General features: G+C 38.9%; 6 protein-coding genes across 13 annotated transcripts in view; 2 read left to right on the forward strand and 4 right to left on the reverse strand.

Annotated features, from left to right (window-relative positions):
* The window catches only part of LOC123749886 (uncharacterized), a 55,892-nt gene extending 46,756 nt beyond the window's left edge, over window positions 1-9,136 (forward strand). For 2 of the 3 annotated variants that reach the window (XM_045732018.2, XM_069334159.1), the window contains one exon: window positions 2,742-9,136. In XM_045732018.2, coding sequence (XP_045587974.2) covers window positions 2,742-2,924 — 183 coding nt within the window. In that variant the 3' untranslated portion in view covers window positions 2,925-9,136. The remainder of the gene's footprint in view (window positions 1-2,741) is intronic. The other variant, XM_069334166.1, reaches the window with a different exon arrangement.
* A 15,194-nt stretch (window positions 9,137-24,330) lies between these two features.
* Window positions 24,331-57,600, forward strand: LOC123749861 (major facilitator superfamily transporter 16). Its single transcript, XM_069334188.1, is given in 14 exon segments — window positions 24,331-24,523; window positions 28,991-29,154; window positions 29,737-29,815; window positions 31,922-32,057; window positions 33,698-33,779; window positions 36,677-36,829; window positions 36,832-36,893; window positions 43,489-43,575; window positions 48,270-48,383; window positions 49,372-49,462; window positions 50,385-50,533; window positions 50,866-51,067; window positions 52,913-53,010; window positions 55,037-57,600. Coding segments are annotated over 14 exon segments (1,575 nt in total). The 5' UTR covers window positions 24,331-24,443; the 3' UTR covers window positions 55,115-57,600.
* Window positions 57,601-58,311: 711 nt separating this feature from the next.
* LOC123749825 (transcriptional repressor CTCF) lies at window positions 58,312-85,085 on the reverse strand. Of its 2 annotated transcripts, none has more exons than XM_069334178.1 (16): window positions 85,019-85,085; window positions 81,921-82,018; window positions 81,412-81,587; window positions 80,695-80,806; window positions 79,904-80,049; window positions 79,029-79,138; window positions 77,117-77,286; window positions 70,049-70,336; window positions 69,030-69,168; window positions 68,581-68,734; window positions 67,463-67,589; window positions 64,746-64,858; window positions 64,130-64,228; window positions 63,589-63,712; window positions 62,022-62,143; window positions 58,312-58,835 (listed from the first exon to the last, which is right to left on the reverse strand). In XM_069334178.1, the coding sequence occupies exons 2-16, from the start codon at window positions 82,015-82,017 to the stop codon at window positions 58,794-58,796; spliced, it is 2,019 nt and encodes a 672-aa protein (XP_069190279.1). In that variant the 5' UTR covers window position 82,018; window positions 85,019-85,085; the 3' UTR covers window positions 58,312-58,793. The 2 variants fall into 2 exon arrangements, with proteins under 2 accessions (XP_069190279.1, XP_045587921.1); XM_045731965.2 differs by lacking the exon at window positions 85,019-85,085 and adding an exon at window positions 83,540-84,772.
* A 9,155-nt stretch (window positions 85,086-94,240) lies between these two features.
* Window positions 94,241-109,705, reverse strand: LOC123749809 (uncharacterized). Of its 2 annotated transcripts, none has more exons than XM_045731941.2 (9): window positions 109,256-109,705; window positions 106,520-106,693; window positions 105,554-105,684; window positions 104,725-104,824; window positions 103,913-104,095; window positions 102,806-102,959; window positions 101,943-102,144; window positions 101,234-101,402; window positions 94,241-98,264 (listed from the first exon to the last, which is right to left on the reverse strand). In XM_045731941.2, the coding sequence occupies exons 1-9, from the start codon at window positions 109,559-109,561 to the stop codon at window positions 96,126-96,128; spliced, it is 3,558 nt and encodes a 1,185-aa protein (XP_045587897.2). In that variant the 5' UTR covers window positions 109,562-109,705; the 3' UTR covers window positions 94,241-96,125. The 2 variants fall into 2 exon arrangements, with proteins under 2 accessions (XP_045587897.2, XP_045587888.2); XM_045731932.2 differs by having other exon boundaries at window positions 106,520-106,696.
* An 829-nt stretch (window positions 109,706-110,534) lies between these two features.
* Window positions 110,535-123,734, reverse strand: LOC123748824 (facilitated trehalose transporter Tret1). The gene is made up of 6 exons (XM_069334212.1): window positions 123,340-123,734; window positions 122,220-122,339; window positions 120,431-120,554; window positions 119,879-120,052; window positions 118,985-119,119; window positions 110,535-112,242 (listed from the first exon to the last, which is right to left on the reverse strand). The coding sequence occupies exons 1-6, from the start codon at window positions 123,433-123,435 to the stop codon at window positions 111,437-111,439; spliced, it is 1,455 nt and encodes a 484-aa protein (XP_069190313.1). The 5' UTR covers window positions 123,436-123,734; the 3' UTR covers window positions 110,535-111,436.
* Window positions 123,735-127,493: 3,759 nt separating this feature from the next.
* Window positions 127,494-144,179, reverse strand: part of Patr-1 (Protein associated with topo II related - 1) — a 19,087-nt gene continuing 2,401 nt past the window's right edge. The window contains exons 1-10 of one of the 4 annotated variants that reach the window (XM_045731917.2): window positions 138,922-139,080; window positions 136,651-136,836; window positions 135,660-136,067; window positions 134,832-135,033; window positions 133,164-133,569; window positions 132,625-132,841; window positions 131,950-132,222; window positions 131,353-131,529; window positions 130,329-130,580; window positions 127,494-129,262 (exon numbers count right to left, since the gene is read on the reverse strand). In XM_045731917.2, the coding sequence (XP_045587873.2) occupies window positions 128,918-129,262; window positions 130,329-130,580; window positions 131,353-131,529; window positions 131,950-132,222; window positions 132,625-132,841; window positions 133,164-133,569; window positions 134,832-135,033; window positions 135,660-136,067; window positions 136,651-136,836; window positions 138,922-138,963 (2,508 nt within the window). In that variant the 5' untranslated portion in view covers window positions 138,964-139,080 and the 3' untranslated portion in view covers window positions 127,494-128,917. Of the gene's footprint in view, window positions 129,263-130,328; window positions 130,581-131,352; window positions 131,530-131,949; window positions 132,223-132,624; window positions 132,842-133,163; window positions 133,570-134,831; window positions 135,034-135,659; window positions 136,068-136,650; window positions 136,837-138,434; window positions 138,688-138,875; window positions 139,081-144,179 lie in introns of those variants that run through there. The other 3 variants (XM_045731921.2, XM_045731905.2, XM_045731910.2) reach the window with 3 other exon arrangements.

Here is a 144,179-nt window from a genome sequence, read left to right on the forward strand (position 1 = left end):
CTAAAGCCTTATAAAGCACACCAACAGCTATAATTATCAACAGCAACCCAAAACATGCAAATAATTAGTTTAACTTGCTAAAACTAATTTTTATATACATCCCTCCAAGCCAAATTGTTTTTAACCCATTCTCACAATAGGAATACACCGCACAACTAACTTTCTAGAGTATTTCACAACTAATTTCTAAAGAACTCCTCACAATTCATTTTTAAGAGCACCGCTACGTGTACAGTTGTGTAGTAGAGCGCCTCCATGCCTATCTATATTGAGCACTTCTATCTCCCCAGAAAATTTACCATAACACCTTATAGCTAAATTTATTCAATATCCCCCCACACCCCTTGCTAATATGCACTCATAACTTATTGCCTAGATTAGCAGCAAACAATTACGTTTCACCGCATTCTATGAAGCTAATTATCTCCACCCCCCCCCCCCACCTAAACTAGTTACTAGAGCACGACACAGCTAATTTCGAAGCAACCTATGGATAATTGTCTAGAACCTCCCTAGCACTCAATCACGTGCTAAGCTGAAATCACGTGTGCTAAGCTTCAATCACGTGCTAAGCTTCCAATGAATGGCTATGAATTAAACCGTCCCCTCAATTGCAATATTTGTCATTTTTATAATAGAACAGGTTTTTTCCCCCTGTAAGTTTCTACCCCCCACCCCCGGCCCCCTTCCACAATCCCAACTAATTTAGGAAAGTTGACAGCACAGCCCTTCAACCCTTCCACTATGTCTTGGTCCAGTGGTGTGTATACACAGTCTCATTATCATATGTTAATTGCAAGCACTTGCATCTCTTGAAGGTGCTTCTATGGGCTATTGTGATGCTGATAATGTCCGCCGTTCTGTCTTTTCATCGGAATAATAATCTGTACTCTTGTTGTCTGTCCATTTTATCACTGTCCATTAATATTATGTGTCTTGTGTTAAACGTCAGTAGCCTAATGTAGACGGGTTTGATCACACCCATCAACCTGTCCTCTCGAACAATACATCGCATTTTGCCGTCAAAATCCCCAAATAGGCAAAATATGATGTAACTAAATCATAGCGGCTCACATTTACATCGGTCGCTCGGTTAGGTTAGGTTAGGTTAGGTTCGGGTGTTTTAGTATACTATTTTGTGTTCGTTGTGACAAGTCGAGAGGATGGGATACATAGTTGACATGTCTACACCATGTATAATCATGCATGACTGTATTGAAACCTCTCTTCTATCCATCTAAAGCAAACTAATTCACTTGCGTTGAGATTTTATTGATTTTATTATTTCACGAGACTTGACAGATCATTACAAATCTTCAAACTTTCCTAGTTGCCAATGGTGATGATTCCCTGTTCAAATTCAAAATTCAGATTAAAATTCAAAGCTTTACTTATAAATATTTGTACATTTACAACTGTTAATGTACATAAAATTACATTACATTATTAAAATATACATATAGCTTTTTCCTCAGATTTTAATCTATTTTTTTAAATTTATCTATTTTGCATTTTTGATTTATATGATTTAAAAAAAATCACACCAGGCATCTTCACCAGATTTGAAGCATAGGTCCTCTCCATCTAACCTCCACCCGCCTGAGGGAGACATCGCCAGACCATTACGACTATATAGCATTTGGAAGGGGTCAGGATAAGGATTTGGGATAGAACGGGGGACAAGGAATGGTACCTAACCACTTGTGGACGGTCGGGGATTGAACGCCGATCTGCATGAAACGAGACCGTCGCTCTACCGTCCAGCCCAAGTGGTTGGGCCCCATACACTGGAGTTTTCAAATTATATTCTTGAATAGTGAAGAATCCCCTCCACCCTCAACTTATCTTTCTGAACTTTTACAATATAAACCCCTTTTCCGGTATTGTTGGTTTTGAATACTTTAATCTCTCATCCATCTCGTATTACTCCTCTGGAAACTTAAGCATGTGTCTTATAACATTACAAGATAGTTTTACAGTTCAAAATGCAGATTTTCAGCTGCCAAATGTGTTCTTTAATTTGGTTTAGTGATGGACCTCAGGCGTATCAACCTCTGGAGAGTTATTATGGCCACCACAAGTCCTTACTGACCAACCAGCAAGTATACTTTAGGTCTGGACATAGTCCAGACCTAAATATACTCTCAATATATATACACCAAGAAGCGTGGTACATCTCACGGTGTATATATCCATGATATTTTATTATAATTTGTTCGGTTTATTTTGTATGTTACTGCTGCAACTGAATTATATTTGGGCGGAATGTTCTTGTTGTATACTGAGTGTTTCTTTGAGAATTTCCTCATACTTTTTTAATATACTTCCAGGAATCAGCTTCTTAAACCTCGACGACGCTTTCTTCATTCATATATTTTCAGAACTTTTGGACTGTCCGCAGGTCTATCTGTTCTTCAACTACCAGTTATACTCTGACGATGGCTAGGCTTCAACAGAAGGCCATACTTTCTCTGCTTTTATCTTTAGTATTTAAATCTTTCTTAACCCCTTCCAGTTTACAACTCATTTCTCCTTCAGCGTGTTGCTCATTCTTCCTTCTTGGCCTTAATAGCCATCATCTAGCACTTGATCTTGCCTATCAACTATTTCCTATTCACTGTTTAGCAATAAATCTCGCCTGACCTCTACCTCTCCGCTGCTCTAACTTGCATCAGCTTATGCCATTTGATATCCATTATAAATCTAAGAATCTTATGCTGTGTGTGCTGCTCCTCTTCCAGGTACAGACAGTAGAGGGCGCAGCGGTAACTGGCGGCGAGCAGCAGCAGGAACAAGGAGATCGATCACAACCCAACGTAGAGCTGCGAGCCGTCAACGAAAAGGACATCAGCTTGGAGGGCTTTGTCAAGAGTCCTTCAGAGAGCGACGCGCTAATTCAGTCGTGTTCCACACGACGACAATAAAATACAGTGGTGGTGTGGCCTCCTGTGGAAGCCTAAAATGTATATTGTACACAGCTAACATTGTCTTGATTACACTTGATGCTGTTTCAAGTGCACAGTGGAACTCCCTGAATTCGAAAATTGTGAAGGATGTTACTGTGTGCCGGAAAAGTAAACTTATTAACAGGGTGAAACTTTATATGCTGGCAACTTTAAGCTTTTTGTATGCGATTTGCTGTATAAGCCAAATTAAACCCAAGCCTAGTGTGGCATACGAAAGAGCAAGTGTAATCAGCCAGGCCATGAAGTGTTTTTGATACTTGTTTTAAGCATTTTGTATTTAGTATAAAGAGAAGTGTCATAACAGTATATTGTATATTGGTGAAGACCAAGCGTTGCAGGTACGGGAGAGAGCGCCTATGACAGAACTTGACGAGACGGCATACCAACAGCTACTAAAATGCGTCATGCCCCTCAGGCTAAAACTGGGGCAAGAGTTCCGTAAATCTCTAAACAAACGGGGGCAATTTATATAATCAATTTAAATTAATTATGAAAATCAGAACAATTTGTAAATGTGATTTGTCCTCTTGTAGGTCACAAGCAGGTCAGGTCATGGTGCGCGGACACATTTTGGTAGATGATTGAAATTTTATATATTCACAGACTGCTCGTTTTGCTTTCCGTCATGTAATGAACTCGGCCATTAGATAATCTTGATGTACAATGACTTAAAATTATATGTATATATATTTATTTATTGGAAAATCTTGTAAAGAGGATTTACACATATACGTGAGCCATTCTGCAACATTGCAGTAATATAGAAGAAGTGATATTCGGATATTCAGCATTTAAAACAACAATGCTCCGTAAGCGACTCATGTGCTCTGCCTGTTTGGTCACCTGTAAGCATTGTCAAAGTGTTGGAGCATGCTTCTACCTCTGCATTTCTTCCCTTTATATTTGAGATGGTTATCAGCGTGACCTTTCCCATCCTCGCCCCAGGCACGCTGTCAGGTCGGGACTCGCCCCTCTCACCACCACTCACATCAATCTGTTGTTCATAATGAATCAACAGAACATAAACCAAAGCTTGGGTACAGGGGAGAGGGGGTATTATCTTCTCTCAGAACTGAGTATAAAACTCCTTGGTGCGCTCGTCACTGTGAAACCGCTCCGCCTCGTATGTGTGTGTGTGTGTGTGTGTGAAGGTTGATCCCAAAAGTGGGAAGTAGTCAGAAAATATATATATATACACATATACACTCCCAGTGATATTCTGATCGCTTATGTGATGTGAATTTTCAATCACGACGCCTTTTCCTCATTAAATGGTCAATTCAGTAGTATGGTGGCAGTGAGTCAGTTAATAGATGGTGGAAGTGAGTTCAGTACGTAGGGTGGCAGTGAGTCAGTTAAGTATGTAGAGTGGCAGTAAGTTATTTCAGTATGTAGGGTGGCAGTAAGTCAGCTCAGTATGTAGGGTGACAGTGAATCAGTTCAGTAGTAGGCTAGCAGTCAGTCAGTTCAGTACGTAGGTAGCATTATTGTCTTTAATTTAGATCAGTATATGAAAAACACGTGGTGGCGTGACGTACAAGATGGTTGTGTACTGCAGTGCGGTATTTGAACGTCTTTGTAAGCATCTTGAAGGATGTTGTTGGAGGAGATGAGTGTGCGAGGCTGGCCCTGTGACCATCTCTGGCGCCACTATACCTGACCATATCAACAATGTTTTGGCAAGATGAACATTGCTGATGTTATTGCACAATACCATACCATTTTTACTATTCAAGAATCTGCCATGCAGGTTCTGTTTAAGATATTTATCTGATTTTTAAACAGTATTTTTATATGCACTTTGCATAGACACAAATGAACAAATATTAATTATAATGGTAACCAAACTTTACTAGAAGCAGGTGTGTAGCACACAGTTTGGTGACGTTATTGTAGATTTGAAAGATTAGGCCTGGTTAGTGTGTTCTTGAACAGTCAATTCAGAATACAACGTAAATATTCGCCCGCTGCGTTTCCATAACTATGCAGTAATTGTGGAGACACATTGTTCTTTTGTTTTAATTTATAACCCAGACCTAACATTTCAGAATTATGTTATTGGACGATTCAAGTGGGGGCATCTAGCGGAAAACATTTTGACACAGGATATTTTGTTTAGGTTTCTTTACAAATATTTTGACACAAAATATTTTGTTTAGGTTTCTACACATACATTTTGACACAAGATATTTTGTTTAGGTTTCTTTACATACATTTTGACACAAGATATTTTGTTTAGGTTTCTTTACATACATTTTGACTACAAGATATTTTGTTTAGGTTTCTTTACATACATTTTGACACAAGATATTTTGTTTAGGTTTCTACACATACATTTTGACACAAGATATTTTGTTTAGGTTTCTACACATACATTTTGACACAAGATATTTTGTTTAGGTTTCTATGCAAACATTTTGACACAAGATATTTTGAATAGGTTTCTGTTCTACAAACATTTTGACTTGAACATTTCTTCAAAGCAAACCACATTGAGCTTAGAGAACTTAGTTAAAACATCTAAGAATAGTTTGTACATCATGCCTGGAACGTGACGCCAACGCTCTTAAGAGCTGCTCGTGGATTATCCTCACTCATCTCAGAGTGCAACATCTTTAGTGTTTGTATACCTGAGATAAGACAAGGAAGCATTTAATAGTGAAGCGGAAGTGAACTTGTAAATGTCACATTTACTCAAATTTGATTGCAGTGTTGTTGCAACTGCCCAGAATTAATGCTCCCGTTGACGAGAGATTGCTATACTGTACATTAATGGAGAAAGTAACTGCCGAAACAGGGTATGCTAGGAATGGTGATGCATGATTATAGTGTACTTATACAAAGCTGAGATACACCTTTGGGACGTTGAGATATAAAGGATTCTTGTAGATATAGGCAAGGAAGACCAGACGATTTCAACAGGGGGTGAAACCTTAATGCGGCTGGAAGGCCCTTAACTAAACCTTAACACAGTCACCATTTTGATAATTGCTTTCTTAATATAATTCTAAGCACGACAGTAGCTGTGAGGGTTTTCAGGTAGGGAAGAAGTGGGGGTCCTTCTCCAATGACAATATCTCACCTGTCTCTTCCTCAACTCTGAACGTCATGATGTTTGTTGTCATGCGAAACATCACTAATTACCCGATATCAGGATGTGTCGCATTGTTCAAGTAATTAGTTATTGTCAATCACATTTTGTATTAAACGCGTTTTTTTTTAAACAGGTCAGGAGTTTGGATCTAGTGATGTTGGTTTTCGGTAACTAAACTGCTTGTGATTTCACACTTTTCATACGTTTAACACTTCTAATATAGTGTTGAATCCTATCTTAGACCGTCTTGGTTATTCAAGAGTTCAATCATTTGGATCCTGTTACTCATTACGCGTTAAGGATTTACTAATTATTATTAATGCGTATTCGTAATGACTTAATCGATTCCTAAAAGCTTTCAATTGCAAATTCAGTGTGCCAATTGTGATTACAAAAATTAAGTAATTTTAGAAGCTTTATGTAAATCTGAAGTGAATGTGTGTGTGTGTGTGTGTGTGTGTGTGTGTGTGTGTGTGTGTGTGTGTGTGTGTGTGTGTGTGTGTGTGTGTGTGTGTGTGTGTGTGTGTGTGTGTGTGTGTGAGATTCACAGGATAGCTTGGTTTACGGCAATTTTCATATTGCCGTCTGTGACCTTAACTAACAGTTGGCTCAAAATGTATTTCGATCCTTGAATAATGTAATTTGATTTTTTTATAAAAGAAATGTGTACATTTATTATTTGTTGCATAAATACAAATATGAATAGCCTCAATTAAATCGTTCCTAGATGAAAGTTTAAAAGTCCGTGTCTCTCTCTCAATATTAACACGAGCATCAGGACCCCCAGAATGCATTGCAATATATATTAATTTAGACAAGGACGATATTCCAAGTGTGCTTGTGTACTGTTGTTTAAACGCCCAAATGCCCCGTGTTCTGTTCTTGTATAGCTTTAAATTCATTTTCACATTTGTACATTTTGTGGTGTATTTCGAAAGTGCACACAAACACACAAAGAGATGAGAAAACAGTGGATTGAATCCTATTACAATGTGGAAATAAGAAAGGCGAGAACGGAGGGACAAACAAGACAAGCGAGAGTGATCAAATATGGCGACGGCTAGAGAGACGCCCACCGTCTCTCCCACTAAACACCATAATACCGCTGAAGAATCAAAACACACCACCGTCACATGGCACACATTTGGATAAGGATAGTCTCCTGCCCCCTCTGAGGAGGATAAAAAAGGCGGTGTCTTGGACAGGAAGCATTAAAAGCGAGGAGTCACAGACTCGAGACCAGAGGTAAACACAGGTCATTTCACCCCTTCGCTCAGCCAAGTTAAGACAAATCCTCTTGCTTTGAAAGCCTTCGTCATTTCCTTTCACGACAATACACCCACTGACTGGAGTCTTTGATTAAAGCAGGCCACAAAGTATTTAGGAATTCCCAAGATATTTAAGATCAAAGTGCACGACATAAGACCCAATCAGGAGACGAACGTAATCAGCACAGTGAGTAACTAGTTTTTTGCCATTACTGATCCCCACGGATACAAAATAAGATGCTACGAACTATATTACCTTACCTTGAGATGATTTCGGGGCTTAGCGTCCCCGCGGCCCGGTCCCCAACCAGGCCTCCTTTTTATTAGGTGACATTTTAACAAAATGTAATAACTTTTTTCATGGATATTTCTGCGCGGGCCCTAAACCTCTGGCTGGCCTACTAAGTGTTGCTTGTTTCTGTTTTACTTGGGCGGAGTATGAGTATTTATGACTCGTATGGTCGCTTCAGTAAGATTTTGTCCCATGTGTTTAACAACTTTTGCTCTGTTGAATCTAAGTTGAAATCTTAATGGGTTTGTAACTGTGCACTGTGTTAGATAATGTTCCAGTGGTCTGTCGGGCATTTTTCCACAGTGCTGACATTTAACAGTATAACTAATACTAGACAAACTCCTAAATAAATATTTAGCTTGAAGTATTTTTTGACGACACTTATTGCTTGTAGATATAGTAGACCCGAAAATAGTTTGTTAAATTTGGCAAATATGCTTAATTCTCTAAAAATATCAAAATAATTTCAAATATTTTCTTAGTAAATAAGAATATATCTAAATAAAATTATTTAAAAAACGTCTAACTATTAATTCTTTTAATATAATTTTCAGTTGGTCGATTTCTTGCAAATTAGCTACTGCTAACGTTCTTTATGTATTGTTGCAGACGACTGTTATAAATAATAACGTAGCTGAAAATATAATGACCAAAGCACATATCAGAAAATGGTGAAATGACTATTTCAGTCCGTCCTGGACCCATTATCATGCCGTGTGATGTCATTGTACAGTACAGTAGATTAAAAGCTCTTATGAAGGGATAACAGTGCCAGCTTTTGTGTCACTGAAGCTGTTTAGTATATTTTAGTTTGTGCAGGAGACAATGGAAAGATATTGTCTCCATGGAGCCTAATATCAGTTCTTCACCCAACATCAGTGTTATAATGGCTCTTATCAAAGTCAAATTTCTTCCGTATCTTTAATCAAACAAAACACGGATTTGGGCTAATTAAACTTTTTGAACCTTGTTTCCGATGTCAAACAAAACAGGTTTTCATCTTGCAAATTTGAAAGCAAATATTTACCCAAATGTTCTAATGTAAATCATTCCACGCCAACATTCCTAAACCGGGTAAGATAATGTACGATAAAATGTGATCATTATATAACCTAAAGCACTGGTGAGTCATTTGAACATATCAAAGACCTTATCTTACCGCACGTCAGCAGTTGACACTTACATTAATATGGACAGCAAGAACATATGTAAATTATGTTTGTCAGTTTATATACACTAGAATGTTTTACTCTTGTCTTCAGTTTTGTTTAGGTTTAAGTGTGCTTGATGGGTGTTTAGTAATGTCTTTATGAAGGCTTAAATCCTCCCTTTGGTAGACACCTTTGGCACAATTTAGTGCATACTGTTTAGACTGTTAGGGTCTAAAATACTGTATAGTTGCTGATTTGCCATTAAGCTCTGGTTTCGGCTTTAATAATCCGCGAGCAGTTAATAGGCTTTAACCATGGCATCAAATCGGGCAGAAAGGCATTCACAATATATATATATATATATATATATATATATATATATATATATATATATATATATATATATATATATATATATATATATATATATACATATATAACTGAAAACTCACACCCCAGAAGTGACTCGAACCCATACTCCCAGAAGCAACGCAACTGGTATGTACAAGACGCCTTAATCCACTTGACCATCACGACCGGACATAAGGTTCGAGTCACTTCTGGGGTGTGAGTTTTCAGTTGCATATTGTCCTGGGGACCATTCAGGCTTGTTCGCATATATATATATATATATATATATATATATATATATATATATATATATATATATATATATATATATATATATATATATATATGTCGTACCTAGTAGCCAGAACTCACTTCTCAGCCTACTATGCAAGGCCCGATTTGCCTAATAAGCCAAGTTTTCATGAATTAATTGTTTTTCGACAACCTAACCTACCTAACCTAACTTTTTCGTCTACCTAACCTAACCTAACCTATAAAGATAGGTTAGGTTAGGTTGGGTTGGTAAGGTTCGGTCATATATCTACGTTAATTTCAACTCAAATAAAAAAAAAATTGACCTCATACATAATGAAATGGGTAGCTTTATCATTTCATAAGAAAAAAAATAGAGAAAATATATTAATTCAGGAAAACTTGGCTTATTAGGCAAATCGGGCCTTGCATAGTAGGCTGAGAAGTGCGTTCTGGCTACTAGGTACGACATATATATATATATATATATATATATATATATATATATATGACTGACCAATCATAAAGTTCACGCCTGAAATAAACTCAGGGTGCATGAAGTGGAATGCATCTCTTGCTGTATATATATATATATATATATATATATATATATATATATATATATATATATATATATATATATATATATATATATATATATACAGCAAGAGATGCATTCCACTTCATGCACCCTGAGTTTATTTCAGGCGTGAACTTTATGATTGGTCAGAAAGCTTTATGGTGGTATTCATAAGCCTCCCGCAATCGATACGCAATTGATAAGTCTTGAACCAATCCTGTATGTCGATTGTCGACAATCGACTTGAGAATGGTCTAGGATGGACCGAAACGTCGTCGTCCCTTCATTTTCTAGCGTGTGGATTGGTCAACAATCCTCTGTAATCAACAAGGCAATATATATTCCTAGGAAACCTCACACCTAGCCCAACACACACGAAGAAAGAAACTTGAATGTAATGCTATATACATTTACGACTTTGTATACCATGGGCCACAATATAGAATCATCTGAAATATACAAAGATTTGTCTTAGAGGGATAATGCACTAAAATGTGTTTCGCTTCGCCGAGCATTAAACACTTGAGAGTTTACTTCAGTTCCAGACCATGTCAAGGACTAAAGTATACTTGTTGGTTAGTTAGTAAGATCTTGTGAGGCCTTAATAACCCTCCAGAGGGGCCCCTAAGCTTAATATAACCAATCGTTCTCCAGCAGGGTTGCTTGTGCTGTTTACCAGTAAAACGCTTCCGTGGTGTCAACATTCAGTCTTTCTAAGGACTCATGGTGTCAACATTCAGTCTTTCTAAGGAGTCATGGTGTCAACATTCAGTCTTTATAAGGAGATATTACCCTGCACTGGGTCAAGCTCCCAGCACTCAGCCTTTCCTCCTCATTTGTATTTAAAGATCAAACACAAGACATTTATAAACCTGTGCGTGAACATAATTTAAGTTTCATAATAAGAGGTACCAAGACCATTCAAGTACCTTAGGCAGAAGAGCAAGACTTAACTCAGTCAATTATTATTCCAGATTTTATCGGTCGTTAGAGTTAATGTGAATGAAAACTAATAGTTAAGTGCGATTTAGTTGCGGAACCTATAGCAGTTCAGATATATTTGCGAGATATACTGTAATGCACTGATGTTATTTTACAGCACAGAGGTTCTCAAATTGGGGTATGTATAATGACCAAACTACACATCAGAAGATGAAGAAACGATGATGTTTCGATGAACACACTTGATAATGGTCCAGGACGGACCGAAAGGTCGTCCTTTATATATCCCTGGTGCTGTCTCCAGTGCTCTCAAGTTCAAGTTCAAGTATGTTTATTGAGACAAGAAAAAATACATCTCAAAGGGATAGAGTAGCTTAGGCTATTTCTACACTCCCTCCAGTGCTCTGTAGACAATTGACCAGTCTTGGAATATATACACAGTAGAGCAAATCTGGAACATATAAACACTAGAGGAAACCAAGTATGCATACTCTAGCATGAGAACCCCTGCTAGCTTAGCTATAACCAATGGAAATCAGTGTTAAAAAAAATAGAAACCTGTTTATGTGTAAATTACTTAGATTTGAACAGCGCGATGTGTATCAGAAAATTCTATGTTGTCAGCAAACTTAATCATTAGATTTGTTGCTGATGTATGAACAAATTGCCACAGAAGTAAGACGTATAGATTGAATATTGAATCGACGGACAGTAAGGCTTATTGATTGAATATTATATCGACGGAATAGTCACGAGTTGAGAAATTCAACGCAATGCAAATTCAAGGCAACGGTTTCCGTTGAAGGTTGCAGCTTGCAGTTGCTCGGTCTTCTTAAAACTATAACGCCAAGTGGTGCTAGTAGTGTAAAGTTTGACACAGTAGGTCTGAGCCTCCTGCCCATCCACCATATAGGCCTCAAGTGAAACTCGCTCCACCCTCGTTACTACTTGCGTTTCATATTCCGAATTTATTTGAGAGATGCCTTACATAGGGCCCGCTGTGTTCACACCTAAATGTGGAAATTTGTGCAAGGGATGTTAGTGTGTGAGGATGAACATGCGATGTCAATTTATGGAGGATGTACTGGTGATGTCAGCATGCAGGGATATACAAGTGGTGTCAGCGTGTGGGGAAATGCAAGAGATGTCAGCATGCAAGCATACACAAGGGATGTCAGGATGCAGGGATATACAAAGAATGTCAGCGTGTGTGGGGGGGGATACACAAGGGATGTCAGCATGCAGGGATATACAAATGGTGTCAGCGTGTGGAGAAATGCAAGAGATGTCAGCATGCAAGGATATACAAGGATGTCAACAAGCAGGGATATACAAATGATGTCAGCGTGCGTGATGTCAGGTCCAAGAGTTGTCGTCAACATACAGGGATGAGAGAAAATTATATTTTTGTTTACACGACATTTGCCATCGATGCCACTGGTCTTCGCAAAGCAACGGTTTTCAGATAAATTATATCTACAAATCACCCTAACTACTAAAAGTCTTAAGCCAGTTATAATACAAGTCTTAGTTTAATATACCACAAGTCTCATACTGCTGAATTAAAACTCGTATTCTTTATCTGCGACAAATATTAGCCTGAGTGTCCTTGATGACAAAGAAATCGACTTGATTTATCACAAGTTACATCCAGATTCTACTACTACAAGTCACAGCCTAAGCTCCTACTCTCAACTTAATTTAAGTTGTCATGTTGACCTATAAGTTTCAGATTGATTTGTTACAAATCTTAGCCTTATTTATTGCCAGTCATAGCCTAATCGATTACGTGTCTTACCTTTTCACCCTGATATATTTCATGTCTCTTTTTTTCTTCACAACTACAGTATGCATGTTTTAGCCTGATCTACTTCATGTCTTAGCTTGATCTACGCCATGATTTTGCTTGATCTATTTCATGTCTGCTTGACCTATTTCATGTCTTTGGTTGATCTACGTCATGTCTGCTTGATCTATTTCATGTCTTTTCTCGATCTATGTCATGTCTTTGCTTGATCTACTTCATGTCTTTGCTCGATCTAGTTCATGTTTTTGCTTGATCTACTTCAAGTCTTTGCTTGATCTACTTCATGTCTCTGCTTGATCTACTTCATGGCCTTGCTTGATTTACTTTATGTCTTTGCTTGATCTATTTCATGTCTTTGCTTGATCTATTTCATGTCTTTGCTTGATCTACTTCATGTCTTTGCTTGATCTACTTCATGTCTTTGCTTGAGCTACTTCATGTCTTTGCTTGATCTACTTCATGTCTTTGCTTGATCTACTTCATGTCTTTGCTTGATCTACTTCATGTCTGTGCTTGATCTACTTCATGTCTTTGCTTGATCTACTTCATATCTTTGCTTGATCTACTTCATGTCTTTGTTTGATCTACTTCTTGACTTTGCTTGATCTACTTCTTGACTTTGCTTGATCTACTTCTTGACTTTGCTTGATCTACTTCTTGACTTTGCTTGATCTACTTCATGTCTTTGATTGAGCTACTTCATGTCTTTGATTCATCTACTTCATGTCTTTGCTTGAGCTACTTCATGTCTGCTTGAGCTACTTCATGTCTGCTTCATCTACTTCATGTCTTTGCTTGAGCTACTTCATGTCTGCTTGAGCTACTTCATGTCTTTGCTTGATCTACTTCATGTCTTTGATTGATCTACTTCATGTCTTTGATTGATCTACTTCATGTCCTAGCCTCATCAACTTCATGTCCTAGCCTTATATACTTCACGGCTTAGATTGGCTTAATTTCATGTCTTAGCTTGATCTACTACACGTCTTATTATGTATATCACAAGGAAACCTGACTTATTTCAAGTTTTGACCTGATCTTATAAGTGTCTTACTCTGATATCTTTACTAATCACAGTTTAATCTACCGGAAGTCCGAGCTCTCTTCAAATTTACATTTGTAGAAACCTAAGTCCTGATCTACTTCTATATTTGAGTTGATCTACAAGCTTCAATTCCTGAGCTTCTCAAGCTTGAACTACAAGGTTACAAGTCTGACCTCTTCAGACTTCGGCACAGTTTTGTGAAAATGTATTATTGTTCTGTTCCAAATCTCATACCAATCATCTAATCTATTGACAAGTGTTAGGCCTAAATTTTTTCGAGCCTAATCATTTCAAAGGAAATTCTGAAGTCTGTGGTTTAGTACATACATGAATTCCACATTATTATTATTATTATTATTATTATTATTATTATTTTAATCATTAATATTGTAAGAATTGTTATTATTAATGTAATGATTATGTTTATCTACATATTCAACACGTTTCATATATATATATATATATATATATATATATATATATATATATATATATATATATATATATATATATATATATGTAATTAATATTCCAAAAACATATATAACTCTGCCTTAAGTGTTATCTGTGGATATTAGAGGTGTGTGGGTGAATGTTTGGTCAGAGGATGGGGGGCAGAATGGTGCTTAAAGGTAATTCACAACCACATCCCATTAAAGTCATTTGATATCTTTTTGTATGCTTTGCGTTTTTTGTCATCAATAATGAACTTTTTGCGGAATCTGCAAATTGATGATGAATTCGGGAATTTTGCAACTTGATAAGTGTTTGTGGTATTTGGTAAAGAGATGATGTATATGTGAACTGCATTTTCTTTGAAGATGTTTTGCAACTGAATGATGTGTCAAAAGTATTCAGCAAGTGAATAATAATGGTTTTAAGTGTTTTGCATCTTTTATATTTTTGTATATTGTTCACTCACCTCACTGTCGGGTTTCTGTCACTTGCTATGGTCATTAAACGCTGTTAATTGTTATATCTTGCAAAGTGTGGTGGAGGGAAGTGGCCTGGAACGGTGAGGCCAGTCCAGTTTTACATATATATGCATATATATATACATATGTATATATATATATACAATGCATATGTGTGGAGCGTAGAGTGTCCAGCCGCCCAGAGAGCTCACGTCCCTCTTGCTAGCTTTGTCTAACATACACACACACTCATTATGTATGAACTATGAACCTTTCATCTCTCCCAAACCAGGCAGCTGAAGCAGAAATTTGACAGTGGTTGACGTGAATCAAATCATTCATCATTTTTACACAATGCAGTCTTGTAGGAAAGAACTCTCGATTCACACACATTAAAACGCTTCTTGTGCAAAAGGGTTTTTTATACTGCCAATTTTTTGCCACTTTTATTACAGTGAACCCAGCAAATTGATTTTAGTACACTTGTAGTGCTCTTGTTGAGAGGAGAAAACAATGTGTGCTTTATTGACTGTACAAATTTCATGGAAGCACAAACTCTTGTGCTCTCCAGTGTTACTCAGAGAATAAATTAGGCCTCTGTACACTGTATTTGTCTTCAACCTTCCCACATTAATAATGTACATTATTACCGTTGCTGGTGCTTCATAGTCTGGACACGGGAGCTGCTCTGCTGACTTTTATTACTTTATTTAAAAGTAATTCAAGCTTTTATTACTTTTTAATGAGGCTGTACACTATGGTTTCTCATAATCAGGGATAGGAAACCAGTTAGGCTTATTCAGATCCCCCCTAGTCCAACTACTGACCTTCCCTAAGTGCAATCCACAATTAACAGTTAGCAAACTCCCTGGTACCAATTTACTGCTAGGTGAACTAAAACATTGCTCAATCATTTCTGTCCTGTCACAGCGGTTACACCCGGGGCTCGGTGTAGCGGGGCCCCCAACCCATTGTCTTATGGTTGCTCAACCTGTCCTCCTAACAGAACGTCGATTTTTGACGTATTCTTTACATAAGGTAAAAAAAAATTCTAAAAAAAATGGTAGCGCTCGGGAAATTGACATACTGTCCCGTTTTCTGTTTTGGGTCCTCTGGTAGGTTGATAAGGTCATTTTAATACGAATAGGGAGTATTGAACGCAATAATAAAAATACCAACGCCCAACTCTGGTTTAGCATTTTAAGGGATCCCCTGAAGTGTGGTAGCGGAGCCCCGGGTATAGTGTGGGGGCAACGGGGCTCCCAGTAGCCTGGGAGAGTGAATTAAGAGGAAGCAAGGTGAATTCATGTAGAATAACTTAATACAAGACTGACTCGAAATCCAGAGCAGGCCCTATCGGCTCTCCTTAATTGTTGACGCACAGGAGCTTGGCCCCTATCTTAACTGTTTATGATACTGGCTGTCTCTATCTAGTAGACAAGACGCTTCACCGCCCGACCACACACTCACCATCGTGGTCTCCTCGATAACGAGGGTAGGAACCATTAAACTAAACAGAGCCCCCGTGCTCGTCCACACACCCAGCACGCTGCCTCCACGACCCGCAGACCCTCCTCACTATACGGGCTCTGCGGGTCGTCACCTCCTCACCTCTTACAATACAAAGCATAAACAGATGAGGAGTCACAATAACGTGGCTGAAATATGTTGACCAAACTACACACTAGAAAGTGAAGGGATCACAATCGACTTGAGAATGGTCCAGGACGGACCGAAACGTCGTCGTCCCTTCACTTTCTAGTGTGTGGTCTGGTCAACATACTTCAGCCACGTTATTGTGACTCCTCGTCTGCAAAGTGAAGGGGCGACGACGTTTGGGTCCATCCTGGACCATTCTCAAGTCGATTGTGACACAATCTACTTGAGAATGGTCCAGGACGGACCCAAACGTCGTCGTCCCTTCACTTTCTAGTGTGTGTTTCTGTCACCTCCCTAATATGCTTCATGTCAAGTGGTATGTGATCTTGGCAGGCAGTGACCACCTGGCTCCGCCTGGCATCCAGTGCCCACCTGGCATCCAGTGCCCACCTGGCATCCAGTGCCCACCTAGTACCCAGTGGTCACTTGATACCCATTGTCCACCTGGTGGCGGTGTGGTTCAGCGCACGCTTCACGCACCCTCCACCCTCCCGAAGCCTGATCTCTCTCTTGACTTTAGCCTTGCTCTTATATTTTCATATCGTAATCACATAGTCTTCTGGTTATCTTAGATATCGATACCATACTTGAAGCTGATAATTCTGAGAGATAGGATACTTCAAGGTTGGGAGGGTTCATATTCGGTCACGGGGGCCTGACAGCTGAGTGGACAGCGCTCGGGATTCGTAGTCCTGTTGTTCCGGGTTCGATCCCCGGTGAAGGAGGAAATAAATGGGCAGAGTTTCTTTAACCCTGATGCACCTATTCATCTAGCAGTAAATAGGTACCTGGAAGTTAGACAGCTGCTACGGGCTGCTTCCTGGGGGTGTGTAACAAAAAGGAGGCCTGGTCTAGGACCGGGCCGCGAGGACGCTAAACCCCGAAATCATCTCAAGATAACCTCAAGATAAACCCCCTTCACCAGACACCTTCCAAGGGGATCTTTCTCTCCTCTTCAAAACATCTCAAACTTTACTTAATACATAACCAATCATCGCATCCCATCCAGTTACTATCCAGAAGACGAACACCAACCACCTTTTTTTAACTACCGTAACTAGTAAAGGATAACATAGGTTTGCTCATTAGAATAATTTATTCCGCGTCTTTGAAAACAATAAGTATTTAAAGTCGTTAATAAGGCAGTAGGCTGGTTCTGTCCCTTCCTTGAAACTAAATATATTGGAATTTTCTATTTCAATTTGTCCTAGTTTGGGAAATGGATTGATGTCAACTGCCTTTCATTAATGTGGGAGCTTGTCCATGCCTAGCTTAGTTATTTCAAACAAAGCAAATAACATTAATTGACTTAAATTAGAGTGGAAACGCGTTTTTGTAAATGCAGTGCTCCCCAAGGCTCTGTCCTGGGACCTCTAATGTTTACGATACATATAAACGCTATGCGAACAAGCCTGAATGGTCTCCAGGCATATATGCAACTGAAAACTCACACCCCAGAAGTGACTCGAACCCATACTGCCAGGAGCACTATGCAACTGGTGTACAGGACATCTTAAGCACTCGACCATCACGACCGGACAAAAGATGATGGTAGCCGAGGCTAATTCCCCATCATCCTGCCGGCACTCTGATGGTAATCTTGGGCATAGTATTTTATCAAATCACCTCATTCTTTGGGGCACACGTGTGGAATACAAATGCGAACAATTATATAAACGCAATGTTATATAAACATTGCGCATTTATAAACATTGCGAGTTATATAAACGCAATGAACACAGGATTAAACAGAAACATTTGCAAATTTGCAGACGATACAAGAATACGACGGTAAATCAGTTCTCATAAACACACAAAATCGCTGCATGACGATCTAGATAGGCATTTAAAATGAAAGAAAGATTCTGAGATTTCGAAATTGGAGTTCTGAATTTAGGTAATGATAATAATTACTCGATATCATCCACAATATTGAAATTGCGAAATCGTAATGAGAAAAGATTTGATTCAGAATTAGTAGAGATATTTTGCCAGCAAATCAAAGCATGTACGGAAAAGCGAATAGGATACTGCTGATATTTATTTCTAGAAGCGTTAACTAAAAGTTACAAGATATTATTATTATTCAACTTTTATCTTGGATTTGTTAGATCCCATTTAGATTATGGACAAAATTAATCCCAAGAATAAGAAATCATCCTTATGAAGCGAGATTTTAAAAGAACTAAATTTACGAGGTGACATGATTGAAGGATTGAAATGGCTGATAAGGTATGGCAAAGAGGATATAAATAAGATTTGAAATATATCAACACGAAACTAAATATAAATGTATAAATTAAGACTTAAAAAAATCTTAATTAATTCTCATTCGGAAATATGGTTATAGATTTATGGTATACATCCCTATAGAAAGAGAAAGGATAGAAAGGGTTATTTTAGTATAAAAATAATGGGAAAATGGAATGAACCGAAGGAGCAGGTTGTAGAAGGGAGCTCCATTCATAATTTCAAAAATTAGATACGATGTAGAAATAGGCATTATTAAATAGGCATTGCATTAGACAACCGGCATCTTGAAAGGCAGGGTCCTACAGCTGAAACTCGATCCTGCAGACACAAATAGGCGAGAACACACACACACACACACACACACACACACATCTCAGTCTCTAAGGCTTAAGCACACTGACAGGAAGGTTAATCTAAGCTCTGAAGTAAGCCTCATATTCAGCTTCCTGGGAACATGATTATAGAAAAATATGTTATGTATCCAGCTTGAAAAAAAATCATTAGAACAATTGGGGGGAAGCAATGACAAGCCCCCGGCTTCCTGTCCTCGTCGCAGAGGCCACTAGAGTGTTAGTGGCCCCTCAGGTAAATTCAGGCATTAGTTTGGTTTTGGGTTGCAACCAACTGGGGTTGCCAAGTCTACAAAAGTTTACTGGCCAACCAGCTTGATACTTTAATAAACTCTTAGTGTACATACACCTAGAAATGAGGTATACCTCTCGGTGTATACATATCTGACATTGTTATACACTTAAAATGTCAGTGAATGATATAAATGTAGGGGTTTGAGCACAATTCCAACTTGTATACTAGTAGTGAAGCAAGTTTAGGTAATATCATCTTGAGTTCAGTGTTCAGCATTATATTATATTAACTCTTCTTGAATAAATAATGAATGCATTTTACTAACACAGAACAAAAGGGGAATATACCCATTTGATCTCTCATACACATGAGAATACTTTCGAAACAGTTAATCGTAAAAACTTAGAACGTAAGCTTCAGCTGAATGGAATAATTATTTTATTTATATCATATACAAATTTTAACAAAATACATCTATTACAGAAAAATTATGATCTTTTGATTGAGTCAAAGCTGTCAGCCTTTTGTTTATAAAACACACATTTTTGCTGTCTACCCTTAATCAAATAAATAAATTAGGCTTGAAACTATAAAGGGTTAGAATTGTCTAAACTACTGACAACATCAGTAAAGATGCCCACTAATAAAATACTGAATAAAACAAAACTAAACTGTGACAAAGACATTGTGGGATGATGTAGCATCAACAATTGTGTAACTAGCTTCAAAAGATTGTCACTTGCTTATCCACACGAACTATGGAGGTTCATGGGTTCCTGAACCCATTATGTGGCCTCTGTAGCTCCTTTCCCCCACCGCGCACGGGATGGTATGGGGGGGGAAGGTGCATAATAAAGAAAGAAGAGAAAAGGTGAATACACAGGATAGATGGGCCGCTATGCATCAAGCCTCAGACACAGCTGCAGGGGCCCAGCCCCCATGTGACTCACTCACACTTGGTTTGACGGAGCCTGTGTAACGTTGAAACTATTATCTTAATTTCGATAAGACACCTATCAGGAGGGAGGGAGAGAGAGGAGGAGCCGTGATCCAATAGTGTGTGTGTGAGAGTATTCGCCTAGTTGTGCTTGCGGGGGTTGAGCTGTTTGCTCTTTCGGCCTGCCTTTCAACTGTCAATCAACTGTTACTAACTACTAACTATTTTTTTCCACACACACACACATGATCACCACATTCAAGATTCTCAAGGGAATCGACAGGGTTGATAAAGACAGGCTATTTAACACAAAGGGCACACGCCCTAGGGGACACAGGTGGAAACTGAGTGCCCAAATGAGCCACAGAGATATTAGAAAGAACTTTTTTAGTGTCAGAGTGGTTGACAAATGGAATGCATTAGGAAGTAATGTGGTGGAGGCTGACTCCATACACAGTTTCAAGTGTAGATATGATAGAGCCCGATAGGCTCAGGAACCTGTACACCTGTTGATTGACGGTTGAGAGGCGGGACCAAAGAGCCAGAGCTCAACCCCCGCAAGCACACAACTAGGTGAGTACACACACACCAACAAGGGGGCTTGTGGCTGAGTGGACAGCGCTCTAGACTCATGGACCTAGAGAACGGGGTTCGATCCCCGCAGCCGGCGGAAACAGATGGACAGAGTTTCCCCCTCACCCTCATGCCCCTATTACCTAGCAGTAAATAGGTACCTGGGAGTTAGACAGCTGCTACGGGCTGCTTCCTGTGTTTTATAGTCTATTCACAGTTTACCAAACTGACATCGCAATGACCTGCCTCCAGTTTTAGTTAGTTTAACTGATATATTTAATAGTAATATTCTCAGCATACTAGGCTACATGTTTTAAAACATTTACACTCAAGAGGGGAAAATGAGGATGGGTTGGTACTTAATCTCCGACCATCAGATAGGTGCTGGTGATTAGATATTCACCATAACATCGTAGATGGCTGGCCATCCACTTCTACCGGTCGGTAGAGCGGAAACTTGGCTTCTTGCAGGGCCGGCGTTCATTCCCCGATGATCTAAGTGGCTGGGTACCGTTTTCCTATAACAGGAGTATGGTAGATGTTAGCTAGACCTATCAGAGCAGTATGGCAGATGTTAGCTAGATCTATCAGAGCAGTATGGCAGATGTTAGTTAGATCTATCAGAGCAGTATGGCAGATGTTAGCTAGACCTATCACAGGAGTATGGCAGATGTTAGTTAGATCTATCAGAGCAGTATGGCAGATGTTAGCTAGACCTATCACAGGAGTATGGCAGATGTTAGCTAGATCTATCAGAGCAGTATGGCAGATGTTAGCTAGACCTATCAGAGCAGTATGGCAGATGTTAGCTAGACCTATCACATGAGTATGGCAGATGTTAGTTTGAACTATCACAGGAGTATGGCAGATGTTAGTTTGATCTATCACAGGAGTATGGCAGATGTTAGCTAGACCTACCTTACCTTGAGGTTACCTTGAGGTGCTTCCGGGGCTTAGCGTCCCCGTGGCCCGGTCGTCGACCAGGCCTCCTGGTTGCCGGACTGATCAACCAGGCTGTTGGACGCGGCTGCTCGCAGCCTGACGTATGAGTCACAGCCTGGTTGATCAGGTATCAACCTATCACAGCAGTATGGCAGATGTTAGCTAGACCTATCACACCAGTATGGCAGATGTTAGCTAGACCTATCACACCAGTATGGCAGCCCACATTTTCTATGGTCGAGTCGTCAGCTAGGTTAGGTTCGGACAATTCAGTATATAATATTTGATTTTGATTGGTCGAGAAGACGGGCTACTCACGCTGCCTTGGCCTCTACTCAATTTGGGTCAGTCGATCAAGCCTGCCTAGATTAACAAATATGTCAAGTTCAGTTTCCTATATTTCAGTTGATAGTTTGAGGAACAGATATTCCCAAGGGCAAAGCTATACAAGGAACCCCTTTGGCTGGTAAAATGTTTGTGACCTACAGAATAACTAGTTAATTAGGCTATCAAAATAGGATATCACATAAACTAGATTATATGTGTTAGTTAATCGATAATATTTTAACATTAGAACATAAGAACAAAGGTAACTGCAGAAGACCTATTGGCCTATACAAGGCAGCTCCTATTTATAACCTATCCAATTCCATTCATATATATATTTTTTGCCTTTACATTATATGGTAATTCATTTGAAATATTACTTGTGTATTTCGACAGCATCGATAGACAATTTATGAGTAAATAATTACCTATATAGAGGTAACCACTAATTGAAAGACGAATTCATATTGTTGTTTTGAAACTATTTAACACCTTTTGTCGCTCTGAAACTCAACGCTCAGGAATTCTTTCCGCAGCAACACGTGGAGTTTTAAGGAGTAAGGAGAATATAGAAGAAATAAATAAAGGATTGTGAGAAGTAAAGCATAGACAATATATTGCCTTTCTAAGCAAGAGTGACCTATCCGCCATACCGTCATCACCCAAGATACATAAATCATTATGAGTCTTTACTGATTCATGTAAGTAGTAAATTATTACTATTCAGGTAAGTAGTACATTATTACTTTTTTACTCAGATGTTTACTTAATATATGCAAGTTACGTCATCCTGTGTACCACCTTCATTTAATTTTTTTTCTTCTTGAATTTAAGTAAAAATACATTGCACAAGTTCTTACTTACTGTAGTGAATGTAACACATTCCTGAATATACGTGAGGCCTATCATCTTTAGCTCATTTAAAAGCAAAGAACAAATTATTTCGTTGTTAATAAAAGTCTGTGCTCTATGATGACTTATTACATCAAAATCACGGCCGACTAAAATATATAACAGTAAAATATACTCTTTTCGGCGCCTATGAAATATACCCAATAGGCCTATGAGTTACACGTTACCTAAAAAATGGGGCTGTTTGAGAAAAGTTTTAGGATGAGGACTAAAACTGAGGACCTCACTTTAGGATGAGGACTAAAACTGAGGACCTCACTTTAGGATGAGGACTAAAACTGAGGACCTCACTTTAGGATGAGGACTAAAACTGAGGACCTCACTCTAGGATGAGGACTAAAACTGAGGAATTCACTTTAGGATGAGGACTAAAACTGAGGACCTCACTCTAGGATGAGGACTAAAACTGAGGACCTCACTCTAGGATGAGGACTAAAACTGAGGAACTCACTTTAGGATGAGGACTAAAACTGAGGACCTCACTCTAGGATGAGGACTAAAACTGAGGACCTCACTCTAGGATGAGGACTAAAACTGAGGACCTCACTTTAGGATGAGGACTAACACTGAGGACCTCACTCTAGGATGAGGACTAAAACTGAGGACCTCACTTTAGGATGAGGACTAAAACTGAGGACCTCACTCTAGGATGAGGACTAAAACTGAGGACCTCACTCTAGGATGAGGACTAAAACTGAGGACCTCACTTTAGGATGAGCTCATACTCATCCTGTGAGTAGTAGTTTATTGTGCACCCCATACTCATCTTGTGAGCAGTAGATTATTGTGCACCCATACTCATCCTGTGAGCTGTAGATTATTGTGCCCCTCATACTCATCCTGTGAGTGATAGCGTAAAAAATAATACAAAGGTATGATTGATATATATGTGACTCTTCTTGCATGATGGTAGGGTGATAGATGGAATTGTCAGTGTAGATTTCACTGCCTCAGATATATTAATTGTTGTCTTGGACTTCATATATAAATTAATAAAAATGAATAAATATTTATTCAGGTACATACATACAAGACGAGTTACAAATATATAGTTTAAAGGCGATTGGTTGAGATTTTTTTTTTGTTATTGTGTATCCTGAGTAATTGACATTGGTGAAGTGTGTCAAGGATGTCAAATATTCGTCTTGGGAAACTAAGACAAGCAACAACAAAAAAAAACTAATGTAAACAATATATTCTATCTCGTGATTGGAGGAAAATAATCTGCCCTTTAACATCCTCATGAACCTCTTGCCATAGGTCTTGAAACGTTTTATATTTTATTCTCTAACATCATATCGTATACGTTTAATAAGTATATGAGAATTTAGAGTATATCATTAGATATGGATGTCCTGCAGGTTAGAAATATACTGAAAGTGGTATAATAGGGGATAATAAAGGAGAAATAATAGAGCAAGTAGCAACATGTGGCAGTTGAGGGGGCGAGTATATGCGTCATGTCAACGAGCCAAAGAGCTAGTTGGCAAGTGGCCATAGTGGAGAGAGTATCTTCGTTGCTCTCGCTTTTTCCTAAACACAGTTGATTATTTTTAATTCGTACTCTAAAAGCCAACTCAAACCATCAAAGAAATGGGCAAATTACCATTGAGCATTCAGGCGGTGGAGTCCAGCTGCTGCCTTAACGTGCCGACGCCGAAGAAGAGAATAGCGTAAGTGCTTTGTTGATTGTTTTGGTGACGTCCACAGCACAGCTGGAGGCTCAGCTGCTTCCGTGGCGGCCTAGGAGCTGTCAAGAGGGCTCTCCTGCCACCGTGGCGGTCTATGACCTGTCAACTAGGCTCAGCTGCTTCCGTGGCGGCCTAGGAGCTGTCAACTGGGCTCTCCTGCCACCGTGGCGGCCTAGGAGCTGTCAACTGGGCTCTCTTGCCACCGTGGCGGCCTAGGAGCTGTCAACTGGGCTCTCTTGCCACCGTGGCGGCCTAGGAGCTGTCAACTGGGCTCAGCTGCTTCCGTGGCGGCCTAGGAGTTGTCAACTGGGCTCTCCTGCCACCGTGGCGGCCTAGGAGCTGTCAACTGGTGTCAGCTTCTTCCGTGGCGGCCTAGGAGCTGTCAACTGGGCTCTCCTGCCACTGTGGTCTCGTATGAGCTGTCAACTAGGCTCTCCTGCGACCGTGGCGGTCTATGAGCTGTCAACTGAGCTCAGCTGCCACCGTGGTCTCCTTGAGCTGTCAGCTAGGCTCTCCTGCCACTGTGGTCTCATATGAGCTGTCAACTAGGCTCTCCTGCCACTGTGGTCTCATATGAGCTGTCAACTAGGCTCATTTCCTACTGTGGTCTTGTATGAGCTGTCAACTAGGCTCACCTGTCACTGTGGTCTCATATGAGCTGTCAACTAGGCTCTCTTGCCACTGTGGCCTCGTATGAGCTGTCAACTAGGCTCTCCTGCCACTGTGGCCTCGTATGAGCTGTCAACTAGGCTCTCCTGCCACTGTGGTCTCATATGAGCTGTCAACTAGGCTCATTTCCTACTGTGGTCTTGTATGAGCTGTCAACTAGGCTCTCCTGCCACTGTGGCCTCGTATGAGCTGTCAACTAGGCTCACCTGCCCCTGTGGCCTCGTATGAACTGTCAACTAGACTCTCCTGCCACTGTGGTCTCGTATGAGCTGTCAACTATTTTAAAGTTGGACAAAGCCCTTTATTTTGGTGTATGTTGACAGATTCTCTGGTTTTCAGTGAATTGTACTGGTTTTCTTGTTATTAAAACATCCCAAACCAAGTCCTACGTGGGATACAGTACTGCTGTACTTTGTTTTCTACCCGCCAGCACCCCTGTTTGAGGTTGAAGGGGTAACGTGGCAAAGCTGGTGGTGACGACTTTGGGACGAAATGCACGTGGAGAGAAATGTGTGTATTTTAACAAGTTCGTGATGGCCTGCTCCACCAGTGATATATATTATAGGTTTTTTGTGTAGCTTATGGTGTCCACCCGTCATACATACATGCTAAAGCAGCCCGAACATCTATGCTTGAACTGCTTTAGAAATGGTACACGTGTGTGTACCACCATTGGACATAAATGGCTTGTTAATGTAAATGAAATAAATGAGGGGGAAAAGGGACAAATTAAATTAAATTTGTTAAATGTGGAGAAGAATGTGTTGAGTGTGAGTGAGACCCATCTTAATGGGAAGGTAAATGGTAGTGGTGAAAAAATCTTAAGTGGTGAGAGGGTTAAAGGTTAATTGTGTTGTTGGGATTGGAGGTTAATTGTAAACAAGGAGCGAGTGTTAAAGGGATTCGAGTGTTAATTCAAGCACATGTTGGATTGGCTGTGACATTAGTAGATATATATATGTACAGTACTGATAATGCCAGTACTGTAATGACTGTATAAATGATACAGTGTGCAAGTAGAATGTTATAGGGAGGAATAAGATGTAGGTTCTTGACTAAATTGAATGATTGTATGGAGCTACAAGATAGTAAAAGAAGTCGAGCCTCGGGCCGGGCTTTGGGAGTAGAAGAACTCCCAGAACCCCATCAAGCAGGTATCAAGCAGGTACACATTATGATGGGGGCGATGAATACAAGGATGGGGATAAATGCAGAGTAGTTGTTAGAAAATGGTGTTTATACCTTGGGAAGGGAGGGAGATGGTGAAGGGATGTGTACGATATTTAAATCATTATTGAAAAAGTGTCAGGATGTTCTGACTTCATCTGGTTACTGGTAGTTTTTTTGTTCATAGCTATTTTGTAGTTTTTTCTTCTCTTACCATTTGAAAATGTTATTGATCAGGACAGCTCGCTTCTTGTGATAAAGCTCCTTATGGGTGACCAAAAGCTTATCCTGATGTCTTCTAAATTCACTGCTTTATTCCATCAAAATTTTGTACATAATTTTTTTCAACTTTTTGTTGGTGGAGCAAGTTCCTTTGGCAACGATAAGGGTTCTGCATAGCTCTCGGTCAATTCAACTACGTCGGCTTCATATAAACCATTTTAAAATTTTCTTATTGAACACATTTACATTTAGAAAATAGGATTTTAATATAATTCAAATGATGTAAGTCAAAAACTTGATGTAAAATGTCACTAGACGTAAATCTGAAGAATTTAGTGGCGTGGTAGTCTGCGAATAGCAGAACGTATGAGATAAGGTGGAAAAATAGGAGAGGTTTTTAATGTTGGGAGGACGTAAGACAGCTACCATGGTTGTTTGTTGCCTGTTCATTTCTCTCTCTCTCTCTCTCTCTCTCTCTCTCTCTCTCTCTCTTTCTTCTAGTAATGACATCTCAAAACATTTATTGTACAGTGCAGCACTTTATTTATTTATTTATTTATATACAAGAAGGTACAGTGGGTTTGTGAGAATACATAGCATAGTACAGTAATTACACTCTTGTAAAGCCACTAGTACGTGCAGCGTTTCAGGCAGACTTCTAATACATTGGGTAATGCTGCTGGTTTCCGGACATCACCGCCAAACAAAATCGGTGTATGGAACTAAATGAAAAGAATGGCAGAATCTCGTCAAATATAGTCCTAAAAATATGTGTAGTCCTTAACTTGAATGATTTCACAGTGGTAGGTATCAATGATGATCCATTAAAAGTAAACAAAGGCGCCCAGGGACAGGTTGCACAATCGCCCCGAGTCTCAGAACACCAAAACAAAGTACTGCATGTCCATATTAATTGAAAATGCTGCTGATGCATACAAAACACACTGTGCTTCCTTGCATACTATCAAGGAAGTGCATGTGACTGTTCAAGGGGTAGCCATTCCCATGGTCAGTGGTTCATTGGGAAAAACACCAAACATGGTTGATACCTGGTTGATGGGGTTCTGGGAGTTGTTCTATTCCCCAAACCCGGCCCGAGGCCAGGCTTGACTTGTGAGAGTTTGGTCCACTAGGGGTGTGTATGGGTGTATGGTTTGTGAGTCTAGACACATGGGAAGAATTAGGGGAAAAAATGTTGTAAGCAATATTAAAATACTGTACCATTAAGAGTAATTACACTTGTGCTACCTTGCCTTCTAATATCAGATATATATGACTTATAGGTTCATGAGTTTTGACCCACCAAACATTGGACTGCCCATTGAACCAAACATCTAGAAACCAGGTTTGTTATTCTAGAAGTACTGCCCAATAGTATAGAAAGTAAAGGCTTTATAATATAGTATGTAATAAAATTAATTTTCATTTTTGTTGTGGACAGGCAGCCTGTATATATGTATGTATATGCAGTATATATGTTAGGCTTGTATTGAAATCCCCCCAAGGTCGAACTACTGACCTTACCGCAGGATACAACCCCACAACAGTTGAATAACTCCTGCGTACCTATTTACTGCTAGTAAACAGAGGCAATGATGATAGGAAGCAAGCCCAACCATTTGTTCGCCCCTCCTCCATGGTATTCAAACCCGGGATTCCTAATCAAGGTGAGAATGAACCAAACTATACTAAGATCCTTATACTGTACTGGCAAAATTTCCCCAATAAATGGGTAATACCTCATCATCTGATGACAGGCACTAGCTAGGTGTCCGGATACTTCATTTTGCTAAGAAATTCTAGATTAAATAACATGACTATTTATTAATTCCCCAAGAATATAAATAACTTTACAGTACAGTACTGTATTCTTAACTATCTGGGACCAGGGGCTTTACTCTAAGGTGTACTGCTTAGAGTAAATTCATTCAACATTCAATTTTACAGTCAACAGCTGATTTTTGCCCCTCAATCAGAATTTTTATTTACACGATTTCCACAGTCTAGATATTGGGACTGTATAGCACAATAAACTCAACATGTTTGTGCAGTTTTTAGTTTTAAATCACTTCATGACTTGGGTCACCTTCAAAGTTGACTTTTTGAGGTCCTTCAGTGTTACAGCCTTTGTTAGATTAGTGACTTGCCAGCTTCTGTATCCTATGATGTCTTACATTTTCTCATATTAAGTATCGTGCTTCGACTAGGAAAGGTGCGAATAATGTGGGTGTTTGGCGAGTATTGTTGATACTGCTTTACAGCAATTTTCATTATTCACTTTATGTAAATGTTACACTAATTTGTATAATTACTGTATAATATATCCTTTTGTAGTACAATACTGAATATTAGGTTCCAGTTGTATTCATTTTATTCTTCCATGTTATCTAGATACTCAACATGGATGTGGATTTTGACCTACTTGACATACTGCGCCTATCATCTCTCCCGAAAACCTATATCTGTGGTGAAGAACGTCCTCAGCCAGAACTGTTCCAACATGACGCCTCCGGCTGAGACCAACAACAGCCACTGGTGTGACTGGAAGCCTTTTGGTAAGCTGCAGTTGGCTTAGTTGCTCCTCTCTTGCTTAACACTTCCCATTCTTCTTTCTCTTCTCCCTCCTCATTATTTTTCCTTTTTTTTCCCCTATCCCTTTCTTTTTCTCCTTTCATGTCCCCTTCTCCAATTTTTTCTATACAATTCCTATTGTATTTATTGCAGTTGTTGTTTGTGAAGATAATCCGGATAGGCATCTTTTTTGTCTGGTCCTGAAGGAATTTTAAACAAAAATGTCTGAAAACATATTTCAGCATCAATTTTAACATAACTGTAAATTATGCTATAGTATGGCACTGTATTAAAATGAAATAAATTAACAATACAGTATACTGTATTTATTAATTCAAATAGGGCTAAAAATTGACATCTAATAAGTATTAGTTATTGTCTGCTCAATATAATATCTTTAAAGGAAGGAGGTTTAATGTTCAAATCTTTGTGTGAAAAGATCTAATGAGGACCTGCAACATGTCCAAGCTAACAATTTGACCATGTTAGCATGTATCCAAATTATTGAAATGATGTAATGCATTATTTTGCACTGACATGTGTGTGAAAGATTTGTTTTTCTACAGATGGTGAGGATGCATCGACTCTCTTGGGGACTGTGGATTCATCTTTCCTATTTGCCTATGCTGCTGGAATGTTTGTCAGGTGAGATAAGTTCTTACGGCATGTTTGGCAAGAAAATGTTTCTTGTATGCGTTTGCTTTTGCCGTTATCTTGTAACACGGGTGAGTTCGTTCCTACTTTTAAATTACTGAATTATGTTCAGAATGATAATGAATGGTATGATAATAATGAATGGTGTATATATACCCCAGGCATTATGCCCTGGAGAGACCACTCCAGACCGACAACCAGAGTACAACTCCATAGTCTCCTGAGACTGATGGATGCCTACTATTTAGCAGCCATCCATCAAAAACCTATGTATCCTATGTGTGTTAGAAAACATACATAGGTGTGTTTTCTAACATATTTTTTTCCAGCTTCTATCCATTTCCTTTTGTCCTATTCATCCTCAGTTTGAAAGTTGTCGCTGTCATCCTTTTCCATTCTTTTCAATGTTTGGTCCTTTTCTCCTCTAGGATTCCTTGGCAATTTTTGCAGCTTAGATCTCATAGTTTGAACATTAGTCCTGCTACAAATCTCTGGGAATGCTTCCTAAATCAAAGAACTTCTTAGACCCATGGCAGGTCTATGCTTAGTGAGAGTGGGTTGACGATCTTCATCTTGACAACAAGGAACTTTTTAAACTGTCCCTTCCAGATTGTACTAATCTTTGGTAGACACTAGAGAAGCCTCAATAAAGTGTGGAGCACCTACCAGAAAACACATTCCATAAAATTAAAAGCCTTTCCAACAAAAAGATCACAAATTAACATTAGTTCAAACTCCAGTTCCAACCACTTGGGCTGGACGGTAGAGCGACGGTCTCGCCTCATGCAGGTCGGCGTTCAATCCCCGACCGTCCAAGTGGTTGGGTACCATTCCTTCTCCCCCGTCCCATCCCAAATCCTTATCTTGACCCCCCCCCTTCCCAGTGCTAAATAGTCGTAATGGCTTGGTGCTTTCCCCCTGATAATGCCTCCTCCTCCTCAAACTCCAGTTGTGCTGGACTCCTGCCAGATGGCAGCACTTATGTATGTAAACCAGAGGTCCCTCCCACCGGACCTGAGTCGACTTACAATATGACTGAGCCTTGTGCCTGTTGTTGCTATAGGTTGATTGTTGGTAGATGAAACTGGAATTCATTTATGTGGCTTTAGTTTCTTATCCTTAGAAATTTATTTTGTGTGCAGTTGGCTTTTTATACCAGTCATTCGTGTCTCATGATTTTTTAACTGATTGGATTATCAGTTACCTTGTTTATTCTGGTTTGTTTTTTTGCAGTGGGTATTCTCCTTTTGAGCGTTTCATCACAACGCCATCTGTTAGTGGGGATGCTCTTCTTTCTATTTACACTACAGTATTTTATTTAGGAAAAGTCACGGCCTCAGAATGGGCCTGCCGCCGGTGGCCGGATGGCCATCAGGTCGAGCCCAGTGTTGTCTATAATCTTCCTTTATGACAAAGAGTGCTGGGGAGACGGGACACCACGAGCATAGCTCTCATCCTGCAACTACACTTAGGTAATTGCACTGTCACTTCTCGTCACTAGCATACCTATGTTTAAAATTTATTTCTATTTGGTTACAAGTTTAGCTCACTCACATATGTATGTTGTCAACATTGACAAGTGGAAAGACATGGAAGTTTGGAGTTTTCTGCAACATATCCCTATTTTGTCCATGTTCTCTAATTTTACATTTGTGATGTTTGTAGGAGCGTGACCTGCACACAAATCCAAGCTGCATGTATATTAAGATCAGTGATTATTGATTAGACATCCATAATAGCCAGGTAACTCTGGTATCCATAGCAAGATGTTACTGGGTCTCTTAGTTAGATTCATAGATGAAAGTTATACATCTGTCTGAGAATTATCTTTCTCAGTCATTTCTATATAACACGGAGTGAATCTTAGTATTTAAAGTACTCAAACCCCAGACCACAAGATAAGTCAAAAGGAATGTTGCCCAATTTCACTCATGTTCATGTTTACTTTCACTCACTTTCACCTACAGTAATCTCTATTAATAAGGTTGGATTTGCACATGTATGAATTGTATTCATATAATTTCAAGGGATTTCTTTTTATGTATTCATTTTCATAAATTGCATTATCACATTCATGTTTTTCTTTGTAATCAACAGTGGAATTATTGCCGAGAGAGTTGACCTACGCCTCTTTCTGTCATTTGGCATGATATTTTCTGGTGTCTTCTGTGCCATGTTTGGTCTTGGCCATACATTTGGTGTTCACCAGCTTTGGTTCTACATTGTGGCACAGGTAAAAATATATAGTTTTTATCAATATATATATAGCAGACTTCTATTTGTAATTAAATATTTGAAATACATTGCACTGACATTACTATTGGAATATCGCTTACAAATGTTTGCCAGCTCCTTGGAAATAAAAATACGTATAGCCACGGCTATGGTTTGCCCACAAAAGATATATGGTGTTCTGTCAAAATTTGACAAGTTAATATGGACAATCGACTTGAGAATAGTCGAGGACGGACCGAAACGTCGTCGTCCTTTCACCTTCTAGTGTGTGGTCTGGTCAACTTAATATGGACAATATTTTGACCTCGTAACCTATTATGTAGTTGAGCCATATATTAAGTCCACTGTATGTCATAGAATTTGAGCAGTTTGCAAAATCTTACAGTGCAGCAGTTTGTTTACATTGATTTCATTCATGCCACCTTTCACATTCATGTTGCTATTATCTTGCCTTTATCTTCATTCATTCATAAATAAGAGCACCTTATATTTTGCAGTCAGAAACCCATCATGAGAGTATAGGCCTATATAATGAGACTATACTGTAATGTAGACACTAGATTGAGAAATATAAACTAACGGGCGATGAGTCACAATAACGTGGCTGAAGTAAGTTGACCAGACCACACACTAGGTGAAGGGACGACGACGTTTCGGTCCGTCCTGGACCATTCTCAAGTTGATTGTCCCTTCACCTTCTAGTGTGTGGTCTGGTCAACATAAACTAACACTTTGCAACGGTTCACCCCCTTAGCTTAACCATCATAAATATTCACAGACATGGCTTTAATGAATGCAAACTAGATCACTACATAAATACCACAAACTACTACAGAAACTAGTCCCTGTGATGGTAAGACACGAGCGCTTTGGCCTGGGTTTGTATCCTGGCCGGGGAGGATTGGACGGGCACCAATCCTTAACTGTAGTCTGTTCACCTAGCAGTGAATGGGTACCTGGTTGTTAAACAATTTAGTGGGTCATATTCTGGGGAAAGTTAGTATTAAGGCCCTGCCCGAAACGCTACGTGTGCTAGTGGCTTTACAAGAATGCAAGAACTCTTGTATATACATTAAAAATACTGATACTTATGCTGTGCATGAATAAAAAAAAACAAAAAACTTGTAAAATATTTTTCTGCTAACTTCCTCAGTCATGAACGTTTCAATCACCGTCAAAAACCTGGCCTATTATCTTCCGAGTTTTAATCCATCTTCGTAATGATTGGCACTTGATCACTCTAGGCAGACTAGATATCAAGAGTGGTGAACCAGAGCCACTTTCCTTATGTTTAGCACAAGGGCTGATAGTAAAATTATTCAATTGATGTTTAATGCATTGAAAGAGATTCTAGATGTTTAATGTTTTTCCCCCAATACTGTATAGTGGCACCTCGATTAACGAGTTTAATCTGTTCCGGCACCGAGCTCGTCATGTGGAAAACTTGTATTGTGAAACGGCAAAACTGTTGTAAAAGGTGTCCGAGAACCAGCGGAAAAGTTCGTTAGTAGAGACAAATGTTCTGCGAGTGGCTCGCTCATTACTCGAATTGCTCATAGATTGAGCCGCTCGTTAATCGAGGTGCCACTGTATAGTTTTCATACTTGGTGAAATGGTAACAGTAAATGATGTTTTCAGGTTCTTAGTGGTTTAATGCAAACTACAGGATGGCCAGGTGTTGTAACGGCTTTAGGAAATTGGTTTGGTAAAGGGAAGCGAGGTAAGAATAGCACACCAAGTACTGTACTCTGTTTGAATAGACGTGAAATAAATGTGTGGTGATGTCATAAGAAAGATGCATGGAATGTGCGGTTAATGAAAGGTTTGTGTTCTGAGCTGAAGTATATGCCTGATGCCGCTGTTCACCTAGCAGTAAACAGGTACCTGGGAGTTAGACAGCTGGTACGGGGTACTTCCTGGGAGGGGGGTAGTAACAAATAGGAGGCCTGGTCGGTGACCAGGCCGTGGGGGACACTAAGCCCCGAAATCATCTCGAGATAACCTCAAGATAGATATGGTTAAAGATCCAATTCTTGAAGCCCTATTCAGTTAAGTATAAAATGTTTATACAGTACTCTAAAAGTTTTAAAACCTTTTAGTTATTTTTCTCACCTCGCAATCGAGGATCCTGAGTTCGATCTCCGAGCAGGACAGAAATGATTGAGGACATTTTCTTTCACATGGTGCCGCTATTCACCTAGCTATATGTAGGTACCCAGAGTTAGACAACCTTTGTTGGTTGTATCCTGGGAAAGGTAGGCTGGTTGACTTAAGAGGACCACGATACAAACTTAAGTAAAGGCTTCCTGTTCCCGACAACACACATTAAGATGTTTGGAAATGAATGATTATGAGTACTGTATAGAAGAATAAAAAAATTTTTGTATTATACAGTAATATATTCAGGATGTTGCTGAATGTGAAAACATTTTTAACATTAATTATGTCTCATATATTATTTGTATAAAAAATTGGGACGTTCACAAACAATTTATCTATACAGTATATGTAGCTGTAAAAAAAGAAAACAAACATTACTCGTGTTATTTTCATAAAGTAATTTTCAAAACGAAGAGAAAACCTGTGCATACAGAGTGTTTAGCTTCAGTGGAGGGTTGGCCAAGGTGATCTCTAGTTAGCCCTCTGATATATAGATTGTCTCTCTGATAAGCTTTGTTCATACTGTGCTCATATAGTTGAAGAATTGTCATAAAGCTGGGAGTATGATGGTTGACCTTCAACGTACAGTCATCGTCATTTGAAGATTATCATTATTAACACAGAAATCACACTAATGTGATATATGTCAATGAGGAAATCCACCAGGGCTATGAGGTGGCATGAACGTACGACTAAGGCAATGCCAGTCACAAACTCGACCACTGGACCACTGCGGACTTGTAAGAATATGTGTGACGGTGGTCCAGTAGTAGAGTATGTGGCTAGCAATGCTTTGTTCGTTGGTTCGCGCCACCTCACAGTCCTAGTGGATTTTCTCATTATTATTGGCTTGTTTGTCTACCATGATGTTAAGTTACTGGCTAGTAGCTTGTGTTTATCATCAAATCATGATTTGGTCTTTCCCACCAGTGTTTAAATCTATGCATGGGCTAAATTCCCAGATAGAATTGCAGCAGAGGAGTGAGTTGAAAGACGCTTGTTTATGAAACCATATTTTTTCTTCTTTGCCGAATAGACGAGGTGACAGATTTTAAAGTTAAGAAGTGATTTTTAGACATTCAGAGAGTGATGTGTTTTTGTTATCGGACAGGTAACTGATAATCCTATCTACCACAGACAGATAACAGATAACTATACAATCCTAATTGTGGGTGACTAAAATGTTTCATCAGACCTCAAAATTGTTACAATGTTTGTGAAATACAGTATAGGATGTTTTAATGAAGTTTATTAATAGTTGCCTGCAGTGTGGTGTGAAGAATAAGTAATAGAATGATGATGATTTTGTGTATGATAGTCTTACTATGTTGTAAATGAAAGCCATAATGCCTTCTAATTTTACTTCAGTAATAAGACAGAGAATACATAAATCAATACAAAATTTGCATGGAAATACAATGAGTCCTCTAGCTATATTTCCCATTTTCTGTCATGTAATCAATAGTAAGCATCTTGGTATGGTTGTGTGTGATCTAAAGTGTCCACCCTCTGTAGAGGTGAGACAGTCCTATACCTTTACCAATTTATTGGTAAATTGGTCAGTTTATTGGTAAATTGGTCAGTTTATTGGTAAATTGGTCAATTTATTGGTAATTGGTCAATTTATTGGTAAATTGGTCAATTTATATTGGTAAATTGGTCAATTTATATTGGTAAATTGGTCAATTTATTGGTAAATTGGTCAATTTATTGGTAAATTGGTCAATTTATATTGGTAAATTGGTCAATTTATTGGTAAATTGGTCAATTTATTGGTAAATTGGTCAATTTATTGGTAAATTGGTCAATTTATTGGTAAATGGTCAATTTATTGGTAAATTGGTCAATTTATATTGGTAAATTGGTCAATTTATATTGGTAAATTGGTCAATTTATATTGGTAAATTGGTCAATTTATTGGTAAATTGGTCAATTATTGGTAATTGGTCAATTTATATTGGTAAATTGGTCAATTTATATTGGTAAATTGGTCAATTTATATTGGTAAATTGGTCAATTTATATTGGTAAATGGTCAATTTATATTGGTAAATTGGTCAATTATATTGGTAAATTGGTCAATTTATATTGGTAAATTGGTCAATTTATATTGGTAAATTGGTCAATTTATTGGTAAATTGGTCAATTTAATTGGTAAATTGGTCAATTTATTGGTAAATTGGTCAATTTATTGGTAAATTGGTCAATTATTGGTAAATTGGTCAATTTATTGGTAAATTGGTCAATTTATTGGTAAATCTATAATAAATTACCAATTTATTATTTATATTGCCTTTACCAATTTACCAGTATACTAGTTTACAATTTTTAAATTCCCCCAGCAATTTTTAAATTCCCCCCCCCCCTTAAATTTGCATGTTAAAAACTATTAGTATGCAAAAATAAATGATCCCCATTGAGAGTATTCTAGTAAGATTTTTTTATATATTTTTTTCAGGTTTGATCTTTGGCATTTGGAATTCTCATACATCTGTAGGTAACATTCTGGGTACTCTGATCGCTGCAGCATTTGTAACCACGAACTGGACGCTCTCATTTGTCATCCCTGGCATAATAATTGCTTCAGTGGGAGTGTTGGTGCTCTTCTTCATGTTCCTGAACCATCGTTAATTGGCCTACCTAATCCCAATATAGAAAAAAGATGTAAGTTGCGTGTCTCGGGTTGTATTTGCATGCGTGACATAGTTCCTAAGGATATTTATTGTAGTTGGAAGTCAAGAGAATTCTGTAGATTTGGCTAAAAGCTGTACAGTACTAGTAGTTAATACTGGTGTGTTGAAATTCAGCAACAGAACATTGTCTTCAACTGCTAGCAGCTCTCTCTTTCTGCAGCTAACTATTCTGTATACTGTACAGTACTGTAGATACTGTATATATTTGTAAAGGATCATGTGATGCTTGTCCTTCATACTTCTCAACATCACTTCTGTAAACAAAAAGGTGAGGTGAATTGTTATTTTACAGTTCCAAATATACCCTCCGTTTCATTCACCTGGGCTCTTGGAGTCTCGAACTGTGGTCCCCACGTGTGTGAGGCCGAAGCTCTGTCAACTGAGCTACGAGTACAGTAGTCTCGCCTATACGGGGTGTACTGTGGACCAGACCACACACTAGAAGGTGAAGGGACGACGACGTTTCAGTCCGTCTTGGTCCAGGATGGTCCGAAATGTTGTCGTCCCTTCACCTAGTGTGTGGTCTGGTCAACATACTTTAGCCACTTTATTGTGACTCATCGCCCAGGGTGTACTGTATTATATAGGCTGCTATGTGTTAGTAATGGCTACTGCCAATATTAGTTTTTGCTCTCTTTCTACAAATTTGTTGAATGTTTTAAATATGAATGTGATGAATATACATAATTGAAGCAATCATCAATGCACGAATGCATAAACCATTGTTTACACTTTGTAGGCCTACTCCTTTAATCATCACTTCTGTTCCTTTTATTTGGTATTGTCAATATACTCGTATCTCAATGTTTATACCTCAGCACTACATTTCTGCATTACACTGACTTCTTTCAGCAATTTGGAACACTTGCAGTTTATTTAATTCCCTCACCATTGCCTGCGTAATTTATCAGAATATTCATGCCACTGTTTTGAAAGGTATTTTAATGTTAAAGCAAAGTGAACAAATAAACTCAAGCAAACGGTAAATAGTTAGAAATGCATTACAGGAATACAATACCAGTGAAATAGTGTTCCATTTTAGCACTTTCTCTAGTGTTTTAATTCAAGCAAAGAATATTGATAAATCCATTATAGTACTGTACAGTAAAGTGAATATAATTTGTTCTCATGTGTGTTCATCTAATTGATTATTATCATAGGCCCTTGGCTGATGAGAACTAAAGTGGCATTCCGTACTCTACACTCCTAGACAGTGTATTCTTTCCTTCGTTTGAGTAGTAATCTATACCCTGGTTTTGTTTGCTGTGGTCTGTCGTTTAATTAGCGATTCGGTGATTTTTTTTTTTTTTTTTTTTTTTTTTTTTTTTTTTTTTTTTTTTTTTTTTTTTTTTTTGTTATCCATAAAGGCTGACAAAGAAGAAATGCGTGACAGTGCTGGGGGTGACAAAGTATCGTGCTCACAAACTGGTGTCTGGAAATAAAAGGGGCAGAATTTCTTTTTGTTGTGTTTGTTGACAGAAATGCATAAAATTTCTTGGCAACTGTTTCTATTTTTTTAATGATATTTACTCGTACAGATAAACTGCATTAAGTGTTTTTAAGATGTTCGGGTATATTTTCTCAAGAGAAGGATCAGATGAAATATGATTACAAAATACTGAAGGAAATGGACAAGGTGGACTAATGAAATACTAATACCCTACAAGGGTGGCCAGCAAGTATAATATACTGTAAGAAGTGATCTTTAAAATGACTTCCATCAGCCACTCCAAGACACATCACAGAGCATTGGAAAATATAAAAATTGCACCGTGTACAAAAGCCTAGGACGTGGGACAGAGCTAAATCTCACTTCTCCATAGTCGCTGATAGTCAGGCACTGACTGATATGCATTGGACAAGAAGGGAAGGGAACTGTTGGGGGAAAGCGCCAAGCCATTACGACTATATGGCACTTGGAAGGGCTCAGGATAAGGATTAGGGATGGGGGAAGGAATGATGCCCAACCACTTGGTGGACAGTCGGGGATTGAACGTCGACCTGCATGAATTGAGGCCGTCGCTCTACCGTCCAGTCCAAGTAGTAGGGTCATTAATTGTTGTCCACTTAATTTTTGATGCTCTTTCATTTTGTTAACATTAGCTAATTTACTGGCTTTGCTGTTTTTACTTGGATATATATCTTGTGTTGTCCATGACATAAATTTGTGCCAGGGTCTGCAAAATTGTTAATGTCTGGGGTAGAACACTATACAATTTCCTTTGATATGTTGCACTTCAAATGTAGCAGTGTTGGAGGTGGTCTAATAGATTCAAGTAAATGCTTGTAGGAAATTAGGTGTTTCTTATGTTTATGTGAAAGTCTGATGTTTAATTTCAGAATACTGGGAAAGTTGTCCACTAACTCAATAACTTGTGTACTATAGTAGTTTTTAAAAATTTGTATGTATCCGTAAGGGACATTTTTATTAGTATATTTTTTGTTGTGGGATGAATATATTTGGTAGTAAATGCACTCGGGTGTTGAAATCAGTCATGTAATTCAGCAGTAAAATATTTCAAAATTTCAAGTACAGTATTAGAATAAAATATGCATACAATTTAGAATTGTAAATTATGAATTACAGTGTTGTGTGTTAGAGTAGATTTGTACGCTTTATGTTGGTACATGTACTTAGACTGCTGTTGTGTTTATTAGTTAAGCATGATGTGAGTAATTCTCCATGCCTGTTCACGCACTACGTCCTTCCTCTTTTCTGATTTATATCACTTTATTTCTTCCCTGCACGCACAAGTTGGTTGTGCGTCCAACCATTTGGGCTGGACGGTAGAGCGACGGTCTCGCTTCATGCAGGTCAGCGTTCAATCCCCAACGTCCAAGTGGTGGGCACCATTCCTTCCCTTTGTCCCATCCCAAATCCTTATCCCGATCCTTTCCAAGTGCTATATAGTCGTAATGGCTTGGTGCTTTCCCTGATAATTCCCTTCCCTACACAACATCCTGCATATATCGAAAGACAGAACCAGGCAGATGGACATTTTACCCCCCTGGTGTAGTGAAGATCTTTGTAAATGCTTGTACAACAAGTGGCAGGGAGACACTGGAGATTATTTGATCCATCCTGAAATAACTTCCAGAAAGTTTGTTCATTTGCACTCAAATTCCTGTCCAGTCTTGAATTGCTATTAAAGTAACTGGCTGGCTGCTACGACCACCACCCCAATACCAGATGTCGGCCTCTACATGTCAAGAAAGTTCAGCCATGCTCCACCTCATTTCTTCTCCTGGTTCATTATGTCATCACACTTAGGAAGCCTGATGGCCGAGTGGACAACAATCAGGATTCATAGTCCTGAGGTTCCGGGTTCAATCCCCGGTGGAGGCGGGAACAATGGGTAGAGTTTCTTTCACCCTGATGCTCCTGTTACCTAGCAGTAAATAGGTACCTGGGAGTTAGACAGCTGCTACGAGCTGCTTCCTGGGGGTGGGTAACAAAAAGGAGGCCTAGATGAGGACCGGGACGTGGGGACGCTAAGCCCCGACATCATCTCGAGATAAGGAGGCATAAGCTTCTTAAGTAATGTAACTTGTGTTTAGCTTTGCAAGTTTTGTTTTATTGTGCTGTAATGTTAGTGAATGCTTGTGTGTGTGTGTGTTGGCTAGTCATTTGATGTGTGTGGGCTCTCTCACTTATTGGTGTTGAAGAGTTGTCTGCTGTGCTGGTCTGTTTCTTGCAACACCTGTGATCATTCTCTTCCCCCCCCTCCCCTCAGTTTGTCTCTAGCATTTGAAGTTCCTTAAGACTTAGTCCCAGACAGGTGTTTGTGCTGGGGATGATATTTGGGTTCTTGTTGTCACTACATCATGCAGTGTGTGTGATTTGATAACTTATTTCAGTTAACCAAACCACACACTAGAAGGTGAAGGGAAGACGAAATTTCGGTCCGTCCTGGACCATTCTCAAGTCGATTGAGAGTTATTGTGACTCATCGCCTGCTTACTCAGTTACCCTGGGTCCTGCTTGAGTTTTTGTGTAGTTATTATTTTTCCTTTTGGGACAAAGGCTGCATTTTCCTGTTCTTGTATAGTGGTTTGATTAGGGCACATTAAGGACCATGTCTTGTGACTAGGTCTGCCCCTATGACTGTGGTCTGGGATGAAAGATTAGGGACTTAGCTTAGTTATTGTGTTTCCTTATTTTAACCATGGTGACTTGATACTGAACTGGGCTTGATACTTTAACATTGCTCTTGCAGCATTACTTTTCTCCTCAGTGTCTTAACTGTAGGATATGGAAGGCAAGCCTGCCTTCTTGGTTATATGTCCAACACCATTGCCTCATTTTAGGTGGCTCTCCAGAGCCTATCCTTTTGGGGTTTGGTTTCCATGCCATGCCTCCGTCCAGTTTTTCCACCTCTTCCTCATGCTCCTTCCACCTCCATCCTCGTGCCATCTTGATACCCACTTGATCTCTGGATGTTGTCTTGAACGTCAGGGGTACCCCATGCTTCAGGATTCCTTCGTCCACTGATAATCCAAATGCCTGTAGCAGTGTTGCCGTCTGATTTTTAGATTGGTCTCGGGTGACTCGTAGGTTGGTTGTGCTGGAATCTGAACTTTGTCTACATGGTATTTGCCCTGGGCAGGGTCTGGCTCTGAGTGTTGTGCTAGTTCAGGAGCCGGTCGGCCGAGCGGACAGCACACTGGACTTGTGATCCTGTGGTCCCGGGTTCGATCCCGGGCGCCGGCGAGAAACAATGGGCAGAGTTCTTTCACCCTATGTCCCTGTTACCTAGCAGTAAATAGGTACCTGGGTGTCAGTCAGCTGTCACGGGCTGCGTACTGGGGTGGAGGCCTGGTTGAGGACCGGGCCGCGGGGACACTGAAGCCCCGAAATCATCTCAAGATAACCTCAAGGTAAGATAAGAAGATAGTTCCTCTGGTTCCACCGATTTTACCTCTGTCAGGACTAGGTTCTAGTCCCGGCTCTTTCTTTCGTTGGCTTCCTCTTCTGGCTTTTCAGGATTCTGTTCTCTGGTGCCATCCTAACTTGTCACTCAACATGTTCAGGCACCTCAGCTCTGGGTTAGGTTTTTGTGATCAACACTCGCCAGGTCTCCCAGGGTCAGTGGTCAGATCTGCTCCATCAGGTGCACAATGTGTTACATGAATTTGGGACAGTATGGACAGTATGGCAAGCCCTTTGGACGTTTGGTTTGCTATGGGCTCCATCCTCCAGTTTCATTCTGACTGCTTCCTGGTGGTTCATTCCCTGAACTATTTTTGTACACTAAGGGGCTTGTACTGAGCTTTGAATGAACCATATGAATTTGAGTAAATCATTGCAGTCTGTTTGCCGTTTGGGTGCTTCATTTTCGTGAATTGTGCATTTGTCTATATTGCTTTGCCTACTTTCTGGATGCTTTGTTGGTGTTGGTTATCATAAGTCTATGACTGATGACTGATGCAACTCAGTAGTGGAAAGACATCTCGGAAGTATAAAGAAGCGATTGGAGCTCTTACCAGAAAGAGGTGTTTTGTTACATTAAACACTTAATTTTGTTTTTCTCATTTCTTCGCTACTTCCTCCCCCCCCCCTCTTCATCTGGAGATAGCTCTACATGTATTATGTCCTATCAGGCTCTTGCAAGTCATAAAGGCCTACTGCAAACCAGATCCAGAATCTGATCTGATCTCAGGCAGAAACATATGGAGTCTGGGGATACTAAATCATCCAAGCCAAGAGCAAATACCACATTAAAGGTAGGTCACTACAAAACACACAATTGCAAGAATAAATTATCTACCCTATCAACCAGGAACACAGTCATTAGCTCATTACAAGTACTAGTTACCCCCTCCATGCCACCAGAAGGCAGCTTGGGGTCCAGGTGATGTCAGTCAGTCAGGACCTGGTGCAGTCCGTCATACATGCTTGTCATGTCCCTATATCACCCTTTCTGGTTCTGGTTTTTCAGATACGTGCTGGCTGTCCTTAGGACTGTTCTGCAGGGGCCCGTGTTTTTTTTTTTACCCTATTCCCTCTCCCTACTCTCACTTTACCTCTCCCCTACTATCTTTTTTTTTTTTTCCACTCCTGCTCTTTTCCCCCCTTCTCACCATCTCAAACTCCCTCTCAGCCCCACACCATACACCCCCACTCATATCCACTCTGAAGCTATCTTGTTTGTTATTTACGTTGTATATTGACACATTTAAGTATTAATATTTGTGTAAGGTGGTTGTAGAAAGCCGTGAAGTTTAGCTGTATGGGTACACTTGTTTATCACGCAGTGTTATGTTTACTGATAAGGTAGATCAAAGAGACCTTTCATTACAATGGCAAATTGTTCGAGGTGTGCAGTCCTTGGTTTTCCCCAACTATGAGGAAATCCCAAACTTTACAACTTGGTGTTTTTTGGGTTTTATCGCCATAGTGTCATTGTTTAGCAGTAACTATATTTCACTTTTTCTTTTATGCACTAGCTGTGCAGTCCTTGATGAATTTTCTCATTGATTACCTTGGTGTTATGTACAAAGGTGCGTGTGTGTGTGGTGCTTAACGTAGCACACAGTTGGCTAACATGATGCTTCCATTGTTACTGGTTGTTTGTAGCCCGAGGGAGTTTCTCCCCCACCCAGAAGACGGCTTACTCCAGATTATACATGGGCAACGGATGAGTCCGCAACACTCCTCGATACCGTGAGTAATTGGTGCTTGTGCTTGTGCTTGCTTGCTTTGTTCTTCTTTCTGCTTGCTGCTCATTGATACTATTATTATTTTAACAAATTATGAGGTGACTACTCGTTTATTAGGTGACGTGTAGTCAAAACATCTCCAGGACAGTACTTGGATTTATTTAATACTGTATAATAAAGCCTTGCTCTAAGAGAGTTCTGAGATTGTGGATTTAAGAGTTGGTGCACGAGATACACACAATTTAAATGTTCTTTTGTCGAGCATTGATCAAATGACATGCTGACTTCGTGACTTTTCTCAATTCTATTGGGCTTCATGTATGTTTTTGATTACATTCTGGTATAGAACCTCCCAAATGTTCTGCACTAAATCAAGTGTTGTGTTTCTGGCGGGTAAGTATCGTAGTAGAATATTTTAGTTACACTACTCCAGAAGATGTTTTATTTAGAGGCATGGTTTTTTTTTTTTTTTTTTTTTTTTTTTTTTTTATTTATTAAGAGGTTTGGCCAGACCACACACTAGAAGGTGAAGGGAAGACGACGTTTCGGTCCGTCCTGGACCATTCTCAAGTGAATTATGAGAATGGTCCAGGATGGACTGAAACGTCGTTGTTCCATCACCTTCTAGTGTGTGGTCTGGTCAAACTACTTCAGCCACGTTATTGTGACTCATCACCTGCATTTTTTAAGAGGTCTCTGGATATGTGCCCTCTATTTTACACTTTACGCGAGATTTTTTAGGAATACCTGTACTCCTCTAAGGCTTACTGGGTGATCGGGAATTAGAAGAATAGTAGAAATAACTGAAATGGAACTTCAAAAGATTTAGCTAATTTTAGACTAAGGAGGCAAATGCTGCATTCAGTAAATAAATAAAAATAATTTATGACATAAAGTAAGCTATTATTGGAATGATTGTTATTTTAAATGCAATAATAATAAACTGCCCTAAGGTGCTAATGTACATGTATAACTGGTTTTGTTGTATAATTATAATTGTTTTGTAATTATAGGGTAATTCCATGTGCATTGTACTTTTTATTATTATGGCAAATTGATTTTGATTGTTATTCAAAGAGTAATTAGACCTGCAGATTATTTTGGTGGAAAGATTTGTTAATATTTAGTGGTTGTAGTTGGTTTCACTATTTTTGTTTTTTACTTGTTAAAAATATGCTATATATAATGTGTAACATTTCAAAGGAAGCCATTGTTTTCATCTACATGTAAACGCAGTACAGTATGTGCGTCACAAAATTGTAGGTGTATAAAAACACTCATTAAATCTATGTTTATCTGTACAGAATGAAGACGGTGAACTGTATTGCTACTTACATGACAGACAGGTGATCGTATTAATGTGTTGGGAGCATTTTGAGTTGTTGTAAATTGTCTTTTGTTGTGCCACCACAATTTTGAATAAACGCAGCACAGTTTTGGGCATCTATGATGTTTTTGCTTTTCTATTTTTTTTTTTTTTTTGGGTGTTGCACAATATACATTTTTTCTGTTAATAGTATAGTTTCATGAGCTACATACATGCCTGTGGGATATGGGGTTTAGAGTACTCTACTGTATATGGGAGCTAAGAAGTAGAAGATATTAAGCAGATGAAGAGTCACAATAACGTGGCTGAACAATGTCGACCAAACAGAAAGTGAAGAAACAATGACGTTTCAGTCTGTCCCGGACAATTATCAAATCAATTGTGGTGTTGTGTTAATGTTATCATAAACAATGTTAACATTGTAAATTAATACTGCTGCAGTATAAACTCATTTAAATGCAGTGTATTGTTAACATGTTGACAACCAAAGCCAGTGTTGGAAGAGTTGTATCTTTAGTCGAGTTGTAATAACATCCATCCATTCTTATTACAGCAAAAGTGAGATGATAAATGATGATAATAGCTTCAATGGGAGTTGAATAGTCAGAAGTGAACAGGCAGTGAGGCAATTCAGATAATTGAGTTTAATTATTATGTTAGGAGGTAATAATAATATCAATAGATATATATATATATATATATATATATATATATATATATATATATATATATATATATATAATATATATATATATATGTGTGTGTAGAAATGAGATACATAGTGATTTAGGGGAATGGGACATAGATATGGAATTAATGAAAGACCTTAAGCTTGGATAAAGAATCGTGACAAGAATAGTTATTTAACTTTTAAGAGTTAAGTGTTCATTTACAAGTTAAGGGTGTGGAAGAGTTTTTCAAATTGCAAAAAAGAAAATGTGTATGTCAATCTACCACACTATTCCAAACAAAAGTATTTTTAGTTGATTTTTGAGGTACTGAAATGCAATCTATTATGTGAAATTTAATTTTTTTTTTTTTTTTTTTTTAAGTTTAGCAGAATACAGGTGACAGAAATCCCCATCACCATTTTTGTCTTTCCTGCTAAAGAACAATACAATATTCTATACTGCATTTGAATAAGTGATCCTACGCTTACTATCACAGCTGTATAATTAACCAGAAATATATTTCATTTTCCACCTTTGCACCTTCTTATAATTTGTTGGCTTATCACTTTTAGTTTGAATATATAAACACCATTAATCATGTTTAGGCAATTTGCATCATTAATCTTTGTTTGCTTTGCACCGCCTCACATTGTTTTGGTATGCCAAGCTAAGTTAAGAGTGCTAGTAGTGTTGCTGTTTTTACTAAACCTTCCTTGGAAGAATGGCTAGAAATTAGTTGTTTTTCCCAAAGACTTGATCTGTTTTTAAGTGTTAATAGATATACCAGTACAGTATATGTACTTTGAAAATTCAATTGAAGAATTCTACATGATATTGATGATGGTGCAGATAATGAGCCATAATAATGTGACTGAATGCTGACCAAACCACACACTAGAAAGTGAAGAGACGACGACGTTTCGGTCCATCCTGGACCATTCTCAAGTAGATTGTGATAATGGTCATCGACTTGATAGCGGTCCAGGACGGACCAAAATGTCGTCTTCTCTTCACTTTCTAGTGTGTGGTTTGGTCAACACTTTTCAGCTGTGTTATTCTGACTCCTCGCCTGCATTTGGCTGAATATTAGTAGTTAAACCCCCTCACATTGGAAAGGAAGGTGACACTGTTTTGGTCCATCTTGGCTCCTAATGGGGAGCTGGTGGCTGAGCGGACAGAACACTGGACGTGTGATCCTGTGGTCCCTGGTTCAATCCCGGGCGCCGGGAAGAAATGATGGGCAGAGTTTCTTTCACCCTGATGCCCTTGTTACCTAGCAGTAAATAGGTACCTGGGAGTTAGCTGTCACGGGCTGCTTCCTGAGTGTGGAGGCCTGGTCGAGGACCGGGCCGCGGGGACACTAAGCCTCGAAATCATCTCAAGATAACCTAATGGTAATAGAAGCACATGATCTTTGAGTGTGGGCTTCACTCTCTTGGTTGCTTCCTAAGGTAAGGTCTGCTGTGGCTTTTGGTCAGAATTTGGCATCGGTCAATCAGGGCAATATTCTGACACTAGAGAAGGTTTATGAGAAGGATCATAAGCCATTATGATCCTGTAAGGGCCATTTGGAACATTCCTTGTGACATCGACATCAAAATGTCAACATACAAGACTGTTGCTGATCCTCGACAATAGCCATAGTGAATCTTACTTCACGGAGCAACCAGTTATCCTGCTCTAAAAGCACTTTTTCCTTGTTTATATTTCTCATAATTATTTTCTTTTGTTCTGCCTCCCCTTGTGTTTCTTTTCAATTTTAGTTAATTTTATAAATTTATTCCTTAAATGTAATTATTGAGGTATAATTGCAAGATTTTCCCAAACTCTCTTTAGAGAGATAAAGGTGGAGATGCTCATCACCCCAGAATTGGGACTGTGATTACAAGAGCAAGTTAGGAAGTTATGAATGACACGGAACAGTTACCAGACCTCAAAGCTTACGCACTGCCATTGGGTCTTGGCATTAAACTATATGAAGCAGTGTTTTGTTGTGTATTTTGAATAATACGGTATAGTATGGCGTTGTGCTGAAGCCTCTCGGACTGTTGGAAATTATTTAGACGTAATAATTATTCCTGTTTATAGACGGTAACAGGAGTTTGTCATCATAGAACTAACTGCTAAACAGGAACACTATGTATAGCATAAATTGATTTTGCCAAGGTAATGTGACATAATATTTATTTTCAGATATTTTTAAACTAATCATTTGCCAACTTTGCCTGATATTTTTAAACTAATCATTTGCCAACTACTTCTTCCTCTCTCTGTCTCTTTAAAGTGTTGTAGGTCTACATCATAAGCCGTGAGATATTAAAATATTTTCATGTTGTTTCTCTTTTTAACTTTTATTGGATATGTAATGTTGAGCCTTTTGATGTGTGTAGTTAAAATGTGCTTTTAAGATATCAATGGAGGAAATTTGTCAAAATTAGTAAATATAACATTTTAAAATTAAAGCTACATTAGTAGAGATGATGCCTCACTTTTGAATAACATGTAATTAAGTAATATCTTTACATCAACGATCTTCATCACATGTATAGTTTAACCATTTATCAGATTGATACAAATTTATTGATACACAGATAAATGTAAATAATAAATATTCACCAAATTAAAAAAAAATATATTACCATACTGATTATTGCTTGTGTGTAGATAAGTCAATGAAAATAATGATGTTTTGGCTTCTAGGATTCCCCTGCTGTTTCTTATGTTGAGAAAGATAAGAAAATGGAGTCAGAACCCATTATTCCCGAGGAGAATAAGGACAAGGCCATCAGTTTCATCGGAGCTCTTAGCATCCCGGTGAGTCCGCTCTATTCATTTTATACTGATTATGCACAGTATCATAATTAAATAAAAGATTTTTGCATCATCTTTTTAATGCTGTACAGATCATAAGAAGAAAGGTAACTGCAGAGGGCCTATTGGCCCATATGAGGTAGTTTCTATTTATAACCCAATCCCAATCGTATACATGTCCAACCCACACTTGAAACAATCAAGGGACCTCACCTCCACCATGTTATGCGGTAATTGGTTCCACAAGTCAACAACCTGTTACTGACAGAGGGAACTATCAGGGGGGGGGGGAAGTGCCAAGCCATTATGATTATATAGCAACCCTGTTACTAAACCAGTATTTACCCAAAAGTTGGGATAGTACCACCTCCTCCTGGTAAAGGAGTGCCTTTACCCCCTGGTAAAGGAGTGCCTTTACCCCCTGGTAAAGGAGTACCTTTACCCCCTGGTAAAGGAGTACCTTTACCCCCTGGTAAAGGAGTACCTTTACCCCCTGGTAAAGGAGTACCTTTACCCCCTGGTAAAGGAGTACCTTTACCCCCTGGTAAAGGAGTACCTTTACCCCCTGGTTAAGGAGTACCTTTACCCCCCTGGTAAAGGAGTACCTTTACCCCCTGGTTAAGGAGTACCTTTACCCCCCCTGGTAAAGGAGCACCTTTACCCCCTGGTAAAGGAGTACCTTTACCCCCTGGTAAAGGAGTACCTTTACCCCCTGGTAAAGGAGTACCTTTACCCCCTGGTAAAGGAGTACCTTTACCCCCTGGTAAAGGAGTACCTTTACCCCCTGGTAAAGGAGTACCTTTACCCCCTGGTTAAGGAGTACCTTTACCCCCCTGGTAAAGGAGCACCTTTACCCCCTGGTAAAGGAGTACCTTTACCAGAAGGATAGTAGGCAAATATTTTGTTTTATTTTGATTTGAAATCTCTGTGTGATTTAGCAGTTTGTAGTACAGATTTAAATTATAATAAATGTTAATTTTGTTTTTTTTAGGGTGTAGTGGAATTCTCCATGTGCCTCTTCTTTGCCAAGCTCGTGTCCTACACGTTTTTGTACTGGTTACCGAATTACATCTTAAACAGCAGTGGGTATTTCTTTAGTCTTTGTTATATCAAGTGATCAATTATTTAGTTTACATTATACTTAACAGGTTAAATCGGTCTGCCTTGTTTCTTGCGAGTCCTCATTACTTTTAATCTGATTTTAATGATTGTTCATTCAGTATATGTTATAAAATGAATTTACAAACCAGTTGAAAAATATATATATATAGTATTCCCTTATTCATTTGTAAACATTTTGAGTCAAAATCATAAAATTATTTGAATAATTCATGAAGATAATCATAAAATACAGGATATTTAAATATAGACATCTTTTGGTAAAGTAAATATAGACTTAGGTACGAAAAATGTTAAAGAAGTTTACTGTCATAATTAGTGTATACAATACGTATACTTGCTCCCTGTGCTCTATACTTCTGAACTCATTATATTAGCCTTTGCAGGCTCCCTAAGATTATTATACTTTAATAAATATACTATTATTATATTCTTCCTGAATATAATGCTATGTACTCATTATAGTACCTTGTAAGCATTGTGGCTCCTGTATGCTGTTTGCATCATAAGATATGCTGTGCTAGGAATGCAAATCTCTCTCTCTTGATCGATAACAATCGAAAAGATATCTACAGTGGCGCCTTGATTAACGAGTTTAATCCGTTCCGGTACCGAGCTCGTGATGTGAAACAACAACGAAACTGTCATCAGAGGTGTCCGAGAACCAGTGGGAACGCTCGTTAATCGAGGGAAAGCTCTTCAGTCGAGAGATATTTTCTGCGAGTGGCTTGCTCGTTACTCAAAATGCTCGTCACTCAAGGTTCCACTGTAGTTTTCTGTCGAGTTTGTGAAAAGAAAACATATCGCCTAACGACTCGAAAGTTTTAAGTGTTCATTGCACATTATTAATTTCTAAGAAATGGCTAAGTGACACTTCTTCCACAGCTCCGTACACCGCAGAGCAGAGTGCTGACTTGTCCACCTTTTTCGATGTGGGCGGAATAATTGGGGGCATCATGGCAGGAATGATCAGTGATTACTCGGGCATGTCAGCTTGTACGTGCTCCGTAATGCTTGTCTGTGCCATTCCTATGGTAAGCATACAAGATCACTTTGCAGTTTTTAAATGTTGGTGATTGTTTTGATTATGAGACCACATCAAATGGCTGAACTATTAACTTTTGCAATCAGGCTCATCCAGTGTGGTAAAGTTGTTTATTTTATGGTAACCTGCTTGATAATTTACATTGTCCAATTGGTGGGCTGCACATAATTTCTGAATAAATTACTCATATTGGTCAAAACATTTAATTTAAGCCATTCGCATGCTTTAAAGTATGAGTAGACCAAAAGAGCAACACAATTATAATATGAAGCATCTTAAAACTTGTAATGTAATCACTTACGACTGTAATGTTCTCAACAGCTGTTCATATACCAGACGCTGAGCTCTGCAGGTTTGGGCTTGAGTATATTCCTGCTGATCCTTGTTGGACTTCTAGTAAATGGTCCGTATGCTCTGATCACAACGGCAGTGTCTGCTGACCTGGGGACCCACGAGTCTCTTAAAGGCAATTCCAAAGCCCTTGCCACAGTGACGGCCATCATTGATGGCACTGGCTCCATAGGTAATATATATTCGTGTGCTTATTAGAGATGCATGCTTTTTCTAGGATTTTTAGTTTAGTGTTAGAACAGTCACAGCATTTACCTTATAGAAAAATGCTCATTGAACTACAGTACACGGTTATGCATTTAAAGTTATTACGCAAACAAAACACAAGATGCCTGGTAATTAGCCACCGAACCACGCTTTCTCTTGAACATGTTTTAGATTTGTATTTCTTTGAGATTTAGCCTTTAAAGAGTTCTATATAATTTACAAAAGAAATATTAAAATATTTCCTAATCATCTTTTTTTTTTTTTTTGTTCCAACACAAAATGTATATCACACAATTTTCTGTGGGGAACCCCGTTGGCTCCTTGAAGCTATCCGAACTGATATGTGCTAATTAGTTTGGGGTCATCAGTCACAGGAGTTCTTATGCCTACCGGGGACCACAAGCCAGAACCTGGTCCCCTCAGAGAGGTGCAGGGATCAATGGCTATGAGCACTTTACATTTAAAGTTTGTCATAATTGCTATTGACCGGGGAAGGACCCAGAAAGGTAGGCGAATCAAAACGGACCACTGAATGGTTAACCTGTGTAATCTACATCTCAAAAGATGCAGGCGATGAGTCACAATAACGTGGCTGAAGTAGTTTGACCAGACCACACACTAGAAGGTGAAGGGACGACGACGTTTCTGTCCATCCTGGACCATTCTCAAGTCAATTGTGATCATCTCAAAAGATTAAAATAACTTCCCTAGAAAGAAACCAATCAAGCAAACCTTTATGCGACTAGCACTTCCGCTTGTTAGTGCTCGATGCTTAGAGCTATTCCCTGCTACTTGGGGGATAGCTCTAACGAACAAGTTCTAGTCGCATGAAGGTTTGCTTGTTTGCTGTCTTTTTATGCGAGTTATTTTGATCTTTAGGGATGTAGAGAGCACAGGTTAACCAGACAGTGGTCCGTTTTGATTTGCCTACCTTTCTGGGTCCTTTCCCGATCAGTGGTAATTATGACATACTGTACTTTAAATGTAAACTGCTCTTAGGCAGGTTTCGAGTCACAATAACGTGGCTGAAGAATGTTGACCAGACCACACGCTAGAAGGTCAAGGGACGACAACGTTTCAGTCCGTCCTGGACCATTCTCGAGTCCAAATACGGTTTGGACCATTGTCATTCAACTTGAGAATGGTCCAGGACGGACCGAAACGTCGTCGTCCCTTCACCTTCTGGTGTGTGGTCTGGTCACCATGTTCATAGGCACTTTAAGTTTGGCACTTTAGTCAGGCACCAATGGAGTCTGACAGCTAAGTGGACAGTGCTCTAAATTCGTAGTCCTGAGGTTCTGGGTTCGATCCCCGGTGGAGGCAGAAACAAATGGGCAGTTTCTTTCACCCTGATGCTGCTGTTCACCTAGCAGTAAATAGGTAACTAGGAGTTAGACAGCTGCTATGTGCTACTTCCTGGGGGGTAACAAAAAGAAAGCTGGGTCAAGGACCGGCCCACGGGGAAGCTAAGCCCCAAAATCATCTCAAGAAAGGCCATTTGTTTTGCAAAAACAAAACGAAAAAATGCTGTTTGGCATTATTGCCTATTTTTGTGTATAGTTGACAGTAAAAACAAAAAAAACAACAAAAAAAAAAAAAGAACTTGAGTTGACCAATTTTTTTTTAAATTCCAAAATGTAACTACTGTAATAATCTGAGCGTTATACTGTAATGACAATAAAAAGAAAACGTACTGTATTATAAAAGCTGGTTTAGGGCCCTTAATTCCTGGATTTGGTATTAGTAAAATATTAAAGTCTACAGGTTTTCTGAATGACAAGTTAATCAAATATCTTTTGTGTATATACAGGAGCTGCAGTTGGACCACTAATCGCTGGCCCTGTATCGGATCTTGATTGGGACTACGTCTTCTATATGCTTATGGTAGCTGATGTGTTGGCTCTCCTTGTAAGTACAATCATTCATACCTCTGTTCTTTTATGTTTTGTGCAAGTAATGCTAACAGGCCTTGTAATAGAAATATATAATTGGTTTTGTTGTGTTGATTTAGGGGAGACGACGATCGTGGGATTGGATGCGCCCATATAATTGGTTTTTGATAGGCAAACCTATTGGTTTACTACTGAAAAGAGCAGCTCCTATCTCTTGATGATCAATGGTGACCTTATGGTGTAGGTAATGAAGATGAATTTCACATTGCTGGATAACTTTGGTGACACAGCAGGAAAAAAGTATTTTAATTGACTTAAAATTGTGTAGGCAAATGTTATTCCTTTAGGGAATGTTAGATATGGGAGTATACACAGTGAAGGCGCAAGAGAGTGGTATGGGGGACGGTGGGGACACATTAACACATACTGAAACACTAACAGGCACCAGCCGCATCATGAGCCTAATTGACGTTTGGTGCTCGGCCACAAAATGCAGTGGAAGAATCAGCGGAAGAATATTGTTCTAACAATAATTTTATTATATTTATATTGAAACAGTTCTCTGCTCCATATTTATTTTTTCTTTAATATTACAGTACAGTAAACTGAATAATGCGATACTCTGGCAAGAAAAGTCATACAATACTCTTTATATTTTTATGTATATGACTAGGATTGGTTTTGTTGTTTAATTATCTTTAAGGGTTAAAAGTTATCTTTTTGTTTTATGTTTACACTCGAGAAAATAATTTGTTTAGTGTAGCTTATTTGATCTTCAGAGCCAACTGTTGATGACAAGGGTTAAAGTTACATTTGTATATTGTGTGTGTGTGTGTGTGTGTGTGTGTGTGTGTGTGTGTGTGTGTGTGTGTAATTACCTAAGTGTAGTTACAGGATGAGAGCTATACCCGTGGTGTCTCGTCTTCCCAGTACTTTGTCATATAATGCTTTGAAACTACAGATGGTTTTGGCTTCCACCACCATCTCACTTGTTCCAGTTGTCTACCCCTCTGTTTGCAAAATGAAACTTTCTATTTCTGCCACCTTTGTTTCCTTAGTTTGAATCTGTGTCCTCTTGTTCAGTGTCCTCTTGTTCATGAAATTGCTGGTTTCAGGAATTCCTCTTTGTCAATTTGGTTGATTCCTATTGTTATTTTGCGAGTGGTGATCGTATCGTCTCTTTTTCTTCTATCTTCTAGCTTTGGCATATTTAATGCCTCTAGCCTCTCTCTAACTTTTGTTTTTTAGTTCCAGAAGTCATGTTGTAGCATACCTTTGCACCTTTTCCAGTTCATTGATGTGCTTCTTGAGATTAGGCACCATACAACTGCTGCAAATTCCAATTTTGGTCTTGCAAGTCATGACCAGTTTCTTCAGTATTTCCAATCCATGTACAGTAATTAAAAGCGAGTCAGAGTTGGAAAGTGACACATATGCTTCTCGCACAATGTTCTTTGTGTTCCACATCTGACAGTTTCCAGACCATTTTCCAGTTTCCAGACAGTTTTAAGGGTGGCTCTAAAACCACCCTTAGATCTCATTCTTTATTTGAGTGCTTTAAATCCTTTCCACATAATTTGTAAGTTTGTGTGGTCTATTTTCTCCAATTCCACATTCCATAACATGGCATTTATTCACATTGAATTCCATTTGCCACATATTGCTCAAAGCACACATTTTATCTAGATAAATTTGAAGGGTGTGACAATCGTCTGCGTCTCCATCTTCCCCAGCCTCTAGCATCATCCGTAAACATATTCATATAATTCTAATATAACATATATTAGAGTTGATATTATAATGTGTGTACAGTATGTATATACATAAATATTTCATCGTGCTGGTTGGAAGGTCGTAACACTTGGGTGTAACTTGTTTTTTATAATATGAGAGGTTGTTTTTTTCCAGAAAGATATGCTAAGGTAGGAAGGTGAGTTAAGTAAATTAACCTTTGGTCAACTGTTTTGGTTAGTAATTATTCACTCTACTCTTTAAAATATACATAAATATGTTTTCCTAAGCTGCCACATTGTCTATTTCAGCTCTTGACACGGCTTGTTATTCGAGAGGTTCAGAAATGGCAAAATCGGCGCAGACAAAACTCCCATTCCATTCTTTGAAGATTTTAAACAAATCTATAGGTTTATTCAGCAAAAATATTTTTTTTTTTTAGGGTGTATGTAGCATATTTTTACTAAATGTATTGAGTAACTAGTTGTCATATTTATCATGTTTTATTTATGTAAATATTTTAGTGGATGGATGCTCAGAATATTTTTGTTTGCTGAATGTTTTATATTAAGGGCATAAGAGAATTCATATTCATAAAATTCATTGGCAGAATTCAGTAGAAGTACTGCAGTGGGAGAGTAGTTTATTTATATTGGTGCATGGTTGCTTAGGTCTTTAGGGCATGAAAGTTGGTGTAATTGCAATTTTTTTTTATCTTTCATAGTTAACAAAACTGAAGATATTATTAGTTAATAACATTACTGGTATTCAATTTCCCAGTAAGTGAGATACATCACATGCTGAAAGCTTTAAACAAAATATGTATTTTGGGAATGAATTTGCACCGAAATGGAATGTTTACATTGAAATCCAACCTCGTTAGTCACCCTCTACAGCCCAAAGGAAGAAAATAGACGAGAGAGAAATAGCAGTAAGGAGTTAAAATATGGAAAACTAGTAAAAGGGTGATAAGGTGTAGCATCAACACAAAATGTGAGTATTTTAAAAAGCATTTCCTTTTAATAGTTTCCTATCACTTAACCCTTAGACAGTGGCTATGTAGAAATGGTCATACCTGCCTATGCACAAAAAAAATAAACAATAAAAAAAAATAAAAAAATTAATTTTCCATTTATAGAATTATTAATTTGTGTGCAGAATATAAGAAAAACACGAACATAAGTTAATATTTACCATTTCACTGGGTGACAGATGCATACGTAAGGCTGCGTCGGGCACTTGACAACACTTCCCGATTTATTCTCTGATGTTTCACTGATTGTCTTATCATTTAACCTGCTTGATGGGTTGATGGGGTTCTGGGAGTTCTTCTACTCACCAAGCCTGGCCCGAGGCCAGGCTTGACTTGTGAGAGCTTGGTCCATCAGGCTGTTGCTTGGAGCGGCCCGCAGGGCCACATATACCTGCTTGATGGGGTTCTGGGAGTTCTTTTACTCCCCAAGCCCGGCCTGAGGCCAGGCTTGACTTGTGAGAGTTTGGTCCACCAGGCTGTTGCTTGGAGTGGCCCGCAGGCCCACCACAGCCTGGTTGGTCCGGCAATTGTTTTTCTTTATTTACATCCAGAGCTTTTATATCCACATTTGCATCATACATGTTAAATCCAAACAATAACATTTTAAATCTTCATATGACGATTACCGCATTACCCTGTGAATCAACAGTTTATGATGACCACTGTCTAAGGGTTAGACTGTCATTAAGCAGCTTATCCAAGGCAATACATCTTTCATAAAGGCTGCTCCTTCTTGTATGGCATTTCCTTCACATTTGTCAATTATACATTGAGTAGGAAGGCTTGCAGTACTCTATTAAGGAATCCTCATGGACTTTGTCAAATTTTAAAGAAATATAAAATTTAAGCACATTGCACATGAGTGATTGATACAGTAACTATTATTAATTTTCTGAAGATTTATTTCAGAACTTTGTGAAATTTGTTTAGCTTTCAAGTTCAATCTTGATATTGTCAAAACTGCGTGAAAAAATTCTGTAATTATAAATTAAATTAAACTAATACAAGTATTTAAATGAAAGTTAAATTTTTCTGACCCTAATATTAATGATAAACTTCATTCCAAATCAAGTGAATTATTTATGTGCTCCAGATAATTGTATTTATTTGGTTTAAAGTAATTATTAAATGTATTGTTACATTAACAAGCCCCATGGCATATGTTCATGTTAATGTGTTTTTCATTTCCGATTCTAAAGATAAGTTAAATTTAGAGAAGTGTAGTATATTTCAATTTCTTTCTTTATATATATACAATTTCTAAATTTAAGAACCGTCACATTTGTTACAAAAATTCATTTAAGGTAATAGCCTGCAAACGTTACTTACTACAGTAAATGATCTTCCTATTGTTAAATTAAGCTTTCCATATTGTAGTGCTAAATGACTCCACGTCCCAGTGAAGGGCCTGAGGGACGTTGAGCCCCGAAATCATCGCAAGGGCTCGGCCCACGCTCCGCCATGATAACATACAGTTCTGTATTTACAAAAGGAAGTTAAGGTATCTGAATTTCCAATAATGGTTGACATAACGCAGCTGTTCAGCATATGATGGTCATTTTTTCTAATTTGATTTTGTTTATTAATACAAGTTCAATTTACAATAGTTTCCATATGTTGACCTACAATTTTCTATATTGTAGATTCTAGCTACATGTTGTCAAGGCCAATATGGTGGATAACAGGTGAATGAGTGACCTATATTAGATGCAGATAAATTATTTTTTGAGTTAGGACTTAATTTAGGCACATTTCTTTGAATGGTTCATAGTGTACTGAAACTAAATTCAGGGTAAGATGTATGTATGTATTGCAAGACTAAAATAAAAATATTTTAATAAATATTTATTTTATTCCTGAGGAAAATTCATAGGAAAAAAAAAAGTACAACAGGTGTGTGTGTTCAGGTTACAACATACTTAACTAGCTACAGAATATAATTACATATTTACACTATATAAACTTTTTAAATTATTATTTAATAACTTAAAAATATTGCACTATAATTTTTGTTGTTACCATTTTGTAAATTTTTTAATTTAAACAGACAGGCCACTGTCCTTTGACTATAAATTTCAAACACTTCATTTACAAATAAAACATATTTGTGCCCATGATACAAACAAAAAGTTAAAGGTTTCATTATATTACCTGTAGACACGCACAACATTTTTTTGTTTTGTTACACAAATGTTACCTATTGCATCTCATTCTGTTGCCCTACATCCTTTTACCGTTACAGTAAATTGTTGTCGTCGAGAAATATAAATACACTGTACTGTAGTTATTAGAAGATGTATTCCATGCATATAAAATGTAATATAAAAAGACATAATGCCTACATTTCCATAAATTGAGTGCTTTGGTTTATACAATATTTGAGAATGCATTCGTGTACACTACCTTTTCTCCTGCTCTGAACAAACTTTAAAGGTATGAAACAAGATATTTAATGTTTAAAACAACTAAATTAAATACAAGGCAAGGAGTTACTGAAAAAATGTAGACTACTTAATAATTTCCCTAATGTCAAGGATGAAGAAAACAACTAAATAATTAAATAGTTTAAGCTATTTACAATTGAAACAAGACTTGGTAAGCTGTGCAAGCTGTGAACCCAATTCAAACTGTCAATGAAGTTGACATCACATCTTACCATCAGTTTACACAATACAATGCCTCACAGAGGCAAACATAATTCACATAAGCATAAATACATTTGGTTGATGTAGACTACTATGGAATCTTGAAGTATGACTACAGTACAACCTGATAAACAGGTCAGGAGTGGTGGGAGACTCCAGCCATGTTCATGTTCAACAGTCTTCAGATCATGGCTGGAGTAAAGCTACCATGTCTCACTAATAGCAGGAATTCCTTCTAAAGCTCAAGCAGACTTGCTCTGCTCATCATGCCGGCACCACAAAAATAAATCACAGCACAAATGTCACAAAGTTAGCATATGACTTCAAAGAGAAACCTTATCTGCACATATACAATTTATGCATATACTTAATTCCATATTGATCCCTTTTTCATTCTCCAAATTCCAGGTGAATTTGCCCTTCATCCTCATCCTGTAAAAAAAAATTGTATGTATACATGTGTGTATATGTATATATATTAAATACAACAGCATTGTGATTATTATAAATTTTCTTTTGGATATTTTCCATTCTATGCAAATATCTTCTACCATCTAAAGGGTGAAGAAACACTAGATCACTTAATCTTTCCATGTTTATTGTTCGACATTTTGTCAGCAATGTGACATCTTCAGGAGTACACACTGTAGAACTGACTCAGGTATACCGAGTTTACAAGATTGATGAAGATTAAGCCACACAAGAGGTGGCACAGGCATGAATAGCCCATAAGAGTTTACAAGGAGAAATCTAGACATTTATAAGAGTGGGTACATCCGACCCTATGATTCACTTGACCCCCTTAATCGTAGGGAGTGGCAAAGGATAGGGTGAGGTGATTGTTGCCCGACTCCGGCTTCTAGCTATCCGCCAGGTCTTACATCTTCCCTCTGGATCAATGGAAGACCATCGAACAGTTGTATACTCGAAGTCGAGTTCATCTGGATGTTGATTACTGGTGTCAGCTCCTGAATGAACACAGCCTCAAGCATACGAAGCCTCCTACGATCGTCTGAGCTTGTGATTACTGTCATATCTTTCACTATGTCTTGGTGATTAAGGATGGTGTTGTGGTATGATGTTGCTTAATACCTCTGTCTTGCAAATGAAGCATAATCAACTTAAAATGAGTAGACATCAAATGTTTCATTTGCAAGACAGATGTATTCAGCAACATCATACCACAACACCATCCTTAATCACCAAGACATAGTGAAAGATATGACAGTAATCACAAGCTCAGATGATCGTAGGAGGCTTCGTATGCTTGAGGCTGTGTTCATTCAGGAGCTGACACCAGTAATCAACATCCAGATGAACTCGACTTCGAGTATACAACTGTTCGATGGTCTTCCATTGATCCAGAGGGAAGATGTAAGACCTGGCGGATAGCTAGAAGCCGGAGTCGGGCAACAATCACCTCACCCTATCCTTTGCCACTCCCTACGATTAAGGGGGTCAAGTGAATCATAGGGTCGGATGTACCCACTCTTATAAATGTCTAGATTTCTCCTTGTAAACTCTTATGGGCTATTCATGCCTGTGCCACCTCTTGTGTGGCTTAATCTTCATCAATCTTGTAAACTCGGTATACCTGAGTCAGTTCTACAGTGTGTACTCCTGAAGATGTCACATTGCTGACAAAATGTCGAACAATAAACATGGAAAGATTAAGTGATCTAGTGTTTCTTCACCCTTTAGATGGTAGAAGATATTTGCATAGAATGGAAAATATAAAAAAAAAATAATAATAGTCACAATGCTGTTGTGTTTAATGACATGTGTATTAGAGAAAACCTGCTCCCAAAATATACTGATAAAAATTTATATACTGTACTGTATATTATATAATGTATAGGTCAAGGCTAAGAATGTTTGCATTGCAGAAATATCTCCTTCACCTAACATCATCAAAATATTTGAGAACAGTTACATCCAAACAAAATAATTATCAAAAGAAAGCATCTAAATAATTTACTGTATAACACTAAGCATTAAGAAAACACTAAGCCATTATAACTGTACAGCACTTGGAAGGGATATGAGGATAAGCATTTAGGATAGGATGACCACCTCAACTGGATAGTAGAGCAACATCCTCACTTCTTGCAGGTTGGCAGTCAATCCCCCAACCATCAGAGTGAGTGGGTACCATTCATTTCCTCCATCCTATCTTCATAGCCCTTACAAGTGCCTTATAGTTGTTTTGGCTTAGTGCTTTCTCCTGACAATTACCTTACCTGTGTCTAGAGACGGAACAATTTACCAGCAACATTTATCCCCATGAACAAAATCTACTTCTGCACAACTTTCAAGTCCAAGAGATATTTCATAAAGTTTGAGGGATTTTAATTATCTTTTTTTTCTTTTAACATCCAATTATTTATTCTTTAAGCACTATCTTTTAGGTGCAAGTTAGGTGATGTCTGCTTAAATGTTGCCCACGACAAGTACTCTACCATGGAGGTGCTTGACACCATTTTCATATCCTTTTACCTTCCCTCTCATAATTTCAGCATTATGTTAACCCTTTGGCTGAGCTAAGTGATAGTGAGGGTTAAAATTCAGCTTAGACCGTAATGAAGGCTGCCATTAATTGAAACTGATTGGCAAGTTATGTTCCAGTGAAAAACTAGTAGGGGTAAGGCTTGCCATGCAGTCCCACCCTCATCAACAAATACCAAAGTCCATTTCATGCAGCTGTCAAACCCTCTGTTTATGAATGTAAAATGTTTTTTACAGGACTCACAACTGAAGATGTTCAAACATTTATCAAATAATGCTTCACTGAAGACTTCTGTTTGAATCACAACTAAATGCTTCACCCACATACTGTAAATAATTGCCAACAGAGCCTAAATACCTATGCCTAAAAATGCACAATATGCTGATACAGAATAATAACTTATATTTGAGAAAATTCCTATTCTGAATTAATTCACTAACACATTTTTGGGGTCAGCTGCTGGAGGGTATGAACATAGCCTGAGGGCCTAACAGCTGAGTGGACAGCACTTCGGATTCATTGTCCTGAGGTTCCAGGTTTGATTTCCAGTGGAGGAGGAAACAAATGGGCAGTTTCTTTCACACTGATGCCCCTGTTCACCTAGCAGTAAATAGGTACCTTGGAGTTAGACAGCTGCTTCCTGGGGGGTGTAACAAAAAGAAGGCCTGGTCGAGGACCGGGCCGCGGGGGACGCTAAGCCCCGAAATAATCTCAAGATAACCTCAAGATGGGTTGTACTATACAAAAGGGAAAGCTCTGCATGCTATTGAGTGTCAGAAGTCTCGTAGTACAATTGGCTTAGTTCTTGACTCACAATCAGGGATCCCGGGTGGGACAGAAATGATTGAACATGTTTCCTTTCACCTAATGCCCCAGTTCAACTAACAGTAAATAGGTACCTGGGAGTTGTACTTGCGTAACTGCTTCGTGAATCTGACCCCAGGACTTTGGGTGACTGCAGGTGTTTTCTACGGCAAAAAAAGTTAAAGGCAGATGGAAACATTCTACACAAAACTATCCCTCATTACAAAAACAAAAAATGGGAAGGTCCCAAGCCAAAGAATCAAATCAACGGCTACTCTATACCAAATGTTCAACGAATACAAACTTACGTCAAAGCCAAAGCATGTCTCCATCTCCTTCTGAGCCTCCTTCTTGGCCTCTTCACTAATTTCCGTTTTTAATTCGGTTTTCTTGTGCTGAAGCTCCAAAAGAGAAGACTCGGAAACTAAACCTGCAAGATGGTTTACAATTACACACAGAAATCACAATTGCGTGATGCATCAAATGAACAAATCCACAAGGACCGTGACGAGGATTTGACGATTAAGGCAAATTGTGGATTTGTTCATGGTTTACAATTACAATGCCCAATGAATACCTGAACAAAACAATAGTATACACCCAACAAAACCAAATAACTTACTGGGTCTTAAATACCAAATTTACCACCTCAGTCAAATAATCTTTTGAACAATCAAAAGCAATTACTTCCCATTTTAGGATGTTAAATACAGTACTACAAGTTCAAATTAAATAAACATTCTATGCATGAGATCAAGAGAGCCTTCAAGATGCACTAAATGCGAGAAAACAGTATCCTAAATTTCTTGTGATATTACAAATAAAATATTATTTTAACGCAGATAAAGTCACAATAACATGGCTGATAAAATGATGACCAAACCACACACCAGACGAAGATGTTTTAGTCCGCCCTGGACCATTATCAGATCAATTGTGATAATGTCCAGGACAGACCAAAACATCGTCGTCTTTATCTCCTAGTGTGTGGTTTCGTCAACATAATATTTTAACACCTGCACTGGGATTCTATTCAATAAATACACAATTAAAAAAAATAGAACAATGTATAGAAAAGCCCTTTTCTGGTGGACCCTCAATAGCTCTCTGGAGATGAATGCTTTGGTAATTCCAAGTTTTAACCCTTAAACTGCTCCCATCAAATTGAAACGATAGCTGGCTGTGCTCGAATCACCATAATATTCAAGTCTCACTGTTTCTATTTGGATGTCCTTCGACACTAGAGACCAATATGACAATCATTTGCCACGTTGGAAAAGATCCTTATTTTGAAGCTGGTGGGAAAATTTGGCCAGGTGTTTAGAGGAACATGTAAAGGGAGGTCTGGATTTGGGAGGATGCATTGTATATCTAAATAATATAAATATTCCTTTTTTTATTCTGGATTACATTGAAATTGCTCAAGTGTAAATTAGTGCCCTGGTTTCCCTGAAGTAAGGGAAGTTTTTGGCTCATAAAACACCTCAGCCTTTCATCATCATCTCTCACATTCACTCATATAAATATGCTTGTAAACTGGCGTTGTAGCACTATACAGTAGAACATCTATCCATAATACACTAGTATCATTTAACCACCGCACTCTGCAAAGTGTCTTGAGGCGCTCTGAGAGTTATGCTATTTTTTTTAATTAGGCGATATTTTAATGTTTTTATGTTTTCATTACTCTTTGTGTTTTGAAATGAATATGGTTGAGTTTGTAAACATTTTGATATTACCTGAACATTTAAAAATAAACAAAGATTTGTCATTAACAATTACACGATGAAGTTTTTGCCAAAACCAGGTGCATAGTGCAGGGGTTAATACTATTACAAATGATGAAAATATTTTGAAGATTAATACTACACTTGCCTATAGTATCTCCAGTTATTGTTTCTGGGCCCATAAGAGGTGAGGAGCTCAACACCCCTGAGCCATCAAGCGTACCATCAGTGACAGCAATACCATCAGACATCATCACGTGACCTTCGCCATCCTGAAAATGCCAATATATTTCCATCATTCCTCTTCCATTAACAGCCTTTTGGGACTCGAGGGTTTGTTACTGTTCAATGCCTATATAAATTTATATTACTTCCCAGCTCCAAATGTACACACACCCATCTTGCCATTTGCCATTAAATAATAATTAAAACTGATTTTCATTACAGTATACTATACAATTATTTATTATACATGGAGTACTTAATCTATCTTTGGTCCAATACAAATAAGACTAGGAAATTCTTTTTCAAACCAGGAAGCTTCCTGGCTCAATTGCCTAGGAAAAAAAAAATTTCAAGCCCCAATTTCAGTTTATTAATACATGCTTTCCAATTCATTCCTCAACTTGCCTTCACATTCTCTAATTAAAATGTAAACAAACACCCGGGGGGGTAGCATGCATCCTTACCTGAAGCTGTATCACCTCCAGGACGACATACTGGTTGCCGTCCTGACCCTCTACGGCCATTATCTCATCCTCATCAACGTCACCAGTGTACATCTCCACCTGGGGTAAAAGAACCATTTATACTTTGGGCAAAGGGTTGTACCAGTTCTCAAGAACAAAGAGACATTTTGAGAAAAGGGTTAAGTGTACTTTGGTCTATAGCAGTACAAAAATGGCCAAAGGAGTGGATGTAGTTTAGTTAACACAGAGGCACAAGTCAGTGTGCAGAAAGTGAGACAAGGTTATTATGCCTTAGTGCAGTGATTCCCCCAACCTCATGACTTAGTGAAGTGATTTCCAGCCTTATGCTTAAGTGCAGTGATTCCCAACCTTATGCCTTAGTGCAGTGATTCCCAACATTATGCCTTAGTGAAGTGATTCCCACTGACAAACACAAAAATCACACAATAATAGAATGGTTAACTTTACAAATACAAGGTTATTTGTAAAGTTAACACCATTAAGATCACTATTAAGATCTAAGACCTAATGGTATCACCACATCAGCTTAGGAACCTGCCGAGAGAGCCTATACAGAAACTACAGTTAAATAGAGATATAATAATAAAACCCTCACCTGTTGACCATTAATAAGTTGTAATCTTTTTTGTCTTCCAATTTTGAGTGCTTGTGCCTTTTCTTGTGCTGAAGCATCGGGATCATGGATAGCCATATGTCTAATGAGGTTACCTTGAAAACATTAAATGTAGAAAATAAATATCAGAACTTGTGAGAATTTCATACAAATACATAGCTACAAGAAACAAAATAGAAGTTTTTTGAAATTATAAACATATGGATCAATTACAATAAAGAAAAAAGAATATATATCCCCATCTCTTATCCAATGAATCAATTCTATTAGGCCAAAGGAAGGTAACTATGTTAGCACAACTTTATTAAATGAATCATAAGATATAATTCCCACACCAACAAATCATTTCCTAATTAGCAATCTAGCTCCTTAAGTTAAAGTGTCTCATTTAATATTGTGAGGCATCTTTAGAAAGAAGTAAAACTACATACTACTTGGGGAGTAGAAGAACTCCCAGAACCCCATCAACCAGGTATTAACCAGGTACATAAGGGTTTTATAAACTAAAGCTTTTTGAGCAGCTACCCCCCTGTAGCTCTCGTAGTAGCCAGTGCTGTCATTTTGTAGCAGTCAGGGTAGTGATTTGTTGCCGATCAACAGAGCAAAATTTAGGTATCCTCGCAATTTCAACTATCACTTGAGGGTTGTGGATTAAGTTACTCCCTCTCCCAATTATACACAAAGAACGTATGAAGTTACTTCTCACGATGGGCTCTCAAGAACAGAGCCTGAAAAGAGATCTGTTCTGGTGGCCTATTTAGGCTCGGGACTGGTTGGAGCAACACAGGAAACTGATCAGAAAGTACTTAATGACCATTCTCATTTTTTTCTAGATATATAGAAAATAATAACTCCTGGCAATAATTGGAAGCATTCTCACTACAGTAGGCATGAGACATTGACAGTTGAGGCCTTAGGAGGAAGTGTGCACACGTTATTCAAGGCCACCAGCTAATTTCTCTTCCATGCATGGTACGGAAGAGAAAGCTCCTTGGCTGTATATACAGCCCCTTGGCTGCCCCCTTGGCTGTATATACGGCCTCTTGGCTGTATATACAGCCCCTTGGCTGTATATACGGCCTCTTGGCTGTATATACGGCCTCTTGGCTGTATATACAGCCCCTTGGCTGTATATACAGCCCCTTGGCTGCCCTCTTGGCTGTATATACAGCCTCTTGGCTGCCCTCTTGGCTGTATATACAGCCCCTTGGCTGCCCTCTTGGCTGTATATACAGCCCCTTGGCTGCCCTCTTGGCTGTATATACAACCCCTTGGCTGCCCTCTTGGCTGTATATACAGCCCCTTGGCTGCCCTCTTGGCTGTATATACAGCCCCTTGGCTGCCCTCTTGGCTGTATATAATCTATAGAATATAACCACAGACAAATCATCTCCAAACAAACATAAATCTTGTACAGTAATAAAAACCTAAAGAGCAATTTTTAGAGGCATTTCTTAAGCAATTAAAGCCATCTTTCATGTTGGCATATACTGCGGGTGTCTGTTAAAAAGAATAATTTCATATGGGAATAGAAATAGAAATGTAAATATAATTTGTATATGGATTTTCAAGTGATGGCTTACCTTCCTTGATGGTACACCTTAGTATTGAGGTTCAAGTATTTTCGGATAAAATATTATACTGTACATCCAAAACTCGCCCAGTTGTTTACAATTATGGGCGGCTTATATTCGTACAAATATGAACATTCTTGTACACTCTTGTGCAAGTATGATGTCTTCTTTGCATTATGATATATACAGTATAACATATACAGTACAGTAGTATATGTACTGAGGTCCAGGTAGTACAGTCGGGTTCGTTCTCGACACACAATCGAGAATTACGGGTTCGAATCCTGGGCGGGACAGAAATGGTTTGGCATATTTCCCTTCACCTAATGCCTCTGTTCACCTAGCAGTGAGTTGGTACTCAGGAGTTAGTCAGCTTGTTGTGGGGTTGCATCCTGGGCGGGGTCAGTAATTCAGCCTTGGGGGGGGGGGGGGGGGGGCCACAATAAAAGCCAAAACATATATGAATACACTCTGGTTTCCTGTCCCCCGACAGAACGAATTAAATATTAAAAAATATTTGCTTACATTTTGTAGTCTATATTATGAGATTCATTCTATAGATACAGTATCCAGAATGAAGAGCAGCAGAAAAATTTAAATAATAAAACAAATAATTTCAGTCCCTGTAATATTAATTAAGACTATCCAGTGTATCATTTGGTACAAGGAATATGAACAGCAATTTGGTGAATTTCTGCTTATTCATTCCTACAACGTACCATAGGCACTACACTTTGTGCGCTAGATATACAGACGTACCATATACCAACATAGCTAGAAGGCTGGGCCCAGGAGCAAGATCTTACCCAAAACAATCAACATGCCAAACTACTCAAAGTCGCCCACCAGGAGACTCGAACCCTGGCCATCAAGATGGCAGGTACGCACATAAATCCACTACAACATACTCAAGAGCCCTAAAGAGGTGGGAATTCCGGGGTATTTAACCCCCAGATATACCCCCCCCCCCCCCTCTCCAGGCAACTGAGACAGTGAGGTATTAATAAGCATGTTAATAAGCTTTTAGCATATGTGGGGAAAATCATTCTAAAGATATCTGGAATCTTGCAATTCAAATCAATACTTACAAATAAAAGAAAAACCCGTACAAGTACAGTATTATACCTTTATGTCTAAATGCCTTGCCACATTCTGGACATTCTTGCGTCTTTTCTCTGGGCATGGGTGGGATGTATTCTGGGTTGTGGTACAGGTTTTGGTGTCGCTTCAGCAGCTGCTTCTGACGGAAGGCCTAGACATGAAAAAATTGTTCCATGAGATAGAACCATCACAATAAATATCCAATGCAAATAGGACATGAAAACACTATTAATACTTCAACAGCTACAGTCAGTTCTAAATATATGTACTAATCAAAGCCAATTTGCCATAAGCTTTAGAAATATAAAGCTTTAAATGACTATGAAATGCCCCTTTCTCAGTAGTTCACTTCATTACTCCAGCTCTGCAATGTTCCCATAGTAAAATAACTAGTGCACTTATGTACTTTATGTCGACAGAAAAAAGTTCCAAACAACTGCGACGTCAGACTCTCCAAGAAGATAACCACTATTGAAGCACTGACAACCCAGTGCCTGTAAAGATATCTTTCAAAAGCAGGTTGGTCAAAAGTCAAGTGACCAGCAACAATTTGTATACACATACACACCTGAATCTTTCTGGAAAACAACAATTCACATAACTGAATACCATACTCATTTCTGCCTGCTGCAAATGATTTGGGAACCAATTAGGAAGAGTGTAAGGAGAACTGATTCAGAAAACCCTGTGATGCCAAGCTTAAGGTTTGAAAGAGCTTTGATCATGAACGAACCTTGTATAGGCCATTTCAAACTGGACCCAGTCTTTCCATAGTATCTTATTAACTCTAGAATAAATCAGCAGAAACAATTTAAACAGATTACTGTTCTCTGCTGTGCAATGTCTACCAGCCCAGACTGTTTATGATCATTTTGAACAGTGAGAAAGGTCTTCGGCCTTAAAGGAGCAACCAAGTGGGATAACTCGGAAACCACACAATACAAAACGCTGTAATACACAAAACATAGTACATATAGTACTATGTACAATATGTCCATAGTACATACTGTACTATGTATTACAGACACTGATGATTGAAGTTATTGGCAAAATGTTTGATTCTTTGTGAGAATTTATCCCATAAGACAAAGAAACAGATTAATACTTCTAAGATGAAACTTACTCAACTCAGACTCCCTCACCTGGTCACACTGATCACATTGGTAAGGCTTCTGTTCAGTATGTACAAGCATGTGGGACTCTAGATGTCTTGCAGAAGTTGAAGCGTAAGGACACAGATCACACTTAAAACACTTTTCTCCTTCATGAGACTTGTTGTGCTGTTTGAAGGTGTATCTGAAAAAAAAATTTGTCTTTGAAATATTGCCACTAATATACATAATTTAAAACCAAAAGAAGAGGTCGAGATTGGTGAAACCCTCATTTCTGAGTGCTGAAGCTTGAATTAACATTTGTTTCAATTTAATATTTACTTATAGTAAAAATGGATTAGTAGAATAATAGGGCATCTGACATGCACAGACAACTATCCTAAATCTTGGAGAATATTTAAATGTCAGTATAAATCCAAAATTCCAGCAGAAAATGTATACGAATATCAATATCTGACGTTGAATTCAAAACACCTTACCTATCTGGGAAGGCCTTGCCACATTTCTTGCACTTCAAGGGTTTGTCCGAGGTATGGAGCTTCTGTACGTGTATTCTGAGGTCAGTCTTCCGTCCACACGTCGTCGGGCATAGCTCACAGGCATATACCGGCTTGTTCCCTGATGCAACATCCAAACACAGAATTCCTCTTTCATTGTCAATTATCTAAATACATGATAGCTAGTATTTTTACCATATTATTTTGATGCTTACAAAATTTGATAAGTGGGTAAGGCCAAAACAAATGTCCACTGCATCACGAGTCATAAATATGTGATGTTCAAGAGCACATGTAATAATCCTGATCTTTCTACTTCATTCCAATTGTATGGGGTAGGGAAGGAAGGAAGAAATTATCAGGGGGAAAGTGCCAAGCCATTACAATTATATAGCACTTGGAAAGGGTTAGGATTAGGATTTGGGATGGGTTGAGGGGGAAGGAATGGTGCCCAACCACTTGGACGGTCGGGAATTCAACGCCGACCTGCAGGAAGCGAGACCGTCGCTCTACCGTCCAGCCCAAGTGGTCGGGCTATTCTCTACAACACCCACGTCTTCACCCACTCAGTAACCCGACAGACTATCCCTCTGGTCTGCCAGTGGTGAAAGCAATTGCAGGCATCTATGACTCGGCTCACAAGAGTTTTGCAAGAACAAGCATCTGCAGATAAGTGCAATCTGAACACAAGATTGTGCTACTGTGAAAGAAGGGGAAGGGGGAAAACAACAATAAAAGAGACAAAATGCAATTTATTGGAAAGTATAAGCTCTGCATCCTTTTTCCTTTTCCACGGATAAGATACCTACAAATCAGCACAACTATGAATGCCTTGAACAATAAGATGACACTGCTGACACCATGAGAACTCAAGGAAGTAAAATTATACAGCCCTTATATACTCAATAGACATCACAAATTAAGCCACGGAAGAATTTTTTCTGCGTTCTAAACCCTATTGTTTAGAACGCACCATACATTTTCAAGCCTTATCTACCTACCTGTATGTATTAACCTGTGGGCCTTCAAAGAATTGGATTGCGTAAAACGGGCATGACAGATCTCGCACTCGTAAGGTTTTTCTCCGGTGTGAATCCTTAAATGTCGCTTCAGCTTAAATGTGTCGGGACTAGCATAGGTACAATGTGGACACTGATAGGGTCTCTCTCCAGAATGACAGCGCATGTGCCGTTTCAACTTGCTAAGTTCCACACTAGCATAATCACAGTCTGGACATTTGTGCGGCTTTTCGTGGGTATGGATGTAGCGAACATGCCGAACAAGCTCACCTGATAAGAAGACAAAAAACACAGCAATAAAATTTAATCAACATGGTATGATTGCTTCTTGACAAGAAAGGTGCGACTACAACGAATAATATTATAGTTAATAATCATTGTTGCCATTCCTGCCAAGTATGCATATTATTAACACGTAAGCCTCAACTATATATCTTAGAGGCAATGAAGAACAGGAAACAATAGAGACATTCTCAGATGACAAGGTTGTAGGTTGCCACTCACATGCACATAAGTGTGTTCATGTGAAGGCTTTTACACTATTCACATTCATTACCATACAAGAATTATTATTATGTACTCTCCTGTAAATATATTCTCTAATATTAGAAGTCACCACTGTACACACACAATACTTTATTATGTAGTAATACTTTTGCTTTATATAATACTTTACTTGTAGTTTTTAAGTGTTTTTCCCACATCTTGCCCCGAAACGCTGTACGTACTAGTGGCTTTAGGCATAGTATATACCAGCTCTACCTAGAAATCCAACACTCTGTAACTCATTTTGTATGTACGTACTTTTACCTGAATAAACATTATTATTATTGAACAAATCCAACAGGAGCCTTGACGAGAGCTCGAACCTATGCACTGGGTGTTCCCAGGCACTCTAGTCGACTGCATCACGACGTGGTCAAAAGCAACACTATTGTGTAGGCCCTGATGAATGGTCAACTCAAATTGGGAAAGTAGTCTCTGTGGCGTTGTGGTAAGACACTCGCCTGGCGTTCCGCGAGTGCTTTGTCATGGGTTCGTATCCTAGCCGGGGAGGATTTACTGGGCGCAAATCCTTAACTGTAGCCTCTGTTTAACTCAACAGTAAAATGGGTACCTGGTTGTAAAAACAATTCTTCGCGGGGGTCGTATTCCAGGAACATAGAATTAAGGACTTGCCCAAAACGCTACGCGTACTAATGGCTGTACAAGAACGTAACAACTCTTGTATATATAAATAAATAAATAAAAACTACACCATATCCCCACCTGTCACAGGCCCCATGACTCAAGAACAAGACTCAAAGACAGGTCAGGAAAACTGAGGAAGGTCCTCTGTGGCCACCCTGGTAAGCCCGGACCATTCTTCTAACACAGAAAGAGGGGACCAGGTTGAAGGCCCAAACATGAACCCAAACATAGGACACTGGTGGATACAGGGAGTGACGTCCAGAGGACATCCTGTCTCACCAGACATGTAGTTCCTAACACAGCCCCCCAAGGCTGCCAATGGGATATCAATCCACAGGCAGCATTGGGGCTCCGGAGATCAAAACAATGGCTGGTAATCAGGTTGCCAGCCAAAAGGTAAGCTTACTTACCTCGTGTCCACCAGACGAGCTACCAGCAGGAACAAAATCAAAGTTCACTTCTTCATATGCTGCAAAAATTAAAGCAGCAAAGAGTTCCTTATAAAGTAGTAAATTTCACCTTCATACCTGCAATACCCAGGATTGTAGGAGTCTGAAAAGCATATCAAAAGCTCAGAAATAAACTATCACTTGATAGACTGTTGACCGAAGCAAAACTCTGCCAAAACAAGGGTCCAGTGACTGCAGATATCCCACACCCGAGGCCAACAGAAGAGCAAGGTGAGCAATCTCCCTTAAAAGCACAGAAAACATTTGGTCCTTCAAGCTCAAACCCAATTCCATTAATACCAAACCCCCCAAAAAAATTCCCCAAATCCTCCATATCCCAGCGCACACTAAGATTGAAAGTAGCCCTGGATTATACAATGAAAGGTCACTTAATGTTTTCAACTGGTTAGCTGCACTATTCACCTCCCTTTTCCATGAGCTGAGAATAACACAATGTACACACGCACCTTGAACTCACAGTCTAGAAAAGAAAACCCGGAACAAAGCAGAAACAGACTGGTAGGGAAGAGATATGCCATGAGAATGGCAAACACAAATTGGAAACATTTTAAAGTACATGTCCCAACTTATAGACAAAAAGTCCTAGGATAGCCCAGTATGATATAACAAACAAAAGAGAGACATGATGCCACCCCAAAGGGTACTCAATGTGGCTAAGGTTCTACCTGTTGTTTAGATTGCCCCGCAATATTCGTGAATAAGTAGAGGTATCGTCCAGGAGAATTTTTAGACATTTTGTGCAAATGCGAAAGCACACTTTAAAATGATTGGTCTGCCACAAAATAGCAAAGTTATGCTATCTTTTAGATAATTCAGTAACATATCCAAGTGTATGAATTGGGAAGTGGAAATAACATTACTGCTAGTTATTTATTCCAAATACCAAATTTTTTATCCAATCCTTGGATCACTACAATTTGTAACTTGAAGCACCACTTCAAGACACATTACCCAAGTATCTGTGAAGATGGTGGTAGTGTGGAGGACTTTAATAAAACCTTCAATATCAAATCAAGCTTGAGCAATGATGAAGATAATTTTGAAGGTTTTGCAATAAGAAGAAAGAAAGAAGATTTAAGACAAGAACTTCTTACCTAAGTGAACTGTATAGAGTCCTCTCAGAAAGGAGGGAGGCAGTGTTAAATGTGGGAATACTGGAGGATGAAAGGCTTGACTATGGACGACGACATCCCTGCAACACCAACACTGAGCCAAGGTGAAATAATAAACATGGTGACGCAGTCAACCGAAGCTGAGGATGACGACACAGTGCCTGTGCAAATTGAAGAGTCAATGGGAAACCATGAATGAGATTAAGGACTCTTGAAAAAATAATAAATTATGGAAAAGAGAACCGGGTTTGATGCCTATACAAACAATGGGGATGTACACTTCACTAGCATTAAAAAATGGGCAAGAAAAAAAAGCCATTCATTAAAGCTTTACTTAGAGCTATGGCAAAGACCTTATTTTCAGACAGCTGCTTCAGCTACAGGAAGAGAACCTACTGCCTCATAGTCAAGTAAACTTAGCACTTCAACTCCATAATACTCTTTCCTACTCCAAGAAGTCAAACACCATCTTCAAAGAGCCATAAAATGCTATTATGAATGACTACAAACATCTGAGCTGGATTACACAGTCCCCATAGCCTGGTTTCTTAGCAATTCCTCTTGGTTGCTTCCTAAAGTAAGCGACAGGAAATTTCACCACAACTATAAGTGGGGGCAAAGTTCATCTGGGCTGCAGAGATGAGAACAGATGCTACAGCAGAGAATAAGGGGTGGAAAAACAGCCAAAATACCCCTGGCACACAACCTTACTGGAATATGGCTATCTACTGAGTACAAAAAGAATGTGAATGAATCGATGCAAAAATCACAAGCACAAGCAATCTTCAATGATGCCTAAAAATGACAAAAAACTGGAAGGGACTCTATGGCCCAAGAATCCAACTTCTGTTGAAGTCTACCTCGACCAACCATAGGTGAGGCCCAAACCAAACCCTAAAACAAAACAAAAACCAGGTAAGCACTGCACGCCACCATACAAAACGAGCCAGAAGGCCGCAACTGCCTCCCAAAGGAAAGGAGCGAGAAACTTGGGACAAGTCTCCAAAACCACAACTGCAGGTAACAAGGACACAACACCCAACACTGAAACCAAAGCATCCAGGCTGCACAGGAGCTGGTTGGAGAATAGCTCAACCACAACCCATACACAACCCACACCCACACAGACGTTAGAAAGAATTTTTTCAGTGTCAAGAGTAGTTAATAAATGGAATGCACTAGGAAGTGATGTGGTGGAGGCTGACTCCTGGTTGATACCTGGTTGATGGGGTTCTGGGAGTTCTTCTACTCCCCAAGCCCGGCCCGAGGCCAGGCTCGACTTGTGAGAGTCTGGTCCACCAGGCTGTTGCTTGGAGCGGCCCGCAGGCCCACATACCCACCTCAGCCCGGCTGATCCGGAACTTCTCTTAGAAAACCGTCCAGTTTCCTCTTGAAGATGTCCACGGTTGTTCCGGCAATATTTCTTATAGTCGCTGGGAGGACGTTGAACAGCCGCGGACCTCTGATTTTTATACAGTGCTCTCTGATTGTGCCTATGACATCTCTGCTCTTCACTGGTTCAATCTTGAACCAGTGATTGAACCAGTTCAATCACTCCATACACAATTTCAAATGTAGATATGATAGAGCTCAGTAGGCTCAGGATGATCTGTACACCAGTTGATTGATAGTTGAGAGGCAGGACCAGAGCCAAAGCTCAACCCCCACAAGCACAATTAGGTGAGTACATGCAAAATGGATGCCAAGTGAACCCAGACCCTGGAACTCTCTGCTGCCTGAGTTCCAGAAAGCAAAGGATGCTGCACAAGGAGCTGCCACATGCTTACATCTTGGGGCAGGATGTAAGCATGTGTCCAAGAGCAAAAACGAAAGACTCCAGAGGCAAAAAAAAAAAAAAAAAAAAAAAAAAAAAAAAAAGCACCACACAAGAAAACCGAAAAATTAATCAACCTCTCCAGTCAGGAATGGTAGAAGCCGTGCTAAGCCCCAAGGAAAACATGATTGTCCACAAGGCAGGAAGAACCAGGAAACCTGTAGCGTAACCAAATTAGGACGAAGTTGACCCAAACTCAAAAGAGGCTGGGTCCGTTAAGGAAGCAAAATTTTGCTCCCACAGGAGGAACCAAAATATGTCCAATTGAGCTGAGAAAGGCAGAAGACAAGACGAATGGGAATCACCCAAAAACAATGCATCCAAAGACTAATGATACACAGAAAGTGAACCAAGGGAGGAGCAGCAGAGAAATCGAGCTCAAACATCAACAGCTGAAAACTCCCCTATGGAGGGAACCAGAAACCAGGCAAGGTTGAAGGATACCCAGGAACCCACCTCAGGATCCTCCTCAACCCTACTAGCCCTAAATGAAGACCCTGAGGCAGGGCTAAGCTCCATGCTTCATGTCCAATCAGACACTTAGGCAGATCAACACACTAGGATCTGAGCTAAAAAAAACACTACCCCAGAGAAACAGAAGGCTATGGATCTCCAGCAGGAATCAATGGCTTAACTGTCTCTGGTGCTAATGTGGAAGGGCGATCCACAGACTAGACCGAGTCACACCCACAGCAAATTACAGCCAAGACTCCAAAATCCTAAGACATCGTGGAGCAAGGGGGCTGCACTAGACATCCATCAAATTATGCTAGATGGACAGCAAGGGGAGAAGTGGTGAACACAGACACAGTAGAATACATCAGCCACTACAACCCCAAATCCCCAAAAAACGAGAAGAGCCAAAGACACTTGTGACACTCGGGCCAAACACCCGAACCAATCATGGAAGCAACGCTGTCAGGGAAAGGGCAACATGCGTGCCTAGGGTAGCCCCAAGGCCAGAAGCAAATTTTAATTGGCACACATGAACAAAGTATACCATTAAAATGTATTAAATCTAATAATAACCCAAAATGAACGACAATTGGTCTAAAACATCTTTCAGAAATAAGAAAGCTAAATATATATGCATATTTAAAATGAGGAAGGGTATTTAGAACAATTTACCATACTATCACAAATGGTTAAAATGGATATTAGAAAAGGAAAAAGAAAGTATGAAGTGCATATAGCTGAGTTAGCAAAAACAAACCCTAAAGGATTCTTCCACACATACCAAACAAAGACAAGGGGACGAAACTGGTCCTTTGAAAGATGAGTTTAGTCAAGTAAGTGACAGTGACCATCCAAATAAGATCTTTGTTTCTGTATCTATTATTGTTTTGCTACTTTTTCTCATCTTTATAATTAATCTTTTTGTAACACCATTGAGAAGAAACTCGGAAAACTTGTGAGGGGTCATAATCCAGGAAAAAGAGAGAGAATTAAGTAATGAAATGACCCTGTCTGGGTGGCACATTAGTACCTTCCTTCCCACACTTTGTTCTATGTCGTTTCAGAGTAGTAGAGCTGGGTTCAAAGTGAGGTGTACTGCTTTCCTGAACGCCTAGTTTGTGAACGGCCTGCGGGTTGCTCCAAGCTACAGCCTGGTGGACCAAGCTCTCACAAGTCAAGCCTGGTCTCGAGCTGGGCTTGGGGAGTAGAACTACTCCCAGAACCCCATCAAGCAGGTAGGGTCATCACCTAGTAGTGATCAAAGTCGTCGGGCAGTAGGGAGGTTATCTTGAGATGATTTCGGGGCTTAGCGTCCCCACAGCCCAGTCCTCGACCAGGCCTCCTTTTTGTTACACACCTCCCATGAAGCAGTCCATAGCAGCTGTCTAACTCCCAGGCACCTACTTACTGCTAGGTAACAGGGGCATCAGGGTGAAAGAAACATTTTGCTCATTTGTCTCCGCCTCCACTGGGGATCGAACCCAGAACCTCAGGACTATGAATCCGAAGCGCTGTCCACCCAGCTGTCAGGCGCCCTTTGCTTGATTCCTTTGGAGGAGGTTTGAGCTTCATGCCCAATTGAAAACAAGACAAGTTTGGAAAAGGTTTTTGTCCCTGTAAGTAGAAAGACCCTCCAATGCCTTGTATGCTCTCAAGTGTGCTAAGGGTGGACACCTTACAAGAACTACCAAGGGGTTCTAGCCGAGAAAACAGATATGGTCAAACCATAAATTAACCCAACCAGGGATACCTATAGAAGAGAGTGAGATATATTATAAAGAAACTCTAGTTAACCTTACCAGTGATACCCAAATTTGTAGAAAACATGAGATTATGGACCAAAGTATGTCTCTCAAAGAGTTATTACTTGGCAAGAGGAGGCGATTCAAAATCATAAACAATCTAACAACTTATTTCCTACTTAAGCAAGGAAAATTATTTCTCACATTTAGCCAAACTTGTCGACAATAACTACTTGCCAACATACCGGATGTTGTAAAGGTGCTTTCACAAAACTTGCATCTATGGGGTTTGATGCCTGTGTGTGTATTAACGTGATTTTGAAGAGACGCTAAAGTTTTGAACCCTCTTTCACAGACTGAACATTTATGCGGCCGTTCTTCACTGTGAGACTTCATGTGTCTTGAGAGCAAGTATCTGAAGAAGGAAAAAGACCAATAAATTTACAACACATATCAAACCACAACAAAATTTCCTTCATTGTTTCTAAAAAAATAAACCAAATAAAGAACATGTTCTAAAACAACTAGCATAATACTAAACGTCACTGCCAGTGTTAATAAACACAGGTAGAGATACTTAACAATACTGTATTTATATAATCACTCATGTATATGATTTTAAGCCTTAACATTCTATCACTAACTATATGACTCATTAAAAATTTAGATGCCGATATATTTTAATGGAAAACTTTATTATGAATGATAATTCCACGAAGAAGGTAACACTTCTCCAAAATGATCTCTCGAGTCCCTTAATATTGCTCTCCTGCTTTAAAAACAAATAATGATCAAGAAATGCATAACCTGACAAATGTACGTATATGGTAAACAGATCTAACTTTCAAACTTTTGCATATTGTATGTAAATCCAGATTCTCATGCAGAATTTCCATAACATGACCTTCAAGCAGGAAGGGATTAACCCAAAACATAGCTTCAAAATTAATATGCCTGGCTAAGAGTTACAATCACATACCTCCACAATGAAGAACTGCGCCCCAAGCCAATCCATATTACGCGGACAGCCTTGGGTTGTAATGCTCTACTACATGTTTGGGTTCCACAAGGAGTGGAACCCAAAATAAACCCATTTGAGTACTTCCAGCAAGATATTAGGCCATTTTGAATGTAACCCATTTGATTTTCTTGTGGAGGATGTCTCAAGGCACAACATTGCAGTATCATTTTGACCCAAACCAAACAACAGAGAATGTAATACAACCATTGTGTTACTTCTAAAATTTTCAAAAACTCATTGGCTGGAAAGATCGTATTCTCCAATCGTAATAAAATAATCAACAATCCACCATCATCATGCTGGGAATTTGTTTCAAGACGGCTGCCGCTCACTGAAGGCCTCAGGCCTCCATCTTGTATCCAACCCACCACGCACGCATTTTGAATCTTACAATATCCTAACATTGCTTAAGGGTCAGGTGGTGCACCGCCATACCCTGTGTTATGTCGGGTGGCACAGTGCATTGATCAATAGCCATACTTCAAGTAAAAAACTTGGTCAGTTTCATAAGTTTCATGATGAGAAGACAATATGAGGTTCACAGTGCAGTTCCTGCAGGGGTTTGACAAGAGGTTCTATAAAATGAAAAGTACCAAGCTGTAGAACCAGTGGATGAAGTGCATGGAGTACACAGTTGTAATTTGAGTTCAGCCAGATCTCACGATCATACCTGGACCTGGATTACCTGGATTATCGTCCTTCATACGTCAGTCCCATATAAAGAAACATGATCAGTTCCTGCTAATAGTTAGTAGCCTTCACTCTGCCTACCTGCTATTTAGAGGAAAGCTAAACTCATTTTAAGTCGAACATGATCAAATACTATTATTGATTCAACACCAGCAACCTACATCACCCAAACACAATAAAGTACAGTACTGCTGTACCAAATTTGCTTCATCTTATATCCATATTACAGTGTACACCACACACTTCTCAGGACAATTCATGCCTAAATTTACTTTCTACTCAAATAATAATGCTTTTCTTTTACTATTTACTATCAAAGTTACAACAAATATATATAATAATGCTATGTACAATGATTATATAGAATGTAATAATGACATATACAGGATCTGTATATGTATAGGTATGTATAGATGTTTACAATCAATTTATACTTATATCCTTACCTTTTTGGACTGGTATAATTACAATAGTTGCACATATGGGCTTGAGTAACTGTTTGTGATTTTTTATGAATGATACGCATCATTTTCTTGTCATCTTCATCCCCAGATTCCTGGAACCATATTAATCTTTAATTGAGGAAATAATTGAATAATTACTGATTCAGTATGTATATCATCATCATTATTATTCAGTTTTCCCTTTCATGAGGAAGAGAGGCATTAGCTTGGAGAAAAGATGGAAGCAGAACTTGAAAAATAACGTTAAGAGATATTAAAGCTCGACTCTGGTCTAATCATCATGCCTAGTTGTGAATACAACTAGGCGAATACAGTGTACAGGCCATGGCAAATAGACGAGGATTGAGCTTTAATATCTCCAATGGTGTTTTTTGAACACTGTGACTTCATGTTGGACTAGCACAACTACACTCCAGTAAATCATCCACTTCATAACCCTAGATAGAATGGTTATGGAAATAGGCAAAGCAAACCCAGCTATGTTGACCAAACCACACACTTGAAAGTGAAGGGACGACGACGTTTCGGTCCGTCCTCGACCATTCTCAAATTGATTCTCACAATCGACTTGAGAATGGTCCAGGACGGACCGAAACTCATCGTCCCTTCACTTTCTAGTGTGTGATTTGGTCAACATATTTCAACCACGTTATTGTGACTCCTCGTCTGCAAACCCAGCTATATCTGATGTTTTTCCTATATTTCCCTGCACATGTGCAGACTTTTTTGAATGAGTGGGTAATGGTACGTTAGTTCATAAGGGGGTTTATTGTGTGTGTGTTCAAGTTCTCGTTATATTTGCTATGCTTCAAATTAAAATACCAAACAATTTTAGCAGATAAAGATACATTACTCACATAACTTAGGCCTTCATCCGCTTCGTTAAAATCATACACAGTATCATCTTTGTCAGTATCACCAGACTGTTCAACGATCAAAACATAACTGACTTCACCAGGATTAGTTGATGAAGGAACAATAGTTACTATTTGATTGTTGTCTCCTGAAAGATGACAATGTAATCAATAAATAAATTTACTTTGTTGCCATTCCTAAAAGAAAATATAATTACTTCATAAATTAAATCATGTGCCTGCAGAGTATAAATATATACACACACATGATAATATTGAAGCCGTACAATGGAATCAAAGCAGTATCCCTGAACTTTCCCTTCGTACGGTCTCAACATTTTCTCGTAGATTCATCACAGGGGGAGGAGGGAGAGATGGGTAATCATCACAACCCACACCCAAACATAAAACCCAAGCATGAGTATTTCATAAAACTTAAGACTGTGGTACTGGATGGTACCTTCCAAACTCCACACAAGACTGGTAGTATTTCTGGTGGATGTGCTTTTAGCTCTTCATGGTTCAGACAGTAGTATGTGTGCATGGAAAGCCCAGAGATACGTGTTCTGTCCAACTATATGGCCTCAATAATTCTCATAGATTCATCACCTTATTATGATTTAATTGTGAATACAGTAATTTTTATTTATATACAGTAATTATACCTATCAGGACAAGTACAAAGTCTCATTGCATGAAATTGTATTTTTCTTGTAGTGCTTCAATAATAGTAATGAATTTATTATTAAAGAAAGACTTATTACCTGTGTGTGTACAGGAAAAATCTATCTTACCTGTATTAAGAACCACCTGATTGTTGCCTTCACCCTGTTCCATGCCAGGAATGACCTGCAGAGTGCCATCCTCGCCAAGTGCCACCTGCCCTTGTGACAAACTGTCCCCATCCTAAGAGAGACCAAAATCAGTCCCGTTACTTGTACATTATAACTCTTAAAAAGAGAATTCTTCATAAATCGGTAAAAGTCTATTGTTAAATACATATTTTCATCAAGAAAAGTTAAATGTGAGCACTTCACTTTACACTGACAAAAAATTCACCAACCCAACAATACTATGTTCACTACAAGGGTGAAGAGATCAGAAGCTTGTAGGAACCTTATTCTATCTGGAACTGGCATTAAATATGTAGGATGATTTGTTTTTCAAATAAAAAATAACAATTTGGAGAGGATCTGCAAAAGTGAGGTATACTGAGGTACAGTGGCACCTCCATTAACAAGTTTAATCTGTTCCGGCACCGAGCTCGTCATGTGGAAAACTAGTCTTGCGAAACAACAACAAAACTTTCGTAAAAGGTGTCCGAGAACCAGCGGAAATGCTCATTAATCGAGGAAAAGCTTGTTAGTAGAGACATTTTCTGCGAGTGGCTCGCTCGTTACTCGAAATGCTCGTAGATAGAGCTGCTCATTAATCGGGGTGCTACTGTATATATATGAGGTATAAAGTGAGGTATATATATTTATTGAACGTGTCAAGGGACCAACACTTACGTCATGGAGAGAGTCCTCCTCACCATTCAACATAACAGAACCATCAGCACCGCCACCTTCCCCCTCTGAGCCATCTGTTCCATCAGACGACACCACCACCACCTGCTGCTGGCTCCCATCAACATTTTGGTAAAAGTATTGACCAGATGCATCTACAAATACTCGAGCAACATCGGCTGAAATCAACACGGGCTATTATGATTACAAATCAATCACGAGTTTAAAATGTACGCACAATTTATTTTTACTTGATTGTATACAATAACAGTCTAGAAGATCTGGTTCACAACATACTGTAAGTGTCAATATACGAATATCAAACTTTATATAATAATACAAGAGGGGATTACAAACTCTTGATAACTAACACATCAACACAAATCCCTACACAACTGCAACAAATCTATCATAAACTAACACAAACCCAAGTACTCTACTGTACAAGTGCACGGGTAAACTTTACAAAAGTATTTCAACCAAATCATCTAAGACGCTGCATGGTTACTAACCTGTAGGTGTTTGATCTCCAGTCTGGATCTCCTTATTGAACGTGTCGAGGTAATTATGTATGTCACTTATCGTTTCCCCTCCTTGGCTCCCTTCCATCCTATAGGGAAAAATTGCAAGTCTAATAAATGTACATGAAAGAGCAAGTACGTCACCCTTTCAGCAATCCACCGTATACGCTCATGAAGATAAGATAATTATTAAGAGAGAGCGTTAAGTCATTTAGACTTTATAGACTACGGAAGGGATATAAGGATGAAGATTTAGGACAGAACAGGGGGGAAAGGAATAGTGCCTAACCACTTGCACAGTCGGGGATTAAACGCCGACCTGCAAGAAGCGAGACCGTCGCTCTACCGTCCATTGCAATTGGTTGGTTTACGCTCATGAAGCATAACCATGGTTACTGAAAGAATGTCCTCTTCCTCTAGGGTTTCCCCTGCAAAGATTTGATTGACCTGATCACCCTGTGTATACACTATAATTAATTCTGTCTTAGTAGAATCAGTACAACCACTTGGCTGTTCCTGGGAGGAGGGACCACCACTCAGCAGCTCCTGGGAGGAGGGACCACCACTCAGCAGCTCCTGGGAGAAGAGACCACCACTCAGCAGCTCCTGGGAGGAGGGACCACCACTCAGCAGGTGGTCCCTGCTGAGGGACCACTTGCTGAGGTGCTGAGGTGTTTTTGACACATTAGGTGTCAAAATTTGCATCCAGGAAGAACTTGAAATTGTTTCCAAAAGTCTGGAATTTCAGCTTCCATCACTTAAAAAATTATTTGTGTATATATTCACCTATATGAATATATTTATCAATATATCTATATATATATATGTATGTATGTGTTTGGGTGGGGGACACGGAGTAGTGGTGACTGATAGTGGAGGTGTCTTGCGAGTCTGTTCAAATATGGCAACCCTAACCTAATACAGTACAGTATATGCATTCAGGGTGAAAATGGTGGAAAAAAACACTTTAGACCTAATGAAGTGTGATCATTTCATAGACTGGCATTTCACACTTGTTTCATTCATAAACTGGCATGTATAATAAATAAAGCATTTGCATTTGGCTACTGTTCCTATGCCCACACTAGACCATATACTTCATGCAGAACAACAATCATCATCTCAGAATAAAGTCAACTCTCATACAAGGAATGATTGAGAAGAGGAAGTGAACTATCAGGAGAAAGTGCCAAGCCATTACGACTCGCCTACAACTAGGCAAGTACTATACTACACTTGGAAGAGATCAGGATAAAGATTTGGGATGGGGCGAGAGAAGGGAAGGAATTTTGCCCAACCACTTGGACAAGCGGGAAAATTAAATTAGCAGATTAAACTTGAAAGCCGACCTGCATGAACGGAGACCTGGTTGATAGCCACAGAACTAACAACACTGCAAAGCAGACATGACGAGACTAATCTCACAGAGACCTTTAAAATACTGTACACAGAGGGTATTAATTCATACGACCTCGATAAAAGATCACATGTAACACACATACAAGGGGCAACAGTTTCAGGCTCAACAAGTCACAATATAGGACAGAAAACAAGGGGGGGTATGCCTTTTATTCACCCAGTGTTATAAACTCATGGAACGGCCTACTCACCGTTGCCGTAAATGCCAAGACATTACTGCAGTTCAAAATCCAGCTGTATAAAGTCTTCATGAACAATGAGGAAGATCTTCAACAAGCCACCTGCTTACTGCCCCAATTGAACACACTAGAGATGGTGGCCTTTAGGTAAATACTCTCCTAACATACCAAACATTTAGCTATGTATGAAAAGCCATATGTTCATCCAGTACAAATGGCAATCTGTATCTTATCTGCCAGATAAGATTTTGTACATTAGTAGAAACAGAACTGTCTAACCTACCATCAATTAAGTAGTACAGTATTATGCATTAGCCCCTTGAAGAATTGCTTTGTATATGAGGAACACCATATGCTCTCAATAATTAACAAATAAGCAACACAGGGTTATTAACCTATGGAACTGCCTACCCGCTGAAACCACTGATGCCAAAACTCTGCTAACTTTCAAAGCTAGATCGGAAACTGATGGGAAAGATCGTCAAGGCAAATAGGGGCACCTTCGACAACCGGCCAGCTTCCTGCCATCGTCAAGGCCACTAGTGTTAGTGGCACTCGGGTAAACTCGGGAAAGTGGTAGCTTTACTTCTATAATCCCATATGACTTGGTGCTTTAAAACATTTAAATTGTGCTCTTTTTTGGCTAAAACCAAAACAAAGATTACAGTATTGAGGTGCAAATTTAATGATACAAAGTCCTAATTAGACCCTTGTCAGCGGTTAGGAACCCAAGATGATATGTTACTCTGGACATAAAATCTGGACCTTTGATTATCATGTTTTAACACAATACTTCAATGAGACTGATAGAGACGTTTAGCAGTATCGCATCATAGGCCAGAAATAGCTGCACCTTCTTAAAATATTAAAACAGCAGGTTAAGCACAAGTTTTGAAACTCGTCATTTCTTTATGTTTCCCGTAAAGTTGACGACGGTTGTACGAAGATAATGACATTAATGAGTTACAAGTGTGCCCAAGTCACTGTTGCTGGCGTAGAGGAGCCACAACAGGAGCCAAACAGGAGCCACAACAGGCGCTACACAGGAGGCACAACACGAGCCACACAACAGGAAGCACCACCACCACTCCACCAGCTAATAATGGCTGCCGCTACCCTCCTCTCGCCTCCCTGAACCTATTTATCTCGCCATTTCGCCCCCCGGAGCCTCCCGGCCGCCACCATCATTCATCAAGTGTGTGGCTGCGAGGGACGTGTGTGGTGTCCCCAGCAAGTAGCAGCTACGACAACGCAGTCTGACGGACGGACTCACATTTACAGCTTTGAAGAGTGAAAAGTAGGGGGCATGACCAGCGGCCCGCCACCATGGACACACGCGCTCCACTCATCACATCTTTTCACCCCCTATTCCCCCTATTTCCCCGCCTGGCGGCATGTAGGAGCCCTCGTGGCCACGCTTGCCCTCACCTGCCGCGGAAATACTTGTACATGGTGGGCTGAGTGGGGCACAAATCGGGATAAAAACATTACCTTGCTGACTCTGGGAATGACCGTCAGAGCGCGCACGGGACGGACAAAATGGCGAGTGTGCGGCCAGGGACCCGCAAGATAATTGTTGTATATAGCCCATCCTCTTAATATACTACCTTCCTTACCTTATTTACTACTATCGTTACTTTAAAAAAATTATCACCTCTTGAATCATATATATATCATTCTTATACAACTAACATTTTTGAAAAGTTTATATTGATTACATATCTGAAATGTTACATTTTTTTTTTTTTTTTTTTTTTTGAGATATATACAAGAGTTGTTACATTCTTGTACAGCCACTAGTACGCGTAGCGTTTCGGGCAAGTCCTTAATCCTATGGTCCCTGGAATACGATCCCCTGCCGCGAAGAATCGTTTTTTCATCCAAGTACACATTTTACTGTTGCGTTAAACAGAGGCTACAGTTAAGGAATTGCGCCCAGTAAATCCTCCCCGGCCAGGATACGAACCCATGACATAGCGCTCGCGGAACGCCAGGCGAGTGTCTTACCACTACACCACGGAGACTGTTTAACATGTTTTATAATTGTTGTATATAGGCCATTCTCTTAATATACTACCTTCCTTACCTTATTTACTACTATCCTTACTTTAAAAAAAATATCACCTCTCGTATATATATATCATTCTTATACAACTAACATTTTTAAAAAGTTTATAGTGTTTACATATGTTTTATAATTGTTGTATATAGGCCATTCTCTTGACATACTACCTTCCTTACCCTATTTACTACTCTCTTTACTTTACAAAAATTATCACCTCTCGTATCATATATATATATATATATATATATATATATATATATATATATATATATATATATATATATATATATATATATATATATATATATATATATATGTATATATATATATATAGTATAAATAGAATCAGATATGTAACTGTATAACCTTGCCTAATAAAGTGTACACCATAAAAAAGGGGGGTGGTAGGAGAAGCGAACACACTTACGTATTCAGAGTTAAGTACTTATACATTTCTTGGACACTATTGATGGTGTTTCACTTGATACAAAAGATTATTGATCTGTGTATTTGTGTGGGAGATTAAATATGTATGTGTATGTATATATGTATACGTATATATATATATATATATATATATATATATATATATATATATATATATATATATATATATATATATATATATATATATATATATATATGTCGTACCTAATAGCCAGAACTCACTTCTCAGCCTACTATGCAAGGCCTGATTTGCCTAATAAGCCTAGTTTTCATGAATTAATGTTTTTTCGACAACCTAACCTACCTAACCTAACCTAACCTAACCTAACGTTTTCGGCTACCTAACCTATAGAGATAGGTTAGGTTAGGTTAGGTAGGGTTGGTTAGGTTCGGTCATATATCTACGTTAATTTTAACTCCAATAAAAAAAAATTGACCTCATACATAATGAAATGGGTAGCTTTATCATTTCATGAGAAAAAAATTAGAGAAAATATATTAATTCAGTAAAACTTGGCTTATTAGGCAAATCGGGCCTCGCATAGTAGGCTGAGAAGTGAGTTCTGGCTATTAGGTACGACATATATATATATATATATATATATATATATATATATATATATATATATATATATATATATATATATATATCGTACCTAGTAGCCAGAACGCACTTCTCAGCCTACTATGCAAGGCCCGATTTGCCTAATAAGCCAAGTTTTCATGAATTAATTGTTTTTCGACTACCTAACCTACCTAACCTAACCTAACCTAACTTTTTCGGCTACCTAACCTAACCTAACCTATAAAGATAGGTTAGGTTAGGTTAGGTAGGGTTGGTTAGGTTCGGTCATATATCTACGTTAATTTGAACTCCAATAAAAAAAAATTGACCTCATACATAATGAAATGGGAAGCTTTATCATTTCATAAGAAAAAATTTGGAGAAAATATATTAATTCATGAAAACTTGGCTTATTAGGCAAATCGGGCCTTGCATAGTAGGCTGAGAAGTGCTTTCTGGCTACTAGGTACGACATATATATATATATATATATATATATATATATATATATATATATATATATATATATATATATATATATATATATATATATATATATATATATATATTAGTATATTTTGGTAGCAGTCTTTCCTGTAGACATATATTATTAAATATGACCGAAAAAGTAAGATTAATAATTCTAACACGAATTTTCTCAATCTTTCGTACATTTCTTTTCACTGTTGGTGGTAATTCAAAAATCAATTCTCCAAAATTCATTTTTATTTCTAGTCTGACGCGACACTTGAGCTCGTTTCGTAAAACTTATTACATTTTCAAAGACTTTAGTTTACACATACACAACTGAATAGAACTTACACATCTCCGATTTGTTTATATCTGCATTTGAGTGAGGTGGATGGGGTGAGGTGGTATTTAATAGGGTATTAAATTCATCAACACAAGACAGAACACGAAACAATGGGTATTGAATGGAAGTGATTGTAGAAAGCCTATTGGTCCATATTTCTTGATGCTTCTATATTGGAGCGGAGTCTTGAGGTGGGTAGAATATAGTTGTGCATTAATTGGCTGTTGATTGCTGGTGTTGACTTCTTAATGTGTAGTGCCTCGCAAACGTCAAGCTGTCTGCTATCGCTGTATCTATCGATGATTTCTGTGTTGTTTACTAGGATTTCTCTGGCTATGGTTTGGTTGTGGGAAGAGATTATATGTTCCTTAATGGAGCCCTGTTGCTTATGCATCGTTAAACGCCTTGAAAGAGATGTTGTTGTCTTGCCTATATACTGAATTCTTTGAGGCTTACTGTCCCCAAGTGAGCATTTGAAGGCATAGACGACATTGGTCTCTTTTAAAACGTTCTGCTTTGTGTCTGGAGAGTTTCTCATGAGTAGGTTGGCCGTTTTCTTGGTTTTATAGTAATCATATATTGTATCTTCTAATTTTTGTCTGTAGGGATAACGTTTCTATTAACAATATCTTTCAGGACCCTTTCCTCCGTTTTATGAGCTGTGGAAAAGAAGTTCCTGTAAAATAGTCTAATAGCACAACACCTATACCCCCTATTAGACTATTTTACAGGAACTTCTTTTCCACAGCTCATAAAACGGAGGAAAGGGTCCTGAAAGATATTGTTAATAGAAACGTTATCCCTACAGACAAAAATCAGAGGATACAACTGACGATTTACTATAAAACCAGAAAAACGGCCAGCCTATGGCCGTTTTAAATTGTTTACATATCCGAAATGTATGTACATACCCACGGGATGGGTATGGGGTGCATAATAAAGAAAGAAATTGAATTGGCGTTCCGCGAGCCCCTTGTCCTGCTGGGTTCGTATCCTGGCCGGGGAGGATTTACTGGGCGCAAATCCTTAACTGTAGCCTCTGTTTAACTCAACAGTAAAATGTGTACTTGGTTGTAACAACGATTCTTCGCGGCGGGGATCGTATTCCAGGGACCTGCCCGAAACGCTACGCGTACTAGTGGCTCTACAAGAATGTAACAACTCTTGTATATACCTCAAAAAAAAAATGCTAATCACATCAACATATCAGCATTAAGATCAATGTAAAATTCCTGTTTTGGTCAGAATGTCTATCACTTTGCATGAGTGGACTTTGTAATGTTTCTTTTCGGTAGCTTTATTTCCTCAGTTTCCGAACTGGTTTCTTTAGCTTGTATGTTGTAATAAACTATTCCAACATTTACAGTTGTTCTTCCTTGTGAAGATTTAACAAAAAATTGTGCTTGCAAAGGTGATAAAGTTCAGCCCCGGCAGCATCCAGTCTTACTCCATAGTTCCATCTTTGTGGGGCCGGTATAAGCCTAACTTGTTATATACATTGGCTGCCTGTCCCCTACACAATGATTTATCATTAACTATTATATACAGTATGCCCGGCTAAAGCGAACACAGTACAGTTTCCTCATAGGAGATTCCTAGAGTGGAATTCACTACCAAATTTCAATATATCAAAGTATTTTTGGTTTCAAATGCTGTTATTTTATGCATCATTTGTTGTTTTAATAATATTACGGCCATCTCAACAAAGAACAGTACATCCTAAGCAGACGTTATATAATGATATTCTCAACAGTAGATAAAAGAAAATTGTTATCTAATACCAGAATAGTATAAAAGCTTATCATAAGCCAAGGGATTTGTAGATCAGTGTTTAAAGGGAATTCTGAAGTAATTAATTATGATACAGCTGATGCCATCTGTCGGCAGATAAGAACACTATCAACTTTTTTTTTTTTTTTTTTTTTCTTTTTTAGCAGGGATAATCCTGCGCGGGCCCTAAGCCTCTGGCTGGCCCACTAAGTGATGCTCGTTTCTGGTTTACCTGGGCGGAGGATGAGTATGTATGACCCGTATGGTCGCTTCAGTAAGACACTATCAACTGGCAGGTCAACAGTGGCCATAAGATACAGCTTACGCCATCTGTTGACATCAAATTACACTTATAACAAATTACCCCACAAAATACAACTAACGCCATCTCTCTTTTTTCCAACGCACTATAAATAGCCAAACAGCAACCCATAAGGCGGATTGTTGTGCTCGGGTAGGAGGTTCCAAGCTCCGCCCACAAATTGTATGGGGTGCATAATCAATGGCATATCATTGGTAGAAACTCTTTGTTGACAATCACACATCAGCCAATCACAAGAAGGGATCAGCTAAAGGCTCCATCCACTTAATAAATCATCTTTATTGAGCACACCATCCTTGCTTATGACATTCTGCTTCAACTTTAATCTACGTAAAAAGTGAAGGGTTAAGTATTTAAAAGCATTAATAAAGTGATAATTAAATACTGCAGGATGTAACGAGTGTTACAGAAACACGGGCTGGCTACCTAACTTGTGACGTCATCAGTAGGGGTTGCCTCACGCAAATAACTTTGATGATAAAATGCTCCGTTCTCTTATTGGACTCGATTATTCAGTTAGATGGAAATTTCTGACTTGTACAAAACGAAGAGTTTGTGTTTGAAATAAAGATATTGTTGTGCAAAAAGACGTATTTCTTAGTTTGCATTTAATTTATAGAAAGAGTGTTGGCATTCCCAGCAACAGCCAATCACAGGAAGGTATTTGTTAAAACTCTGTCTCCTTACTGACGTCTTCAGGAGCGACACACAGATCTAGCTTATGGCTTGCTGTTTCATCTCTTGTATATAAAAAATATGAATATTTCGGGTACTATGAGTATTAAAAATATGAGATTATAACACTTGTTACACAAAATGGCTAAATTTTGTCATCAAAAAGAGATCATAGTGGATTTTGTAATAGTTTTATGGAAAGCGTGTTATACAATTTTTCTAAATATCTTCTGATATCGGCGATGACTTCTCAATTTGTGTTCCTAATACTTGAAGGCTTCTTTCCAGTTCCTTGTAGATTTTATACCAGTCAGGACAATGAGTAAGGGCTCTGAGTATAATTGCGTTTATTACACTATTCTTATTCTTAGTCTGACCATTCATACACATTCCAGTGTTGAAATTGAAAATTGAATTAAGTTTATTGAGGTAAAATACACACAAAGGGATGAGGTAGCTCAAGCTATTCTCACCCCGTTCAGTACATCATGTTACAACATACATAGACACACATCACAAACAATAAACATATTACCAAACATTCAGAGAGATAAACATCTACATTTCCTCCTTTACACAAGTAGTATGGTATCAGACGTACTGGTGGGTTTAGTATAATCTTCTGTGGTGAAAGTTGTTTTAGGTTCTCACGTAGACATGGAGGAAAGGGAGTGTACCATCGATGCCTATAGTTCATGGGTAAAGTTAAGCACTGAGTTGCGGTTAGGTAGATCCTTTAATCGCGACAATTGCGGGAGGGTTTTCACACATACGTACATATTATCGCTGTATCTGCAGTAGATGCGAAGTTTCCCTGTGGTATTGAAGGTTTTCTAGTGTTCATATTTAGAATAACCATGGGTTTTATTTATATTTTTAATACAACAAAAATGAATTATTATAATGTTTCTATTATTTCTGAGGCCCATTATGTCTGAGTGGGCCCAAAAATTTATTTCCCTAAATAAATACTCATTATTATCATTATAATTGGCTAAATCTAGTCCTTGCAGACGAGATCAGTTGTGAACGCCAGCTAGCGCACAAGTACAAGAGCGCCCAAAATTAACGCATAAGACATGTAGAGACAGGCGTGTAGCTTCTGACTTTGTTTTTATTAATAAATATTACACGTTAAGCGTTTACTCTTAATACATATTATTATATATTAGTACAACAATCACACAGTAAATGTAATAGGAGTCTACCCAAAAACAATTGTGATCATTGCTGTCTTCTTATATGTGCTATCAATCTGCTGTATGGTGTCTATTACATGACTTACACATGTGGCTGAAAGGTATGTGAGTTACCAGGCAAGACAAAACATTATATTCCATTAAACGAACAAATCCACAAACCCCGTGACGAGGATTCGAACCTACGTCCAAGATCGTGATTTCTGTGTGTAATGAAGTATTATAAAGCAGCAGGTTATATAAGATGGCTGTAGTATGCGGGGGCATACCTTCGCTTAAATCAAATACATTAAATCGATAGGTGAAAAATTCTAAAGAACCTCGCTAATATATGGAGTTTTGTAGAGCAGTAGTCTACGTTCCCGGTTCACAACCTAGGGATCCAGATTCGATCCCAGGGCAGGACAGAAACGACGCACATAGACCAGAAACAGACCACCAATAGGTGGTCTGTCTTATTAAGAGGAAGTAAAACTCATTATTGACACCTTGCTCAAAAAAATCAGTGAAATATGGGTGCCCAAGTCCCTAGATTTCCTCACGTGAAAGTGAATTCTGTATTAAATGAAAATATGTCTGAAGTTGGAGACGAGCAAGGAAGAGTGGGGACAGGGAAGAAAAAGAGGGAGGAAATGTGAGGGAAGTCGGGGTGAGGAAGAGGAAGGGGGGGGAAAGGGGAAGGGGAATGGGGGGTGAGAGGAGAGAAACTCTCCTGGCAATGCCAGGTACCCATTTTGGTAACACGGGGCCTCGTAGCCTGGTGGATAGCGCGCAGGACTCGTAAATCTGTGGCGCGGGTTCGATTCCCGCACGAGGCAGAAACAAATGGGCAAAGTTTCTTTCACCCTAAGTGCCCCTGTTACCTAGCAGTAAATAGGTACCTGGGAGTTAGTCAGCTGTCACGGGCTGCTTCCTGGGGTGTGCGTGTGTGTGTGTGTGGTGTGGGAAAAAAAAAAAAAAAAAAGTAGTTAGTAGTTAGTTAGTAAACAGTTGATTGACAGTTGAGAGGCGGGCCGAAAGAGCAAAGCTCAACCCCCGCAAAAACACAACTAATAAACACAAGAGCACGTGTCATTATGTCTTGACATACACACAGTATAGAATAGTTTCCCTTTGAATCTGTGAGTTAACCTTCAGTTTTCTCTGATAGGGGAAACGCCACCGGACCCAGTAGTAGTTACGTGTTTTATGTTACTATGGCCTAAGTTTGAATAGCAGAAAATTTTTGCTAATTTTCTGAGATCAGTGAATAATGATGTATATTTCTATAAGAAAAAATGGAGGGGGATGAAAAGCAGAGAGGGTGAGGATAGAGAAATGGGAGAGATGAAAGGAAGAGGAAGAGAGACAGGTAGGGAGAACGGGAGGGTTAGAGGGTGCAGGCAGAATGTGTGGAGAGGTGAATAGAAAAGGGGGTGGAATGGGGAATGGGGGAGAGGGTAGAGACTATCCCATGCACCGCCGAGTACTCCTCACGGTGTGCCATATAGTCATATTGGCTTAGCGCTTTCTCCTTAATCACCCAACCTTTACTCCTGCGATTCGTAGGGGCTCGGAGCTCTGCCTCTGTGGCTCCAACCCGTTCTCGCAAATTTAATAAGTCAATATTGACTTATTAAATATGTGCATAGGTGACATACTTAACATAATAGTTTCCCTTGAAAAGCTTCATAGAAAACACCGACCTTACCTAACCTACTTAGTATTTTAAAATAAGCATCTTATAGCTTCGTAATTACAATTGTTACTTAACGTATTATAGGTATAGGCTCGTAGGTGCTCATAGTGTTCCTCAGGTGCAGGTGGTCACCTTACCAAGAACAAGGCACTATGGCAAGTGAATAATAAAGTTCCCTTCATATCTGTGCATGGCAGTTTTATTCGCAATTTTTACCTTGCATTTCACTATTAGTTCTGTATTTTCTTTGTTGCTTATATTACTGGTTTCATTGTATAATTTTGAGTTTGTTTTCAGTTTCTTTCCGTGTTTCACTCTATCACTAGTTTTATCCACTCCTATATACTGCTGTCACCTTATTGGCGGTGATGCATTCCCCTGCAAACACAAAACGTAACGGTCCCTATGATTCCCTTGTTACAACTTGTAAACAACTTGTTTACATCTTGTTATGACGTTTTGATGACGCATTAGAAGGTTAAAAACTTGCTATATTGGTTGTTACAATCAAGATTGTAACTTGCTTAGCTAAATGAATTGTGGAATTCAGTCCCTGAGCCCATTATGTGCCTCTGTAACCCTTTCCACTCCGCCCATGAGATGGGTATGGGGTGCATGATAAATGAACTAAACTACAATTGTGAGGTGTTAAACGTCGTGTTAGGCGGGTCAAGCCTCTTTCCAATCCATTTTATATGCCTCACTAACCTCTTCATGGCATTTGATACTCATGCGGTACTTTATATTCACTTAATCTTGAAAAAATTTAAATAACGTATATTTCAAAAATTAAATATAAACAATTTAATTCGAGCACTTCATTTTGATAATTATCTATATCATTTTTTTATGAGGAAACAGAGCAGACACATGAGAAAGATTTAGGATTTAGAGATTTAGGCCACTGGCAAAGTTGTGGCACCTGAAGGTTATTTAGTATTGGCGTAAATAATTATATTAAAAGAAGGCACTAGGCCAGACAGACTATTTAGTACTATCCATGTCACAGGATATTTAAAGGGTTCTAAATGCGTATCAGCCAAGATGTGAATGTGTTAGCATTATACTCATGCGAGTTTGTTAAGGACAGTACTCAAACATTTAATGTGCAACAAATAATGAGATTAGTTTTATAACCTTTATTTATTGTTTATAAAGTGAGATGAAAAGTGTCAATATTTTATGCAAAAGTTTTATTTTAATTAATATTGATAATGTACAGGTTTTTCTGTATGGCACTATCTTAAAATAATGAAATGTAAGCTCACAGTAAAACAAATCTTATCAATTCAACAATGTGATGTACAGTAATGACTTAAAATACAAAATAATAACACTTACCGGAATATAAATGCATTTAAGCCAATTCAAGTGTCATCTTGAAATGGTCATCAACCTCGTTCATATAATATATATACAATATTATGTATGCATGCGTGTATCGTGTGTGTGCGCGTGTGTGTATAATCTCGCCTAGTTGTGTTTGTGGAGGTTGAGCGCTAGCTCTTTGGTCCCGCCTCTCAACTGTCAATCAACTGGTGTACAGATTCCTGAGCCTACTGGGCTCTATCATATCAACATTTGAAACTGTGTATGGAGTCTGCACGAGCATGTGTGAGTGTGTGTGTGTGCATAAGTGAGTGAGTGAGTGTGTGTGTGTGTGTGTGTAAACATGGATCCTAGCTAACACCAGAAGCTGAACCAAGCCAAAATATAAACATGTAAAACAGTTCAGTGTTTTTCGCACATCTAGTAAAGTGATCAATGTCATAAACCACAGTTCAGTTACTGGACAAATCATTGGTGAGAACCCCATGAGTAGCACGATAAAATGCAGGGGTGTTATGATTATATAGAGATTGGCCGACATTTGAGAGTATGCTTGGAAAATAGAAAATGGCTGAACAATGGTAAAACTTATACATAAATTATAGATTAACATACCAAACACAGTGCTGAATTATCAGGGAAAAATGTGTGGATAAGTAGTAATAGTGGTGAGGAAATTAACAGATTGTGGAATAAATAATTAGCAAGCCTTTAGGAATAGTTAAGGATGCATATATATAGGATATTGTTTTGTTAAGACTAGTGAAAACAATATGTTTCAAAGAAAAACTGTAGCATTAATGGATCTAGGACAAAGTACATGAAAGAATGAACTCAAATGCATTATGAGAGGGTTTATGTCTCAAGTAAAAGGATAGTTATTAGCTGTAATAAAATGTTTTAAGAGCTGAAATATGCATCAAATGTAATGGAAGACTAAGTAATTATCAAAGTAATGGAAGACCAACCTTTGAAATAAAAGTTGGGAAAGGAATATTATCATTCAATCAAGTCTTTTTAAGTTGTATATGGGCAAAGCTATCAGATATCTCAGGAATGGAAGCAAGAGTGGGAAGGACAGGAAAATTTCTGGAGCAAGATGGAGAGGCACAGTCCCTGCTGATCCTGACCTTTTTGGTGATTCAGTAATGAGAGCACAAGTAAGTAAATATCAACTGAAGGCACCAAGCTTGGAGAGACACTAGGAATTGTTAAGGCTTGTTCAAGCTAAAAATATTTACGATACAAGATATTAAGGGCACAGGGAGTAGATATTAGAATGCCAAGTGTGGGAATTCTTTTACCTTCACTGCAGAATATATGTGCAACCATGCAGAGCAATATCAAAATAATTTGTTCAAGTATTTGAAGCAGTCAAGAAATTAAAATATTCAGGATTGGTATTGTGCAAACTTGGGATCATGCAGAAAGGGAAATTAGTACAAAAATAGGAAAGTGATGTGATCCCTGGGACAGATTATGATAGTTACAGTACAGATGTTTTTCCAAATAATCAAAGATGTCAATGGAATATGCTTGTGAAATAAAATACAATGTACTTAGATTTGCAATTAGCTGTATTGATGTTTCAAAGAGTACAGAAATATATGAATAAAAAGAAAGTAAAGTTTGTAATACACAACCCTCAAGAATTTTCTAAAGTAATGTTGACACTTTAAATAAATTCTGGAAATGCAACAAATGGAAGATCACCAATTAACAAAAATATTGGTATTATCTATATTGAACCCTAATGGGTGAAGGCTTTACAGAGGAACGAGGAGGAAGCTTTGGTGGATTGACTGAAGTTTCCGTTACAGCCAATTGAGAGGTCCCAAGGGCATTTTTATTATGAGTAACAAAAGTAATGGGACTCTCTGGAGCTTTAAATCTCGAATCATCTTTTCTCAATAGCGTATTAGGAAATGTGGCTTCTCCTCTGTAAGCCTTTGGGGTTTCATGAGAATGTTCTTGCTGAATATTGATCCAAGTACTTTCTTTTAGTGGTGACACTACAGCAATTCTGGCAAGATTATGAGGAGCTCTATCAAATTGGAATGATTTCTGCCTAGCCTTCAACAGTTCCCGTGGCGTCATGGTGGAGCGGTGAGACATACTTTTTGAGTAATTTAACCTAGTTACAATGTGCTCCGAAGACGACGAATGTTCAGGAGGAAGCTGAAGAGGAGTGCTGCGAAGCCGTCGTGACTGACGTCGCTGGTGAGGACTCCCTATATTTAAGTTGTTGAAGAGCTGTACATTGGCAGTTACTTTTTTCTGTTTTATCAGTGCTGCAAGTGAAGGTCTTCCAATACTCTCCTCTTCTCTTAAGCTCTCTTGATCCCCTACACAGTTGACAAATTCAGTAGCAGTCATCCACTGCTCTTCTCCAGCAAGGACCGACATTGCCGATTGACTTTTTTGGGTTTCTAAGTTTTCTTCAGTGTGTACCTGTTCGTCAATTTCCATATTTATATCTGAGGTATTATACATATTTAAAGAACTATTACCATTACCCATTTGATAGTCATCATTTAATGATGTTTCTGTTGAAGAAAACTTTAACACCGGAACAGCAGTTACCAGCGATAAAAGACTGGACCTCCTACGTGTCATTGGCCCAGGAAGGTTATCAAGGAAACTGCCAATTAAGCTTCCATTACCACTCGTATCAGACACGTTCACGTTTAGTGACGGTTGCTCACCAGTACCATCATTATAAATTTTTCTTATATTACTAGAGCCATCATTCCGCTTGTTAACTATCACCTTGCGACTTTTGGGTGTTTCTTCAAAAGTTATTGGGGAGTTGGAAATAACATTTGCAGAGGAGCGCACCACATATGGAAGTCCTGACTTCACAGAATTTGGTCTACCTCTTCGTAAGGAGGCATTTATCGGAGTTTGCAGTAATGAACCTTTCATCTTTGGTGTTTGAAGTAATTTACTTGCAGGTGTATCGTCCAAATTAACACTACTTTTAGCAGCATTCTGCACTAACTCTCTTGATCGGCGTCTGATGGTGCCAATTTTTCGCTCGCTTGGTGATCTTATCACTCGGTGTTCCTCACTTTTTCTCTTGCGAATCTTGAGCTCCTTTCCCAACCTTTTTGACAAGCTGTCTGAAGGACTGATGCCAAGCTCCTTTGTTTCTACTTTCATACGCTCATAAGCACTCTGAATCATTTCAGAGTAACTCATATTTTGTGCAGATGTTGAGGAACTATTTGGAAAAAATACTTCTTTCATCTGTTGAACATTACTCTTATCAAATTCATCTTCCATAGTTTTCAGAACAGACTTTATATCATCATACTGCTGCTCTAGTGATTCTATGGAATTACTGACCACAGGGTTTGGAACTAACTGGCCACGAAGAGTGCACTCGGCTCCATCGGGTACCCCACGTGATCCCAAGGTAGCCCCATCTGCACCATCTGGTTCATTAAAATTAATTCTCCATCCATTGCTGCTGTTCCTACGTGTAACTCGAATGGGTTCTTCAGAACAGTTAGCTCTCTTGGCACTGCTCCTCAGTGGAATATCGCAGCTTCTTCGTTTTATTACTGGCCTCGTAACTGGTGACATCATTCGAACAACCTGTGACAGGGCATTCTTTTTGTGTCCCATTGTTCCAATTCGTAGAGGATCAACTTGACCAAAGCTCTTCCTCTCTAAACCAGGGTGGATTGTGTGTAGGTTAGTACTCGGGGATTTGGGGAACGTTCCGATTTTAACGGAAGTGGACCTCTTGAGAGACTGACTGGAGTTGCCCACGAGGGAGTATTGGCCAGACTGTTGGGAGAGTACGTTCTGTGAGCCCGTGATCTCTCGAATGGCACAGGGCTGACCCATCTTAAGGTTCTGCTTCTTCTGAAAAAGTAAACAAACAAAAATAAAATTGCCAGCAACTGATTAGATTTCCAACACGTCTTTTGTTAGATTATACAGCAGAAAATTTAATTTGTAATGTACTAATGATTTGTATCGGTTTTATTTTAACATGAACTTTACACATCAATTTCACAACTTCTAAACAGGTATGGATGTGTTCAAATATACAAGTTGATGTGCTAATGATAAGTGAACACTGAAATTTATCACTGTTTTATTAGCTGAAACAGTAAAACTTAAAAAAAAAATTATATATATATATACAGTACCTGTATATAAAAAATATAAAAAATGAATTGACCAAGGGATATGAATGTATATGTGGATATAAATGGGAACCGTCTCATATTGGCCAATAGGCCTGCTGCAACTTCCTTTATTCTCATGTTCTTAAATTGGGTAAGTTCAGAGTTAGGAAATACCTGATTAAATACAAACTTTGAAACAGGAATATGGAACCAATTACTGGGTAAGATAATAGACATAGGACCAACTGTTTCAAATGAAGGTTAGACATATATATGAATGAGTTTATTGGTATCTAAGTAGGCACTGCAGGCGATGAGTCACAATAACGTGGCTGAAGAATGTTGACCAGACCACACACTAGAAGGTGAAGGGACGACGACGTTTCGGTCCGTCCTGGACAATCGACTTGAGAATGGTCCAGGACGGACCAAAACTTCGTCGTCTTCTTTCCTTCACCTTCTAGTGTGCGGTCTGGTCAACATAAGTAGGCAGTGCCTAGTGTGGGCCAATAGTTCTCCTGCAGTTGCCTTTACTCTTAGGCTCTTAATGGCTAAATTTAAGCAATGGATCAGATTTGGCCACTGGATCTTCCCCTCCAAATTTAGAATTTGTTGGGATTAAATCAGGATTCCTGACAGGGCCCTGCTATCAAATTCCGATTATTATATGGAGTATATAATCAGATATTTTTCAAATATTTTATAAACTTGTGCATTTTTTGTTCAATGGAAGTCAGAGTTTAGGTCAGGTCCAACTTTGAAAAATAAGCTCTAAGGGATGGATCCTGATAAATAACTTGAATGGGGGTAAAATACCTTTATAGTCAGGTTGGTTTTCTTAGTAACTGTCCATCACATGATAAGACGAAAGTCAAATTTCGCTCGGTGAAATTTATCCATAGTGCACGTTAAAAATTAGGATACGAATCACACAGTAGCTCAAATATGTCTCTTAATCTCAATTTTAATCATTTTTCACAGATTAATGCAAAATTACGGTAAACTGTTGGTACAGGGAAAAGTTATTGAGCACATTTTAAACAAAATTCAATGGTTTTATTTTTTTATTCAGTTTTATATGATTGACAATAGATAGCCAAGAAAATGCAATGCTCCAGAAAATCAGATTTTACTCAAATACACATCAGGTCAGGAATGATATGATCCAGGGGCAAGATTCACGAAGCAGTTATGCAAGCACTTACAAACCTGTACATCTTTTCTCAATCTTTGGCGGCTTTGTTTACAATTATTAAACAGTTAATGAGCTCCGAAGCACCAGGAGGCTGTTTATAACAATAACAACAGTTAATTGGCAAGTTTTTATGCTTGTAAACTGTTTAATAAATGTAACCAAAGCCGTCAAAGATTGAGGAAAGATGTACACGTTCGTAAGTACTTGCGTAACTGCCTTATGAATCCGGGTCCAGATTTGGAGGTCCACTGTACACTAAATAAACAGATTAATAAGGTTAATCAAGATTTGTACAGAGGATCCAACAATAAGATTCTAGTAAAGATTGGGACTAAAGATTATTTTCAACAAGAAAACCCAAAGCACAGGAGTATTACTACTCATTATTTTGAAAATAGTAAAGATACTAATAAACTTAGAACAAATTAATTAATTTATATGAATACATTGGTCAAAGTAATGTCATGTAAGTATTTAGTCAAATAATTTAAGTTTGACAAACATTACCTGTGACTGAGATAATATTAACCCTACATTAGTACCCAGGGGAATTTAACCACCCCAAAATAAGATTTCAATGTTCAGTTTCAAAGTTGACAACCATAATATTCCTGATCTTTCTAATACGACACAGAATGGAGTAAGCACCAAAGTTCCTGCAAATACTAACTCAGCTTATCTGAGATACAAAATCATTGTCTTCCTCATGCAGATAATGATGTGTCACATTAACAAGGCGAAAGAAATGTTGACCAAACCACACACTAAAAATGGATGAGACGACAAGCCATTTATTCAACTCGATTGTTCGACAATCGACTTGATAATGGTCCAGGATGGACCAAAATGCCGTCGTCTCTTCGTGTGGTTTGGTTAACATTGTCTTCCTCTTTACGTGTACAGTCATCCCTACAAGAATCATTGAAGTAACATTAAAGGTAACTATTAAATTATTTTGTATGTTATGATGTACCTGCAGAATAACCATTACAGTCTATTTTCTTCATATTAATGAATAACTGTCAAAAACTGTATTACTGTACCAAAGAGACAAACTATAAAATTACTGTACTGCATCAGATTCAATTCACCCATGACAAAATGATTGGACAAACTTACTACAATATTGTAATGATTGAATGAAGGTGAAGACCCAATATATAAGTGTATTAAAAACCAAATAATTGGTTTACTGTATACAACTGATCTAGAACATTGTACACAGTACCTAGAGAAAGGCTGTAGGATACATTTGAAAATTTTTTAATACAGTTACACATAAACATTCGGTCTTTCCTTCACCTTCACAAAATGAATGCAGAGAATCACAAGATTGTAGAATATCAATATAAATCTGTGTTAAATTGCACAAGCAATTACAAAGTGATTTAAAATTTTTATGCTGGGGTAAGGTATCACCCCAGGGTAGTAACGAAGTTTGAACCCCCAAGGGTACTATTGTAGGGTTAAACACGCAGCCACAATAACACACAATGCATACTCACATTGAGTGAAGGAGTTGAGCAAACAGGAAGAGGAAGGCTAGCAGAAACAGAAGGTGCAGCATCCACAGCAGTAGTAGCAGAGGTAGCAACAGTGCCCACTTGAATGTCAACTTTGGCTCTCTTGCTAGTTGGAGGTGTAAACAGAGGGTTGGTTTCAACAGCTTGGTCCCTGTAACACAACATGCTACTCACCAAACTGCTACACTTAATGACCAAACCACACATCCAAAAGTAAAGCAACGACGTTGTTTCAGTCTGCCCTGGACCATTATCAGGCTCGATAACCGACCAGAACAGACTGAAACGCCATCGTTTCTTCACTTCCCGATGTGTGGTTTGGTCATCAAATCTTCAGCCATGTTATTGTGACTCATGGTCTGCACGGCTACACTTGCTCCACATGCATAGGACATGCCACTCTTCATATAACTATTTAGAGTGATATTACAAACTTAGAGTAACATCAGTATATAATGATAAAGCTTACAAATGAAGAACATAATATCAGGTCCTGCTCTCTATATTACCTTGTTCTCCATTTCTTTGCTTTATTACTATACAATTTCAAAGCATTATACATGAACCATTCAAGGAAATCTCAAAATGTTCATGTTCATAAAAATCACCAGCTTTAACAAAGCACAAATTGTATTACTTAACCATCACCAAAAAGTTAATAAGCAAAAAAAAAGAAAAAAAGCCAACTCACCTCACTGATTCAAGGGAGAGAGCAAACGCATCGGCCGATTTGCGTTTTCGTGGAGATGGTTCACTTCCTGGCATTGGGGAGAGCGCTACACCTGGATGTAAGTGTAAGGTATCAAGTCTCTCAATACTCCCAGCAGTATGGAGAGGGGAGGTCGAGTCTGGCCTTGTATGCCCAACTACACGCCGTAATCCTGTCATCAGCCCTGTATTTATGGAAATGAAGATATAAATGTGATTACAGTATGTACATACAGTACATACAGTACATACATACATACATACATACATACACACACACACACATACATACATACATACATACATACACACACACACACATACATACATACATACATATATATATATATATATATATATATATAGCTCTTATGTTTTAGGTCAAGAAGCCATTTAGCATCCTGTTCGTATGTAAAAGATTAGTCATAATAACATGACTGAAGATATGACGACCAAACCACACACCAGAAGATGAAGAGACGACGATGTTTCGGTCCGTCCAGGACCATCATCAAATCGATTGTCTTGACTTGACCCGGACCACAATCGACCTGATAATGGTCCAGGACGGACTGAAATGTCAACTTTTCATCTTCTGGCGTGTGATTTGGTCATCTTGTCTGTACTTTTTCCAGGAAGGCCCCAACAGGGTAGCTCCCCAATTCTACATCCTGGAAGCATCCAAGACTGTTAGACTCATGAGTGCCTACCATGGTGCTAGGACCATAATCTGGCCAGCCTAAAGAGGTGAAGAAACTATGTGATACAAATTTCAATTATCTTTGTCCTGCATTTAACATAAATATATAAAACAAAACTACACGTCTCTGCTCTTTGATTACTGACTATGTATTGAAGCACTTCGACGTTTCTTTCTGGATGCAGAATGTGACTGGGGCGCCAAAAGATTTTCAGTCGACTGACTTTTTTCTCGGTGTTCAATAGCCAGAGCAACATTGCTAGGCATGCGACCCACCAATGAAGCACTCTCAATCAACAACTGTGGGCAGAAAAGGGTTTAATTAATACACAAACTCCATACTGTATATGGTAATTCTTTAAATTTCTATTTAAACTAATCCCAATTTAAAGCATAATTGTGCTTTAAATTGTATTCCCTTTCCACACCTATCCCAAGGTCAAACCTTCCATAGGTCATTTCAGGTAGGATAAAGCCATCTCAAGTGTCTCACTGTAGTGTCTCACTACACCAAGCCCCAGGCTTGGCTGGGGCATTTGCAAAGATTCTCATGATTCCTGGCTGTTGTTGGGTGCTGTCCTCACCCAACCACTTGGGCTGAACGGTGGAGCGACGGTCTCGCTTCATGCAGGTTGGCGTTCAATCCCCGCCCACCCAAGTGGTTGGACATCATTCCTTCTCCCTGTCCCATTCCAAATCCTTATTCTGACCCCTTCCAAGTGCTATATAGTCATAATGGCTTCGTGCTTTTTTGTATTTACTACTACTGGTGCTGTCCTTGGCAAGAGCAGGATATTGACCAAGTGAGTAACTGAGTGGCTTAGTTCAGATATAAACATGACTACAGCCAGACATATGAGGCCATCATCCAGTCTCTAGAGCAACAGGAAAACTTTCAGTCTCTCTAAGCAATAGATCTCCAACACAGTAATGAACCATATGCATCATATTAATGCTAAAGAAGCAGGGGGCCAGATTCACGAAGCAGTTACATAAGTACTTACGAACGTGTACATCTTTCCTCAATCTTTCATAGCTTTGGTTACATTTATTAAACAGTTTACAAGAATGAAAACTTGCTAATCAACTGTTGTTATTGTTATAAACAGCCTCCTGGTGCTTCGGAGCTCATTAACTGTTTAATAATTGTAAACAAAGCCGCCAAAGATTGAGAAAAGATGTACAGGTTTGCAAGTGCTTGTGTAACTGCTTCGTGAATCTGGTCCCAGCCGAACATTCATGACTATTCATACCTGCAAAATCTCAATGTTGGTAGCCAACATTACATCCTCAGATGGCAAGGAATGGCCAGATGATTTCCAGCTAGAGGCCGGAGGAGTGAATGTTGTTGGCAAGAGATTAGGTGCCAGCACTATTGCCAAGTTTCGAGCATCCATCAGGTTGCTTCCACTTGCTGCTACCACATCTGAAAAAAACTAAAATTATTCATAGTATTAATATTACAGATTGTATACTTCTTTTATACACATACACACGTGCACATACATATGCAAACACATTCACTCACATTCACTGCTCGTCCATTTATTCCTCGCACCACACTCACTCATCCTAGTCCACTTGCAGTGTCCTTATTATACTGATCCTCCTAGTCCACCTGCAGTGTTCCCATTATATTCATCATCCTAGTCCACCTGCAGTCCCCATTATATTAATCATCCTAGTCCACCATACAATAATGCACATCTCCATATCAAGACACCATACAATATTTCACATCTCTCTGTCAAAACAGACACCGTAGATTAAATATAGCTGCTATTGTTCTACAGTACCACGCTGCTACTATTCCATGCTGCTTTATTAAGTGGATTATGCAATATTTGCAGCAATTTCCACGCTATGCGCATATAGTCCTCTAGGGTTCTGACCAAACAAATGCCTTATCCAAACACCATACAATATTTCACATCTCCCTATCCAAACTCCATACAATAACCCACATCTCCTTAGCTAACGACATTGCCTCCAACTTGTCAAGAATGCGTATAAAAAAAATTGTAATGTTACAAAATTTTTCTCCAAGAACATAGTATAAACTTACATCCATCAGGTACACTAGTGTATATCTATGTGCTCGGGGCAGTAACAATGTACATAATACAATAGCCGCAATTCTTGCTTCCTGTACCAGATCCATACATCTGCAAAGGAAATAGAAAGAATACAGAAATCCTGAAAACTAAATTAGAAATGGGTATTTGTCATGAGATAATGTATTGTATAAGAACATATATAAAACTGTATTCCATTTTCTTATTTCAAGTATTATCTTTAGAGGCGGCGGCCTGGTTGACGACCGGGCCGCGGGGACGCTAAGCCCCGAAACCACCTTAAAGTAACCTCAAGGTAGACTGATGTTACTATAGCAAATGACTATACAAATACCTGCTTAGAAAACTAGTCAAAGCCACTACCACTTGTAGCCTTTGTTAATACTGTTCACTCTTTTGAGGGCAGAGCCTTGTAACTAGCAATACCCGAGGCTCTTAGATAGCTAGATTTAATGTTTTGACTACAGTATTAATTATACATTATCAAATTTTATCAAATTATATATTTTGTTTAATCTATCATTAATTTTTATACTATCATTTATTTCTATACTATTATGTATTAGATAATACATAAATACAAAAATAAAAATTATTTTACAATAATACAGTACATAATACAACATACAGTACTTGAAAATAAATACAGCACACTTAAGAAGCAATACAGCCTACACCATACTTGAAAAGCAGGGTAACAAGTCATCCATGCCTATTTTCCTAGTTTTAAACTCACATACAGGAAATATGACAACGAGATAGCAAAGGAGACAAGACACACACACATCATACAACATTCAGTGTTTGTGCACAACTAACTTGACAATCTTGGAGTGGACGTCAGATGATAAAAGCGGGTCAGGTAGAGACCGCAAGAACTGCTTCAGCAGGCACGCCGCATCTATCACATGAACACTGTTCGAAAGGCTGCTCCCACTGTCTATTAGTTTCTGCAAGAAATTGAAATAAGTTTATTGTAAAATACACACAAAGGGATGAGGTAGCTCAAGCTATTCTCACCCCATTCAAAAATTTCTGCAAGAATAACATAGCATTCATATAAAATACTTTAGGAGTACAATCTCAAATTAGCCTTATGAAATAATGTACCTTAAAGTCATTCAGTGACAATACTCTTGTCACAGTTCTCAAATACTGATGATGTTATTCAATTTACAGTTGTTTCCAATGTCTATCCTGATACTATATGTTTGCACACAAATAGTTTTTTCCATTCTTATACCTAAAATTACCTATCACTTATGGAGTGGGCAGTCATTTTACTGCCCATTCCTGCAGTACTTGGGAACAGCTTCGAGGAGCCTTCGGATTATAAATGAACCATCTAGAGACAGATCCAGTTGCAAAAATAGTATTTCTTCAGCATCTTCATAGCATCAGTATGAGTTAGTAGTAGCGATGGTTTGAGAAGATCCCTGCTGTTGTTGCACAATGTCTACCTGCTCTCACTGTCAATGATCATATCCAGTGGAGTTTGGTTGCTCCCTTACCTTAGGGAGCAACCAAACTACCAGACTGATATAATTGCAAATCCAGAAGGGCTGTGATGAGGGTTCGAACCTATGCACAGGTATGAACCTATCCAATGTGTAGGTTTGAACCCCTTATCATGGCCCTTGTGGATTTGTTCATTTGATATATCACGCTATTGTGATTTCTGTGTGTATGGTATAATTACTTCCACAGCACATTTATTTTGCTCCGGATTTCATATAAATAATTCCTGAAGAGTATAATAATTACATGAAATAAGTATTTTAATACCTTTACATTGCTCTGCCTCTGAGATGATCCAGCTTTACGGAAGATTCCTTCAGTGGTAATATTTCGTCGAACGAGGTTACACACATCCACCAAGAACTCTGGTACGGTAACCTGGATTCCATCTGACAGGTATACACACACTGACGGAACATGTTCAAGTTCACGACCAAACACCTGCTACAGAGAATGACTATTAACCTTTAAATAGCAGTTATCATATGATGATTTACACTTATGGTTTTACACTTATGATGCAAATAAGGATATAATAACCCTAAGTGGATGTAATAATGTTTATCTTCACCCATTTCATGGTTATGTTACTAGGTAAATGCAGTCACCATCATAGTACAAAATTCCGTCATAATTACATGGCATGCATAACAATGTTGTTCATATGGTTTTCACAACTCTGCATGATTGTAATGACATCTACCAAGTAAACCAATCCTCTAAATATAATAATACAGGGAACTACAGAAGGCCCATTCAAGAAAAAGAGCACAAACTCTTGTGTTTACTAGTTGTGTTTTTACGGGGGTTGAGCTTTGCTCTTTCGGCCCGCCTCTCAACTGTCAATCAACTGTTTACTAACTACTTTTTTTTTTTTTCCACACCACACACACACACACCCCAGGAAGCAGCCCGTGACAGCTGACTAACTCCCAGGTACCTATTTACTGCTAGGTAACAGGGGCATTCAGGGTGAAAGAAACTTTGCCCATTTGTTTCTGCCTCGTGCGGGAATCGAACCCGCGCCACAGAATTACGAATCCTGCGAGCTATCCACCAGGCTACGAGGCCCCTAACGAGGCCCCCTAATCTTGTGTGCTCTTATAAAACCAAGAACACATAAGAGATTGTTTGTTCATGTTTTAATGAGCATATAAACTAAGTATGGATGGCCCTGATACCTTTTAAAAATGCATTTTAAGGCTAGGGGATGTGAGAAATAAGGCAGATGTGGTTACATTTTTGTTCAGACATGCTCATTTGGTAGTTGCCTATAATAGGTTGAGATTAAAATTTTGCTAAGTAAAATTAGTCCATAGATCAAGAGAAATGCATCCCAGCGGCATCTTCAGTTGCAACAAATTCCTCACTGCAACAAATTGGCGTTGGTCCCCATATATTTTATTGAATTGAGGTTATACTTTATATCTTCACTTTCACTTCACTTTTTATGGTAAAGGATTTAAAATGTAGGATATATTTACTGTATTTTTGGTGCACATAAAAAAACAATGTTTATTACTGTATCTAGTTAAAATTAACATTGATCTTTAAGAGGTCGCAACTCCACTAGATCGCAAGAGCATCACTCAAGGAACCTTCTTCTAAAACATGTAAATCTTTGCTCACCAATAAGATATAAACCTATGATAGATTTACAATAAAAAATAGAGCTCTGTCTTTCTGATCAACATAAATATAAGCTTCATTAAAGAATCTCAGCTAATTACACAATATATCGACGTGTGTATAGGATTCGGTACTCCATTGGGGAACGGAACGGAAATATCAGGAGAAGTGCCAAGCCATTACGATTATATAGCACTTGGAAGGGGTCAGGATAAGGATTTGGGATGGGACGGGGGGAAGGAATGGTGCCCAACCACTTGGACGGTCGGGGATTGAACGGCGACCTACATGATACAAGACCGTTGCTCTACCGTCCAACTCCATTGTGGAAGACACACAGGAAGCATTTAGAAATATACATATACCCATGACTCTTCGTTTTAACTTTAGATATTTTCATTTTAATGAATTATTATGTAACTTATAGTTCTGTCTATCTGGTGGCATATGAAACATTTTTATTTTTGTATATGGTAAAAATAAACATTGATCATCAAGAACCTGCATCTCCAATAGATGGGGCGAGCGTTCCTATGGAAACTTTCTTTAAATCTGATATATCATTGTTCTCCCATAACATATATTGCCAGTAAGCACTTACAATAACGATTACATTGTTTTCTGACGGCACATACAGCAATATTTTTGGCATTATTAGCATATCTCTGTTGATGACACAATACAGTATACTGTATATGACAATGCATAGGCTTCAGTATGCCATGATCAACAAGCCACAGAAAGCAATTATAACACATGTATCTTCACATGAGCTTTAAATATGTCCATGAGCTTTAAAGGACTTAAATGAAGTTTATATTTCTGTCTTCCTTGAGGCATATAAAACATTTACATTTATTACCGTATCTACGTGAAATAAACATTGTTCAGAGTGAGTTAGTAGCTCCGTCGATCAGTCTCTACAGGTTCAGAGCTCGAGAAGAGATGAAAAAAGCAACTTTTATAAAACTATATATATTTATATATTTATTTATATACAAGATACATTGGGTTGAGAGTACATAACATTGGGGTTCTTATATTCTTGCAAAGCCACTAATATGCATTAGGGCTTCGGAGAGGTCCTTAATACTAATTTTCCCTGGAATACGACCCTCCAAATCGTTTAACAACCAGGTACCCATTCAGTGCTGGGTGAACAGTCGGTTAAGAATTGACGCCCAGTCAATCCTCCCCGGCCAGGATACAAATCCAGGCCAAAGTACTCACAAAGCATCAAGCGAGTGTCTTACCACTGCACCACGGGGACTATGTTGCGAGATGACGAACCTACTGACACTAAATATTAGCTGCTAATATAGCTGACGACATGAAGTAGTTCACAACTACTTTAAATGTAATTTTGAGACCAACCTTCCTCTTATTTTCTTTATTCTGTTGTCTTCGGATTTCAGCCTTGCGCTTGGCACTGGAGAATGGTGACTTTGGGGTATGTTTGCGGTCATCCCGGCCCTTTGCAGGCTGCTTGAGAGGGCTCCGAGAGCCAGAGATCTTGGGGCTACGCTTACCCTTGCCCTTACTCTTGCTGGACTTGGAAGCTGAGTTAGAGATGCCCAGAAGCTTGGCACTCTGGTGGCCCTTTCTCTCGCTCTCCTGCACCCCCAGCCGCGTCAGCTCCTCCAGAATCACGTCTTTCAGGCACTCATTATCATCTTCCATGTTTCTCCGCCAGCTTGGCTCGCTAACAAGGGTGTAATGGGCAGAGTGGAAGGTAAATAAACATTCACGAGTTTAAATCTCCCCACAGCACCAACGACCCGCTTTGAACCCTTCGTCGGCAGCCAATCAGCGCGCTCTACACCCACAACAAACCGTCCTGACACCTGGCGGCCGTCGCCTCAACCATCACCCGCCAATCTTAAAATATCCCGCGAAAAATGTTTAATTCTAAATTATAAAAAAATATAATTACATTAGATTTAAGCTAATAATTATATGTTTTGCTCAGTGAATGATGTTCGGCACCACTGAGATTATACTATATATTTTGTTATTTTTTAGTTTAGTTCATTTATTATGCACCCCAAACCCATCTTGTGGGCGGTAGTGGAAAGCGTTACAGAGGCACATAATGGACTCAGGGACTAAACCCCACAATTCATTTAGCTAAGCAAGTTACATTCTTGATGAGCTAGTTACAAAATTCAATATAATTCGTCACATCATTTTGTTATTTGAGTTTATAATTTATAATTTATATTGTATAGCTTTGCAATCCTCGCAAAATGATCTGCTACCAGAAATTTTAGCCAAATATCCCCAGTTTGCTAACTGTAGGTAGTAACTGAGTGATTGTAACCTATCCACCGCTGCCCACTGGATGGGGGGCGGTGTGCAGGACAAACATGTCAATTGTGACACTAGCTCTCCACATATGTCAGTTGCTTAATTTAGAACCTGTACTTGAGGTCGATCTCGAACCCATTGTTGATGTGACGACTTATATTGAATTTTGTAACTAGCTCATCAAGATTGTAACTTGCTTCCCCGTGTTTGGCCAATCCAGAGGCGAGAAGCGACGTCATGGCGTCTCTTAAGAAGACTGTCGTGTTGCAAACGATTGTTTATTTTGTATATTATATATAGTTGAAATTATAAATTTTGTAATAAAGGATAAATATTACGTACAAAACCATGTTAAAAATTTTATTGTATAATTCATGTCTAAAACAACAGGGTGACCCAAAGCAATTAGCAGATAAGAAATAAAAAACTTGCCAACATTATAGTGGTCCCCTCCCCCCATTCACATATAATTTTCCCTATATCTGGGAAGTGATAGGGAAGTTACAGCTCCACTAGTTACAGTTACAGCACCGCTCTTGTGCCAGGCAAGTCCACTACGGGCTCACCATAGCCCGTGCTACTTGCAACTTCTTGTTCCGAGTTTAAACACAAATTCCACATTCCACATTCGAGGTCCCTTGATTTGTAAAGCATTTCTAGTTTGACTAAGTCGTACTCTGGAATATTAAATAGGTATTTGTTTCCTTTGTGGTGCTCATGGGATCTGTTAAAACCTTCTAGGAAGCTATTAAGGTCAGGATTGACATTACAGTTCAGTTGTGTTACCTTCAGCGAGTAGCTGCATCTAAAACAACAACTGGGAAGTGGACAACCCTCCCTCTAACTATATGCTGGCACCAACAGTGAGTAACTACAGTCAATGAGTCACAATAACGTGGATAGAATACACACACAAATCGCAATAACGTGGTATATTAAATGAACAAATCCACAAGGGCCGTGATGAGGGTTCGAACCTGGGCGATGGATGTTCCCATGCAGACACGTTCTAGTCAACTGTACGAGATATAATGTGAGAGCATTATTATATGTCCATTTAATATAAACATAACCATTTCTGTCCCGCTCGGGAATCGAACCCGGAATTCTCGATTATGCGTCGAGCACGAACCCGACTGTACTACTACCGGGACCCTAAAAGGAGTCCAGGACGGACCGAAACGTCGTCGTTTCTTCATTTAGTGATCAGTGAGTTTTGTGAGATTACGAAACGACGAGTCCAGAAACCTATTGTTGTTTTCGCTTTACTGTCTCTTGATAAAGTTGATCCATCTTGGTGATGGACTGACGGAAGGTCTCTGGCATGATGGGGTGGATGAACAAAGTGCTCACGCCCGTCATGACGGCGTAGGCCAGGAAGGTGGTGTGGCCGCCCAGTGCCGCCATGCACCACCCAAATGTCTTGGTGATCAAGAAAGCAGAGGCCCAGTTGATGGCTACCACCACAGCCACGGCTTTCCCTCTCACTCGGCTGGGCATTCCCTCTGATACGAAGACCCAAGGCAAAATCCGCCAGCCTATTGAGGAGCCTAGATGGTAGGCCGTCAGAGCCATCACCGGCACCAGATTCATGCTATTGGCAATGGCGGCTACGGAACCTCCTGCGTTGAGGGCCCAGAAGTAGAGAGACAGGGCAAGGAGGGACGCCATAAGTATAACAGTCGACACACGGAGAAGGTACCGCCTCTCGCACCTCGCCATGACGTATATGCCCGCGAAGGTGGCCAGGAAGTTGAAGACCCCCAAAAACACCGACGAAGAGCTGCTGTTGCTGGCGCCTTCCCCGCCGGCGTTGAGGATATTAGAGGTGAAGGAGACCACCGCCATGTAACCGGTAGTCTGTTGTGCTACCATGAGGGCGGCAGCCACGCCCACAGGCCACAAGTTGGGCGGCTGTATTAGCTCCCACATACTGACATGGGCGTTGTTTTCACCACTGCTGCATTTGTTGCTGATGTCCCGCTGCTCTTCTTCAGCAATCTGGGTTGTGCGTCGCAGCTGACGTAACGCAGCCAGCGACTCTTCTCTCTTCCCTACAAAATAAACACATTTATCAGTTCATTTTCTTATTCACGAAAATCACTACATTATATCAAACGACATGCATCGAGTTAAATAGATTAGTAGGGTGAATTAATAGGAGAAATAAATACGTGCGGATGTTTACATCACGTATCTAAATTATCACAATATGATATCTTAAGTCTCTGATGATAGCCAGACCGAGCGGTAAGACTGCACACAGTAGCTCAACAGCAAGAATATATCTAAACGTCATGACGAACGGGATATACAGATAGCGACTGTAGTCAGGAATGTGAGGTTGTAAGGCGAGTGGTGAGGTGCCGTATCTACAGGAGTCCCTCATGCCCATTGCCCCATTTTCTCTATTTCCCGCCAAGTTTCTTTCTCTTCTGCCCGAAACGCTGCGCGTATTAGTGACTTTACAAAATTGTAAATACTATGCTATGTATTCTCACAAACCCAATGTATATATAAATATATTTCTTGTATATAAATAAATAAATAAATAAATAAATAAATAAATAAATAAATAAATAAATAAATAAATAAATAAATAAATAAATAAATAAACATTCAAATAAATAAACATTCAATTCAGTGTTGCCAGATTGGGCTACAAATAGCGAATTGGGCTACTTTTGAGAGCCCCGCGCTCCCATTTTTTTTAATTTCGCTACTTGCTACTTTTTGGGCTAATTTAAAAGCAAGATGTGCTAATTTGGGCTATTAATGTTAAGAATGTACGATTGCGAGTTACATGAAAGTAACTAAGCTATAAATAATTGTAATTAATAATAATTGTAAATATTAATTAATACTAAATAATATTATTTAATAAATTAGTCCCAATTCAATGCAGAGTTTTCTTCCAAGCACAAAAACTTGTAAATATAAATACATGATAATAGATAGATCGATAAATAAATAGACAATTTTCAAATAATGGCAAGAGGAAAAAAACTTACATTTGAAATTAATAATGGATGAATGGTAATAAAGTTGTGTATGTTTGTATGTATACCAGACAAAGTCCATTTAATGGCAGAATTTAGCCATTTTGTGTAAAAACTTTTATATCTCATTTATTAATTATAACAGTAATCGAAAAAAAGTCATAGTTTGTATATACAAGAGATGAAACAGAGAGCCATGAGCTAGAGCGAAGTGCTGAGTCCATAAGGAGGCGGAGCTTCCAGAAATACCTTCCTGTGATTGGCTGTTGCGGGGAATACCAACACTCTTTATGAATAAAATTTAAACTAAGAAATAGGTCCTTGTGCACAACAATAAGGTTGTTGTGAAAAAGAACAACAATTTCTGTTTTGCACCTGCCAGAAATCTCCATCTAACTGAATAATTTACTCGAATAAGAGGGCAGAGCAGTGTATCATTATTTGTGTCAAGGCAACCCCCAATAATAACGTTACAAGTTAGGTAGCCAACCCATTTTTATATAACATCTGTTATATCCTGCAATATTTAATTATCACTTTATTAACACTTCACTTTTTTGGGTAAATTAAACTTAAAGCAGAATTCCATAAGCAGGACTGGTGGGCTGAACTAAAATGATTTATTAAGGGATGGAGCCTTTAGCTGATCCCTTCCTGTGATTGGCTGTTGCCGGGAATGCCAACGCTTATATGAATAAAATGCAAAATAAGAAATACGTCCTTTTGCTCAATAACCTTGGTGTTGTTGTACAAAAGAACAACAATTTCTGTTTTATACAAGACAGAAATTTCCATCTAACGGAATAATGTAGACCAATAAGAGGGCGGAGGCATTGTTTCGCCAATATTATTTGCGTGAGGCAACCCCTGCTGATGACGTCACAAGTTAGGTAGCCAGCCCATGTTTCTGTAACACTCGTTACATCCTGCAGTATTTAATTATCACTTTATTAATATTTTTAAATACTTAACCCTTCACTTTTTAGGTAGATTAAAGTTGAAGCAGAATGTCATAAGCAAGGATGGTGTGCTGAATAAAGATGATTTATTAAGTGGATGGAGCCTTTAGCTGATCCCTTCCTGTGATTGGCTGTTGTGTGAATGTCAACAAAGAGTTTCTACCAATGATATGCCATTGATTATGCACCCCATACCATCTTGTGGGCGGAGCTTGGAACCTCCTACCCGAGCACAACAACCCGCCTTATGGGTTGCTGTTTGGCTATTTATAGTGCGTTGGAAAAAAAACAGATGGCGTTAGTTGTATTTTGTGGGGTAATTAGTTATGTGTAATTTGATGTCAACAGATGGCGTAAGCTGTATCTTATGGCCACTGTTGACCTGCCAGTTGATAGTGTTCTCTTCTGCCGACAGATGGCATCAGCTGTATCAGTATTACTTCAGAATTCCCTTTAAACACTGATCTACAAATCCCTTGGCTTATGATAAGGTTTTATACCATTTATGATAAGTATTAGATAACTGGAGTTCCGCAATTACTTTTATTTATCAACTGTTGAGGATATCATCATATAATGTCTGGTTAGGACGTACTGCTCTCGATTGATGAAGATTAAGCCACCCAAGAGGTGGCACGGGCATGAATAGCCCGTAAATACTGCTCGTAATATTATTCAGGGGGGTGGGGGAACTATCAAGTGAAAGCGCCAAGCCATTAGACTATATAGTACTCGGAAGGGCTCGGGATATGGATTTGGGATGGAACGGGAGGAAAGGAATGGTGCCCAACCTCTCTCATGGGCGGTCGGGGATTGAACGCGGACCTGGAGGGAACGAGACCGTCGCTCTACCGTCCAGCCCAAGTGGTTAAGCGTAATATTATTAAAACAACAATTTATGCATATAATAACAGCATTTCACACTAAAAATACTTGGATATATTGAAATTTGGTAGTGAATTCCAATCTAGGAATCTCCTATGACTAAACTGTACTTTTTAATCATTTTATGTACTTACTACTTATTATTAAATTATTAAGTACTTAATATAATAATTAAATAAATTATTTTATTTAATATTTAAATTAAATGATAAAATAATAGGTAATAATAAATCATTGTGTAGGGGGACAGGCAGCCAGTATATATATACATGTTAGGCTTATACCAAGGTGCCACAAAGGTGCCAAATTAAAGACTGGGAGCTGCCGGGGCGGGCCCAAGGGCTGCTGGCGGCCCTGGCCAGGCTGAACTTCCGCGCCCTTATAATCACCATTGTTTAATAATCTTCACGGGGAGAAACAACTGTAAATATAGGAATAGTTTATTACAATATACACGGTAAAGAAAACAGCTCGGAAACTAAGGAAATAAAGCTGCCGAAAAAACATTAAAGTCCACTTCAAGTTCAAGTATGTTTATTGAGACAATAAAAAAATATCTCAAAGGGATAGAGTAGCTTAGGCTATTTCTACCCCCTCCCCTCAAGGGGGCACACAAATCAGTGAGTACATATACACAAATCACAATACAAGAATCCCATTTAACATAGCAGGTTAAAATAGGAAACACAGCATAAAAGTGTTACAAGTGAGTTACAAGTAACAAGGGAACAAGTGAGAAGGCGGTGGAGGCCAAAACCGGAATTGCACACTGCTTTTAATGCAGATATGTCGTGATTATCATAATATATAGATGTTAAGGCACGAAAACCTTTATATTCGTTAAATTGTATAAGACAATTAAAAGAACATAACTCACAGCCCCTCTGTTCAAGTGACACGCTAAACATATACTCACTCTACACATTCTCGTGTTCTATCTACATGTACAAAACCCTTGTTCCTAAATGCTAATCTTGATCTGAAACTTTTCCTCGATAGGTGTAACAGAACCCATGAGTACCACACCAGAAATAAATATCTATTTGATATCCCCAGAGTCAGGCTAAATCTGTGTAAACACCATGCAAATTAAAGGGGCCCAGTCTTTGGAACTCACTCCCTGATGAATTAAAAAATGGCCCATCCTCTGCCCAGTTCAAAAGTAAAAACAAAAAGTACCTAATTTCATCCTCATAGTTTCTTCAAAAGTTTCTTCAAGTTTCTTCCTCCTTGTGCTTCAAACTCACACTATCTTGTACTTCCCCAATATTAGTAACGACTAATTAAGGTTAGGCTGCATTGGACTCGGTTGGATGACATTGGTTTGATTTGGGTTACGTTGGGTTGGGTTGAGTTAGGTTAGTCAGGCTTCAAAATTCAAAATTCCACTACGCAACGGAACAGTCTCTGTGGCGCAGTGGTAAAGCACGCGCCCGGCTCTTGACCTGCTGGCCGGGAAGAATTGACCGCAGGTATGCCAGATTGGGCTACAAGTAGCGAATTGGGCTACTTTTCAGAGCCCCGCGCTCTCAAATTTTTAATTTCGCTACTTGCGACTTTTTGGGCTACTTTAAAAACAAGTTGGGCTATTAATGTTAAGAAACTCAATGATGATTTTTATGCTTTTTATTATGTCATGTGTACAAATCACAGCCGCGTCCAACAGCTTGATTGAATAGACCACTTACCGCAGGAGGCCAGGTCAGAGACCGACCCCCTGGGGACGTTGATCCTAGGAACTTCCCAAAGAAAAAGTAACCGCAAGGCAAGATAATCCTCCCCAGGGGCTATAGATTTCCCAACCTTAATTACCATTAATACTTCATCCCGGGTACTGTCTATGTTAAGTGACCTCCCACTGTTGCCTACTGTAAATATTAGATTTCTCTTTAGCTGTGTCCAAGAATCAAATGTCTGTCGTTAGAGCGGATTAGCATACAGTAAACTTGGCAGCTTCATCTGTGCTTGCATTGTTAGTGTGGCTCTGACCTCCAGAAGGATAGTTCGACACAAGTTACCGCATATAGAAAAGAAGTTACCGCTGTTACTTTTAGAATTTGCTTAAGTGTTAAGATAAAGAAGTGTAAAATGGGGAAGTGGTCTATATACCAGAAAGCGTTTCAGATGTCCTGGCTTAAGGACAAAAAGGTGTTTGAAAAGTGGTTGGCTGAAGTGAAAGATGGAAATAAGGCATATTGTAAAGTTTGTAGAACTGAGATAAGAGCTCATAGAAGTGGTTTAAAGAAACACAGTGAAACATTAAACCACAGACAAAATATATCGGAGGTAAGTCATCAGCAGATGAGCATCAACTCTGTTTTATCAAAGAAGGAAGATAAACTTACTAAATTTGAATGTCGTCTGTCTATATGTACTGTCGCTATCTAGAAATCTAACATTATGTTTGTAACTCATCTCGTATGTATGTACTTTTACCTGAATAAACATTTGATTTGATTCGATTTGACTAAATAAAAAATTGGGCTACTCTACTTGCAAATTCGCTACTTTTTGACCGTCAGCTCGCTACTTTTAGCAATTTGGATCTGGCAACCCTGATTGACCGGGCGACAATCCTTAACTGTTCACCCAGCAGAGAATAGGTTGTTAAATGATTTGGCGGGTCGTATTCAGGGGAAAAAAAATTGAATTAAGGACCTGCCCGAAACGCTATACATGCTAGTGGCTTTACAAGAATTTAAGAACTCTTTTTTATATATAAATAAAAATAAATAAAAAAAAAATGCGCTGATGAATCTTCTTGTGTGCGATGAGGCTTGTATCTGGTATAATTAAAATATTAACTTAAATAATTCGTTTGTTAGACAATATATGATATTCAGATCTATAAATTACTTTAGAAAGGCCTATAATGCATATAAATATTAATTTACACACTCCTGGTGCTATACGCTAGGAATTTCAATATGGCGTTCAAATAATTTTAGGCAGAGGGTCTCTGGGTCGGTTGGTCGCGTACGGGTCATTAATTTCAATTCACAATAAACTTGAGAATGGTCCAGGACGGACCGAAACGTCGTCGTCCCTTCACCTTCTAGTGTGTGGTCTGGTCAACATATTTCAGCCACGTTATTGTGACTCATCGCCAGCACATTCAATATATGTATAGGATAGGAATTATCATATTATTATAGGAAATATAATATATATTTCCTCCCCGAAACTAATTATCATATTATTATAGGAAATATAATATATATTTCCTGCCCGAAACGCTTTGCGTAATAGTGGCTTTAGGCATTGTATGTACCAGCTCTCTCTATAAACCTAGCAATTTTTGTAAAAATCTCTTATATGTATGTACCTTACCTGAATACACATTTATTTATTTATTTATTTATTTATTTATTTAATTATTTAATTATTTATTTATTTATTTATTTATTTATTTATTTATTTATTTATGTGCCCCTGAAAACACAAAGGGTAACCCACACTGTTATGTTTACTGTTGTTAAATACAAAGTTGTGAGAACATCGTGCTGATGTTGTGTATGAAAACAGCTGTAAAAAAATCACTATGGACAATCAAACCCACATTTCATACTTCATAGGCGTTGCTGCTTGTCGCAATAGGAGCCACTCGTCCATAATGAGTGGCTCCTTCATCATCTTTACCACCTTACCTCTATCTTCACTATCTACCCTACCCTTGACCACCTTCCCTCTCCTTCACCACCTTCCCTGCCCTTCACCACTTTCCCCTACCCTTCACCACCTTCCCCTGCCCTTCACCTTCCCCTACCCTTCACCACCTTCCCCTACCCTTCACCACCTTCCCCTGCCCTTCACCTTCCCCTACCCTTCACCACCTTCCCCTGCCCTTCACCACCTTCCCCTGCCCTTCACCTTCCCCTACCCTTCACCACCTTCCCCTGCCCTTCACCACCTTCCCCTGCCCTTGACCATGCCGCCTGGGAGGGGCCACCTACCTGTACGGGTGAGGTAGTAAGGTGTCTCGGGAACATAGTAGAAGAACATCACTGTGGGCAGGGAGAGAACAGCCCCCAGCCAGGCCAGCCCTCGCCAGGTAAGGTAGTTCCCTGCACCATAGCTCACCAGGAGACCTGCAACACAGGCGTTAATACACTCTAACCAATGTATACTCTCAACACTGAAAATAATCTGAAAAACAATTAAAAACAGATTCAAATGTGGAAGATATTTAATATTGTCATTCTACCGTCTAAGCTTCTCTTCAATTGCACAACGCACTCACAATAATGTATCCCAGGGTCAAAGCGACAAGCCATTACGACTATATTGCACTTGGATGGGGTCAGGATAAGGATTAGGGATGGGACGGGGGGGAAGCAATGGTGCCCAACCACTTGTGGACGATCGGGGATTGAACGCCAACCTGCATGAAGCGAGATCGTCGCTCTACCCTCCAATCCAAGTGATTGGGGGCATTGTATGAAACCCTGATTAGTCTTCAATGGAAGCCTTAGAGATCATAAAGGATTCACTTAAATCCCAGGTTGAAAATGCTTTCCCATGTCATGACGACTTTGGATACATTTATTAAAACAGTTTACAAGCATGAAAACGTCCCAATCAACTTACAACAACTTATAAACAGCCTCCTGGTGCTTCGGAGCTCAAAATCTGTCTAATAATTGTAAACAAACCCGCCAAAGATTGAGAAAGGTTCGTAAGTGCTTGCGTAACTGCTTCGTGAATCTGGAACGAGGGTCCTGTGCTTGTTGACTGCGCATGGGCAACAATAAGTGTCTTAATATCCGTCCCGTCTGGAAAGGAATAGAACTTAAATGAAAACATGAAGGAAAGAGAGGCATTGAGGGTGAGCTCAGAGCAGCCATTACCCAGATTAGCGGTGGCAGCTGGAATGACGGACAAGGCACTACGCAGCTTCAGCTCCAAGATCTCTGAGACGTAGACTACGCGGGCGGCTGTCTGCACGCCCACACACAGCCCGCCCAACATGCGGCCAGCCAGCACGCCGCCCACGCCCTCAGCCCACGCTATCATAACCCACGCTGCACAAAAGTCAACACATATAAACAAATCAGGGTTTGTTTTGGACCTAATTTATCAATAACAAAACGCAAGCATGCATTAACATTTTAATATATTGCATTTATATAAAAAGGAATAGTTTATATATTATAAATAACCGAAAACTATTCACCCTGAAGAATTCGAACCAGGAGAACCATTAAAACACGTACAGAACACCAGGAGAACCACTAAAACACGTACAGAACACCAGGCGAACCATTAAAACACGTACAGAACATCAGGCGAACCATTAAAACACGTACAGAACACTAGGCGAACCATTAAAACACGTACAGAACATCAGGCGAACCATTAAAACACGTACAGAACACCAGGCGAACCATTAAAACACGTACATAGCATCATGGGCCAAGTAATGTGGATAAGTGTTGCTCTGCGCCCAAGACGATCCACCAGCGGCCCAGAGGCTACACTCCCCAGAAGAGCGCAGGCCGGCATCACCGCCCCTACCCACGATTCCTGAAACACAGGTCCAATATACACATATAAGTCACAATAACGTGGATGGAATACACACAGAAATGACAAGAACGTGGATGGAATACACATAAATCACAATAACATGGATGGAATAAATAGAAATCACAATGTGATACAGCATAGCCATCGTATACAATATTCTCATTATGCAACACGTGGTTTGAGAAACACAATGGAGCATTACGCATCATGGCAAGCCTAGTACACCAACACATTTAAAGACAAACCATTATATATGGAAAATTTCTCATGCAATCTTGTGTGTGTGTGTCTGGTACAGCGAGGGCCAGAAAGTTGGTCTGATTAAGACCTTTTGTGCCTTCTGTATCAAGTTCAAGTATGTTTATTGAGATAAGCAATAAATACATCTCAAAGGGATAGAGTAGCTTAGGCTATTTCTACCCCCCAATGTGCCCCTGTAATCCTTTTTGCGCTACGGCTCACAGGATTAGTATGAGGTCTTCAATAAACTAGCCGGCTCCGGCGGAATCACAATCAATCACATTGCCTCAATATATGAACATTAAATAGAATATTTGAACTGTGCAGGAAACTAGCAAATGTGTTTAACACTGATACGTGCCAAATCCTGAGCTTTGGAAATGGGTCTAGAACCTCACTTGGTTACTTTAAGTGCTTAAAGATGAATGAAAACACTTTTAGTTTTAAATAATGTAAATCCAACATTAAAAAAAAAACTGATAGAGTTCAGTAAGATTAACTGGCTAAGCAAACTGACAACTTGTCAGAAGTGTAGATCAAAAACTAGCTATAAGTTCAAATCATAACTTTTGATTTGAACTTTTGAACCTGATTTCAAGGTCATCATAAATTATGATGAACTTATAGTCATCATAAGTTCAAAGTGACAAAGGTGGCCCTCCAGGGAATATTATTGTAACCATGTCGTAACTCGGTCTATTAAGGCAGCGTCTGGGATCCTCTCGGACGTAGGTTCGAACCCTCGTCACGGCTCTTGTGGATTTGTTCAATAATATTTAACACGAAATTCTGAGAGATAAGCCTTCGGTAACATTGCCACTTTAATCTATAACTCTGCATTACACAGAGGAAATATTTGAAATTTGTTCTTATCAAGTGACTAATGAAAATCTTGTAACCATACCAAAGGCAGCATATCAGTCAGTCAGGAATTATCAAGATAATATACTTGTTTAAATCAGATAAACTTTCTTTCAATTATGGCGGCTTAGGCTGTATTTAAGCGTGGATATCTTGAAGCTTAAGATTTTTGTCATAAACAACTGCGTACAGCGCTTCCGAACTCATAAATTATTAAATAAAAGCAAAACTAACCTGCCATGATTGAAAAAAAGATGCATAGGTTTCCTAAGAGGACATTAAAGTGATTGATGAGACGAGAGGGATCGATCCCCGGCGATGGCAGAAACAAATGGGCAGAGTTTCTTTCACCGTGATGCCCCTGTTTACCTAGCAGTAAATAGGTAACTGAGAGTTACACAGCTGCTATGGGTTGCTTCCTGGGAATGTGTGTGTGTGTGGAGAGGAAAAATTATAATAAGTTGATTGATTGAAAGTTGAGAGGCGGGCCGAAAGAGCTCAACCTCCGCAAGCACTAGGTGAATACAGGGTGAATATGGGAGCACAATGAACAAAACTGACCTGCTCCGGGGTTATAGAGAAGTGTGGATCTTTCCTCATGGAGGGCAAGGCAGTAGAGGTGTAGCCCATGGCCATGAGCGATACCAAGGTGCCCATGCCCACCCCGGTCACCCCCAGCGCCTGAAACAATCACATGTTTCTTATGTTACTTAACCCAGAAATCATTTGCCTCTCCGAAGCCTGATGCAGTATTTGTTCCAGGTCTGATGCAGTAACCGTACCGGGCCTGATATAGTAACTGTTTCAGGAATGATGCAGTAACTGTACCGGGCCTGATATAGTAACTGTTTCAGGCCTGATGCAGTAACTGTACTGGGCCTGATACAGTAACTGTACTGGCCTGATACAGTAACTGTACCGGGCCTGATACAGTAAATATACCAGGGCTGATACAGTAACTATACCAGGACTGATACAATAACTGTCCCAGGCTTGATACCGTCCGTGTCCCTAGCCTGATACAGTAACTGTATCAAGCCTGATGCAGTAACTGTCTCAGGGCTGAATTAGTTAGTACAAATTACCGAATAATAACACCTTATAATATATTTGATATTTTCTCATAAGCAGTCAATATTAATTCACCATTTTGAAATACGGAATTCTGACTCACCATAAGCCAATATAATGGTATGTGGGTCACTGACCCACATATAATAGTCTAATTGAGTTAAGTTATACCATGATATATCGAGGTGGAAGGGAGGTATATAGGGCACTTATCAGAGGAAAGCGTCAAGCCATCACGACTATATAGCCCTTGGAAGGGGTGAGGATAAGGATTTGGGTTACGTATATCCTCCATTAATAAAAACATTAAAGACATCAAAGGAATGGTTGGTTTTAAGTTCACATTATCGACCAATATACTTAATAGCCCTTGGAAGGGGTGAGGATAAGGATTTGGGTTACGCATATCTTCCATTAATAAAAACATTAAAGACATCAAAGGAATGGTTGGTTTTAAGTTCACATTATCGACCAATATACTTAATAGCCCTTGGAAGGGGTGAGGATAAGGATTTGGGTTACGTATATCCTCCATTAATAAAAACATTAAAGACATCAAAGGAATGGTTGGTTTTAAGTTCACATTATCGACCAATATACTTAAGTTTACCTGGTATATCACGTAAGATTTAAGTCCTGAGTTATTCATTGTTTTTTCTGGAGAGTCTTCTTCTGGCTCTTTTATCTCTGCTGCTTTGTCCTGCATATTTTCGAGGATTAGTTCTTCGCTTTTATATAGTTATATATATACACACTATATTGCTTCACCTATAGCGAGGGATTAGTTATGAGTGGAATCGATGGACGCGTAATGCAGCCGTGATTCACCACCACGATCCAGGCTCATACTGTCTCCCAGTCAGTGCCTGGGGTGTAGGCAACCTCCATTACTTGTGTCTCATTGTGTCTGCTCTGTGTGGTGCTGGGTGTAGGCAACCTTCACTACTTCTGTCTCATTGTGTCTGCTCTGTGTGGTGTTGGGTGTAGGCAACCTCCATTACTTCTGTCTCATTGTGTCTGCTCTGTGTGGTGTTGGGTGTAGGCAACCTTCACTACTTCTGTCTCATTGTGTCTGCTCTGTGTGATGCTGGGTGTAGGCAACCTCCATTACTTGTGTCTCATTGTGTCTGCTCTGTGTGGTGCTGGGTGTAGGCAACCTCCACTACTTCTGTCTCATTGTGTCTGCTCTGTGTGGTGTTGGGTGTAGGCTACCTTCACTACTTCTGTCTCATTGTGTCTGCTCTGTGTGATGCTGGGTGTAGGCAACCTCCACTACTTCTGTCTCATTGTGTCTGTTCTGTGTGGTGCTGGGTGTAGGCAACCTCCACTACTTCTGTCTCATTGTGTCTGCTCTGTGTGGTGCTGGGTGTAGGCAACCTCCACTACTTCTGTCTCATTGTGTCTGTTCTGTGTGGTGCTGGGTGTAGGCAACCTCCACTACTTCTGTCTCATTGTGTCTGCTCTGTGTGGTGCTATGGGGCCTGATTCAGAAATGGATTCAGACACTAAACCCATACTATATTTAGCTAAGCAATTAACAATCTCGTGAAGCTAGTTACACAATTTCTAAGACATGCAGTTAAGAGTGAATGGTAAATTTGAATACTTCTTCTTCTTATATGTATATTAATTTTACATTGTAACTGTTTTCAGTGTGACATTGTAAAAATATGTGTATTCTATGGAATATATGTAACATATCCAACATAAATTAGAATTGAGACATGGACAAATAAGATATAACCTAAAATATGAACTATTTAACTTACCATAGATAATATGTATAGACATTGAAATATATGATTTTTTTAACTAATATCTTTAAAATCTTGCTGTATTGAACATTGCCAAATGCTATGGAATCATTAGAACATCAAATGGGATTAAGAAACTCATCACAAATTGCAGTTGTTTACCTGTGCTTATCTAACAACCGTTGTCTCGCATATAACTCGCCTACTAATAACTGGACTTGTATTCTGACCCCACTCTTCCCACCGGTTAAAGCTTTCAGGCCAGTTTTTCAGAATGACTCGCCAGTCAGGGACTGGTAGGAGGCTCCACAACTCAACGAGGGAGTTTACCTAGTTTACAATTCAATTTCAATTTCTTTCTTTATTATGCACCCCATACTCATCCCGTGGGCGGTGGTGTAAAGGATTTCGGAGGCACAAGCCTAGTTTACAAAAGAGCCACTATCTCTCTCTAGTGGTATCGGCGGGGATGAGGCTTGTAGTTTTTCAATGTCTTTAAAGAAAGTAATTTTCATGCCGATTTTAGCGTCATCTGCAAACGATGACACGAAGCTGTGACTTGTATTTTGATCTATGAAACGCTATGCGTACTAGTGGCTTTAGGTATTGTATGTACTATCTCTACTATTAAATCTAACATTATGTATGTAACTCAATGTATGTACCTTTACCTGAATAAAAAATCTAAATCTATATCTAATATATAAGAATGAGAAACAGCAGTGAGGCAAAGACTGTGCCCTGGGGTACAGAGCTTGTATCTGTGCTTGAAATTGATTTGTTTTATTGATTTTTACTATTTGCATTATTTGATAGGAAATGTAATATCCATCACCTTATTTTACCTGTTATTCCTATTGAACTCATTTTATGGGCTATCATTCCAAGGTCACATTTATCAAAAGCCTTAGCAAAGTGCTAGTATACCACATCTGCATTTTGCTTTCCTTCTAATTCCTCCATGAATTTGCCATAATGGTTAAGTAACTGCAAAAGGCATGATCTTTCATCTCTAAATCTATGTTGATCTGGGTTGTGTATCATATTATTCTCCAGAAAAACTGTATCACTCTCGAAAGCGTCTATTATTTGTCATGTTAATGCGATTGTTTTATAAATTGTTGCCAAAGCGCCCCCCTCCCTTGTGTAGGGGAGCTTCTGCCCCCCCTCCCTTGTGTAGGGGAGTTTCTGCCCCCCCTCCCTTGTGTAGGGGAGTTTTTGCCCTCCCTCCCTTGTGTAGGGAAGTTTCTGCCCTCCTTCCCTTGTGTAGGAGAGTTTGTCCTCCCTCCCCTGTGTAGGGGAATTTCTGTCCTCCCTCACTTGTGTAGGGGTTTCTGACCTCTCCCTTGTGTAGGGGAGCTTCTTTCTGTCCTCCCCTCCCTTGTGTAGGGGAGTTTCTGCTCTCCCTCCCTTGTGTAGGGGAGTTTCTGCTCTCCCTCCCTTGTGTAGGGGAGCTATATCTGCTGATTTAAGTGTCTCTGATATCTCCTCAGAGAGATTACACCACCTGCTGAAGTACATTGTAATTCCCCTGCTTATTCCTGTGAATAAATTATTAGTATTATTATACAATTGACCAAACTTAAATTTTATAAGGAAAACTTTCCACAAACTTTCACTGTTTAACCGAATGTGGGAAAAACCTAAAGAATTAGAAATAAATATCACAAATGTGCAAGCATTTCATTAACAAATATATATACTGCCAGAAATCATCATCAGGTTTCCCAATTAAAATTGTTTATTGTAGACAGTGTATGCCTATGGTGCAACTTAAAACTTTCCACCCACGCCCACCAGGTGGGTTCTGGGTGCCATGATAGGCCAATTAAAATATGTAACTAGCTCATCTCAAATGTTAATTGCTTAGTTTAGCGATTAATTGTAAACAGTTATCCAATATAACTAATACTGTACCTGAACCAATAAGAGGTAACCTGTCCTCTTTATTTATGCCTCGATATATTGTATAATATATATTATATATTGTTTATGCTCAGATATATTGTACGATGGTTAAGTGTCTATTCCAGTACACAGCTGTTCTTGGGAAGTTCCATGTCCAGTACACAGCTGTTCTTGGGAAGTTTCGTGTCCAGTACACAGCTGTTCTTGGGAGGCTCCATGTCCAGTACACAGCTGTTCTTGGGGAGCTCCATGTCCAGTACACAGCTGTTCTTGGGGAGCTCCATGTCCAGTACACAGCTGTTCTTGGGGAGCTCCATGTCCAGTACACAGCTGTTCTTGGGAGGCTCTACATCCAGTACACAGCTGTTCTTGGGAGGCTCCATGTCCAGTACACAGCTGTTCTTGGGAGGCTCCATGTCCAGTACACAGCTGTTCTTGGGGAGCTCCATGTCCAGTACACAGCTGTTCTTGGGAGGCTCTATGTCCAGTACACAGCTGTTCTTGGCAAGCTCCATGTCCAGTACACAGCTGTTCTTGGCAAGCTCCATGTCCAATACACAGCTGTTCTTGGGAGGACCAGAGATCAGTTCTAAAAACCTGAATCAGTGTCACATTTTCTTGCAAGATTGAGAAAATGCAAACTAAATACTGTATGGGTGACAAGAAAAATTGCAAAAGTTCTCAAACTTAATATTTCATATGAATAGTCACGTGCATTGATGGAACAAATTCTAATCTAATGATTATATAAAATAAGGTTTACCATTTTATTGGGCAACGTTAGTTAATGTCAATTTCGTAATAAGCAAATGATTATAAAAAGGCACCAAGCTGGGAAACCTAATTAGGAATTATGCCAATGTTATCTTTAATTTCAATAGTGATGTGTTCATTGATATCAATTGCATTATTAGCCCATTTCCTTATAATGTTAACCAACTTGTAGTTTTAGGGTTGAAACATTTAACTTTTCTCAATCTCACACTTTGAAGACAAAATTGTTACCAATTCATTTTAACTAAATTTCTAAAAGATAATCAGTACTAGGCAACACACCTAGATGTCACATTTAAATGAAAAAATACAAAGAAACAAAAACCAGTTTGTGCAATTCCAAGGATGTTTTATTTTAGAAAAAAAAAAATGTAGCACTGGGTAGGGAACCAGTCTGTGTTGGAAGACCATAAACAAATGTAGCCTGGGCTTAACCAATATCGCCCCACAGACGCCCACGAGACAAGCTAATTACTAACAACTTGTACAAGACCCAGCCCAAAAAACGTAAAAATTCTTTAGAGCCATATATAAAAATGTACATCAGATGTTCAATTTATATAACAAAAATTGAGGGAGGGAATCAAGTCTATTCAAAATTGTAAGTACTCACTACTTTCCCTACGTTTACAAATTCATCTGTTGCAGTCATTTGAGTAGAATAGCTTAACGTTCATACTCATACCACAAAGTAACTCTTAAAACATGACTTAACGGAGTTGCGTCTGAGTCAGTCACAAACTTCAACAATTGTCACAAGTGGGAAATTAGTTTAAGAAAATAAAAAGCAAAGAACCTCTTTGATATACTGTGTATCACAGTAATGCAACAGCCTTTTGAAGACCATGTAATTAAATTAACAGTGATTAGTGGACTGATAAACTAACACCTTAGTTATTGCCAGATGATAGCTGCATCTCTAAGAATGGGATTTTAAACTGTAAATTATGATAATTGTCACCAATGCCTGCAGATTATAAAATTGCCCATAACAGTTTTAAAGCACCAGATTATAAATCATCATCCCTGTACCAAGTGGAGCACACAATGAAAATGGCCTCGGTAGTCTGTTTACAAATTCCCATTTACCACACATTACCAACTTCATTTCCAGCATTAATATCGATACAGCAAACAGTATACGAAGCCTTGGCTAGTTAGAGTTAAATGGTTAAAGCCAAACTGATGCCACCTTTTACACCTCCAATACATCGTACATCTTGGTGATTATGTTTTCCACTGAACACAGGAATACAAGCATGTTTACTTACCATAAAAATCTATACAATTAAAATTTGTATAACACATGGGCCGTTCGGCTCTATAACTCTTGGCATACATGGTTTCTTAAACGGCACTAGATTAGGGTGTGTTATGCGACGGTAAACTAAGGTCTAATGAAATACAAAACATTAGCTAATGTGGTGTCACACTTCAGAAGTGAGAACAAGAGAGCTATCCTCAACACAAATCCTAGAGGTTGCATAATCATCTATTATGATTGTAGATGGCCCACTCATCAGGCTGTTTTATTATTTTTTAAAAACACTTATTCTTTACATAACATTCTTAATAAAGTTTAACAATATGGATACAAAATAATTTAATAGGTGACATTTTGAACTATTCAATTTTGTTTTTTCAAAATAAAAATGACCCCATACAAGATAGAAAACCAAACCATCAGGAATCCAGTTGTTTAATTTAAACAAAACCTTCTGTTTCTTTCATACATCCTATTTTATTCTAGGATTAAGATTTGACTGGACTTTGACACCTTGGTTTAGTGTGTGTGACTTCAAGGAGGGCCATTTTGTCTTGGGAGGCTTTGAGACGTTGGGGTTCCGCCTTAGTACATCTTGCTAGATGCTGGCCAGGGCGGTAAGGTGAAGCTGCAAGAGCTACAGAGGGAAGGGCTTGGGGAATTTCTGTGGAGGCCTTGCTGCCATCACTGGAAGTCTTGAGTGTAGTGTCCGAGACAGTGGCAAGCCCATTAATGACTGCTAGTAGTAGTTCTTGCCATTCGTCACAACCTCCAAGAGTTGACTGAAGGTGTTCTCCTCGTACCAATAGAGCCATTATCAAACTCACACCATACTGGAAGAAGAAAGTAGTACTGTACTTATGGTTTAATCACACAGGGCAATCAAGAGAGGCGTGTCATCGGTCTATCACAGTCTTGATACTTTTCAGTACAATTTTATAATATAAAATAACCCATTCCCCAAAATGGTGGACCCTAATGTGTAATATCTATCATGTTTATACAAAATTGTCACACCCAGACAGTTGCCAGCTGACCCTTAATTGTCCATTAAACCAATTTTATATAAATATCAAGTATTGTTTTGCCATAGCTGTATCGGTCAAGTTATAATAATTATAATCTAGTGTTAATCAACTACGGCTGACCCCAGGATCAAATTGATTCCCCGTGGCACTAGTTATACACAAGATTAATATTGCAACACATTTGACACTATTGTCCTTGGCAGCCATGATCTTTGGATTATTATAAATGTAAAATTTATCACGGCAAGTTTAAAAAGCAGATGCAAAAATAATGCACCTCGCTGATGACCAGCACTGCTCTTGGCAACCACCTGTTCTGAACCAGAATTTTAGCCAATATTTGAATTATCCTCTCTGATTAATGCAGATAAAATGCTTAATGTTTCATATTCCAATTTATACCTATAAAGAGTATCAAAAAATGTACTATTTTTTCCGTTACTCCACTTGGAATGCCTGTAACTTAATACTCCCCACCCTGTGCATTTTATATTATTCATTGTATGTTCTTACTTCACTGTGCACAAGTACTTTGGTTTCATTACCAGCAGCAAATAACTCTTAAAATTTGCAGCAGAAAATTAAATGCACACTCCAAGCCCAGCCACTTGTGCTGGAAGGTTGAGTGATGGTATCGCTTCAAGCAGGTCTGCGTTTAATCCCCGACCGTCCAAGTGGCTGGGCACCATACCTTCCCCCGGCCCATCCCAAATCCCCATTCTGACCCCTTCCAAGATCTATATAGTCGTAAATGCTTGGTGCTTTCCCCTGATAATTCCTTCCTAGAAATGTGTAGCTATGTGAACATATACTTTACTACAAAAAGGTAAAATACACAAAATAGCCTACTAATGCAAAGGGAAATAATTACCTTATTACACAAGGCCGACGCCAAATTTGTCTTGTGTGGTGTCGTTCCTTGAGTATTGAGAGCTGCAGCCAGGTCAATCATGCGGTCATGGGAGGAAGATGCAACCAGGCGATCCGTAATTGGCCAAAAGAGCGCTAAATGTTGATCGTGTGCATCTTTCTTAGCCAAGAGGGGCATGTTCTGCAATATGTTCATCACCAGCTTTTCATGTTCACTCTCCCCTAACCAGCTTATTAGACGACACAACAAACTCTGAAATACAAATAACTATGATGCGTTTTGCCTTTCATCGATTGCAGATCTTGCTAAACCAAACATTCACCTATATCCCAACACATTAGGCCTAGCAATCCTAGGTCCAATATATATACACTATCATACGCCTAATACAGTACATATGCGCTATACTAGGTCTAGGAATATTCAAATTTGGAATTTAGCTTAATATTTGTCTATTATACAATAGTGAAAAAAGTGGTTTACAGGAGGTCCATCACTACATACCGGTATTTTGCACCAAATAATTACATCAAGTACAGTACTATCATTTCAGGAGGATGTGGTTGCAACATATCTCCAAGTGTCAATGACATCTGAAGGATTACAAAACCTTTGTTTACCTTCTTTACTGTTTCAGCCGCTACACTTCAACATGCTCCTTAATGTTTACTTTAAAATCCTTCGTTCACGATGTCTCCGGAAATTTTACTCCCAACCACTTTCGATATTTTGTTTTACATCGATACAAAGTTTGAATATTTTCCTTCCTGCGTGTAAAGATTGGAGAAGAGCCTGTCATGGCCCCACCAGCCTCTCACATGATGAAAATCTTCAAGTTCTCTTATACTGATAAACCACACCCTAATTTTAAGCCTCCAAGATTAGATTAAATATAAACAAAGGCTCGTTTATCTAAATTCACAAAAATAGTGCATACTAACAAACTTCCAACAGTAGGCTACAAATTGTACACAAATTCCTTTGAAGTAAACCTACTGTATAATATAAAAATCTAACAACTTACCTTTCCTTTCCGTATACATAATAGCTGCACAAGTCGTTCTGGTGTTGATGTTACACTACTCCAAAGTCTAGAAGCCAGCTGACGGGACTTGGACTTAAATAGATCACGTGTTGGGCAGTCGGGCAAGTGGCGAATTTTTCGTTCCAAGTCGTCCAATTCCATCATTACATTGAACAACTGCAAAAGAACATTTTTTGAAGATATATAATATCCTTACAAAATACATCACCCTGTGAAACGAAACCTGAATGAGAGTAGCAGACAGGTCAGTGTAACCTGCTGCATTCTGCAGCACTAACACTACTGGAAACTAAGCAGTACTGCTGTTCCCAATGATGCATCTTATTTTTTATTCATTTATACTAAGACAAGCCTGCACAGTGCATTCCAGGTGTTGTACACCCTATCAATAACATTTACAAAAATTATACTGTATAACAAACAATAGGGCTGGCCAGATGCTCATTTGATCAAACCAAGTCCCAAGGCATTGTTTGCTCAAATGAAGGCCATGTACGTTTTTCCCTATTCTTCCTAATTTTAAAACCTGTATCCAGACAGTACACATTTTTAACCATCAAAGCACTAAACGGTTACCTTTTCAACATACAGGAGCAGATGTCTGTGTTTCCTCATCTCGCGCTGCAGAGATGTTGTGGGATGCGAAGGATCGAGATGCACCACTTGCAGGTCAATAATTTTTCTCGGGGCATTTACACTTACTACTTGCAGTTTACCTAGAGAGTTTTCAAGTCGTGGAGGTTCATACTCTCTTCCTCCATCTTTCCCACGATCTGGCAAGAGTAACTGTAGACCATCTATCTCGATCACTTCTTCCTCCCTTTTGCGTTGCTGTTTAACACTATACATCTAGAAGCATAACACAAGAAAATTAAATAAATAACTGCCACTCCACATTAAGAAATTAGTACTGTGTGTGTGTAAATATATTCCAGTACGAGGTTACTGTAAAGACTGCAATGGAGCACCATACTGGTAACATTACCGTGTGATAATAGTTCTGCACATAGTACAGTACATAATATACGCTAAGGAAAACAAAATTTCAGTGAATAGAAACTAGCATTATCCTATAAATCATTTATGTTATAAAATAAACAAACACCATATAAATGATGGATCTTCCCTAGCTTTAGCAAATGTACGTGGGAGTAACTTGTATGTAAATATTAAATCAAGCTGACCTTACTACAGTATCTGCAAAAAGGATGCAGTCCACAGAAACGTGTCAATTCACGATACCAAACTTACCACATAATAATAATCATCTTGATATGGACTATCAGAGTGCAACTGCATGGCTTGGATATATTTCAGCCATCCTTTCTCTCGTGGAGTCATAAGCCCACAATACTCGTCTTGCTCCCGTATACGATGCCATTCCTCCCACTCTGCCTCGCTGTCTCGTCGAATTCGTCCAGGGTGCGATGAATAATCTTCTCTAGAGTTGCCAGTTCGATCGTATTGACTGAAAACCACATTTTATTACACCACATATTGCTGGGGTTTAAAGCCTGGGGGTAACATGCACCCTTGTTGTTCGTGTTAATATTTCCCAAAGTTACTCTGGTAGATTAAGTCAATAGAGTAACCTTGGAACATATAAACAAGGATACACCAGGGGTACAAGTACCCTAGACAGAGAACCCCATCACTACAATCTAGTATCATGCACATTCAATACTCAGGATAATATGAATATATTACTTAATTTAGTAGAAACATGAACAAGCAAAAGCTTCAATAAACTCAATGTGTACAGATATTCTTGCATATGCATAATGACTCACTTTTTTCCTTGGTCAAAGCTGCGGCTCTGATCGTAAGGTTTTCTTTCATAGTTTCTGCGGTCAAAGCCATTGCCATTTCTACCTTGGTCATAGCCATTGTGATTTATGTAACGGCCATCTGGATTACGGTTATGGTGGTAACTTTGCTGCTGCTGTTGCTGCTGCTGATGTTGCTGCTGTTGCTGCTGCTGCTGAAAGTTACTATGGTAATTATTGTGATGGTGATGGTAACTAGAATAACAATCTTGAGTCTGATTAGCATGTGTCTGAGGCAGCTGTGGAGGAGGCTGGCTGAAGTTCTTAGTACCATTTCCTGGGAATCCTCCACAATTCACAAAGCGTTGTTGTTGCTGCTGATATGGGTGTTGCTGATGCGAGTATTGTTGCATAGATCCCGGATAACTTCCTGCAAGATTAACACAATTAACAAATTAAATAACACCATAGTACATTTATTAATCACCACGTTTGTTTGCTTTCTTAATAATATATATGTGGGCATAGCTTCTGTTCACTAAGAGATCTCAAATACTTGTGCAGCCGAGGAGTCACAATAACATGCCTGAAATAGTTGACCAAACCACAAGTCTCAAATACTTGTGCATGGGAAAGTTGAAGGAATATCTAAACTTTTAACATCACCAAGAAGATTAAGAACTGGTCCAGTATTGTAAATGTAAAAATAAGATTCAAACAGATTTAAAAAGGAGGCATTTGTGAATCTTGCTGCCATCACCAAGACGACTTAATAAACGTACTGGCACCTTGGAAATTTAATGAAACTGCGAGAACCAGGTAGAGTGCTCCTTGCAAATTGCCAAACCCCAGAACACTACAAAACATTTCATTTTTGCAAAACTGCCTTTACTCGGCTTTGTCCTCTACCATCTCTCGATTCCTGCTTCTGCACGCTCGTTCACCATCTCCATCTATCGTCCCTGCCTTCCACTCCTACCCTCAAATTCAACATGTGTACAGTCTTCACCATTCTACCATCACCATTTGTTTAACATACACAAGCTATCTTGGGGATGCTCCCTGAATCATGCTATTTATCAACTTTCACATGTCACATTGCTCCATGACATGACTTTGGTTCAAAATCTAGTTGGAAAAATCCTCAGGAACTATGGAGGGACCTCTGACAAGCTGCTGGCTTCCTATCCTGGTCAAGACCACTAGAGATAGTGGTTCTCAGGTAAAATTCAAGTAAATTTCTTAATCTACCTATTCTCACACCACACACACTTTTCTGATTACTGTATTCATTTCTATTGATCTAATTCTTAGAGTAGTTCATACCACTCATCGTGTACTCGTACACGAGAGTCGGCATTAGCACTCCTACATGCAGCCCTCTGATTAAATCATTTATCCTAACTATGGCATTAAACGGGACATTTTTCCTTCCTGACCTTAATAATTTATACATTATGTGAGCATTTATCACATGTTAGGCATTTAAACCAAATAATTAACAGCCCTTTGTTACTCGCATTAATTTCAGTTTTCCTCACTCCACCAAAATTTATGTCTATATTCACTTTCAACCCTTAAAGTACAGTATGTTTATTGTCTACTCGTATGCATTTTGATTTTCAATGCTCCTTTATACCAGGTAATATTAATTACAACACCTTCACATTAAAATATAAACAAATATTTAACCTTGATTAGGGAAGGGTCTCTGGAAGCGACGATTAAACTGACTAGGGTTGTTTGGCATGCCTCCAGTGAAGGATCCCTGCCTCTGAAGGTTGAATGGTGCAGACTGTTGTAAGAAGCTGCTTAACCCTTGTTGCTGCTGTTGCGATTTACTAGCTGTCTGTCGAGCCAGCTCTCTCTCCAAGTCCTCAGCTCTCAGTGCTTGCTAATGAACGCACAGAAAAGCATACTTTAAATTGAATTCCAGTCGGAACCATACTTCTTAATGAAAGCTTCCTTGAGACCAGGGCTCCCCCAACCTTTAAAGGCAATGTCCACTGAATTTCAAGGAACTTATGGCTCACTTCCTATTTTCTTAATTTTAGATTATGTTTGTATTAGGCTTAATAAAGCAATAAAATTTAGAAACCTGCTAAAATGCAAGCAGTCAAATTTTGATAAACACAAGGATATTAGAGATTATGTCTGACAGCATCATAAAACTACTCAAACAGGAACTGTTCTTTAAGTAATGACCAACATCTCAAACATTAAAATAGAGGCATGTCAGACCTTAAAGCCTTATTAAAATCCCATTTCAATATGAGAATCAAGACCTATCAGGCCACACCTATAATGACTTGTTAACTTGACTTGCAATTGCATTAGTCTAATCATACCAATACTGTACTGTACTTTGTACTAGTTTAAGACATGTTGAAAATACTTAAATGCTCAATCACTTAATTTCCCTTTGTGATCAACATTTACCATTATACATCATGTGTTCATTTCCAAGTTTACACTCATTAATTACTTTTCAACAAATTAGAGATCTGGTCACTCATTTACCTGGAGACTAAAAGATGACTGAGACCTAGCGTGCTGAAGCTTCATCTCCTCCTCAACCTCGGCCACGGTCTTGATTGTTGGAAGACCCAAAGATGGAGAGATGCCAGGTTGTGCGAGTCCATGAGGAATCTGTCCTAAAGTGTGACCCATGCCATTAGACGGAGAGTGTTGAATAACTGGTCGTAATTTGTCTACACCAGGTGAGGGAGTCCATATACTATTGGACGGAGAGCCTGGTAGATCAGGTCCCACGAGCAAAGACGACCCTATATGGGTACGACTAGCTGGAACAGATTGGTACCCAATGATATTGATGGGCATGCTACTTTGGGTTAAATTTCTGCCACCTGGGTTGTCGTATTTCCTAAGGCCCAAATGTTTGAACTCCTCAGCCAAGCATACATCTCCCTGTCAAATATAATAAACATTTTTCTCAACATATGTAGTAAAGAAGTTATGGATTTGGCAAAGTATCTACTTGACTGTATCTAAAGTATCTAACGTTTGAGATACTGTACATACAAATAAAATACAGCAGTGTCTCAGTTTTGCAAGGTGGGAATTTGGAAAATGTGATTTACTTCTTTGCAGGATAGACTAATGCAAATCACCTCACATTTTACACACTATTATCTAAACACCAATTTTCATCCCAAATGGTTTATTTACTTTCATTGGTCTTGCACTACACCTTAGCTCTTATTCTCTTTTTCCAGGTGTCTCTCTCTCCCTCCCACTTTGCACCCACTTAAGAGTTCTTAATCGGGTTTTAGTTACGTTTATATTTAATTTACACATACTTGTGTTCTCAAATTTCAAGACCACTACCAACTCATATTTGTACTCAAAGGCCAACTAAATATGTCTAAAACTTGTCTCCCTGCATTTCTTACATTGTTGGAACCACATCTACTTGCCACTTAATCTAACCTTATAAGCACTTTCATTACTACTGTAGACATGCCACCGAAAACAACAATACATTTCTCACCTGTCGTAAAGCATTGTGCAATTCCTGTTGTTTAATCTTCGTACGTCCAGCTTCGGTTAAAGATGCCATCTGTTCGTGACACTCCTCCCAGTCCCCATCCACTGCCGCCGAACCAAACGTTTCATCATTAAGAGCGTCATATTCTTCGTCCTCATTGAGCCCTACTTCAAGGGCGCCATCCTCAGGCTGTTAAGTGCAAAGATTCATTATATAAATTTCTTGAATTAATGTTTGGAGAAATAGCAAGTCGAACTTGCCAAACGTTTTAGAGGACTGCTTAATTGACAGAAAAGTATTTCCTGTCAGCACTAGATATGAGAGGACATTACTAGACATGATGAATTATATCTATATATTTTTTTATCAGGTGTGCAATGGAGTAATGTTTCCTCTGAATATCTCATGGGGAAAAAAAAGGGATCAAACAAGGTGCCGTTTTCAGGGCTATATTTGCTATCAATCTCGATCCATTGTTTAAAAAGTTAAAGCGCCAGTCGAGCTGTGGATAATTCCGATAGTGTTTGTATTGCAACCTGCCCAGAGTCCAGCTTTTCCTGGCTATTGCCTGGTCTATGAGGCAGCTTGCCTTTAAATGGCCGAAGAGCCATAGACACGAGTCTGGTAGCCATAACACTCGCAGAAATTTGTCATGTTCTCTCAAGAGCATTGTACACAAAACAAAAAAATAATTTTCTATCTTAAAACATTTCTTAGAGAGAAAAAAAAAAGCGTATTCTTGTTTGGGCGTTGTGAACTGCTGTAATTGCAAAGGATTTCCACAAATTTTCCTGGCCCATGACAGGTCTTTTGAATTTCCCATGTGATCAATGTTTCTGAATACAGGCATCTACAAATGAATGGCGATGCAACCGATATGGTGCCAAATTTTTTTTTGTATTGCCCGAGAAGGTCTCTAATCCTTTAACGATTTTTCTCAATATCGCAAACGATTGCCAGAGGTCTCTAGTGTAGAATAACAATCATGTGGAATATTTTGAAACTGAATAAAGAGGATAATTAAATTGTTCAAAAATAACAGGAGCACTATGGATTAATCACTCAAAAATGTCAGCAGCAGATTAATTAAGGGATAAAGTATTAGTCTGGATTAATACCTTCTAATTTATTCTGTATTTTCTAGTTGTGTGTGTGACATCAATCACTATGTGGACGTGTTAGTCCCGAGGACGTCAACATTTCCTGCCACAAATTTGACCTAGTTCAGGGATGTTTTTTGTTGCACTGCAATGAACCTTTTCCAGTGAAGTTACTTTTTTTTTTGAGGTATACAAGTGTCTTACCACTACACCACGGAGACTATACTGAATGTGTTGCTTTCTTTGCTTTGAAATCGAAGGCTTCTGATTATTCCCTGTGTTTGGTTGGCACCTTTTTTTTTTTTTTTTTTTTTTTTAGGAGGAGAGCGAGCTGTCCCACCTGCTTCTAATGACAGGAGGGACATTACTCTTTTTCAACATGTTGCCAATATGTATTGCTTCTATGACAGTTATGGTGTTCATTATTATGTCTTACGTGTTAATACATGCATTTTCTGAACATTTCCAAAGTTAATGATACCTGGTTGATGGGGTTCTGGGAGTTGTTCTACTCTCCAGAATGACTTGCGAGTTCATGTATATAATTTTACAAGGGCCTCAAAAGCGTTTTTGTCGCAATAATAATTTACATAACCACGTAAAAGCATATTACCCGTCACTACTGCACCACTACCACCAAGGTAACATAACACTTAACAATGGAACTGGTATTCGTGTTCAACAAACCACTATCACACAGCTGGTGTGAGAACCACTCTCTCGCAGTCCTCTAGCAGTATCTATACCAAATTCCGTCGTTCCTCGTCTCCGCCTGTGTTCTCCGGGGCCACAGAGAACACCGCAAGAGAACAGTTGCTGTGTGTGGAGTTCAGGAAGAACGTTTTGACCTTCGTTCACAGCCTTCGGCACCGACATATCACCCCTCGTATTTAACGCTTTAATAACCCCTAAAACCACCTTTTAACCGTACGAAATACCACAATTCCCGCGTGTGTTGATGCAACAGAATACCAACAGTATGAAGTGACGCAAGAACTTGCAATTGCAATGTTGATCAACTCGAGCTCAGCGGCGCAGGCCTCCCAAAAAAAAAAAAAGTTCTCCCGCAGGAACTTATATCGCCATTTTCCCGTTAATTCTCCGACAATAACGCCGTCAAGACCCTACCCGCATAGCTTCACGACACGTCGCTCCCGCCGGCGGGCTTTCTTACCGGGATCGAAGCGTCAAATTCGAAGAAATTGTCGGAATCCATCGCACTTTCTCCAATACCGTGTCATGGTCTCCATCACCGACGGGTTCCAACGTTAAGACGGCTGGCGCCGCCGCTCCTCCCTTCACACACTACTAAACTCCTTTCCTCGCTAAATACAATCTTTCTATTCTAAAAATAATATCTACACCTCATTCCTACATTTATTATAGCGCCAAATAGATATATCTTGTAATTTTATAAAGAGTTTCGTCGATAAAGGCGAGTATTACGCTAAGGAATTGGATTGTTTATAAGGGTTATAAATAAGCATTTCGGGGCGAGGATAGAGGATCAGGAGGAGGGTTGGGGGCCAGTCAGCGGTGAACCTCCTCGTACGTCAAAAACACTTGTTATCGTAATGACTAATTACCTTACAGCCAATTGTCTGTGTCTCGCCTATTTCTAATATTGTTTACTTAGATAGACCGCTATAATAATACTAATAATAATAACAATGTTTAAATATATATATATATATATATATATATATATATATATATATATATATATATATACTGTATCCTTACTATAAATATATAGTGTATATATATGTATATATATATATATATATATATATATATATATATATATATATATATATATATATATATATATATTCAATGAATGAAACATGTTTGAAAGAAAACCTGCTGCCAGTATACCCCAATATATATATATATATATATATATATATATATATATATATATATATATATATATATATATATATATATATATATATATATATATATATATATATTAAAGGATATTATCAGCCTCGCATGCGCCCCTGATAATATTCTTTTGATGTGGGCTTCAGGAGAGGTGTGATATATCCATAATTACCATAACAACGTTTTGATTTTTTCCTCTCTGTCCGTTTCATGGAGAACTTCTCCCATTCGGTACCCCTTGAAACACCATGCTCCCCCTCTATCTAGCTTCATCACTTTACATTTTCTTGAGTTGAACTTTAGTAGCCATTTGTCGAACCATTCCTTTAGTTTGTCTAGGTTATCTTATAGCCTCTTACTCTTTTCCATCTGTCTTAATTTTCCCTCATAATTTTTGCATCAAACATTGAGAGGAACGAGCCTATTCTCTCTGGGAGATTATTTACATACATCAGAAACAGGATAGGACCAAGAACTGAGCCCTGTGTGACTCCAATAATGATATCTAGCCACTCTGATACCTCATCCATATAGTGACAAGCTATCTTCTGTTGCTTAGGTACTCTCTAATCCACCGGAGTACCTTCCCTTTTATTCCCCCTGTACATGTATATGTCCCAAGGTTGCTCTAGTGTGTATATGTTCCAAGGTTGCTCTAGTGTGCATATGTTCCAGGGTTGCTCTAGTGTGTGTATGTTCCAAGGTTGCTCTAGTGTGTATATGTTCCAAGGTGCTCTAGTGTGTATATGTTCCAAGGTGCTCTAGTGTGTATATGTCCCAAGGTTGCTCTAGTGTGTATATGTTCCAAGGTTGCTCTAGTGTGCATATGTTCCAAGGTTGCTCTAGTGTGTGTATGTTCCAAGGTTGCTCTAGTGTGTATATGTTCCAAGGTGCTCTAGTGGGTATATGTTCCAAGGTTGCTCTAGTGTGTATATGTTCCAAGGTGCTCTAGTGTGTATATGTTCCAAGGTTGCTCTAGTGGGTATATGTTCCAAGGTTGCTCTAGTGTGTATATGTTCCAAGGTGCTCTAGTGTGTATATGTTCCAAGGTTGCTCTAGTGGGTATATGTTCCAAGGTTGCTCTAGTGTGTATATGTTCCAAGGTTGCTCTAGTGGGTATATGTTCCAAGGTTGCTCTAGTGTGTATATGTTCCAAGGTTTTACCTGACCTATTTTCTTTACATTTCTTTACAAAATTATGTTATTTTTGATAAAAAATGTGCATACACCTACTAACCGTATACTTCTTAACTGCTATTCATTTAAATGTTAACAAACAAAAAGTGACAAAAATCTAATTTGTCATGTGTGATTTATGTAATAATATAAATAAATCGTTCCTTTAGACAATATATAATATTAATATCCAAAGTGGATTTCTTCCCTGTAAGACAAATATATATAATTTTGCGGTACCCTAGAATTTCAAAATGGCGTCCAAATAATATCATGAAATTCAAAACAAACCATATATCTCCTTGGTCTTAACCTGTCCTCCTAATAGAACGTCGCATTTTGACGTATTATTCAACATGAGGTAAAAAATCGTCGTACTAGAAAACGGAAGCGGCTGGCGAAAGTGACGTACTGTCCCGTTTTCTGTTTTGGGTCCTCAGGTAGGTTATAAGAGACCACTTTAATACGACAGTTTCTGGACGTTGGGAAACATTAGGAGGACGGATAAATATGTACAAACCGGTGTAGAAATTCGGCCTGAAGGGGTCGGCAGGAAATCCGGCCTTGAATCAGCAGTTAAAAATAAAAACTGGCAGTTGGATTACCAAACAATGGTGCCCCATACCTTGAGAGATCTCGGGTTAACCATTGGGATTTGTACAGTTTTCTAAAGGGATTCACTTGGTGATGGAGTACCTAACGGGCGGAACACCTGATAGAGGGAAAACCTGATAGAGGGAACACCTGATAGAGGGAACACCTGCGTAGATGCAGCCATTGTCCTTGTGCAGAAGGTGAGCCCCCGCCCCTCCCCTTCTCCACACATACATGTATGATGGGCCGAGCCATACACAGTCCGTGTATATACAGACACAAAACAAGACTATTTATACCCCCTCGGTGCAACTTTTCGTGTATGCGCATGTCAGGACAAGAGAGTCGAGGCATGCGCCAGCCAGAGAGTCGAAACATGCGCATGAGAGAGCCAGAGAGTCGAAACATGCGCATGAGAGAGCCAGAGAGTCGAAACATGCGCATGAGAGAGCCAGAGAGTCGAAACATGCGCATGAGAGAGCCAGAGAGTCGAAACATGCGCATGAGAGAGACAGAGAGTCGAAACATGCGCATGAGAGAGACAGAGAGTCGAAACATGCGCATGAGAGAGTCGAAACATGTGCATGAGAGAGACAGAGAGTCGAAACATGCGCATGAGAGAGTCAGAGAGTCGAAACATGTGCATGAGAGAGACAGAGAATCGAAACATGCGCATAACATTAATACCATAGCAATTAACATGACTCAAATAGCAGGTGACATGACACTGTCTTACACTGAAGATGAATATTAAAGAACATTTGTAAACATAATATTTCTGTAAATCATTTCGCGTAAATATTACCCAAAATGGATACCCCTGAAACTAATGAACATTGCTAGATAATAGGAAGCTATATATAAATAAATATATGACGACGTTTCGGTCATTGACCGACATGTGACAACATTTCGGTCATTTCTGAAGCCTTATGTGACTACGATTCGGTTCGTTGTCTGACGAGGTTTCAGGCCATGGGCGATGTTTCGGTCAGTCTGGGACCTTTCACAAGTCTACGTCTCAATAGACCGAAACGTCGTCACTTTCGGTCATATTTTGCCCGAAACGCAATGCGTATTAATGGCTTTAGGTATTGTATATACTAGCTCTATCTTTAAATCCAACATTATGCTTGTAACTCATTTTCTATGTATGTATGAACCTTTACCTGAATACAAAATCTAAATCTAAAATATATGTGACCTGGGGATACGAACTTATATATAAGTTAATCTAAAACACTTTTCAAGCTATCAAGAATTATTACTCAAGCACTTTATGTAAGTAAAGAATTCCCGGTTCTGCCATTCGTTAAAGGAACCATTGAATAAATAATAATAATAATAATAATAATAATTCTTTATTTAGGTAAAAGTGTATACATACAAAATTAATTACAAGCAGAATGTTGGATTTCAAGATTGAGCTAATGTATGCCTCATTCCGGGCAATATCGAGTCAACAATGCTGTTGACCAACAATAAATACATCAAGGTCGTTAGCGTCATTAATTGGTGAACCACAGGTGTGTACACACGTCCAATACATGACTCAGTATTACTCAGTCACATGTGAGTCACTCCTGCTCTCTCTCTCTCTCAGCAATGTTGACAGTTACTCATCTGTTACTCATTAGTTCATCTCTCCAGCACCAGAGGACAATCAACCTGCAACTGATAACACAATCAACCGCTGCCCACATGTGAATCACTGATGTCTCAATATCAATTTTTGTGTTTATATCAGCTGAACAATATTTAATCCTTCAGCGAGATCACTGAATAATAATAATAATAATAATAATGCTTATTATTATCACACACACATTGGTTGTGTGACGGTTGAGAGGCGGGACCAAAGAGCCGAAGCTCAAACCCCGCAAGCACAACTAGGTGAGCACGCACACACACACACACACACACACACACACACACACACACACACACACACACACACACACACACACACACACACACATACACACACATATAAATAAGGTCACTCCGGAACTCCTTAGTGTACTACTCCACTTAAGAGCGGTCTCCTCAGGTGACCGGAAGGAATTAACAAACTTCCTCGCTTTGATAATTCCTTCCTGCAGGTAAAGCGGAATTTTTTTCTGATGTAATACATTAATGAATCTCGTGACGTCATTGGTTAACGAACCATCCCAAGCAAAAATAATTATATACAGCGCTAATATACAAAGTTATTCAACCTGGGACGAATCTTAGTATCAGACGAATCTATACAATTACAAATTAATAACAAATCTGAAAATAATGTTACAATACTTTTGGAGTATAAATACAAATAATGTAAAAGTTGGCAAAATAGGCTCAGTATTGATTTAAAGATTACATTCTTCAGGATATTATATATATTCACAAAATATTTAAATTTTGAAGATGCTTGAATGCTAATTTGTTTTAGTGTTACAATTATTGACGTTGTTGTGGGTGAAGTGTGGCAACCCTGCACATGTTGTTGTGGTTGGTGAAGTGTGGCAACCCTGCACATGTTGATGTGGGTGGTGAAGTGTGGCAACCCTGCACATGTTGTTGTGGGTGGTGAAGTGTGGCAACCCTGCACATGTTGTTGTGGATGGTGAAGTGTGGCAACCCTGCACACACTGTTGTGGGTGGTGAAGTGTGGCAACCCTGCACATGTTGTTGTGGGTGGTGAAGTGTGGCAACCCTGCACACACTGTTGTGGGTGGTGAAGTGTGGCAACCCTGCACACACTGTTGTGGGTGGTGAAGTGTGGCAACC

The sequence above is a fragment of the Procambarus clarkii genome, chromosome 4 (genome assembly GCF_040958095.1).
Source record: "Procambarus clarkii isolate CNS0578487 chromosome 4, FALCON_Pclarkii_2.0, whole genome shotgun sequence".
NCBI lineage: Eukaryota > Metazoa > Arthropoda > Malacostraca > Decapoda > Cambaridae > Procambarus > Procambarus clarkii.

Excerpts from the sequence above, each read along its gene's own strand:
- LOC123749825 (XM_045731965.2), bottom strand. The coding sequence starts at position 83,562 with ATGTCTTGGCATTTACGGCAACG. Across the intron at positions 80,050-80,694 it reads TCAGGTGGTTCTTAATACAG|GAGACAACAATCAAATAGTA; the intron begins GTAAGATAGATT and ends GTCATCTTTCAG. Across the intron at positions 67,590-68,580 it reads AATGTGATCAGTGTGACCAG|GCCTTCCGTCAGAAGCAGCT; the intron begins GTGAGGGAGTCT and ends TTTCATGTCTAG.
- LOC123748824 (XM_069334212.1), bottom strand. The coding sequence starts at position 123,435 with ATGCAGGACAAAGCAGCAGAGATAAAAGAGCCAGAAGAAGACTCTCCA. Across the intron at positions 120,053-120,430 it reads TACTTGGCCCATGATGCTAT|CGTGGGTTATGATAGCGTGG; the intron begins GTACGTGTTTTA and ends ACTTTTGTGCAG. Across the intron at positions 119,120-119,878 it reads AGCTGCCACCGCTAATCTGG|GTCTCCTGGTGAGCTATGGT; the intron begins GTAATGGCTGCT and ends CCTGTGTTGCAG.
- LOC123749809 (XM_045731932.2), bottom strand. The coding sequence starts at position 109,561 with ATGGAAGATGATAATGAGTGCCTGAAAGACGTGATTCTGGAGGAGCTG. Across the intron at positions 104,096-104,724 it reads CACTAGTGTACCTGATGGAT|TTTTTTTCAGATGTGGTAGC; the intron begins GTAAGTTTATAC and ends GAATAATTTTAG. Across the intron at positions 102,960-103,912 it reads CCAACATTGAGATTTTGCAG|TTGTTGATTGAGAGTGCTTC; the intron begins GTATGAATAGTC and ends TTCTGCCCACAG.